General features: G+C 41.4%; 4 protein-coding genes and 2 long non-coding RNA genes across 9 annotated transcripts; 4 read left to right on the top strand and 2 right to left on the bottom strand.

The window, feature by feature from the left end:
- Positions 1–201: 201 nt before the first annotated feature.
- On the bottom strand, positions 202–6,656 carry LOC119223821 (uncharacterized). 3 transcript variants are annotated; one of them, XR_009956053.1, is made up of 5 exons: positions 3,884–6,656; positions 3,767–3,812; positions 3,625–3,663; positions 421–3,222; positions 202–354 (listed from the first exon to the last, which is right to left on the bottom strand). It is a non-coding gene; the product is annotated as an uncharacterized LOC119223821 (long non-coding RNA). The 3 variants fall into 3 exon arrangements; XR_009956054.1 differs by having other exon boundaries at positions 202–1,840; positions 1,956–3,222; positions 3,884–6,651; XR_009956052.1 differs by having other exon boundaries at positions 202–3,222; positions 3,884–6,654.
- Positions 6,657–8,770: 2,114 nt separating this feature from the next.
- Positions 8,771–10,987, top strand: gtf2a2 (general transcription factor IIA, 2). Its single transcript, XM_037489671.2, has 4 exons — positions 8,771–8,967; positions 10,011–10,115; positions 10,229–10,386; positions 10,656–10,987. Coding segments are annotated over exons 1-4 (414 nt in total). The 5' UTR covers positions 8,771–8,817; the 3' UTR covers positions 10,657–10,987.
- A 22,392-nt stretch (positions 10,988–33,379) lies between these two features.
- On the top strand, positions 33,380–35,510 carry LOC119224461 (forkhead box protein B1-like). Its single transcript, XM_037481423.2, has one exon. It carries the CDS (start codon positions 33,945–33,947, stop codon positions 34,887–34,889), a length of 945 nt encoding a protein of 314 aa, XP_037337320.1. The 5' UTR covers positions 33,380–33,944; the 3' UTR covers positions 34,890–35,510.
- Positions 35,511–71,538: 36,028 nt separating this feature from the next.
- Positions 71,539–79,364, bottom strand: LOC119197091 (annexin A2-like). The gene is made up of 13 exons (XM_037453084.2): positions 79,278–79,364; positions 77,470–77,531; positions 76,746–76,839; positions 76,294–76,388; positions 76,079–76,192; positions 75,307–75,397; positions 74,954–75,033; positions 74,696–74,755; positions 73,634–73,727; positions 73,347–73,442; positions 73,108–73,166; positions 71,961–72,083; positions 71,539–71,758 (listed from the first exon to the last, which is right to left on the bottom strand). Exons 2-13 carry the CDS (start codon positions 77,518–77,520, stop codon positions 71,699–71,701), a joined length of 1,017 nt encoding a protein of 338 aa, XP_037308981.1. The 5' UTR covers positions 77,521–77,531; positions 79,278–79,364; the 3' UTR covers positions 71,539–71,698.
- A 3,443-nt stretch (positions 79,365–82,807) lies between these two features.
- Positions 82,808–86,447, top strand: LOC134127318 (uncharacterized). Its single transcript, XR_009956055.1, has 4 exons — positions 82,808–82,869; positions 85,200–85,314; positions 86,271–86,310; positions 86,396–86,447. It is a non-coding gene; the product is annotated as an uncharacterized LOC134127318 (long non-coding RNA).
- A 4,170-nt stretch (positions 86,448–90,617) lies between these two features.
- cngb1a (cyclic nucleotide gated channel subunit beta 1a) lies at positions 90,618–131,715 on the top strand. Of its 2 annotated transcripts, none has more exons than XM_062561974.1 (31): positions 90,618–90,679; positions 91,005–91,101; positions 91,895–91,919; positions 91,990–92,053; positions 92,517–92,623; positions 92,704–92,767; positions 93,513–93,573; positions 93,845–93,872; positions 101,582–101,667; positions 103,331–103,431; positions 103,509–103,649; positions 105,330–105,371; positions 107,346–107,523; positions 108,731–108,758; positions 109,827–109,980; positions 110,199–110,270; positions 110,354–110,493; positions 110,605–110,823; positions 111,761–111,969; positions 112,118–112,168; positions 114,047–114,133; positions 114,866–114,930; positions 115,058–115,180; positions 116,652–116,793; positions 117,226–117,385; positions 119,289–119,386; positions 121,462–121,545; positions 121,723–121,841; positions 125,484–125,630; positions 127,756–127,948; positions 128,901–131,715. In XM_062561974.1, exons 1-31 carry the CDS (start codon positions 90,627–90,629, stop codon positions 129,093–129,095), a joined length of 3,333 nt encoding a protein of 1,110 aa, XP_062417958.1. In that variant the 5' UTR covers positions 90,618–90,626; the 3' UTR covers positions 129,096–131,715. The 2 variants fall into 2 exon arrangements, with proteins under 2 accessions (XP_062417958.1, XP_037308966.2); XM_037453069.2 differs by having other exon boundaries at positions 92,701–92,767.
- Positions 131,716–144,179: the final 12,464 nt, after the last annotated feature.

Raw genomic sequence — 144,179 nt, 5'->3', positions numbered from 1 at the left:
AAAACAACCCCTCCCACAAGACACTTAAAAACAACCCCTCCCACAAGACACTTAAAAACAACCCCTCCCACAAGACACTTAAAAACAACCCCTCCCACAAGACACTTAAAAACAACCCCTCCCACAAGACACTTAAAAACAACCCCTCCCACAAGACACTTAAAACATTACTCAACACAGCCAGAATAATCCTTGATAATCCTTGAAACATTGACAAGTTTGCGACTTCTTGCAGTCAAAGGCTTTTATTCTTGGACATTAAATTAAGACATGTACTAAACTAAAAGAAACAGGTCTTACCGTGAGCTATTCGCCATCGGTTGCAGTGCAATGGAAATTCTCACAAGGCTTCTCCTGCAAGTTATAAGACATTACTAAACATTCAGAAAAATTTGTGAAACATTGACAAGATGTCATCACCTTGCATCCTGGCTTGCATTCACACAGAAAAAACTTCCACAAATGAATCCTTCAATAGGGCGGAAAGACCTTAGTGAGACCATCTGGAAGGATCCCTCTCCCAGGATAGAAATACTGCAATGAATGGCATGGGTATAGAATTAACATTGTAAAGGATGTACAATACATTCAAATCCTGTAACAGAAATGATACAAATAATTGCAAGCAGCAGGCCAAGTCTACGGCAGGTCCACTCCAGTGACGACAATCACCATCAGAACCACCATCCACAGAAGCTTCTGTGGAGAGGGAGAGCAAAGACTTTAGGAAAGGGTGATGTTGGCATATGATGACAGTAATATGAATATTATTTAAAATAATGGTGGCAGCAGCTGGTGTCAGGAACAGACAGAACTATGATCTATGGAGACCTGCTAGGCGAGAAAACAAAACTCCTGGAAAGAAGCTGAACTAGTGATGTGCATTAAAACATTGGTTTATTGTGGAAGGTGTAAGATGGGCTTGGTGTGTCCTAAGAAGTCGCCAGGCAGTTGGCCTTCAACAGCTTAACCAAGGACTGGTCCTGGCTAACTTGAGTCAGGCCTAACCAAGTGATAAAGAGTAAAGTTTTTCCTGATGAGGTTGCTTCTTTCAAAATCATGCATTACCGTACCATAGACAAAAATAAAAACCATTTATAACGAATTAAAGCGGTACCCTGGAAGATTGACAAATCATCATTGAACCTATTAAGCATGCAGTCTGCTGAAAGTCAATTTATATTTAATGTAATTTTAGAGGGTTCCACATGCGACAGTCTAGCTGTTAACATTCAAGCTAGACTTTAAAAACAAGTTAACCGCAAACAGTTAAAGACTGGCAAATTGCAGAGTAAGTTTGCTAAATCAACTAACATTTTATCGTGCAAGGGCAGCTGAAACTTACCTTCTGGACTGAGCAGCGCTTTCTTCACACTTCTAGCGTCCGCCTCAACGGAAATCACGTCTGCGGCAGTAAAATGCACATACCTGCAGCGGAGTATCTTCGGGAAGTTTCTCCTCCCTCATCGTTGCAAGTAAAAGTTTCTTGAAATGATTAGCTTCATAAATTTGCGCAGCAGAAAGTTCTTTACTAATTTGCGTTCAGTATGGGCAACAAATTCAGCAGAAATGACTTGTGTACCAATTTTTTGCCATTTACTATTTCATGTTACAGTGCAAAGAGCCAAAATAGTTCTTTGGGCCATACAATAGAATCAGAAAGTTGTGCCACAACTTGAATGACAAAAAGACTGGGGGGAAGAAAAAAAAAAGTCTTACCTTGTGCTCAAATGGCTCAGTCCACAGGAGGCTGAAGCTGCTGGACCACTTCTTGGAGGCCCTGAAGCATGAGCCGTTTAGGTTGATGTAGGACCATCCAGAGAACACAACAGTACTTTGCCTGAAAGCATAACAAAGGCAGTACTGGGGAGTCAGTTAGAGGCACATGTTATTAGAGCCATCAAACAGCCGGCTCAACAAGTATTACAAAACAGTACTGAGGAAAAGATACTAACCTCACCAAAACCAAGTCAGCTGGAGGGCAGAGGTCATTTCTACACTTCTCACAGGAGGCAGAATTAGCTTGACTTCAGGGAGCCCGTCATGTTCTCTTGACCACCCTGTTTCGAGTCACAACATAAATAAGGAACGCAGCAAGAAAAATCTTGGCAACACTGAGAGCTCCTTACACAGACCAACATTAATCAGCAATACACACATTCTTAAAACATTGAACAGCAAATAGTTAAACAGCAGATAAAGGGAGCCCAAAAAGTTAGACAGACAAGGACATACTGGAAGCAAACAGTTGAGGTGTAAAGACATTTTAACAGCCATACACAGCCTGCACGACAAGCATTACATAAATACCTCGATAAAGAGCCCAAGCCTCGCCCATCTGCTACCCAAGATCCATAAGCTTCCTTTAACCTGGACGGTTCCATCATTTGAGGTCGACCACCCATAATCAGCAATCGCAGGTGGTTCCTACAAGATTCCAGAATACATTGACTTCATTAATCTATTAGTAAAAATTACAATCCAGGTACACAGTAGAATTGTAAAAAAGGAATACATTTTAACACCAAGGCCCTAACATAGAGGGTGGGGGTAACATTGAAGTGTTTGAATTTCAGAGTCAATATTCCAACAACAACATTACATTGTACAATTTTGAATATCCATTAAAATGAATCTTTAGAACACTCCCATTTGTCATTGTGCAACAAAAATTACTTTCAGTCAAGATGACAGTTCTTTAAAGCAGTTTTAATTACTGTCCACAGACATGTGTATTTACAGTGCATTTCTACAGGGTACGCACATACAATTCAAACTACAGAACATAAGGAACCATCATTTTGGACTACCAAGCCATTCAAAACATTAAAAGCTTTCCTTTGGCGATACGAGCTGGGTCCCTGTGGTAGTGTTAATAACCCAAGTCTCTGACGTTTTTGTACTCCACCACTAGGTTTCTTGCCCAAAGCATATGGAACAAACTGAAATGAGTAAAAAGAAGAAAAAAAAAAAAATTACAATATTAAACAAAATGAATGGTTACTTTCCCCCCTCACCTCACAGGGTGACTCCACAAAAGGTCAAACATTTTACACCTGGTTGGCATCTTAATATTCCCCAAATCCTGAAGTTCAGTAATAGAATTGAAATTTAAAAAAGGTGATAGCAAAAATCTTGGTCCGTGTATCGCAGTCAGGCGTTCTTCTTTTTTTTTAATCTACTTTGCATTGCCGTTTCTATTTTTGGGGCCGTCTACTTCACCTAAATGAGAGAATGAGGGAGAAATCGTTGTAGGGCTGTTTAATTTAATTTAACAGAAATGAAGTCAATACTTTTAGCTAATGCATTGTGTGTGTATTGAATGAGAAGTTGATTAAGTGTAGAAAAGACATTTGTAACCACTGGTAGCACAGGGTGGATTTCCTAATAAAATTAATTATTAAACAAACGGAGTGACAGGTGACCAAAGTCTCAGAATAACCGAATGGGCATCAACAAACAAATTGAATTCTACTGGTGACTAGGCCACAGGGCCCTCGCTGGCTTGGATGCGCTACACAAATACAGCTCAAACTAAGGAATATACTGAAGAATTGTGTAAAAAAATATACCAAACTACTGAGAATGTTAAGTGCAGTTGAGAGGCCCAATCACCACACTCACCACCACCTGGGTAGCCACGCTGTTGAGCCTCAAGCGCTCCTAAAAAGAAGCAATTTTAACAATAAGTATCTTCTGGAATTTAACTAATACAAAAAGAAAGACAAAACCAGAAAAGAATATAGCAAAAACAGCAGTGGCTTACAATCGCAGCCTGGACTTTGAGCCTCCTGCACCTGGGCCCTGACGAGCTGGGAGACAAACCAGAAAGATCACCAACAGCCAAATCATTTGCTCAAGAACTGAGAATAAAACCACCTACCTGCTCTCAGAATTCTCAAGCCAGAGTGCAACAGCAAAAGGGACAAGCATGCTGACACAGCTTCATTATGTGAAGCTTTTACAGCCTGTCTAATTGGTGAACCAGGAAGTAGGAGGTACCAAGGCTGACCTGAACCTATAGTAGCTCAGGAGGGACATTTGCTCACAGGCATTGTGAATCACATTGAAAAGATTATATATTATTCAAATAATGTATTATCTTACAGGCTGAGCCTCTTCACACAAAAAATTAACTTGTCTAATAATATCACTATTTGGATGATTACATCAAACTGTGGCCATCCACTCAGTAAGCCATGAATTAAAATCCCTTGGTTTTGATCCTCTTCAAAGTAGAGAAACATCTCTTGGATTCAGATGTTGTCATGGGTGTGGTGATGAGGACCCCCAGGAGAGTGAGTCTCTCTGAAGGTGCTTTGAAGGTTGTTCTTCATGGTACATAGAAACTGCACCACAGCAAGCCTTGAACTAACTGTTCTCATAGATGAAGGACAGTTCTGTTTTGAGCTTGGCCTGGTTCAAGATGGGATAGGCCTCCACCGTTGTTCCAAGTGCTGAATTAAGGAACTTCACACTGTGTTGTGGAAACAACTCCCCATGCACTCTCCTGCGCTGATGCGGTGCTGGGTGAATGCAAACCGCTCCCTGGCTGGTATCACATACAAAGACATGCAATTAAACTAGTTTGATAAACGTGATTGATATTGGACACATGCTTATGTCTAAGTCAAGTATATGACTAGTGGTTTAAAAAAATCAAAAATACAACCTATGTAAAATCTGGAAAAGAACATTAGCTCATGGGAAATAACTAAATCATACAAATTGTGTTTAAGAACTTTTTGAATTTTTAAAGAAATCTAAGCTTATTTCTTTTAAAATACTAATATACTACAAATATCATTGCAATGTTATAACTGTGAGGCTCATTTGGGATTTAACAGACTGAGCAACTCTTTCTAACAACAGGTTTATCAGCAAATATAGTTATTTACCTGATGATTTAAATGTTGTGTGTGAACTTCTGGACGAGTCCTTTAATGAAGACAGGGTTGATGTCTCTCTTCTGCAGCTGCAGCTGGTTGAACAGTACGTCCACATTTGGCACAATGTTGTGGAATGCCAGGAAAAAACAGAAATTCTCATCTTCAAGCATCCTCACAAGTTAGGGGATCAAAGTTCCCAGTCTAATAATCTGTAAACACTTAAGGAACCCTTAATCCTAACCCACTTTTTAAGTAGAAAGTGGCCCGAGGCCCCTTCAAATATTAACACCATCTTGGATTAACTAATTGATAGAGATGAGCGAGTACAGCATTATCTGTATCTGTTGAACCATATGAATTATCTGTATCCGTATCTGTACTCGGATTGGGCGGGGCCTAATCCGAAAGTGGGTGGGGCTTAACCCGGAAGTATGAAGGATTTAACCCGTAAGTTGTCGGGTTGTCTTGAAATGGGCTGGGCTTTAACCGTTATGCTCTTTTTTAAGCATGCAATTGACCCTTCGCAGGGAGCTTGATTATCAGGTGATATGACCAATCGTACATGAACTTGAAAAACAGTGTACTGTACTGACGCATTTCTGCGGTTAAAACAGCATTCCTTCTTAATTCTTATGTTCATTTATGTTTATCACTCATTATTCTGTATCACTAATGATCATGAGAGAGAGAGGGGAAGTGTGTGTGTGGCTTAATTTGTAATATTAATATTTAGTTATTTAACACATCTAGTCAACATCAGACACTGGCCCTTTCTCAATATGCGTTCTTGTGTGGACTTTTGTTCTCGTGGACTCGTGAAACGTCATCAGTCGCAGCCCAATTACTGTTCCAATTCTAAAGTCCGCATCTGGACGAGAACGGTCATAATACCTGGATGTGACTCGCCCCGCCCATTTTACCCGTCATGCATCGGAGCAGGCTCGTCTGTTCTTGTGAGAGCCAAATATCCCAGAATGCATTTCACCTCAGCAACAGGCAACAAAGACAGGGGGAAATAAACAACTTTAAGTTTATAAATACTACTTTATTTAAGTAATGTAATTTTATGACTGAAGTTAGTTGTTTAAGCGACTTTTGTTGTTACAATGTGCTCCGTGGATGGAGATGTGAGGTGTAGTTAACGGACGTCAGACCCTCCAGCACCGGGCGGTCAGCTCATCTCAGCCCGCACAGAGCAGCCTGTTTTCGGCGAGTCTTCTGTGAAATGCTCCGCTGGTTTTCACGTCTCCGTAGCGGTTATACATGAGATATAACTGTACTATAAAGTTTTAATGTGGTGTCAGAGACTGATGTTGTTCACCGGTTAATACTTTAACGTATTGTCTATAACCGCAGAGTGCAGCTTGTTTATTGTCCATCATTGTGCATTAAAACTAACGATGTTTTAATTAAAGGACACGAGGAGACCGTCATCGAGACTCTAAATCGGCAGCAGAACTTCAGCTTCAAAGAAACTCTGAAGCTCTGAATTATTATAATAATGAATAAAACAATTCCACATATGAATTATTGTATAGTTCTCTGTAAAATCTTTGCTGTGTGGTCAGCAGCTTGCTGTACGAGGACCACTACACTGATTATCGGCCTCTTGATGTTTGAGTAACAAGACAAACGGTAGGTGTGTGTGTGGATTCAAATATTTTAATATAATAGTTAATTTTTTGTTACTGTATCCAACGCAAGTCCGTTCTCGCCGTCTTAGGTATTGAGACTGCTGTAACTACCAGCCAATCACAGAACGCAGACACAGACAGCTACCCAATGAGGACTTTAATTCAATCCGAGCACAGATATTGACTCGTATTACTCGTATAATACTCGTACTCTGCAAAAGTGCTTTATCCGTACCGGATACTCGTTTGAGCCGAGTATCCGGCTCAACTCTACTAATTGATATCATTCAAGGTTGGATTTGTATTCAATGACTAAATAAAATAATAAAATAAAAGTTTACCAATCAAAAACCTGATACAGTGATCATCATAAGGACATTTATTTATTATCTGTATGTAAACCTGCACTAACAACACAACCTAACAATTCATTGAACAGAGTTAGTTAATAAAAGAATTTGAAAGGCCTGAGCCAGGCGTAACACAAAAGTAACTTACTTTTACTAAAAAGTAATAGAAAATAGAAATGTAATTAATTAATAATATGAAGTAATATATTAAATTAAATTAAATATACCCTTATAGCCTTCAAATTAATTTGATTAATGCTTCATCATCAATATTTTGGTATAACAGAACCAGCAGTTCCTCTTCAAATCGCACGTGATGGTGAAAGGTTTCCGTCATTGTGCCAGAGTTGCCAGTCAGTGAGCTGACGGACTTCTTGTGCATCTGTAGCCCATTTTTCTTTCACCTGCTTTCCCAGAGCGTTGCATCTTTGGTTTCCATATGACGCTTTAATTTGGACGGCTTCAATGCTTCGTTGGAGTTATGCTGCGTTCACACCAAAAGCCAAGCGAATTTTCGCAACGTTTATTTGCCCGACTAGTTAGTTATTTCACTTCATTCACGTCCCGCTTTATGCGCGTGCCTTATCTCCCTTGTTCGGGTTTATCCGTCGCCGCACACAGCTTGAATTTCACCGCCTCCACCAGGGAGTGCTGTCTGGATGACGCCGCTTCCAGCACTGCTTCAGTCTGACCAGCAGCAGTCGGATGACCTGTTGTGTCGGCTCGGTGCCTGCGTCCCTCGGTTAGACACAAACTGACTTATTTGCATTTAGTCTCAGGTCTGTGTGTGTCTTCGGTGAGCTGATTTTAGGGATGTGTGCTGTTGCCTGCTGCGTGATGAGGTTCAGTGGATGTGCATAGCAGTGGACGTAGTGAGCATTGACTTCCCTTAAGACGGCTAGGTTTACGGAGTTATCCATATGTGCCTTTTATTCTTCAGACAAGTCTTTCATGTGCCTTACTCCCATCTCTGTACATGCGCAATGTGTCGCTGTTGATTTAAAAAGTGAGCATGGGAAGCAAAGCACGGCGTTAGCATGACTGCATCCAGTTAGCCAAACCTTGTGGGTGTACCAGTCTCTGCAGAAGTGCTGCACGTGCGGCTTCCCCTTCTCGGCAGTCTGTTGACGGATTGTCCTGAGTCAAATTGAATTTGGAGGTATATACATTCATTATTCAGTAGCAGTCCACCCTGCTACTGTGGAGTCTCCATTAACACGAGGCACATTATACATCCTAGCTCTCTGTTCCCTATATATTAATTCATCGGCTCTTTGGGATTGTAATGCATCTCTTTCTGATGCCATAGCTGTTAACATTCATCCAAAACCCAATGAAGTTATATAACCAGTGATATTTACAAGGTTCCCATATATAAATAAATAACTGAAAATGACTCCACTCTGTAGAAATGTTGACCATAAAAACTTAAACATCACTTTTTGGCTGAACAGACCCTTTAACCTGAACCCTTTTAACTGCAGGTCCACATGGTGGTTGGAGTTGACTGGACTGGACCGTGTGGTCATCGTCATCCTGGTGTTCTGGTCCCTGAAGTTCAGCTGCAACGCTGAAGGCCCCCTGTCCAATGTGTTGGATGTCTTTGTACAAACTATTTGCTTAATATCAGACGTGCTCCAGAAAATCCCAGTGTCACTGTTGCATGATGCAGGAGGAAGTTAAATAAATGCTCTGATTAAGCATAGATTTGAAATCTGTGTTGAATTGCATTATTTCCCATACTCCTTTCTGTTTCACATGAAAAAAAAGATCACACAAAAGAACACAAAAGTAAAACTAATGTCCCAGAATGATGGTAGGTTATTGTTATTATTCTGAAACGGCATTAGAGGCATTGGCCGAATACTGGCCTCCGTAGTTCCATACCTTTATTTTGAAATAAACCGGAAGTCCTTTTTTCTGTTGTTAGCAGTTTGGACGTGGATGAAAGAGGCTAGCCCTTTAGCTCACTCTGTGTTTGAAGTTATCCTGTGGTTATTCATTCTTGCATCAGTTTCCATCATGGCGTACCAGCTATACAGGAACACAACTCTGGGAAACAGCCTGCAGGAGAGTCTGGACGAGCTCATACAGGTAGCGCGATCATTTCCTCAGCTAGTTAGCTAACGGACACCTAGCTAATTTTAGCATATTGCTAACGACAGAGGCTAGTTGGCTCGTAGCTAAACGCTGGAGCTTTATTAGGTCGCTTTACTTCAGTTCCTGACTGGACTAAACTTCACGTATGTTATGTAAGCGCAGTGTGTATCTAACTTTGTCTATTTATGTATTTAGCTATTAACAACTTTGATATATGTCACTCGTTGCTGACATGAGAACAGCAGGGACTTTTGGATATTAAGAGGCTGCGGAGAGACATAACGGACAACTTTGGGAGCGTCTCGTTCAGTCCACACGTTAAGGTCCATTCTCCGTTTGTCCTTATATCGGGACGTTTACAATCCCCACTGCTCTCCTTTCCTCACACAAGGAAGGGAATGTTTCCTACTGTTTATTTATTTATTAATTCAATGTATTATTAGTATTTTTAATGTCATGCCCCTCCAAAATGTCTGCACGACAGACCAGACTGATGCTCAGACACAATGTGTCCATCAAGTGTGTCCTTAGTGTGGGACTGGAGGGAGAATCTATAAATGCCTGGTTTCCTCTCACAGCTTCCTGTTTATCCCGTCTACATATCAGAACATTCCTAAAACCAAAAAGAGAAATGAAATAATCCCTTTTTCATTCTCTATGTATTGTATCTATTGATTATTGGAATGTATGTACTGTATTTACTTACTTACCAAGATCAGTCTTGTTCAGCCAGGAGGAGTATTTCCCATCTGACTGGGTAGTGACTGTCCAGCACTCTGAGTTCTATATATTCGAATAGAATATTCTCGATGTACCAAACACTCAAGGATTCTGGTGGATTTAGGCTTCATCCTCACTTAAATGTTGGTGTTTTAGCATCCTTATTAATGCAATGAAATTACTGCTTTATTTCTTGAACAGTTTTTGTTTACAATAGTTGTGAAGCTGCTTTAGAATTGAACAACAATGTCTCCCTTTGTGTGGGAGGTTCATGATGTTAAATAAAGTTTACTGGGTATGTGTTTGTGTGTGTTCAGACCCAGCAGATCACTCCTCAGTTGGCTCTTCAGGTCCTGCTTCAGTTCGATAAAGCAATCAATATGGCGCTCGCCAATAGAGTCCGCAACCGGGTCAACTTTAGGGTGAGTCCACTTTCTCCTCCCCAGTAATTATTCTGTGTACTTCTACCATGCGTCTCCACTGATCCTATGTACTTCAGTACCTTGAGTCTCAGAGGTTCCTCTCTCTCCACTAGGGTTCTCTGAACACCTACAGGTTCTGTGACAACGTGTGGACGTTTGTTCTGAACGACGTGGAGTTCAGGGAGGTGACGGATCTCGTGAAAGTTGACAAGGTCAAAATTGTTGCCTGTGACGGAAAGAGCGAGTCAACCCAGAACAAAAATGATAAATGGTAAGTATAAAGTATTAGTATTATTACATTTAATAGTGACCTGCTCCACTAATGCCCTGAAACGTATGTTCAACCGTCACAGCAGACATTTGATTTACAGGATGATCTCACGTAATGACTTGTTTCACTTGTCTTCTGTTGTTGCATATTTCTATGTGTGTATATGTGCATTATGTTGTAGTTTGTAGTTAACGGTCAGGTCATTTTTCTCTGTAAACTCCGAAGCTGCAGAGTGACGACTGACTGTCTTTGTGTCTGTTGATTTACAGATGGACCTGAACTGTACAGATAACTTATTACAGTAGGGGTGTGTGTGTGTGTGTGTGTGTGTGTGTGTGTGTGTGTGTGTGTGTGTGTGTGGCGGACAGAGAGGACCAGTCACTGTACCTGCAGCATCTTTTTTTTTTTTCTTTTTTTTTTGCAATGTGCAGGAGGTTTGTGTTCTGTTTGCTGTTATTATTAAGCTTAATCCTCTGTAATAAAAAACCTTATCTAAACTTTGTCTTCTGTCAGGCATTGTTGAATATTTCTTTTTCTATAATTGTGAGAAGAGAGTTTTGTACCCCAATGAAAAATGCAAGAATAAAGTCTCTGAATCCATGTTGGCTTTGTCTGTTTATTTTGCCTCCAAACGGCCTCATGTTCAGTAGACCTACAGGGCAGAGCAGTTGTTATAGTCCGGTTACAGATGGCATCAACAGAAACATGCTTACATTTCATGTTACACTCCCGCTGTGAGACTTAAATGGTTACATAATTTACCATTATAGTGTGGATGGAAAATGTCTAATTTCACTAAAGTGTCCAAACGTTTAGTTACTACAAATGATGTTTCATTGTTTAAGGTTCAGAGTTACAATACTGTGGCTAAGTAAACATTTAATTCAGGGCTGTAGTATTACTTAACAATGCATTAGCTTTATAAAGGTTTCATTAAGTACAGCGAAGGTTTGATGTGTGGTGGAAGATTTTGCACAGACTTCTGTAAATAAGAGTGAAGGCTCTAAGTCAAATACGTCTTTCTCTGTTTATTTCCTTGAGAGGGAAAAAAGGTCACAACAGCTACGTGCTCAGTAGACTGCCAAAAAACTTTTTTTTTTACAACAGGGCCAGGCCGTTTTCATACCTCAGTTCTTTTCCAGGTGGCATCAACAGAAACTTGCTTACATCTAACCAGCCAACTCGGGACATCCTATCAGTGTGAGATACTTCAGCTCAATTTTTTAACATGGCCACACCATCCCAGCACTTGCATTTAATAAACTGTTCTTACATTGAAACATTTGAAGAGTTACACTTATTTTTGTCATTACAAACAACAATAATGAATCAGTAAATATTTAATTTGACAATTCCACATACACACCTACCGTTCAAACATCAAAAGGTTGCAGTACAAAAGTGTGGTAATCCTCATTCAGTTAAATGCACAACCATTACTATAAATTACATTTTAAATGCACCTGAACCTCATCTGTGTTTCTAAGTTGTTTCTGCACACACAAAAGATCTTACAGAGAAGTATTCAATAATTCAAATCTCGAAAGTACTTATTTATCATTACAATTTAAAGTCCCTCTGAACCAGAAGTCTTGCTGGCCGTTTAGTCTCAATTGTGTTCTCCTCCGAGTTTTACTGCACAATGATAGACAATAACAAGGCTGCACACTGTTGACACAGGCATTACTATAACAACAATGTTAAAAATGGTAACATGTGGTACCAATGATGTTCATACCCCATTATAGGTTACATTTCTACAATATAGCTCATACTAATTCTACCCTCTCATATTTTTATTGACTGTTCTTTCTCTACTGACATTCATTCCTTAAGGCTCTGAAGTAATACATACTCATACTTTCATAATAGCCCAGAGTTTAGCATATTCATCTAGCAAATTATACCTACCTTGTAGTGTTTCAATAGCCAGTGTTATTTTAGTCTATGTTACCACACTGATTATGGTCCCGTTGAAGTTTCAGTAACAAGAAGACCAAATGTAGGTGTATATATGGAATGTAGCCAAAGTAAGGTTTCCATCAAATATGAACATAATTATTGTGGCTAAACCTTCTATGTACTTCTCTCTTTATAATTATTACTATTTTAAACATGAATCATATTACTATTATTGTCATCATAAACCGATTAATAAAATGCATTTAGTGTAATATGAGTGCACAGCTATGATTTTGAAACTATTTAATCAATAAAATGCATGCAGCATAATGCTTGGCAGAGAGACATTCAAAATTAAAAAGTTACAATGAACGCACCATGCAGCATAATACCTCCTTGCATCACTATATTCAGTGAAAGTATCAAAATAACTTACATTGTAATAATAACATTACATGAAACTCACCAGGAGACACCACATGTGTGGACGCAGCCTTCCACACCTCTGATCTGTTCGTTTGAGATTCGTGGGGGAACAGAGAGACAGGCCGCTACAAACCTGCAGATTGGCACAATGCTTTTTCTTTATTAAATACCTTTGAGTATAATTTTTAATCCAAGACGTCCTCTGTTTTTGAACACGATAAGCCCCAAATTAAATGTTTAACTCAATAACGTTTCATGTTTTAGATATATTGGATAATATTAGACACCTGTCAGTGTAATCCAGTAAAGTTCAGCCGCACCACAAATTACAGCTGTTCTTCTTCATCTGCTTTTGAAACATCACGTGTATAATGTATATATACATATGTAGTTTACTTTAGTTTGGTTCTTTTATTTATTTTATTTAAAATGTAAACAAAACAAAAAGCTTAAAAGTAAAAAATACCAAAAAGTCAAGAATTGTAATAAATTTATAAGCAAGACCAGCTGACGTGGTGAAGTCATCGAGGCAGCTGCTGTTCTCTTTCCAGAAATGACCGCTCTCTTCTTTTCTGTTTCCGGGGAGTCTGGCTTTCAGAGCCCAGTTTATTGAGAAACTTTACTTTAATTAAGAGTTGTGATTTTAAACAAAAGTTGCTGAATTTGATTGTGGATGATATCTTACTTATAACCCACTAGATGGCGCCAAAACATTACACAGCAAAAATCATAATTACAGGTTTCGGGATTAATGGTTAATTAATAGTAGAATTAATCCTAAAATAAATTTGCCTAAAATAAACAGAATAAAGCATCTTAGATATGAAGTACAACACAGTTTAAGTGATGAAAACATTAATCCATCAATAATCCTTATCCTTTGAACATGTTGGTATCCATTCTTTTTTTTTTCACTGTTCACCTAAATCTCTTTTAAGTGAGTTCTCTTCATGAGTTTGTCATTAGAATCTGATCCATATACCTCCCCTTCAGCAGCTCTAACATCCATCCAACCTTATAGGTTGATATGTCTAAACTCTGAAGGTTTGTACTGCGAAATTTGTTCATTTAACATTCACAGATTTATTTATACTACTTTCTATTACTAACAACAAGGAGAAATGAATTTCTCTTTCATCTTGTGGGGTTGTATCTGAACATTGTGAGTAGATGTTTGTTAATGAATGAAGCTGTTAAAAAAACAGCCACTCCAGTGTCCTTTGACCCTGTTCTTTCTCACTGCTAAATAAAGTAAAGCATAGCAGCCTCAACTTCAAGTGAAATTAGTTTAAATCAATATGGAGAAAAAAATTAACAGATGCTGTCCTGAGCTGTGGTCAGTGTTGGAGCGGGAAGTGCTTCCTTCATTTCAGGAAAGTGTCAGTCTGAAGAAAGAAAAAAACGGCCAAACAGCTTTCTCCACTCACTGGGTCTTTTATGCTAAAATAGCATAGATAAAGCGGATCATATTTATATTGACATTCCCAAAAGAAGTCTAGTCAGATCTCTCAGGTGAGAAGGACTTTTAGCATTATGTCATTGAAAAAATGGCTTCCTAATATAAAGATACAGTACCAGTCAAACATTCAGACACACTTTCTCAGTGAATTTAAAGAGTGTGTCCAAAGTTTGTCTAAACCTTTTACTGGAACTGAATATATAATATACCCAGAAGCCAAACATGTTTATAACTGAAACTTTCACCGCAGGACATGAGACAAATAGCTAATACTTTAGTCTCAATTTTTAACTTACATGGAAATTTAGGATGCCCTTCAAAACCTTGTGTTTGTTATATACATCTTGGAGGAAATCATCTCTCTATGATAAGAGACAGACATTTCCCATCATGCATTGGGTCACCTAGGCTTACAATATGGGCCATCTAGATCTTGTGAGGTCCAATGATGCGCATGTCTGTATTATGTGATAGAACATCAGCATAAAGCCAAATTTAAATCCATTCATTGTGCATAGGCCTTGCTCCCCCTGAGAAGTTAAAGCCAGGCAAGGTTGAGGAGGATATCGAGGGGCTTGAAGCTCCAGACTGACGTTAAGGTGTCATACCGACATTGCAACGTTAGCCTAAAATTCCAAACAACCACCATCAGATACGTAATATGTAACAAACATCAGATATAACCACCATCCACACAAACCTTTGGGGAGGGACAGCATAAAGACTTCAGGAAAGAAACAAACGTAACCTTGGATAATGATGACAATAATGGTAATTTGACTGATAATAATAATGATAGCAGCAGCAGGCTGCCATGGAGGAAGCAGGACCAGGGTCCAGTTTGAGTGCAAATAACCCAAGGGAGAACCAAAGTTAGTGATCTGTAGTAATGTTGACACTGATGCTAATGGGACTAATAATGTGTAAGTCACTTAAGTAAGTAACTAAAGTAAGTTTATTTTTTAACCCTAACCCTGAGCCAACAGGTTGTGTGTGTGTCACTTGACAACATTAGAGAAACCAGTGTTTCTTCTGGTTGATCATAGGCTCCCTCCCTCACAGTTATCCTAATTCAATTGATTATGCAGAGCGAGTCCTCAGAGGCTTCACCTCACTAATTATTCCTGTTGATTCAAATAATAAATAATAATTAAAGCTGCGAGCAGCGTTGGATGGGTCCTTGCTACTCCGTACGTCGGGCACTGGCTGGACGGTTACAAATGCGACAAAGACGCTTGTTTGAGAAGGATCTGATTAAGCAGGAGCAGGGAATAAAAAAACATGTAACTTCCTGTTGCCACTTTGTTTTGAGGTTACTTATGTCACATATTCCATTAAGCTTCAAACTTGTAGGTCAAACGTAGCGCTGAGGCTGCTTAAATGAATATTTGTCGAAGGCGCTATTAAATCGAAATACCATTTTGAATCATTAAAATACAGATAACAGATAACTACATCTTTAACTCTAAATATGTGTGCCACATTTAGTTACAGTTAGTACCCCATCTGAAGGGTCAGGGTTAGACTGAGATTTTAAATGCGTTTTAAATGCTCTGACTCTGTGATGAATGAACCAAGTCACCCATCTCACAGCTTCTTCCTGCGCTCTGAAATAAGTTGGGGAGCAACTTCCTCCCCATTGTTGTATTCCCACATTCGCAGAACACATCAAAGGAGTAATCTGTGTAGAAGATCACACCCGACAACACACACAAACCTTGTTAAATCCCACTTTGTGTCCTCTGACAGTTAAAGAAGTGACGAATGGCCATTATTATGGAAAGAAGGTTACTTTCATACACGGCATACCATGCTGCTCCATCAATGTCAGCAAACTAATGATAAGATATCATAAGACAGGACGGCCATGTTAAGATGGAATGCTCTCCCCGTGCTGTGTGTCTGCGCTCAGCATTAATCTTTATTCTACATCCACTTACACTTATTCAGCTCTACACCTGAAAAATTTGCCAAACAATCTCAGCCTGTGTAGATTCATAAGAGGAAGAATCCTCCCTCACAGCAATCATGAAGACAGTATCCCTTTCTGCTTCACAGTGAACAGAGAAGCTGTGTGCTGATCAAACTCTGACCGGTTGAGGATTAGCGTTTGAACAATACAGTCACATGTGTAACATGTGTTTAGGGCATGGAAGAAGTCGACCAAGATACTGATCTTTCAGCATTTATTTGGTCCTGCAGAAGACAATAAAACACAAACATTGCCTTCTGATCTCTTTCTGCACACCAGCTCCCTTCAACAGCTTAACATTTCTGTGAAGGGAAAACGGGACTACGGAAGCCTAGGAGGCGCAGAAGAGATGAATCGCAATTTCTGCTAAAACAGATTCAACTCATCAAAATAAAATGCACAAACACACACTCAACAGGATAACAAACAAAAATAAGATATGATCCATTGAAAATGACAAAATGTATTTCTGACTCCGTTACATATGCAAAAGGAATACCAAATCAAAAACAGGTGAAACATTTCTCACCTCAAAGCAAACCCATGAATCACAAATATTTCACAAGTTATTGTTCTGTATTCAGTGTTTCTATACTTTCTCTTCTATGGTATGAAAGCATTGATAACAATATAAATGAGCTCCAGATCCACAAATGTGAAGGTTTATCAGACAAACATTAGGTGAACATCCACCAGGAATGTGATTTTTGGAAGACGAGGAGTCTTTGAGGCTGGGACTTTCTTAGGAAGAATCCATCAGAGACACACTATGGTCCATCAGCGAGAAACTGGCCAATCGGATACATACTGTGGTCCACCATGCGTGGAGATTCCCTCTCAGACTATCAGACTGAAGAGCAGCAGCTGAACTTCCTGTCTCAAAGTGATGCAGAAAAACTAGTTCATGCATTTGTTACTTCTAGACTGGATTACTGTAATTCTTTGTTATCAGGCTGCTCTTGTAAATCGCTTGAACCTCTCCAGCTAATTCAGAATGCTACAGCACGTGTATTAATAAGAACTAAGAAAAAGGATCATATAAGTCCTGTATTAACTTCTCTGCACTGGCTTCCTGTTAAATCAAGAATAGAATTTAAGGTACTTCTCCTCGCCTACAAGGCACTTGCTGGTGAGGCACCGTCTTATCTTAAAGAGCTTGTTACACCGTATTGCCCTACAAGGCATCTGGCTCCGTAGATGCTGGGCTACTTGTGGTTCCTAGAGTTTTAAAAAGTAGGATGGGGGCCAGAGCCTTCAGTTATCAAGCTCCTCTTTTGTGGAACCAGCTTCCACTTTTAGTCTGGGGAGAGGATTCGGTCAGCTCATTTATGATGAAGCTTAAAACTTTCCTCTTTGGTACCTCCTATAGTTAGAGCTGGCTCAGGTTAGCCCAGCCCTTAGTTAAGCTGCTATGGGCCTAGACTGCTGGAGGTCTTCTTAGGACACACCGAGCCCCTCTCTCACTTTCACTCTCTCCTTCCATAATAATCCATATTTTATTAATGTACATCACTAATTCTGCTTCTTTTTTGTGCTTTCTCTTCTAGCAGGTCTCCGTAGATCGTAGTTCTGTCTGGACCCTGGACCTGACTCCTGCTGTGGCCCTGCTGACATCTGCTGCTGCCGCCATCATCATTATTACTAAATTAAATCTTAATCATATTAATATTATTATCATCATAAACCAACATTATGGTTTCTTTTCTTTTCAAAGTCTTTTTGCTCTCCCTCCCCACAGAAGCTTCTGTGGATGGTGGTTCTATCTGATGGTGGTTGTCCCTGCAGTGGTCCTGCCGTACATTTGGATTACTACTTTCAATTATTTGAATCATCTCTGTTATAGAAATTGAATGTATTGTACATCTTTTACATTGTTCATTCATCTTCTATCATCCTGATAGAGGGATCCTCCTCTGTCTGTCCCTGAGGTTTCTTCCCTGCGAGGATGTCGCATATGTACAGACTGTAAAGCCCTCTGAGGCTAATTTGTGATTTTGGATTATACAAAATAAAATGAATTGAATTGAATTGTACTGATGGGGGGATGTGAGAATAGAGCCATGCTTGGTTCAGGGTCTCCAAAAGAAACCAGCGTCTCAGGATCTTCATTTGATGGGTGGATTAGAAGCTCAAATTGTTTTTCCTGCTGCACTTCATTGAAGTTTCCTGTGAATAATTGAGTGTGTGTGCTCGTTAAACCCTGGAAAAACACTTGTACTTTTCTTTAGCCGACTCCCACATATCAGTCTGTGCTCTGCAATGTTTGAGGAGGATTCAGATTTAATTAACAGCACGGTACATAGCTGTGATGCTTTCAAATCTAAGTTAACATCAAAACAAAACCACATGCTCATCCTTTGATGATTAAATAGTTATTTATTAGGTAGCTTTTATTTGTTTAGTTACTAGCAAGGGAAATTAATATATGCAGAGATAGCATGAAGCCCTGCGTTCTTTGACTATGAAAAGAAAATTAAGAGTGAACTGGAAGATTTATTATAATCGTATATTTATTTCTGATACGAATATAAAACAACTGCATATAAGTGAGCACCTATAACATATTTATTTTACTGATTTTTAAAAAACATTGAAATGATTAATCTAAATGAATCTAACAATTCATATCTGGTTAAGCTTAGTTATTAAACAATAACTAGTTTCCTGTTTTCTTTTTACATTTAAAAAAAGTAGTGAGGTACTTGTATTATTAGCTAAGTAACTCTTAAAAGAGCCTCTTGGATCAGCTGAAATCTGCAACTAATGCTCACTAACTTTCATTTGGTTTCTGTCCGTTTTGAATGAAGCATATTTCTTAATAAATCAGTGGTTTTACAGTTTACAGCATTAACCGTGTTTTGGTTTTATCATGTTCCATAACAGTCGGCTTTATATAAATAATATATAAATCTCTTCCTATGGAAGCATTGGAGGCTTGATGTGTTTAGAATTGAGGCGGCTTATGAAAACTCCCATAATGCTTTGAGTACAGTACAACCGTCCACTTCTTAAAGCGTTTCATACACAAACAAAGTTAGCATTATTATTCAGTTGTAAGCATGTTGTACAATGAAGGCCCATCACAGTCTCAGGTGGTTGGATGAACACTTCTTGCAGACACATTCAACTCCTCAGCCAACAGATCACTGTGTTGTGTAAAGACCATTATTTCCTTTATTCGCACAATGTCTTCTGTCTTTAACATTGCATAAGAGAGGAGTAAATAGGAAACTCATTTATCCCCTATAATGACTCCCTTGTCTCTGCCATGCTGCGTGGTGATTCATGGAGCAGAAGCACAGATAGACGAAGTGGAGAGCTTGTGGAGCTTCGGGAGAAAGGACCATGGACCGTATGTTGAATCAGAAGCCTTAGGGTGTAATGTGCTATTACTCTTCTTGCTCCAGACTAATAGAGCTGGGCTTTACAACACTTGTCTGCAAGCGAACACAACTCAGAGATGAGAGCCCTTGAAAGGCCGCTGCCTTTGCACGAGCCACGATGACATTGTCTGGAGGGCAAAGCAATCAGCCAACCTTCTCCCATGAAGCCTTTACGAGTGAGACACAGGAGATCCTGACATTAAAGAAGCCACTATTCCATTTCTCCTCCAGACTATTGCTATCTGTGGGTTTATTTCACTGATTCAAACGTTTTTTTTGCTTGTGGTGAAAGAAGTGTTTCATGTTAGAGGATGTTGCCTGTGTACAGACTGTGAAGCCCTCTGAAGCACGTTTGTGCTATACAAAATAAAATGAATTGAATTGATTCACCAATGTGCTCCCCATGAGGATGAAGACACTGACTGTTGATATACGATGTGACAAAGACATCGAATGCTCCTGAGATGAGCTCAAAGCAGTACAGGTAAATGTAAGGTGAATAAACTGATTTGAGGGTCACACAGCAGAAGCTTTAGTGCCTTCAGTCCTCTGCAGACAGGAGGAGAAACCTAAAATAGGAATAGACCTGGATGTGCTTCGGGTCTTTTGAAGGTCCTTTGGTTTCAGAAGATAAAACAAAGTTTATCTTAATGTAGAGAAGAACACAATAAATATCACCTGAGTTCTAGAATAGCAGTTTGCAAACTTTTTAGGCCATACACCTTTTTCTACATCCCAACTGGGTTCATGCCCCCCAATTCACCCCAATTAAAAAAAGAAGAGAAACAGAGCCGAATTATAGCTTTAATAAAATTTGAACAATGAGAGAACAGTTTGCTCATGCGTGGTGTTTGTTTACAATATTTAGTCCAATGTTAAATGTTGCAGTGGGAACACAAACCAAACAAAGGGGCAACTGCAACATTGTATCATGTTAAATCGGAATCGGAACAAACAAACTACTAGTGTGAAAATGCCCTGAAACACTGAAACAAACTTTCAATAATTCCACTTACGTCACTTTTAAACAGTAATAAGGATGGCGAGGACACACGCACAGGCTCACAAGTAGTAGTTGCATCATATTTCATTTACAATTAAGCATACATAACAGTTGTATTCTATAACATTCAAACTATAATGTACCAGGTGACCGTGGCACATGGAGTAGAGAGGGACCACTGGGAACCACATGGTTGGCAGTTTGAACCCTGGCTTCTCCATGTCTCATGTCGAAGTGTCCCTGAGCAAGGCACCCAACCCGTAACTGCTCGCTGGGCGCACATACAGCAGCACACTGCTCCTACTGCAGGGGATGGGTTAAAAATGCAATGAAAAGGGCTTTGGATAAAAGCATCAGCTAAATGACATGTAATGTAATCTTACACCCCTACTTCAGAAGTAGGAGAATTTAACATGCCCATGTGAGGGTTTTGGGACAGAGGATGTTGCCTGTGTACAGACTGTAAAGCCCTCTGAGGAAAATTTGTAATTTGCGACTTTGGGCTATACAAAATAAAATGAATTGAATTGAAAACATTAAACCACATAGAGAACACATAGCGGCATATTCATAGTTTCAGAAACAGATATGAATAAAAAAGAAAGGAGTCATTTGAGGATTTCACTTGCAGCGCAATGGGCTCATGCTTCAGCAAGAGAGAGGTAAGGGGAGAGGGGAGAAGGATGGGTACTACAAGACATGAGTATTAACTCTCTGCTTCTATTGCTTCCGATCCCTCCCTCTCTCACTCTCTGTGTCCCTCTCGTCTGTCATGACTTAGTGCTCCAGATGTCCACCTGACAGTTTTCTGACCCTGACCAGTTTAGCATATGCATATGTAGCATACATATAAATGTTGCTGAATGAACAATGTTAGCTGACGTTAGCTGCACAAACATTTCACCGGAGCGCACAGGAATATCGCTTTGTGTTAGTTGTGGTGGATTACGCAACACGATATAAAGAGGCAGTGCCGTTGCGCAACATTTCTGCAAAGAGTGTGGCACAGGCTCTGTTTCAGGTCATTTCCCGGGGTCCCGGAAGAGATTCTGACTGACCAGGGCACCTCGTTCATGTCACGTACGTTACTGGAGGTTAAGTCTGTTTGGATCAGTGTGTATCACCCCCAGACAGATGGTCTGGTTGATTGGCTGAATAAGTTATTTCATTCACAACGATGAACGTATTTGGGATAAATGGCTTGATCCTCTGTTGTTTGCAGTATGGGAGGATCCCCATGCCTCCAAGGGATTTTCTCCCTCCAAGGGATTTTCTCCCTTGGAGCTGCTATTTGGCAGGAAACCATGGGGGTCCTAGAACACTGGGAGGAGAGTCTGAGCCCCGGCAATAATGAAATTCAGTACATCGTGGTCTTGCGAGCAAAACTCCACACCCTTGGTGAGTTGTCACGTGAGAAATTGCTCTAGGCCCACGAGCGTCAAAAACAGCTGTACAACAGAGGGACCAAGCTGAGAAATTTACACTGGGAGAAAAAGTTCTTGTATTACTTCCTTTTTCTAACTCAAAACTACTCGCCAAGTGGCAAGGGCCCTTTGTGGTCACACAGTAGGGGACGTTGTTTGGGAGGTGGTGCGATCTGACAGGAGTGGAGCTACACAGATCTACCACCTCAACCTCCTCAAACTATGGAGGATGACTGAGTCTGTTTCTCTGGTGCTGAGTAGCTGAGAGAGAGGTCCCAAAGTCCACCATTTTCACCCCCCATCTCTCCGCGACCCAGAAAACAGACATAGCCTAGTTGCAGAATCAGTTTGATGATGCGTTCTCCCTCTTGACAGGTCGCGCGTATCTCATGAGCATCACATTAAGACGTCCCCGGGCCTGGCGGTGCGGTTGCAGCCCTACAGGTTACCTGAAAACATCAGGAAAATTGTTCAGAGAGAATTGTTTTTTACCAAGGGCTTTCTCCACTTCATTTGGGTTATACCATTTCACCATGCTTCCTTTTGGGTTGTTTGGTACCCCGGGCACTTTTCAGCGCCTCATGGACCGGTTGCTGCGTCTGCATGCTGCATATGCTGCCGCCTACCTGGATGAGGTCATCATATACAGCACTACGTGAGTGGAGCATGTGCGGTGGGTGGGAGCAGTGCTGGAGTCCCTGAGGCATAACGGGCTCACCGCCAACCTGGGGAAGTGTGCTGTTGGGCGGAGGGTGGTACGGTATCTGGGGTACCACTTGGGCGCCGGGCAGGTGCGCCCTTAGGTGGACAAGATGGAAGCTATTGCAGGCTTCCCGCGGCCCAGGCTTTGCATAGCTGACTAGCCCCTTGCATGACCTGACCCGGAAAGGTGCCTCAGATCCAGCAGATGCAGGGGGTGGACCGCCCAGTCCTCTACATCAGGCGAAAACTGTCAGATGCCAGGTACAGTACTGAGGAGAAGGAGTGCCTGGCCATCCGGTGGGTGGTCGACTCCCTGTGTTACTACCTCCTGGGACGCCAATTTACCCTCATTTCGGACCATGCTTCGCTGTAGTGGTTCCACTATGTGAAGGATACCAACGCTCTACAGGCTTTTAACTTCAAGGTGGTCCATAGAACAGGGGCGCAGATAGTTAGATAGGCAGACATCAGACAGTCTGTTTAGCTGGATGGTTCTCTGGCTTAAGTCGGGCGGTGATGGAGATTCCTGCAGAGAGGCTATATCATTTATTGTTCACTCTCCTGATGAAACACTTGTTTCAGAAGATGAACATGACCATGTAACATCGTCAGAATCTAGTGCATAACCCACAGACAACCACAGATTTCTTAAAAACAATTAGCTTTTTTTAGCCGTTAAAGGACTATTTAGTTGTGCACATCTTTTATTTAAAATCTGGTCCTTAATTTGGTTGGAAGTAATTAGGAGCACACGTCATTTACTTGATCAAAATAAGTCCCATTGATGCAGTGCACACATTGTTGCAATTTCACAAGGTATGTATGTCTGTTTAAAAGTCACTTTTAGTTTATTAACTTAATTCAAAATATTTATTTTAACTTCATTAAAGACATTTTAGTTAATCTGAATGTCTTAATGTACGTCTCAATGTTGCAAACTTTACAACAATTCCTCAACAGTAAGAACTTTTTGGACACACAGAGGAACAACTCAAGATGTATTTTGTCTAACCAGTATGAAGTGAGCAGTTAAAATTGATAATTTGGATTCTTACACATACTTCCCTGGGAGTGTGTTGCTTTTTTACAAATTAAGGGGTATTTCATTTGAGAGGAACACACTCAATTGAGATCACATTTTTGCAACGCAGCAACAAGTACCACAGCATGGCCAAGAACCTGAGCTAAGGTATTCATGCTGTTTTGTTTTTCAGTCATGCCGGAACGTCGCTGAACACCTGCAGGGAAGAGAGGCTAAACAACCGTACATCAACAGAATTGGGTCCTCCGATTGCTGTCCTTGATTGTTTATTTCATTCATCATCTATTAAAAGTCTTTTTGTCTCTCCTCACAAAAATGTACTGTCTCTGTCTCTATTAAATGTCTCTTCATCTCTATTGTCCTAGTGTCTATTAAAAGTCTCCCTGTCTTCAATCTCCATTGCCATAGTGCCTATCAAATGTCTCCCTGTCTTTATTCTCCATTGTCTTGGCGTCTATTAAATGTCTCCCTGACTTCATAATTTCATTGTCCTGGTGTCTATCCTCAAACAGGCAGCTTGAGGTCCGCTGTGTCAGGGCTGACATCCTGAATTCATAAGACTTTAGCTTTGACCTCTAATACATCACAGCTGTAGTCTGCAGGTGAGCACTTTGTCCTGTAACAAACATACAATTAGTGTGAAGGAAACCTCAGCCCCCTACTTGAAGACTTCTAATGTCCTTCCATTCTCCCTTGTCCTTTTTTCTGTTTCCGCCGCACTTTTTCTTGATAGCTGCTTTCTGATTTTTTTTTGAAGAAGGAACAAGGTTTATCTTCTCATTTAAACTCTACATACATTTATTTTGTTCAACTTTGTGAGAATAAGTGAACGGAATGGCTCATCTTCTGTTGAACCGTTGCATTGTGGGATGTGACCATCAGCGAAATCCCCTGGGTGGAGCCAGACGTGGAAATACCTGAGTCTGCCATTAGAGCTGTGGACTTGGCTCAGAGAAGACGAGGGAACATGAGGAGCAGTTTAAGTGATTTCTCTGAGCGTCCCCATAAGGGCCTTTAAACCCAAAGAATTATAAAACACGCTTCCTTTTCTTTCCTCTTTCAAAAGCTCCGCTATTAGCGCAGAGATGGGCTAATTAAATTGGTACTTTTTACAAGTCTTACTCAATAAATCTGAATAAATTAACAAGGCATTGCTAAGGCTGCTGCATTAAATTTGCATAGTGCATTTAATGAATAAAGTGAAAGGTCTGCCACTGTGAACCACGAGAATTAACATAACTACTTCCAGCATGTTTCTTAAATAATGCTCTCATTTGCACTTCACTGAGTTGGCTAATTCTGGCTTCAGCGAGGGCGGCCTCGTAATTAAAGAATCCCACTTTAATTTTTAATGAAGTTTATGTTACATCAATCCTGACAGTAATGAGGGGGACATGGAAACAAAAAGGCTGCTAATAATTAGATTCACAAAGCAGTGTGAGGGATAATAACTCCTTAGGAGGAATTACATGACTAATTATTAATTAAATATTCATAGTATGGGACAGCAGAGGCGGGGCCAGATGCCAAACGGCTTTTATCTGTGAAGGGCTTGAGAGGCTCCTCAACGTAATTAATTATAGCGACCCCTAAAACTAAAACTGTCAGTAATTGGTCGTTGTTGTGGCAATGGGGGTCGTTGTCGTGGCGATGGGACACCAAGTAGCTTCTCAGGAATGAAACACATCACTGATTAATCCTTCATCTCACCTCCACCCTCCCAAGGGAGTATCAACCAATGGAGATGAAAAGTTTAACCTATGTGGTGTCCACCTTTCTGTCCATCTGTCTGTCTGTCCACCTTCTGTCTAATTACCAGACTGTCCACCAGTTGTCTAATTACCTGTCTTTTTCAATCTACAATTTGTTTCCAGACAAACTGAAAAAGTAGTTTGTTTCTTGTCTTTTTAAAAGTGTGTAGTCCCTTCATGTTTCACGTTGCATTAAATGCCAAAAGAATCCAATCAGAGCGGACACTTGCCGCTATCTCTAAGAGCTCATTTGAAGGTAATGAGTCTTTTATCATTAAGACTGGTGAAACATTCTCATTGATCAAGTATTTAATTGAGCTGCAGAAATGCAGCATCAGGAGGACTTGGGGATGAATAAGGAGAAATCCCATTGGTCCCACTGTGGAGCTGTTGATGTTCCGTAAATCCCAGTCAGGATAGATTTAATTGAGTTACTCCACACTGAATTAGCTTTCATCTAAATGGCATCAAGGTCCAAGCAAATTAAATAACGAGATGTTATAGAGTTTATCCAGAGAGAGACAGACACCGAACATCAGAAGGGTTTAGTGACAAGGGGACGACAAAATACTCACAGAGATACACACACACTCAAATAAATAGACACAATCAAAGGGAGACACCCAGAGCCAGAGACACAGACCCACAACCCACACAGAGAGACTGATCTAAATACAACATGCACGTAGGTATTAGGCCTGGGTAAGTTACCCCGTTATTGCGTTAATGCATCATTTCATTAAATCTGCCAATGTTAATTAATTCATCATCACACGTCTCAACCGATGAGAGCATTTGGGGCGGACCTAGGACTGCTACAGCGGGGAAGGAGGCATGCAGAAAGTTAGCAAACACTTATTTCATTTTAAATCTCCTGTTACTGAATGTAGGTTATTGATCTCTAGATAGATTGTTGATAGATAGTTTATTGATTTGTAGATAGATCATTGATCTGTTTATACTGCTCCCCCATCAAACAAACATGTTTCTGTTGGTGTGTAGAAAGAAAACACATTTATTTTTGTTTTTAAATTCTCGATTCATTTAGATTTAATTGCTACTGCATTACTGCTGTTAAAAACACCTGTTTTCACAAATAAAAGTGATTATTACACCACTTTTGAATTGTTCATAACATTTTACGCATTATTATGCGATTGATCACACTTAATCACAGAGATTAATGCGATTAATTGTGAAAATCATGTGAGAGGCCCAAAAACTAAATATCATTGGCCCAAGCACTCTACCCCTCTCTACCAAAGACAACGACTCATAGTGATATCATACCGTGACTCAACCATAGAGATGTGGGTGTGTCAACCGGCTGGTAAAGTCATCACCTCTAAACGAGTGCCAGCGCCTCATTAGCTGCTTGTCACAAAACACCTCGGTAATTAGCAGCTCTCCTGAAAACCACCGCTCATTTACTAATTATCCTCCAATTTGCTTAATCAGCGATTTAATTAAAGTAATGCTCTTGAACACAGAGAATCATTTAAGTGTGAGCAGACCGTTGAACCTGGCCTCGCTGCTGGGAATTGAACTAGCAGCTCTGTCTGCATCCTCGTTTTTTTGGGAACGGGTGATTGTTGAGGCCTTGAACGAGGTTGGCATATGGCAGGTCTCTGATGAGGTGTTAAAGATATTGATAAACACCAGAGACATCTGATCAGCACAATGCTTCATGATGAAGGAAGAGACAGAGTTTGGGTTGGCTGCTTTCCGGGGGTTCTGCGATTTAATTATCCTATTGACGGCCCTTTCCATGATAAAGAGAAGCGTCAATGTGATGGAGGATGTGGAGGGTTGTTGGGCGCATGGGACCCAATTGTTCTGAAATTGGGGACTTGTGTGTATGTGAAGGTTGTGGATGGGTTCAGGACTGCTCCTTTGTAGTCCTGAACCCCTTAATACATGGGTAATACATGGGTAATACATCCTCAACAGATAAAGTAGTCCCAGTAGTCCCAAGACCAAGGAAAAACTAGGGTAAATCTTAAGAAACTGCATCACACCAGGGACAGGAAAAATTGCAAAACAACAGAACATCAGGGATGACAACAGAAAAAGGCAGACGAACCAACAAGGAGACAAGGGACACAAATTATCTAAATACACCGGGAAAGTGCAGGTGATTAGACACAGCAGGAAACAATCAGGAACACGGCAGACAATCACAATCTCAGGAGAAAACACACCAAGGCAGGAAATTAAGTTAACCCAGGGAAACGAGAGGAAGGAAACTACAAAATGTGATCTTATGTGTTAGTTATTGTTCTGTCAGAATTAACCACTTTGTTGAGGTAGTTGTGATAACACAAAATTACTAGTTATCAACTTCGCAATGACAAAACAAAAGTTGACCTGAAAATTCACGTTCATTATCATTTTTCCAAAGCGACTTGCAATAAGTGCATTTCAGGCGTAAAGATACAAACTGAGAAGAACAAGAAACAAGAAAGTGCAATTTTATGAAAAGAAAAGCAGATTTACAACTTGTTAACGATAAGAGCCATTATAAGTACAATTTAATTTGTCAGTGTTTTTAGTCAAGGTATAGTATAGAAAAGGTGTGTCTTTAGTCTGAAGGTGTAAAGGCTCTCTGTTGTCCTGATGTCATCAGAGAGCTCCTTCCACCATTTAGGAGCAGGACAGCAAAGAGTTGTGATCTTGTCGAGTGTTTTTCTCTCAGTGAGGGAGGAACAAGCAGTTTTGCAGATGCGGAGTGTACGGGTTGGGATGTAGGGTTTGACCATGTCCTGGATGGAGACTGGACCCCATCCATTCATAGCATGGTACATGAGCACCAATAAATTGAACTGGATGCGGGTAACCACTGGTAACCAGTGAAGACATTGGAGAGTGGAGTAATGGAGTAGCGGCAATGGTGGTACATGTAGTAGTGTGATGTGCTGGGAGCTGCAAGGTTGGTGGTTTGAATCCCGGCTGCCCCATGTGCCATGTCGAACCCCTAATTGCTCCCCAGGCAAAAATGTAATGCCTGGGTTATAATGCAATGTAAGTTTCATTGGATAAAAGCGTCAGCTAAATAACATGTAATGTATGTCATACTTTTCATTAATGTGTCATACTTTTCATTCATAAATCCGGTATTTATGCATAGCTGCAGATAAAGTTAGGCTAGACTATTTTTCTGAGCTAACGTGTCGGAACCATGTCCTCTTACTACTGGAGTTCCTCAGGGTTCTGTCCTTTACACCAACTCTCTCGGCTCTGTAATCTAATTCTATCCCTCACTTGGACACTCAAGTGGCTGCACGGGTCTCTGCCTGTCTGACATCTCTCAGTGGATGTCCGCTCACCATCTGAAAATTAACCCCAACAAAACTGAACTACTTCTCTTTCCGGGAAAAGATTCTCCTCCCCAGGACCTGACTGTTAACTTTGGCAACTATGTGTTAACGCCGACTTTGACCGCTAGGAACCTTGGTGTGACACTTGATAGCCAACTCTCCCTGACTCCCAACATTACAGCGACAACACAATCCTGTAGGTACATGCTCTACAACATCAGGGTACATGATAAAGGGCCTGTGCAGTTAAAGAAAATGCTGACTATGTAAAGTTTCACTTTCTTTTCCATAATACTAGTTCATTTCTAAATTTTATCTATGAGGTCAAGAAATGTAGATCTTTTTGATAAATTCAATAAATGTATCAATTTAATTTGAATGAACATACCGTTTTAATTAAACTGAAATAGAGTTGCAAGTTCAAACAACTACCATGAACTTAATCAATTATTGAATCCAAATCAACCAACCTTAGGCACAGGCTCACACAATTTACTATTCTAGTTCAGTTGGGATGCATTTGCAAATCCAAAAAACTATCCTAAGCAGTTCAATCAATTAAGAAATCTAAATGAACTGAACTAGGGCACAGGTTTACACAAAAAGAGATATTTAATCAAGATGACATTTAGTGAAATTCAAAGAACTAATTATTTTAGTTAACTTAACGTAGAATTTTAAGGCAGCCATTTCACTCATATTTTTAAATGGTAAGAACATGTTCGATTTTACAGTGTAGATTTTCAAGTGAAATTTATATTTCATGAACAGATGAAAAGATATAGTCTGATTTCATGCTTTTTCCCCCTCCATCTTTAATTCTTGACGTTTTAAATATATACATTCTATTATTTAGTCTGAACACACGTGTCGTCCTCTTTGTTTACCCTTTTTTACTGTCTGTGCATTCACTGGTTGTCCATTTTTTGACGTCACATCGCAATGTCTTTTGGGTAATTTCCATGGGCTAAGTCATGTCTGAGAGCCTCAAACACTTAACAATGTGACAATTAGACATCCCCAAACCTTCACAGAGTTAGCAGGAGTTTACCTTTTTTGGAAGGCAAAGTAGTTCAGTCTTGTCAAGTACAATTATGGGATGTAGATATAGACAACATAGTGGGATGTAAATGTAGAGAAAATATTGGATCTGTATGCAGAGAACATAGTTGGATGACCATGTAGCTGTGGATCTTTGTAAAATATCAGTTTTACTATTTCTCTTTTCTCTCCGGAGGGGGGGCGGGTGGGTAATGGCCATGACTCACTCAGTGGTGGCCATCATTTTTCCCATAATAAGGGCCACGCTAACCCGCGGCGGCATAAGCTCATCATTAATCCGTCACAAATTAGAGCCTCGACGTCAACAGCAGATGAATATTTTAATATTTAAACGTATACAAGAGGAAACACAGACATCATGTTGTGTGGTTACACAATTGTAACATGTCTAAGTATGAGAAGGAGAAATATCTAAAATTGGGGAGAAGAAAAGAGCTGAAGTGGAGGAACAATACATCTAAGATCATGAATCCAGTTTGGGCATAAATGCAACCATACATCAGAATATTTTAGACTTCTACGAGAATTCATTGTAATATAAAGAATAGGCTCTCTCATTAAAGAGAGTCAAAGGTCAAACATATTATTTTGCAGTACAAACAGGTTCATCACTATACTGTCTGTCTGTCAGTCTGTCTGTCATTCTCTTTATATCTGACCTCTGTCTCTCTCTTTTTCGGTCTTTCCTCTGTCTATCTTTCTGTCTGTCTGTCCAACACAGTGGTTGAGAGCAGCACAGATTTACATTTAAATCTCCTACTTCCTTTTTCCCTGACGATGAAGTCCAACTGATCAGCTCTCCATCTATCTCCAAGCTCTGTGTGTAGGTGTGTTACTGTGTGTGTGTTCTCTCTAACTCGGGTGGAACTCAAGTGTTGGTGATGATGAGTTGCGTGCTGAAGCACCTCTACCACAGCTACCACTCTGCATATCAACACAAACACACATTAATTGAAGATTATGATTCTTGTATAATTCTCCAGCTCCGCCAGCTGCTTTGCCAGTGTTTCCTGTCCTTTAAATCATTAGCATCAAATCATCATCTTTTATATATATAAATATGTATAGATTGCTATGTAACATACCACTCCATTTAATCATTTAATGTTCCTTCATCACCATGAGCACACTGCTCTGCGTTCTGACGCAATCACACACATGCTCTTCAGAGGAAACAGTCCTCAGCCAAGTGTGTTTGGTGAGATTTACGTCTTCTGGAGGAACCAATGACACGCAGACAGGACGTCAGATGAAGTTGAGGGACGGAACGAAGTTTGATGTTTAATTCTGAAGAAGAAACATATGGAGTAATTGAGCTGAATTCACTTATGACTGCTTTTGACATTCAGTTACTTCCTGCTTCACAAGATGAAGTACAATGTTGTAATTGAACAGCTTTATAATTAAGCAAATATCTGAATTGGGTAGTTTTTCAGCTTACTTTTTGGATGATAAGTATTACATCCTGAGACCAAGCAAATCCAGATGAAGTATCTATCTTTAAGAGGCTTGTACACAATACAACATTTCATAAACATATAATATATATAATCCATGAAATATAAATAAAATTATATTAATATTCACATATTATGTTATATATATGTTTACTGAAAGATCAGTTTATCTTCATCATCTTCAAAGTCAAGTTTCATCTGACCAAAATTTTATACAAATAGATTAATGAAAGATGAATATGCACTCACACACGTACACGCAATAATAACACACTAATTAAATAATCCTCCAAATGAAATGACTTAATGAATATTTTCAACCAGATTAACAATATCAACTAACACCAAAATAATTATTTTTCATCATTACTATTGTTGTTGTTCTTATTATTTTTATTGTGTTATTATTATTAACTATATTAAAACAAATGTTTATGGTAATAATTAATCTTAATAATTTAATTGAAAACTAAAGGAATTGTATTTCCTGCCAAATGAAATGTAGCCAAAATCTCATTTAACCTTTATTTTCAAATAGCATAGACACATTGATAATATTAGAGGTGACATTCTTGTTTTAAATGACACGATAAACTGTTAATAAAAGAAATAAATCAATTACAACAATTACAACTTAACAATTACAATAAAAATAGGGAAAATAATATCAGCAATAATAAACATTATAACATCATCATAATAACATTTAAAAAATAGTGAAAAGAAAATACTGAAACAGTAATTCGTTCATAATTAATATATTTTAACAAAAATAAAAACAGATCAAAACAACACAAATAGAATTTGGAATTATTTGAAAAAAAATCTTTTTTGATCCAAACTGGAAAAAGAAGATTTATATTCATCAGAATATGTAAGATTAAATAATAAATATGTCTCAAAGGTGTCGGCGCGTGTCTCCGCATCCTGAACGTGCCGTCATAACAGCAGCTCACGGGTCAAAGGTTAGACGTGTGAAAGTGGCTATTCAGGGCCCCCCTCCCACCCTTGAGCCCCCCGGGGATATTAAAACCTTCGGCTACTCAGGCTTAAATCTGGCTTCTGCAACTCAAAGTGTCCTATATTTTACCATAAAGAATAAATAATGACACCAGCTGGTTTTTAATCATTTTATAAAAATGTAATGAAAATCTTTGGCTGTTTATTGATTTTTGATGGTCTCGTTCAGATATACAACCAATCAGTCCATTAATGAAATGACTCTCACAGATAATTCAATTGCATATTCGATTGTATCAGTCCAATAATTGATGACATGTTAGTTATTATTGCTAATAATTAGAATAGTGCTATTTAAGATTTGTTTCATGCTTTGATAACATTGACAATATGGCCCATGGTTATGAATACTAATATTCTGCTTCTACCTTATTATTTTTATCATTTCAGTAATAGTAGCAATTATTAATATAACTTCCTGCCCGTGCTCGTCGACCTCTGGTGACAGATATCTTCAAAAATTAAAGCTCTTAAAATTAAACCCTTCTTCAAGGAAAGAAAAAAATCGAGCTTTTCCAAAAGGATTTCTCAAGATTCTTTTTTTTTTATAAAAAAAAAACTCAAAATGAAAAAAAGCATTGATCCATTTAATGCTTAGAGTTAAAAGCTGCATTTGGTCTCAATGATCCTCTACTTGGTCGGCGTTTATACATTCATTATTATAGGTAAAATAAGCCTTACAGTATTTGTATTAACAGTCAAAGGGTAAGAAGATTTCCGGTAAAAGTTCAAGAGAATTCAAGGTTTTATTAAATAATAAAAATATGATCTTCGAGCATCTATATTTATATAATACAATGAATGTGCTATAGTGTAGAAAGACTAGAATTAATAAAAAATAGTTTTCAAATATATTTTTGTCATTTTAAGGACAATTTAGTTGTTCATTAGTTTTTCAGCAGCAGCTGTTAAAGAAATAAAAACCGACATGAAACAGAAAGACTTCATTGGAATGGAAGTCGCTTTCAGCGGATCTATCTGTCAATTTGAATTGGTGACCCCCCCCCCTCCCTAAATCCACACAGTGACACGAACGCACACGCACAGTGTGAGAGAACATACCTGCACAGAGCCGCTCCGACACAAACATCCCTGAACAGGAGACCGCTCCGCTGGGCTCCGCTCGTTGTGCCGCCGCGGCTCCAGATGAAAGTGACTCGTGTGGCTCCGCGCGTCCATGTAAATACTTGTTAATGAAAGCACGTTGGGCCCCGTAGCTCCCCGCCCCCACGCCTCCCTCCTCCCGGCTGTGATCATGTGATGGTGAAGAAGTGGCCCATTGATGAAGCACCTCTCCGGGGGTCTTTCTGTTCATGTCACCGCCGTCAGCCGGCAGACGGGACAGACCGGACAGGACATGGAGGAGGCAGCAGCCGCTTAGCGCAGCTCAGCAGCGGGGCAGGTGGAAGAGGGGACTCTCCTCCAACCCAAATAAGGACCAGAGGCTTCCTTTTCTTCCACTTTTACTCAACTTTAAGACGGAGTTACAGCTCCGGACGAGTGCGTAAACGAAGGGACAATGCGTGCCGAAGATAACCGTCTTCGTGCGTAACGGTGTTTTCAGTAGTAAGGACTGTTTGGACAAAGTTTGCGAGTCTTATCTGCTCTCTGAAGACGGTTGCTCGACTCAGACGAACAATGCCTCGCCCCGGGAGGAATACCTACAGCGACCAAAAGCCTCCGTACTCTTACATTTCCCTAACGGCCATGGCTATCCAGAGCTGCCCGGAGAAGATGCTCCCTCTCAGTGACATTTACAAGTTCATCATGGACCGGTTCCCGTACTACCGGGAGAACACGCAGCGGTGGCAGAACTCCCTGCGGCACAACCTTTCCTTCAACGACTGCTTCATCAAGATCCCCCGCAGACCAGACCAGCCCGGGAAGGGCAGTTTTTGGGCTCTGCACCCGAGCTGCGGAGACATGTTTGAGAACGGAAGTTTCTTGCGGCGCAGAAAGCGCTTTAAAGTGGGCGGAATGTTGGTATCGGACTCGCTGGCTCCCAGCAAGCCGCAGGACACCGCCCACTACCTGCAGCAACAGGCCAAGCTGCGGCTCAGCGCTTTGCACGCCGCCGCACACCTCCCGCAGGTGCCGGGTCAATATAACCTGAGTAGCGTCTCGCAGACCTCCAGCTTCAAGCACCCGTTTGCCATCGAGAACATCATCGCCAGAGACTACAAGATGCCGAGCGGGCTGTCGGCCTTCTCTACCGCTGGGTACCCGCTCCACAACCCGCTGACCCCGTCTTGGCAGCACATGTACGGCTCCGGGATAATGGAAAGCGCAGCCCCCATATCGATGGCCAGCGACTATTCGGCCTACGGCATGCCGCTGAAGTCCATCTGTCACGCCGGACAGACTCTACCCGCCATCCCGGTGCCCATCAAACCCACGCCCGGATCTATGCCGGGCCTTCCGGGGATGCCCACTCACCTGCCGGCTTTCCTGGCTAACTCTCCGCAGTCCCTCAGCCCCACCTCCCCCCAGACAGCCACGGGCCAAAGCAGCCCCGTAGTGCCCGGAGAGGAACCGTCGTCCTCTGCCTCCACGGTGCTACCGTCCGTGGTGTCTGTGCACTAACGGGATGTATTTAACTATTAGAAAATCTTTTTCTGAAAGTAACTTTTTTTTCACCACAAACTCGAGCCTGAAGACATGAAGAAACTGGGTGACCTCTGTCTTCCAGCAGACAAAAGGAACAACCAACAGATATATCGTTTTATGCTGTGACAAACTATCTGGACCTGTTGTGTTGGAATCCTTTTCTTCTCGAGCTGAAAGAGAACTCTCAGAGATTTGGTTTACATCAGCTTCTCTATGTTTCTTTCGCGTCAAAAACAACTTCCTCCTTGTGGAGAAATATAGATGTTCAATAATTTGAGACTATAAATTATATATTTATGTCACAGGTTCTGCATATTTAAACATCAAAGCACAAGCGGTTTCTGACTCACTTTTTAAAGACGTTGTTGTCATGGTGTGTTTGTCCTGCTGCATGCTCCCTCTGTCTGAACAGCTTCTGTGTGTGTAACGTGATGTTTGTGGCTGAGGAACAGCTTTGATGCACTTTGTCTGCTGCTCCAGATGCATTAAAGAATCTTCGTGGGAAAATACATTGGAAGCAGTGGAGCGGCCTGTTATTCGCACAAACACACACACACAAACATACTAACACATACACTCACACACAGATCTGAGGTCTAGGATTGACAGTAATCAATCAACATGAAATTACTGATTAATATTTCATACTCTGTATATTTAGAATTCTAAAATCAAAATGCATGAAATATTTTCCTCAATATGTTGATACTTCAGTGTCTAATGCTCTATTTAAGTACACACTTGAGTATTTTACATTTCATGATACTTTATTCTTTTACTTTTCTTTTTTCTTTTACGTTCAGATTATTTAAATAAAACATGAGCTTAAATTATTAAATTCTTCACGGTGTGTGTCTGTGTTACTGTGAGTGTGTTTGTGTATCAGTGTGTCTGTGTGCGCGTTCATGGTTTCACACTTTAAAAACATATTCGGTGCCAAACTTGTGCGTAAAGGTCTTTGAGTCTTTTGCCGAGCAACGGCGACCGTCACCCCAAATATGTCGTCACCTTGTTAACGCCCCCCCTCATGTGTAAACAAAACAAATGACATTTAAACAGGAAAACAGTCGCCTGCTGCTATTGACCGTCCTGCTGGAATGTTTACTGAGGTACCTGTACACACGAGCACTTTAAACTGAGTGTATTCCTATATTAGTTTAATTTTTACTGAGGTACAAAGTATGGTAGTTTAAGGAGGAACAAGGCACTTCTCAACAAGAAGTAATAAATCACAAACACAAGCGCTTCCTCATGTCTGCGCAGCGCGGCCTGGTTTCAATTCATTTAAGATACACTTCGCCTTCAGAGCACAATATATTTCAAGCTGAGAAAAGAACATTTTACGCTCATTCAATTCAAATAGTTAAGACCTAAACTAAAAGCCAAAATATTGTAATATAAAATATTAATCTAAAAGTTAGAGGGAATCAACCACAATAGCAAATATATTTATCAACTTGGATGCACACTCTACTTTTCTTGCATATACAAGCTAATTTAACTGTAATTTAAGATTCAGAATATGTCTCAGCTACAGAAGCTGAATGTCACCAGGATACAAACTAAGAACAATATCACCACACGCATCGTTAAGTGTACAGTTAGTTAATAATGATGCTAAACTTGTTACAGCGGGTTAAAGCTGGACCCAGGAGCAGACATGGAGTCGGGGTAAATGAATGCAGGAAGGCGATGTGAGCGGCGGTGGCTCCTCTGTTGCACAGGAGTCCATGGCAGAGGACGGAGAGGTTAGAAAATACCAAAAACCAGAAAATACAAAACCAACTCTTCAGTTTAAGGAAAGTGTAGAGCCGCGGTGATCAAGGAATAATCTGGCAATGAGTGGAGAGGAACCCAGGGCTCTTAAGCCTTGCTGATTGCCAGCAGGTGTGGAGATGCGCCAGGTGTGATGATGAACCCAGTTACACACACACACACACACACACACACACAGAGAGAGAAGAGAGAGGAGACATAACCGTACCTAACCTGTGACAAAACTAAATGTATAGTTAGTTTATAATCACACCACAAGACAACAAGTTCAGTTTGTGTATTTATTCTCAACATTATAACTTAAAGATATTTCAGTTTCATAACTTTGATTCATTTATGGTCATAATGTGAAGGTTGCGGACAGACAAACAGAAAAATCTGAAAGTCTTAAAGGCTGAAGTCATCAGGTGAGACAAATATTCAATTTATCTGAGCAGGTAGAGAGTACCCGAACATGTTATCATATATAGATTGTTGCTGGAGGATACTTTAAACATACTAAACAGCAGAGTTGAAGCTTCTTTACAGTGTCCCTGTTGACTCCAAACTAAGACGTGATGTTGTAGCTCCAGTCAGGTGGAACCAGAAGTGTCATGATTCAGTTTTGAAATCCCACAAACACACTAAAGATAAATGTCAGGGGGCCACTCTATTATTATATAAGTAGGATAATTGGCTGAGCTGTAATCCATCATGACTACATTCGATAATTAAAGACTTGTGGGGGAGGCGTGACAGCGAGGTGTCCTTTCACTAATCAACAGTGTTTCTACAGCATATGGCCGGCCCTGTCGAGAGAGGTCCAACCGAGGAGGAGAACAACAGAGAGGAAGAACGTGCAGATGATGATGATGATGATGACACGCCTCCTCCAGCCAAACCAACATAAGTTATTTACACTGCTGAGTGAATTCATTAGATGATGAAACGTTAGGAAACAATATGAAGATTTTGAAAGTTATCAATAAGACATGAAAAGATGAGGTAGTAAAAAACAACATGTATTCTTTGTCATTTATCTGATATTTGTAAATATCTGTATTATGGCTTTTTTTTACTTTCCCTGCAATCACCATGAAGCCTGCTCACAAGTAGCAGTCAGAAAGAAGCCTTCTCTGGGCATTAATCATGGACGTATGAAGAAAAAACATAGAAGGAAATTAAGGAGAATGCTTTAAACCTGTTCTAATCAAAATCATTATGTGAACAATGAATTATATTATGGTTGATGCCATGAATGTTTTTCTGTTTTAAGAGCTTTTAACTTCTTTTAGGCTAATATTTGGTGTTTGGTGTGCTCGGGTGCTCTACCCACTAAACCCTGACCGCTGACCCCTAAGGGACTTACTGAGGTCACCTGGTAAGTGGTTGAGTGTGAGAGTCTGCGAGGGCTTTAATGGTTTAAGTAGGAAGGGACAACACTCATTACATGGTACTGTGTCGAGTAAATAAATACATAAATAAATGAGTAATTCAGTGACTCGTCAGCCTCCGGTCTATAAATTAATAAATGAGGGAAATGCTATAAATATCAGAACAGCTTCTTGTGAGTTCATCAACACACTTGACTGATCTCCAGCCGGGACCACCCCTGTCCTCCCCCTCCTCATGCATAGGTGCCTTGTGCGGGGGCGGAGCTGCCTTCCAAAAACCATTTAGAGGGCAAAGCGTGAGGTTAGTTAGTGGGTGTGTGAAAAGAAAATGACACTAATTCATTGGCAATAAAAGCCCCCCCTGCAGTGCTGTGCTCAGCAGCTTCACGTCCCCCTGCCTCCCTCCTCCTCCCATAACTAATTGTCAAACATGCGATGAAGGAAGCTGCCTCTGAGCCGGTAGCTTGCATCGCCCCCAGCTAATAAGCATCATAAGAAACAAAGTAACAAATAGCAAGGGTTACGTGTACCATGGACCACACATCGTCCCCCCCTCCCCAACTTCTCTCATGGAAGGATGGGAGACTACGGGACCACAATGTCAAAGGAGCATGTCTCTGAGGTCAAAGGTCACAGACCGATATTTCATGGGAGTGAGAGTGCGAAGGAAGAAGATATTGTGTAAATTGAGTTTTATTCTGGACAGAAAAATATTTGGAATATTTCCCCCCCACCCCCCCACACACACACACACACACACACACACACACACAAGGGAAGGCCTATTTGGGTCGCAAATTAAATCAAACATATTCACCTCTAGCTGAGACAGATGATTTATTTAGACGCTGGCAGCCGGTCGGCACGGCGACAGATTGTGTTCTTGGTTATCTGCCTGACGGCTTCGAGGCTCTAACAGTAGGGTTGCCAACCGTCCCTTAAAATACAGAATTGTCCCTTATTTCGAGAATAAAATAGCACATCCCGTGTTGAATCAATACAGGAGGGGCTTTGTACCATATTTTCCGAGTTGCAATGCAGCATCCCATGCAAATAATCCCACCCTGATTGGGTAATACTCGCTGCTATCGTTGGTTTAGTTGGCCGTGATCCTAAAACAAACCAATCAGTCAGAAGAGGGCGGGTCTCTTGGCGCAGTGTCGATTTGAAAAATCGCAAAGATGTTAACTCCTTAAATGCATAAATGCACAAGTCTCTATCCCTGCTTGGTCATGAAACGAGTCACATGTTAATGAGGAACTTAATCAGAAATTGTTATCTGATGGAGTTCAGTTTCTCCAATATTTTCACATGAATTAAATCTGTGAAATCATTTTACAGTAGCCACACATACACAAATGGAGGTGACCTGAAAGGCCAAACCATTGGTAAACCAGTTTTGGAAACCAAATGCAGTAAAGTTTTGTTTACTAGTCTCAAGAAGAGTTTGAACCGGGACATCAGTCCATAGCGGGAAGTCCAACATAGGGTAGGCAGAGAATCCAGGGTGATAAGATAAGGTATGGTAAGATAATTCTTTATTCGTCCCGCAGCTGGGACATTAACTGGATTACAGCAGGCCGATCAGTAACAAAAGCAACTTGGTAACACTGGATCACTCCGCAATACACGAGACAATCATGCAGGAATCAAGTGGACCGAAATCGGACGGCATAAGGATTAAATGTGCTTTGCTGGGAAACAATCAGGACTCAATTAATAATTTATATAAACATTTGGGGAAATCAAATGTTTCAGAAGAAAAATTTTCATCAGAATCCTTGTGGCCATTTCATCATGCGGCCTGGATGTAACGTGATGTGAGTTACATGTGCCGTCATCTTCAATAAACTGCCTGTTACGGATGAATGATCATGTGTTCTGAGTGCAGTTGTGTCACACCAATATTGATACATAAACATTTAGTCAAGACAGCTAGCGACTTGCATGTGTTGCAATATAAACTGCAATTTTGTCCACTAGCCAACATCCGGCATATTGTTTAATATATAATTAAGACAGATACATAATCCTTGTCTGATGGCTTCATCTATAAAATGATTTTATGGGTATTGTGCTGTTAATCCTATTTGCATTTTTTTAATCAGCTTGATGCAGTTTTAATGTTCATCGATCCAGCTGAAAGATGCCACTTGTTAACAACAACTATTAATGTGTTCTTTGTCTTTGTTTACAGGTATGTGATACACAGAGGAAGCTAGCAGCAGCACAGATTAATACATTCTCATGTCAGTGTGGATGTGAGGAACTGTCATTTAAAACCAGATCTTAAGCAGTGCCAAAACATAAATTGTATGTTGTTAAAGAATGTACATCTGCTTATTTACAACTAATTACTCTTCATGCCTGAGACTCTTTAAATTGTTTGAGCTTGGCTTTGTAAAGGTGTATGAAGCTTTGTTATTCAAATGTCTTTTTGAATTAGTGATTAAATCAAAACCCTTTTCAACACCCGAACATTGCACGTCTTGTCACAAGTTGTTGACTGCTGTGAAAACCATGCATGAGATGCATGAGACAATGCATCTCCTTCGGTGGTGATTTTCCTCACAGAGCTCAGCTGAGAAGTCACATAGTCGGTGCCGACATACTTTATATTCTAAGTGTGTTGTCTATACTATACATGTCACCCAGAATAAAGTGTAACCTCAATTGATTGTTGTGTCTTGCTCTGTCAGTAGAGACATTTATAATGGCCTCTTGGCTCTCACTCTTTACTCCACAGTTGAAACCGGTAAAAATAAGTGCGCTTCTAGCCATTGTGGCGTCACACAGGCCCAAGTGGTAGATGGGTGCTACTTCCCCTTTAAGGGGCAGCAGCCATCCTACAAGATGGTGAGCACGGACGGAACTACAGCTCCCAGATGGCCTCATGACTCACACAGGTGTAGGTGTTTAAGCCACCTGATTAAGGCTGGACTTAAGGCTGAAGGAAGGAGGAATTGGAGGAAAGGACTGGTTTTTGTGTGATAAGGACATTTTTATCCTCTTAGTTGCTGATGGTTTTTGGTGGATATTTATTTTTGTAGAAACAAGTTACCTCAGTTGGCAGGAGAATAACAAATTATTCTTAATTTAAAACACTGATAGTGGTTTTTTCTCACCTCTCATGCACTGCTCCACCCTAACTGGCCATAAGGATCGCCTGTGACCGCATGCTGTATCGTATTTGCTCAAAGCCATTCAGCTCAACACAAAAGGCAATTTAATCTCTTCTTTCTACAAGTGGGATAAATGTTTTATTTGCACAAAATAAACTATTGGAGCAGTCTTTTTACGTCTCTCAGCCTTCTCGTAGCTTTTATTTCTCGCCTGACCCTAGCCTCAAAGAGTGTCAGCACTGAAGAAAGCTTTGCCCCCTCCAACCCACCAACTGAAGGGACCACACACACACACAAACACTGCTTGTCCTCTTTGCCTGGGTCTTTCTTCTTCTTGGCTTTTTGAGAGATTTGCAGCCGCAGGTCATTTCACTTAATCCCCAAGGGCTTCCAAACAAATTTCGAGCATGAGTGTAAAAGCTGTCGTGTGTTGTTAGTCAATGAAAATGTCCCTTTTTGTCTTTTGTGTCGAGGCCACAGTTCAGTCAGTGTCCTCTGTCCTCAATACAGAAGTCACATGTAATACTGAGGAACCAAGCTATTCTAATGTCCAGCTTTCACAGGCTGTTTTTATATATAATTTGTGATCCCCCCTTCCCCCTCCAGTGCTTGTATGCATGCTGGACAATGTTGCAACATGCTCCTAATGAGACGACGGATGTTGTCTGGTAAAATGTCCTCCCAGATCTGTTTGAGGGCATTAGTGAGCTCCTGTAAAGTCTGAGGAGCAACCTGATGGCGTCTAATAGAGCCAAATGTAATGTCCCAGAGGTGTTCTATCGGGTTTAGGTCAGGTGATCATGAGGGCCATCCAATGGTATCACTTCCTTCGTCCTCCAGGTGCTGCCTGCATACTTTTGCCACATGAGGCCATTGTCGTAAAAGAGGAGGAACCCAGGACCTACTGCACCAGCGTAAGGTCTGACCCTGAGTTCAAGATTTCATTCCGACACCTAATGGCAGTCAGACTGGCGTTCTCTAGCCTGTAGAGGTCTGTGCGCCCCTCCATGGATACGCCCCCCAGACCATCACTGTCTCGCCACCAAACGGTCATGCTGAACAAAGAAAAATTTGGAAGAATGAATATAAAACGTAGACGTTAAAAGTTAATTTTGTCATTGTGTAACTGGTCAACCTGCATTCCTAAAGTGTTTTTTTTCTCTTTGACTGAGAGTCTCCAGAGGAGCTCCGCAGGCCTCACCGACTAAAACCTTTTTCTGCTAATCCATGTCACAATCCACTTTAGCTTCTTCTTAACAGGGACCCTTACTACTGACCAGAGACTGAGTATGAATGTGTATATATTTGTATTTACGTGCCTCACTCCAAAAGGATAAAATCAACTGAGGACAAAGCAGTCAACAGGAAATGGACTGATGGAGGTGATGTTTTACTTTGACATTTGAGAATCAAAAGATTGATGGAAGTGAGATCTGTTCAAGAATCTTTGATTCTTGTTTTTTCTAGAGAATAGAAGGCCCTGGTTGGAGACTTACTGATGGGAGGAAGACAAATGGTCTGAAATGTTGCCTCAGAATCAGTCTCTAAAGTTAAACAGCCATAAAAGGCTGCAGGAACTCTGACCTTCACAATCTAACTGAGCAAGAAAAGCCAATGATGTGTACAAGGCCCCGCTCTACCGCGGCATATTATGATAAAATATATCTCAGCGTCACAAAGAGATGACGGCTCGTCTTCAGGTGACAGATACTTTCCCGCTATCTTAATAACACCCCAATTCCTGCAGCACTAAAATGTTTTACAGTTGGCTATAAAGCATGCAGCATGTGACACTGGAAGCAGGCGACATGTGTGAGCACTTCAAAGTAAGATGGACCATGTGAAGCACCAGTAAGTGCTGTAACATGAAAACATGTCAACATATGCTTCACCTTAGCACAGGAGTTGTGTCGCTTCCTATTTTCTAAAGCAATTGTTTTTGTCTGATTTAAATGAAACCTTTTTGTTTTTTAATTACCTTTTCTAACAAAAGCTGTAGTTCATGTAGACATATCTGCTGCAACCAAATATATATGTAGTATTCATATTCTAAGATTTTCTGTCTCTATCTAATTATAATATATATATATATATTGCAATCTATAAATGTAATTATTGATTTCATCTCAATGGGTTTCATTTGGTTGAATAAGGTTCAAGATCAATTAACGTCCTGTAAAGATGTTTACTCTGCTACTAAGGATTTATTGCAGCTTGATATTTATGTTGTACAATGGATAATATTCATTAAAAAAACAGTCACCTCTCAGACTCCTTGTCTTGCTCCTTGTCATCAGCAGCATCTTTTTATTTACTTCACACAGTCGGCTCTTTGGGGTCATTAAATATTTAATGGGGGTTTAGGAGTTTGCAGGGATTAGAGGCTTTATTCTTCAGGGAGTTGGCTGTATTGTTCTTCTCCTTAGACACTAGTTTATAGTCTCTCTGTTTATTCTGTCCTTACAAGGCGTAAATCATCCACGTGAAGGATCAGATAATTAAAATAATCAGATACTGTGACTCCAGTTTATAGCCCATCATGACCAGAATTTGACTGTGGGACAAATGTAACATTAGACGGAAATCTGTATCCTACAGTTTCTGGGATTTGAACTTTTCCTCCTGTGTGGGATTCTCCCCGGTTGGATGCTTTGGGTAGGTTTTAGAGGTGTTTTCATCTTGGTAGATCAGTTGTTGGCAAGCTTATGATGTCCTTGGAATCTTTAAGGACATTTGGGGGATCTTCCATCCCATACCAACGTGAATGTTATGAACTGTCACATAGATCTTCTGATGGTCTGCAGCCAGCAGAAAAGTCTTGTTTTTCTCTCATACCAAGCAGCTGGTTCTTTGTGTAGATTCCTTGTGGGTTTTAGTCGACTTGAACCCAGTTTAACTGACTGGTTCCCATCTGACTGGCAGTCCTGCTGTCTTTGTAATGGCAGAGTTCTAAAAGCTGACACCCCGAGGGCGGTGGGTGCCGGGGGACGTCAGTATATGAGGACGTGGGGGGAGTCCTTCTCACTACCATATGCTCGAGATAAACAAGTGAAACACCAGAATCTCTTGTTGGCTTATTAACATGTTGGACTTTTGGCAGAAGACAGCTGTTTGTTTTTGACCTATTTTTTGTTTAACTTCTGTTTCAATCACCCTTAATTAGAAGGTGTTGGACTTCAGGCTGTCTCCTTGATGACATCACTCTGACATCATCTTTTCAATTCAATTAACTTTATTTTGTATAGCCCAAATCGCAAAGTTGCCTCAGAGGGATTTACAGTCTGTACACTTGTGACATTCTCTGTCCTGAAACCCTCACATCTGCACAGGAAAAACTAAAAAAAGGAAAAAACCTTCCATGGGGAAACGGAAAGAAACCCTAGTGAGAACGTCAGAGGAGGATCTCTTTCCCGGGATGGACAGACTGCAATGGATGTCATGTGTACAGAATGAACAACGCAAAAGATGAATACATTAAATTCCTATAACAGAAATGATTCAAATAATTGCAAGTAGCAAGCCAGGTGTACGGCATGACCACCGCAGGGGCAACCGCCATCAGATAAAATCTCATCAGATAGAACCTCCATCCACAGAAGCTTATGTGGGGAGGGAAAACATAGACTTCAGGCGAGGAATTTGGACTCTTGATATATGTTCTCTCAGCTGCACGTGCCCGACTCCACCTGCAAGTGGATCACTGACTTCCTGTCCGAAGCAGCATGTCAAGCTGGGGAAACACGTCGCTGCCTCTCGGTCCATAAGCACCGGTTCCCCCCAAGGCTGCGTTCTTTCCCCTCTGCTCTTCTCCCTGTACACAAACAACTGCACCTCCAGTCACCAGTCCGTCAAGCTCCTAAAGTTTGCTGATGACACCACCCTCATTGGACTGATCTCTGGTGGGGACGAGTCCGTCTCTAGGTGGGAGTCTGACCACCTGGTGACGTGGTGCAGCCAGAACAACCTGGAGCTCAACGCCCTGAAGACAGTGGTGATGGTCGTGGACTTCAGGAAGAACGCATCCCCACCTTCCCCCCTCACCCCGTGTAACTCCCCCGTCACCACTGTGGTCTCCTTCCGTTTCCTGGGCTCCATCATCACCCAGGACCTCAAGTGGGAGATGAACATCAGCTCCATCACCAAAAAGGCTCAGCAGAGGATGTTCTTCCTGAGGCAGCTGAAGAAATTCAACCTTTCAAAAACGATGATGGTGCACTTCTACACGGCCATCATGGAGTCCATCCTCTGCTCCTCCATCACCGTGAGGTACGCTGCAGCCACTGCCAAGGACAAGGGCAGGCTGCAGCGTGTGTTATCCACTCTGCAGAGAGGGTGATCGGCTGCAATCTACCGTCTCTCCTGGACTTGTTCGCTTCCAGGTCTTTGAAGTGGGCCAGAAAGCTTCTAGCCGACCCCTCTCACCCCGGACAACTGTTTGTGCCCCTTCCATCCGGCAGGAGGCTGAGGTCCATCAGGACTAAGACCTCCTGCCACACTAACAGTTTCTTCCCTTCGGCAGTCGGGCTCATCAACAGAGCCCGGGCCCCCCCTGACTGACTCTCACTCTCATGTTCATTCACTTTGTCACTTTCACTTGTCACTTTCTGTTTAGCTGGTGCATCTTTACTTTTTAATTTTATCTTTATTTCTCAACTTACTAACCCATAGCTTTAGCGTACTAACCCATAGCATATATTTTATTATACATTTATTTTATTTTTATCTAATTGCTGCACTACGTTGTCTTTATTGTACTGTCTTCCGTCATGCACCAACCGCCAAGTCAAATTCCATGTATGTCTAACATATTATGGCAATAAACGTGATTCCTGATGTTCAAATGCAACAATATTAACTACATCTGTATGTATGAAGATGATTGATTCATCTTTTAAATCTGTTCCTATAGCCCTGATATGAATGTCCATATCTATTTGTTGCCATCTCTTTTTATTGAAAAATCAATGGACAAATAGGACCAAACAAACATGTGCTTTGGTGTTATGAATAATAATAATAACAATAACACCTCTTCTTGTCTTTGTGCCGGCAGCGCCACCTTTTATGACCCTGGAGGGTCATTTACAACGTGTTCCCTTTCTTCATTGGATGAGGAAATAATCCTGTGATAAATCCTTGCCGTGCCCTTCACAGTTGTCATAGCAGGACCGTAAACAGCATTTATAACAATCAGAGAGGGGGTGGGGATACTTAGCATGCAGAACAGATTAAGATGGGACTGGTCTGCTTAGACATGCCACTCCATCCATGACAGACCGACGGCCTCCTGGGAAATGTTCCTCCCCCGACACGGACCCTAAACAGTACTTCAACTTTGAGGAGATGTGTAACAAATATAACTCACATCAATACAAGTAAGTTTAAGTATAGATCTAGATTATAGTTCCCCTGACTAACTCATCTCTATTCATCCTTTTCAGAATCAATAACTGCTTCATTCAAATTGAATCATTTGAAAAATTAGTTCTACACAGAGGAAATATTACAATAATATAAAAAATTAGTTCTACACAGAGGAAAATATTACAATAATATAATAACATTTTTGTATATGACAAGAATATTTGTGTAAATGAAATACAAAAAATGAAGGGTATGCTTTGTATTATATTACGTTTCTGTCAACTCAGACTTGACTTTTGACTTTGAGTTATGACCCTGGAAAATAAATTATTGAATCAGATTCAGTCAAAGAAAGATATTTATATATTTGGATAATTTTACCTTTCAGTTTTAGGATTTTGGGGATTCATTCCTCATGTTCCTGAGCTGTGGTGTTCCAGGTAAACTCTTCACAGAAACCGTTAATCATAATTAAAGCTTAGTGTGGAATCCCTCCCCCCCCCCCCCCCTCCCACACCCACACACACACATACCCACACGTACAAACATTGTTCTACCTTCAGAAAGGACGGGTCCTGGAGAAATTAAATACAAAAGTAAATTACATCAAAACAATGAACAATAAAAATCAGAATATATAAACAACAAGCCTCAACACAAATTCAAGAGAAGCTTTATATAAATATATTAACTCACCACAAACACAATATAATTCTGTAAATTTCTCCTCAACCAGGACCTTTAACCTCACTCATCACATACCTGATCCTCCACCCAGAGCTCCTCACTTATGACAGACATGCTGATCCTATCCTATCCCAGACATGCTAGGACATCCACCAACCTCATATATTGCGAACCTGCAGATCCTCTATCAGACCTCAACCAGGACATCCACCTACTCATCACAGGACTGCATATTTTCCACCAGGACCTCTAACCTCCCTCATCACAGACCTGCAAATTATCCACAAGGACCTTAAAAAATCACAGACCTGCAGATCCTTTACCAGGAGCTCCCGCAGGATCTCCACCCTCACTCATTACGGACCAGCTGGTCCACTACCTTCACTCATAAATTCAATTCGAGTTGTATAGCCAAAATCTCAACCTAACCCAAATTACAACAATTGCTTTACTGTCTAAACAAAACGCTTCGAAGGGAAAAAAGGGACAAAACCTTATGGAGAATCCCTCTTCCGGCATGGACAGACTGCAATCTTCCCATTTTACCTTAATTTTACGGGGGGGGGGGGGGTTGCCAGCAGTTGCTGCCAGTCTTTTGACCTTCTTTTAACGGTTTTTTTTTTACAGTGTAGTCTAGAAGTAAGAAACGCATGGACACATTTTTCTGCATCACTTTGAGACAGGAAAATCCTTATTTTCAATATACGTAGATGGAAAAATTGTGTTCTCGAAGTGTCATGAAACTGGTGAAAGAGAACTCCAGTAACTTATATGCTGCTGCTGGATACCAGAGCAATTATATTCAGTGAAACTATATCCCAACATAGCTGGGCTCTGGGCCTATCAAGTTAACTTCTGTTTACCCTGAGTTTAGCATCAAGAAGTTGCTAGTCAAGTTTCGATGTCTCAAAGACATCTTGGAGCTGGTCATTCTTATCCGGCGTTTATGCAATGTTTTTGGAAAACATCGCCCAAAGAAAGCACATAGAGGGTAAATAAAATCATCACAGACCTGCTGATCCTTTCCTCTGACCTCCACCATAACCTCCACCCTCACTCAACACAGAGAGCGGTTCCTCCACCAGGACCTCCACCTTCACTGCACTGCATGTCACTTAAACAGCAGTGAGATGTGCTGATGGATTAATAATAAAAACAGAGGACAAAGAAGCCATTGATTAATAAAACCATAACATGCTACATTAAATATACATTTAGCTCCATAAATTGGCAGCAAGCAGTTTCTGAGCAAGTCGACTCGTTGGAGTTGTTTACTGTAGGAAAAACATGAGCTTCATTGAGAAAAGAGAAAAAACCCAATAACAATAACTACATATGGTTGATCAAGTATCATTGAATTATGCTTTGTTGTTTAAAAAATATGATTAGTGAAAAATAATGACACATACAGCGTGACGGTGTTAGTGGTCCCCTGTGGCAAAATGTTAATAAATTGAATTAGGTCACATTGATGAAAACATCTTTCAGTTTTCTTCCTTATTACAATACATTAAACATTTACAAACCTTTCATTGAGAAGAACTTTTAAGAGTCAAAGAGCATTTGAATAACCAATGATTAATACAACCTTTTAATTGCCCCCTGTTCATGAAAGCAAAAAAACTTTTATTTAGATGATAATACAGATTGACATTAAAATTTTCCTGATCGGTCTTGATGGTAAACGTGGACAACGAACGTTTAAAGTCTTTTGTGCTTCTATGTTGACTAGCAGCAGATCTCTCCGGTTGTGACTACATTTACCAAGTTGCATTGTTTCTGAAAAAACAAAATTTGTCTTCAACAGGGGTCCCCAATAAGTTGATAAGGCAGTACCAGTAGATCGTCTACAATTGATAAAAATATCACGTTAAGTCTCGCATGCACGGTAAGCCGCAGGAGCTTAAGGAAAACTAATGCTAATTAGCGAATCTTGCTTACTAACGGACGTGTTTAATTTCATTCCAAAGCAACTCAGGCTGACTCCATTCAGTGCAAGTCATCGAGTAAGGTAATGAACAAGTATGTGTGGACGGTTCCCTCCTTCTGACAGATGAGAAGCTTGTTTCTTTTTTTTATATTGACTTGTTTTGCGCTGACAGCATGGAGCGCAGTTTTTGGGTTTGGTTACCGCTACTACTCGTTCATCCGATAAGGAAAGACCCGCCAGAATAAGACCACGGACCAAACGTAAAAGAAGTTCAGTTTGTCTCTGTGCTCCAAACAGAAACCAGCATGGTGCCAATTAGCGAGCAGCTCGCTAGCATCATCCTCCTGTAGCTCCGTTAAAAGTGCACATTGATGCTATGAATAACAATAGATAGCTAGGCATCTGTATGTAAATGTTTAATTAACCCGTGACTGAATCACCACATTAGTCCAGAGAGGTGCTTGTTAATGTGATGATAGCGGCATAAAGCCGCCCAAACGAGCCACCTGGACTCCAAGAGACGGGGAGGCATATTCATTGTTTCTTTAGGAATGCTTAGGCTGGTCTCAGATCTTTCTAGTTCTTTACTTTTCTACCCTAGCCCTATCTCACTGTCTCAATGATCACCCTGCCTCACTGTCTACCCTAGCCTTGTCTCACTGTCTACCCTAGCCTTGTCTCACTGTCTACCCTAGCCTTGTCTCACTGTCGATGCGCAAACGAGTCTATATGAAGAAAATAACAAGCTTCTCAATTAAATTAAATTCATTTTATTTCGTATAGCCCAAAATCGCAAATTACAAATTTGCCTCGAAGGGCTTTACAGTCTGTACACATGCAACATCCTCTGTCCCCAAACCCTCACATCGGCACAGGAAAAACTCCCCAAAATATCAAAAAACCCTTCAATGGGGAAAAAAGGGAAGAAACCTTAGGAAGAACGTCAGAGGAGGATCCCTCTCCCGGGATGGACAGACTGCAATGGATGTCATGTGTACAGAATCAACAATGTAAAAGATGTACAATACATTAAATTTTTCTAACAGAAATTATACAAGTAATTGCAAGTAGCAGAACAGGTGTACGGCAGGACCACTGCAGGGACAACCTCCATCAGATAGAACCACCATCCACAGAGGCTTCTGTGGGGAGGGAGAGCAGAAGGATGTTGGTTTATGATGACAGTAATATGAATCATATTTAATGATGATGGCAGCAGCAGGTGTCAGCCGAGCCATGAGCCAGGAGTCAGAACCGGGGTCCGCACGGAACTATGATCCATGGAGACCTGCTAGGCGAGAAAGCACAAAAAACTTCCGGAAAGAAGCTTAATTAGTGATGTACATTAATAAAACATGGATGATTGACCATTCAAGTAAGTATCAGGGCCCACGCCTGCGTCCAAGGTTCCTACATCCGAGGACGGGTCGGCTCCGGTTGAGGGCAGTAAATACCATCAATTTTCTCTTTGATAGACAGAATATTGATCATTGGTCAAACGAAGGGAAGGAGGCCCCTCAAAGCTGAGAGTAGTTTGACTCACTGTTAGAGTTTTACCAACATGTATATTATCAAATCTTGTAAATCCTCCTCAAAGTGTCCACATACTTTCACATAATGACATCCATTTTACTGGAGATTTCAATATTTGTCATTTCACTGTTGTTAAAAGGTAAATGCACCGTTGACACTTTGGAAAGCGGAAAACGCTTCATTAGTATTTAATGTTGTTATGTGCCTTGTTTTGTTTTGCTGTGTTATCTGGCTGTGTGTGTGTGTGAGATTCTCCTCAGGTGTGCTGGTGATGTCACTCCTGCAGCTGCAGCTGATCAGCTCACCAAGAAAGGGTTAAATGGCTGTGCCAAGCTAGAATTGTCTTCCTTTTGGAGATTGTTTTCAGTTGCTTTGTGTTAAGAGTTTTTGTTATTAAATAACTTTATTTACCGTTTGTCCAGATCTCCCGGGTTTTTTATTTTACATTGTTTTCATCCTCCACCCCTGGACAATGTAGGGACGTAGCAAATGTACTGTAATATGAAGACTTTGAGGAATCAGGAATCAGAAAACGTTTATTGCCATCATATGTCAGACATACGTGGACTTTGACTTGGCGGTTGGTGCATGACGGAAGACCATGGACAACAGACAACGTAGTACAGCAATAAGATAAAAATATAATAAAATATATGCTATGGGTTAGTACGCTAAAGCTATGGGTTAGTAAGATAAGAAATAAAGATAAAATTTAAAATAAAGATAAAGTGCACCAGCTAAACAGAAAGTGACAAGTCAAAGTAACAAAGTGAATGTACATTGAATGTGAGAGTCAGTCAGGGGGGGCCCGGCTCTGTTGATGAGCCCGTCTGCCGAAGGGAAGAAACTGTTAATGTGGAGGGAGGTCTTAGTCCTGATGGACCGCAGCCTCCTGCCGGATGGAAGGGGCACAAACAGTTCATGTCCGGGGTGAGAGGGGTCAGCTACAATCTTTCTAGCCCGCTTCAAAGTTCTGGAAGCAAGCGAGGGGGTTGTGTCAGAGTCAGTAGGAGACAGGATGACAATAGGGAACATTAATGTCCTGAGCTGTTAGGAGATGTTTTGCTTCTTCACTTAGTTCATAAGGCTGAAGGATTTTAGAGATCCAATGTAATACCAACCACATCACTTTACCTGAGTAGACTGCTATGGGACAAACATCAGACTCCAGACCTGAAGGAATCACTTAAATATAGGTTTCCTGTTGGTTGACCCTAATAGAGGCTGTCAGAGAGACTAAGGTCCACTGCTGGTTTGAGTGTCTGTTATATTACAGTGAACTCTAATGATCCAAAGAGGAGACATTGTGTTGAATTTACAATGGTATACAACTAACCTTCTCCTGATTTAGGACAGGTAGAGAGTAACTGCGCAGGTAGAAAACAAAGTACCATAAAAGGTAGGGTTAACAGAGAAGACCCTTCATCTCATTGTGCTCTGAACCCGACTGTCTGTGAGACACTCTTTAATTGAAACGTCTGTCTGCAGACGGATCACAGACAGACATCTGGAAACTTACTCGTTCCTGTTCCTGAAAAAGAGAGGAAACCTCCCTCCTCTCTGCAGGAAAATGACAGCCTGTCTAATTGGGATTAATCAACTGCAGCTCCGGTTGACTGGCGGTTGTGCGATCTGAGGAGGAGTGGCATTGACCCAAAGAGAGAGGTGTATTCCGCCTAGGGGCCGGCTCTTGTACCGATTCATCTTCCTCAGCATATTATTATTCCCAACCACACCATAGAAGAAGAGCGCACCTCTTTAGGATTCCTTTGTCAAGTACAAAAGCCTGAGATGGATAATAGGAACTGAACTAATCAAAAATGAAAGTGAAAGAGTAGCACTTTTTCCTCCAAACATGACCAAAAAAAATAAAAGCCGAAGAAGCGGCGGCAGCCCTGCATCTATTCTTTCCCTCACAGCCATCGCTTTGAATTGCACACAGAATCTTTTTGCTGAGAAGCAGACATGAATAGGGGGGGGGGGGATCTGACTTTCAGGAACAAAGAGAGAAACAGAAGCAAGGAGGAGGAGTGTATTAAGCTGGAACCAACATTTGTAGAAAGTTCCAGCTCCTTGAGTAATTATTAGCGGTGATAGTTTGACATGTTCAAGAGTTGTCAACAACTGTCTTTAAACAAAAATACAAAGCAGGAATAAACAGAGCCCCCGGTGGAATCCACTGGAGTGGCGTGGATGAATTAAACATGTGCTGCTTCTCACTGCTTCTATATTCAGCGCGGTAAGAAATAACAGATGCTCTGTCATGAGCTCATTACTGCTTTACTTCATCTAATAATCTCGTCAACCTTTAATCTCAAGAGTCATTCCGAGCTGAGCTGAAGACATTAGACGACTGACCTGGTGTCAGTGTTCCTAAACGTCCAGGTTTATAGAACAATAGTATAAAACGAGCAACTCCCAGCGAGAACTTCTCCCCTTCGTTTGCAGCAAAAAGACTCTGAATCTGAACTATAACTGTTATTCTTTAATACAACACATGAAGTCCAGGCAGCCTGATGATAAGCAGAAGTCAGGGAGATTTTTACAGCGCAGACTGGAGCAGCTGCTTGCATCATCTCCTCATGTAATGAAGCATCCTCTGGGTCCCGGGGGGGTCGTTGTTTTCACTGCTTTTTTATTCCAACTGTGTTTACCACAATGAATTCATGCTCTCTCTCCACTAATTAGCCAAGTGCTTAAAACACGAAAGACCAATCTTATCTCTTCAATCTCTTATTCCCTTGAAGTTCTTGAAAATTTAAATTCTCCAATTGATACTCGACTAAAACGAGAATTATTGATTTCGGATTTAAGAGGAAGTCTCACTGCTTGACAATCACATTATTTTATTACCTTTGTCAGGAAGATTTTAGTTTGTTTCTTGGAGAGAAGGATTATAGATTAAATATATATATATATGAGGAGGGGGGGTTAATATATATATATATATATATATATATATTATTCATGTAAAGGCAAAAGTCAATACATTTCTATATTTGTATATGGTATCATAAATGTAATACAACACAATACATTTATATTGATATATTATTATTTTGATTTTGAATATATAAGTCTGTATAAAGTGTGGACACCACCTCACTGCAGTCACAGTGATCAGATGTGAACTGTATATTTGAAGCAGTGTTCATATCAGAGATCTCTGTTTGTATCCTCACATCTCACACACATCATGTGATCTGTGCACACGTCGCCCTAATCCCGGCAGCTCGTCTGACATCGCTCTGAGGAGGGGGGTTAATTCAGGAGACGCTGAGCGGAACCATTCAAGAGTGCTGCCTCCACTGCGTACAGGAATCTTATTAACAGGAAGTGGTGGAGCGTCCTCTCTCTGGATTAATCCAACCGACCTGAATCCGAGAGGAGTCATTATCTCAGCTCTTTATAATCCATGGAGCTGTGTTCGGAATGCACACTGTTGATTGATTCACTGTGTGTTGGATCAGAGGAGCAAGAGACAGACACGGAGCAATGGCCGTCCATCAGTCCCAACGCCATCAGAGAACATTTGAAGAGCGACAGAGGTTCACAGCCCGTCTCCTCTCTTTTTTTACCGAGAGTGCAAATGTGTGCCAGGTATCTTTTTCTTCTGAAGAAATCATCTGGTCCTGTTGCCGTTAGCGGTGAATCGTTGCGGGAAGTGAATTTAACGAGGTTCCTGTCTGGTTCTCAAATCAATATTTGAAAAGAGCACACCGAGCTGCACATGAGAAGGGGAAGAAGAGGAAGAAGAAAAAGAAAAAGAGTTCAAATGTCCAGGTGGACAAACTCAAAATAAAGGGTCATGGATGACGTTTTCTTCAGATTATTACTAGTTTCACTTGAGAAGTGAGACTATTTAGCTTTTCATTATATTATTTTTAAGTTAAATCTTTCAAGTTGTGGTAGTGGTAGGTGAATCTGTGTAAATTAAAAAAACTATTAATTAATCACACATTTTGAAATTCATTAATCGTTAAAGTGAAAATTGTTATTCTTCTAAATCCTACATCTTATAAATTAACGAGTAATCACTTTAGAGAGCAGACATTTTAGAATTGTTTAATTGTATTTATAACACAAACTCTACCCATGTGATCTTGGAGATGGAACATGTTGAACTAGCTGCTGTCCTTGTGCACTTTTCCCTTAACTCTCCATCAATTGACGTCTTCGAACTTTTCAACAATGTCCCCACATTTAGCTAGGCCGTGGTCTTTTAGGGACACAGTGGTGGTCTGGACTGTATATGTTGAGATGGAAATAGCCTAGCAGCCAGCAACATGTTCCGGGCACCATCAGTCCTAAAGTGACAAGTGGTCCGTTTGCCTCTCGCCCCTTTCTGTTCTCTGACACGCGGAGGAATTCCTCGGCACAGTTCTTCTGTTTGTTTTACTACCAATGCAAAAAGCTTCTCCATCTTCAGCTACCGTCTTGCTCTCTGCATCTAACTGACTGCAGAATGGGGCGCCTTCAGGGGTCAGGGGTCAATGCACACCGGAAAGAATCAAAGCTGTGATATTTCATCGCATTACTCTCTGCCACAATAATATAAGCGATTGACTTGTAAACTTTTACAGCCCTAATATATATATATATGAATAAATCACCAGAAGGATGACAGACAATACTAAATGGAAGCCTTCTACGAAATCTACAATGAGGCTTTGATTGTGTAAACATTATGATTCTTAAGGTACTTTAAGGAGAAGACATGAAACACAGAAATGAACCAGCATCATTTACTTCTGTTCTGAAAAGGAAAAACAAATGACTACAATCTGCACATGCAAAAGAAATGATGTGAGAGTTTTTTCCTGCTGCTGAGATTTCCTCATCAGTTTTCCAAAAATATTTCCCCTTTGGACGATATTGATTAAAATAGTTTATCTTCATTCCTGTCAGCAGCTAAATTAATATTTGTGGACCCATAGAATCCAGTACAGAGAGAGGCAATGTATCAGCCGATTCACACACATACCAACCAAAGCCCTAATTTAGTCCGTCCTTATGTATTTATCAAGATGAATAATCCAGATGAAATCCACCCCTCAGTGCCGATTGCTCCTCCAAATTAATATACAGGCGATCAGCGGCCCATGAGTAAACAGGAAGAAGCGCTGGCCTCGGCACATTTAAAACACGCCGGCTATTAACTGATCTGCCGTTATTTATTTCCTCTTCTTGTTATTAACGCCGGACGTGATATTATTCTAATTATATCAGAACCAATCAGCGGCCTGTCTCGGCTCACTTCCATTAGCTTTGTCTTTCACACTGTGGTACTAATTCAATGAGACATCAAACGCTTAAATAGAGGCGCGATGCAGAGGTCAGGAGTTTCTCTGTACTCGGTTATTGCTTTGCTGTAATTGTCTTTGTCCCCCCCGCTGCATGAAGAACGTCCCATCAGATCAACAAACACTAATATGTTAGTTTGCTCTCTAACGCTAATATGTTGTTTATTGTGGGAAAAAAACTCTGCTGGACTCAGACCGCAGCAGGGATAACATGAGCTGATGGCGAGGGGACAAGGACAACCAATAAAGACATCAGGAAGGACAACACAAGAATGACGACAACAACAGATGATGCAGGGAAAAGGAGCCAGATGCAAGAATACAATGGCACCAGAGGACTTTGAGGACGAGACTAAGGGACACAACAACATGAGAAGACCCAGTAAACATTATACAGAGTCTTATGTCTTCGTCCCTCTTTGCGGGACAAACCACAGCACCAGGGTTCCTTCATGTGTTTTGGCTTAAGTGTGTGTGTGATGGGGGGGAGCAGTATTTATAATAGTATTTCATTTATCACTTTAAGTGCTAGCCGACCTCTGGGCGTCCTGGTCCCTCCATCACCTTCTCAGCTGCTCACTTTAATTGTCGGCTCCGAGGGAGTAAATGAAAATCAACTGGCCTCTTAATGAATGGAGGCCATTACTTTGTTTAACCCCGGCCCACTTCTGCACACACACATACCCACAAAATTATACACGCGGACACACACACACACACACACACACACACACAAAGAGCAGCACAATGGCAAACTGGCAAAGTTTTTCTACCAAAGGTTCAAGAAAACAGTGTAAAAAAGTGAAGACGGTTCTTAAAGCAGGAACCGGTGATGAATGTCACAGAGGGGACAAAGATCTCCAGAGAATACAAAGAGTAGCTGGTTTAGTGAAGGAACTGAAGTCCCAGTTGGACTTCTAGAAGAAGAGGTCCAGTTAGAGAAGATTTCTAGAAGCAAAGGTCCAGAAGATCATAATCACAGACTATTTAGTCTGATTAAATAGAGTTGTACTAACAAATTAATACAGTATAATGCTAAAACTCTCTTGACAATATTTATTGTCACGTAAGAAAGAACTGAACATATACGTGAGAATAAAAATAAAAATAATGTTCTCTCAATTAACTAAATAAAATACAATCAGCCATTTTTGTCTTTACTAAAACCTCCCCAATTATTTTCTAATTCACTGAATCAAAGTCAAACTTTGTAGAAATATTGTCCACGTATGATGTGGGAGAGATTTAAAGCTTCAAATGCAACATTCAAAAGGGTAAACATCCTGAAAGTTTTCTTTTTTTTGTTAAACCTTAAACTTGATTTCTGCTGTGTGTCATTTTCATTTTAACCAGTCCCAGTCACTCTTAACCAGTAACATATATACTGTTGTGTTTTCTGTGGTGTTTTGTAATTTGTTAAGTTTTGTTATTTCTTATTTACATGTGTGAGCAAATGTTTACCTGCCAGAGCTACATATAAAGGCCAGGAACACTCTTTGAGGTGTAGCAGCGCAATAGTGTAGCGCCCCTTTAAGAAATAACATGTGACCGGCGTTTACCAGGTGATGATGTACACTTCATGTTGTCTGATGTCGCCATAATATGTTGCTGCTGTGTTTACCTTCTTTAGTTTTATATGTTTAAAGCTTAAAATGCGGACTGGTGGTAAAGTAGGTACTTCCTGGTTTGCCGTGGGGCATTGTGGGAGTTGTAGTTTCCTGCTAAGGAAGCAAGCCTAAAAAAGAAGCCTAAAAAAATGGGCGGGTTTTAGCATGTTATGGAAATAAATGTCAGCAGAGAAAGACCACATAATAAAGAAACTCAAATCAGAGGGTGGAAAAAAGTAGATACGACGGTAGTGTTGCGTGTGATTGTGTGTGGGGTGTTGAAGGTGGATACAAAAGTATGATACCTGATACTTACAATAGCAGAATTCAATACAATAACCCCTTCATGTCTCCCCTGCAATCCCTCGCTGTGAGTGCGCTGGGCAACCACAGTCCATTCATGATAGTCATTTCTCATTTACTCGTGGGCTGGATTCGTGGACTCTGTGGACTATTTACGGTCTCTGTGCACCCTGCGGACCTTGTGGACTCAATGCACTCTCTAGACCAGTGGTGCCCAATAGGTCGAACGCGATGCACCGGTCAATCGCCAAGGCAGTACTGGTAGAGGGCCAGTCATTGGAGAAAAAAAATCACATTGGGTCGCAACGCATGCTCGTTCGACCATGCTCACTAACAAACATTTCATTTCAATCCATTTCATTTCATTCCTAAGAGTGTCTTAGAGCTAAAGAGTTCATTACCCCCTCTGCCATCCCCACCCGTCCTTCATCAATCTTCCCTCTTTCTGCAGTCTGTCCATCCCGGGAGAGGGATCCCTCCTCTTACGTTCTCACTAAGGTTTTTTCCCTTTTTCCCCCCATCAACGTTTTTTTTTCTCCATTTTTCAGGGAGTTTTTCCTGTGCCGATGTGAGGGTTTCGGGACAGAGGATGTTGCATGTGTACAGACTGTAAAGCCCTCTGAGGCGAATTTGTGATTTTGGGCTATACAAAATAAAATGAATTGAATTGAACTTAACAGCATGTTTCTGAAGCAATCAATGCAGTGGGCCCTTAGTTCTTCTTGGTCAAGTAGGCCCTTAGCTCCTTCTGGTCTAGCAAGCCTTAGTTCCTCCTGTTGTAGTGGGTCTATAGTTCCTCCTGGTGCACTGGGCCCTTAGGGTACTGTGCCATGGGTTCACCCTGGTCTAGTGGGCCCTTTGTTTCTCCTGGTCTAGTAGACCCTTCATCCTAATCTAATGGAGTAAACTCAACATCTTCTTAATGTTCCCTTTATGTAACTCAAAGCGTTCGTTATACATCTGATGAGGGAAAATGTTTCTTATTGTCCAACATATATTCATGTTATAATCAGTTTGAGAGTAATTGGGTAAGTAGGGATATAGCTATATTTATGTATCCATGTAGTTTCAGTTTAACAGAGGAAATGGAGAAGCTAACAAAAAGCCCATAGACATATATGGTGAGACGCAAACTAAGCAAGGTTGCAAAGATATGGAAAGACAGGGGTCATCATGACACTAAGGATGGCAAACGGTTTAGGACAAGATAGTGTAGAGACACCAGCTGTGGGACAACAGTCTCATGTGTGTGTTTGTAGACGCTGGAGAACTGAACAGGAGGACCAGCAAGATAGGGTCAGCCAACCAGATTGAGTCAGGTAGTCTATCATCAACATACCAGATAGAGAGGCTAGTGAAGCACAAAGAGAAGAATAGTGGGGCGACAACAACAGGAGAACAGGGTTACCTAGTTAGGATTGAAGGGGAGGGCTTCACTCAATCAAATGGTCAAATGTATAAATTTATGTGTTATATCAACGCCTCGGAGGTGTCTTTCCGGAAAGAGCTGGGTTTATTTGAGTATTGTTGCTACAATAAATCTCTGTGAATTGAAGAATCAAGATTTCCAGTGATTTCTATGGGTTTGTGTTACTGAGCCCCTGCTCTGTGAGGATGTGTGGGTCCTCATCTTAAGTCACATAGTGACTTAGAGAATAATTGGAAAATAGTTAAAACTATGAAAAAATGTATCTACAACACATCAAAAAAGGGAACAAGAGGAACAAGAAGATTGAGATCTCCATCAAACAATGTGTTCATGTCCCAAGCCCTTCAACCAAATCAGCTAAATCACAGCCTTTATCCCTACAGGTGGGCTCAACAATCCATCATGGAGGAAATTGTGTAATTTATTTATAGAAGAGTGATCAGCAGATTGTGACATTTGTTCACATCATTTACACACTTAATTTATTTCAACCAAATCCAACTGATTACGTGTGAAAGCCTCTCAATTTAGTTATCCAAAAAGAGCATTGACTCTAAATAACTGTAAACCCTGTGTATTAGTCCCAGGATGACCATTGTTTGAGGGGCTCCAGTCAGGAGGGGATTGTCAATCTTCCCTGGTCCGTCTCCTCATCTCTCTTTTCGTGCTGCTGGGAGTCTCATCCTGACACTGTGCTGGCTGAGCAAGGCCTCAATGAGTAATTATTACATCCTGAGAATATGTAAATTGAAGCAGCTCGACGGTGTATGTTTTTGATGGAAGAATACAAATCACTGTGGACATGACACTTTTTTAATTTTCCTGATGAATGTAATCCTTCAGAAAGAGGGAAGATTGATGAAGGAGGGGTGGGGATGGGAGGGGGGCGTAATGAACTCTTTAGCTCTAAGACACTCTTAGGCTTTTCATTACACTGTCCTTTATAAGGACACTCGTCCACAAATCTTTCCCAGACAGATCACCGCTGATGCTCAGAGCAGTAGAGCACAGTGCTGGTGTTGTTCACCATCCACTAAGTCCACAAGGTCTGGAGAATCCACAGAGTTCACAAGATCTAAAAAGTCTTAGAGACCACATACCACATATAATCTACAGTCACAGCGACTTCCCTAACCCTAACCCTATCTCTATGATTGAAATGCACTTATTGTAAGTCGCTTTGGATTAAAATGTCAGCTAAATGACATGTGATGTAATTTAAAAAAAAGGATTGTCTCATCTGTCAGAAATGAAGGAACCGTCACAACCATTGCATACATTCAATTCAATTCAGAGGGCTTTACAGTCTGTATACATGTGACATCCTCTGTCTAGAAACCGTCACAGCGGCACAGGAACAACTCCCCAAAACATGAAAACCTTTCCATGGGGAAAAAAGGGAGGAAACCTTAAGGAGAAGATCAAAGGAGGGATCCTTCTCCTGGGATGGACAGACTACAATGGATGTCATGTGTACAAAATGAACAATGTAAAAGATGTACAATACATTTAATTCCTATAACAGAAATTATACAAATAATTGAAAGTAGCAATCCAGGTTTACAGCAAGACCACTGCAGGGACAACCACCATCAGATAGAACCACCATCCACAGAAGCTTCTGTGAGGAGGGAAAGCAGAACAACTTAGGAAAGGGTAATGTTGGTTTATAATAGTTATAATGATGATGGCGGCAGCAGCAGATGTCAGCAGGGCCACAGCAGGAGTCAGGTCCAGGGTCCAGACAGAACTACGATCTACGGAGACCTGCTAGAAGAGAAAGCACAAAAATGAAGTCGAATTAGTGACGTACATTAATAAAATGTGGATTATTATGGAAGGAGAGAGTGAAAGTGAGAGAGGGGCTCGGTGTGTCCTAAGAAGACCTCCAGCAGTCTAGGCCCATAGCAGCTTAACTAAGGGCTGGGCTAACCTGAGCCAGCTCTAACTATAAGAGGTACCAAAGAGGAAAGTTTTAAGCTTCATCATACATGAGCTGACCGAATCCTCTCCCTGGACTGAAAGTGGAAACTTGCTCTGGCTCCCATCCTACTTTTTAAAACTCTAGTAACCAGTATACCTATGTAGGCCCCTGACTCATATTTACCATCAACATGAGGAAATGGAGAACAATTATCAAGGAAGGATATGGATGACTCCGATTAAACCCCAGGGTGTAATGATGATGATGATGCTGATGAAGGAGCAGGAGGTTCATAGTTTTAATATCTTCTCACCAGACTGATGAGCCAGATGAAGTCAGATGGTGGAGTGAAGGTCAGTTGATTGTCCTCAGCTCTAGAGAATAAGTGTCCTCAACAGAGGTGGATAGTCTCAGTAGAGCTTCTTCCTTCTCTGTGTGTTGAACGGTGAACCATTCCTCCCCCATTTTAATGATGCTTAAGTAAAGTCTCCCACAGTGGGTGCTGCAGCCAGAGAGTGTTTACATCTCCTTTGAAATCACATGCAAGTATATATTTAATTCTGCTGCGAGTTGGCTGCGGGCACTCTCAGATAACGAGATGAATTGGCAGAGCTTTATATGCCCTCATCATGTTGCTGCACCTTCCTTTTCCATTTGACTGAGATGAAACTTTATTGAGAAGACAGAGCTCCTTTGAGAATTCTGCTCTACTTACCTGGAAGTTTCTTCTCCTTTTCTTCAAGAGTCAGCGGCAGGTAGATTCTCGGTAAACTTCCATCTAAAATGTAAATAAGTTGGTGTGAAATAAATAATGTGTACAAGTGTGTCTCCTGAATGCACTCCGGCTTTCCCCCTCCTAATCAAACTCTGCTTTCTTTGCTTCCAAATATGTTTAATAAGAGCCCCCTCAAAGGGAACATATGTTTGGCTGTTTGCCTCTCTGCCTCCGTCTTTGTATGTTAATGGAGAGAAAAGCACAATTTACAAAGGTTGCCATTCTCCGGCAGCGTTCCGTCACATCTCTGGTGACATCAGCCGGATCCTGTTCCTTCAGCAGTAACAGCAGGGGCGATGCGGGGCAGAAACACGTGAAATATTTATGATAATTGTTGCAGAAATTCCCACTAAAGATGACAAGAGGTCTGTGATGAGGAGCTGACAGCAGGGCTGTCAAATCAAAGGTCGAAGCCCCTTTTAAAAGTATTCATAATGAAGAGCTGACATCAGGAGTACGTCGGGACACATTAGCACAGACGCGCGTCAGTCAGGCCTGCAGGCTAGCTCGGCTGCTACCCGACTCCGTCTCTCTCAGCGTCTGTCTACGTCTCACTCAAGAAGTCGGGGACTGACATGAAAGTCAGGATGCAAGGCTGATTCACTTTGCATATTCCCTTAGAACAAGAGCTGAAAAAAGGAAATGACGAGATTAAACACATGCAACTCCGTGAGCGGGCTTAAATGTGGCTTCGTTAGCATGTGGCTACGAGGGCAGAACTTTTTGATTCAATAGCAATATTTCTGCTGCTTTTCTTTTTTATGTGTGTAATGAGGATTCAACCAGCAGGAAGTATTTGCAGTATTCTGTGCCTGTGTCAGCTTTGAGTCCTCTTGCGTAGCCGTAGGAAATGTGGCATCCTCCTTCGCGGCGGCCCGGTGGAATGAGGCACTTCAGGGGTAGGGTTGGGTACCGAGAACTGGTACCAACATAGCACCGGTTCCCACACAAGACCGGTACCTACCGTACCAAAACGCAACGCAGATTTCGGTGCTTGATTTTGGTTCATGAGCCGATTAAAAAACTTTATTTGATACTCGATGACACCGTCCTCGCAGCTGCTGACGATAGCCTCCCGCTTATGTAGCTACAGCGGCTAGCTAGCCATCTTCCTATCCCTATTGAAGGGGAGACCCAGGGAGAGGTGCTTGATGTCAGAGCCTAATTAGCAGGCTGCTTTAATGGTTCCATATACAGAGCATGTGGCAGCCTGGTGTGCTCATCACCAGTCATGACTTGAAGCCTTGATTTCAGCTAAAAAGGCTCTAAATGGTTTATCTGAGAACGTCATCTCTAGGGTTGGGTACTGAAAACTGGTGCCATAGTGGCTAGCTCACCACCTACCTTCTCCTAAATATTAATTTAAGTCAGTGTTTCCTCCATCATTATTAAAGTTTTTTTTTTTTTGCAGTGCACCACACTACTACATGTGACACCATCGCCTCATAGTACACCAATAGCATTTGAGTTAAGCCATCCCACGTGATCTCACCGGCCAGGTGTATGGCAGTACCACTTCAGGGACAACCACCATCAAATAGATATAGTGGGTGATTTTAACATTCATGTGGATGTTGATAATGACAGCCCTGGTACTTAATTTCTTTCATTATTAGATTCAATTGGTTTTTGTCAGAGTGTAAATAAACAAACTCATTGTTTTAACCACACCCTCAACTTGGTTCTTGTGTATGGTCTTGGGATAGAACGTTTAACAATCTTTCCACAGAACCCTCTCCTGTCGGACCATTGTCTGTTAACTTTTGAATTTCTACTCCCGGAATTCCTTCCTCCTGCCAAGAGTTTCTACAGTCGATGTTTATTTAAAGAGGCCATTCCCTCTGCTCTGTCTGCACAGTTCAGTGTTCTGATATCAGATATCAGAAGACTCCTGTGAAAACTTCAGTCCATCCCAGATTGATCACGTTGTTGATTCTGCTACAGGCTCTTTGAGCTCAACGCTATTGCACTTCTGGAAAGAAGAATGGCAACACGGTGGAAGTTCGCTCCTTGGTATAACCCGGAACTTAAAGCAAACTGTGAAAACTTGAATCGTTATGTGTTCCACCAAATCAGAAGGATCTAGGCTAGTTTGGCAAGATAGCATTAAAACAGAAAAAAAAGAAAAAAAACTTCAGTCCCAGTTTTCTTACTCTTACTTTCTCCTTCTATAATAATAATAATCCACATTTTATTAATGCATGTTACGTTCCCCAGTTTCTGTGTCTGCTTGTTGTTTCCCCTTTCCAACAGGTGATTCCAGGAGCCAGATTGGAGACCTGGCCCCACCCACTCGTCAGTGCCAGAACCAATTACTCCCAGCCTCGGAGGGAGATAAGAAGTCACACTCTCTGGTGGCTCGGGGCTCTCTCGCTCTCTCTGGTGTCCTGTGTGGGGGTAGTAAGCCGCATACGTGACTCTGATTGTGTTCTGTTACCTTGTTCTGTATTGTAGTGAGAGCGTGTTGTCAGTTCTGTGTTTTACCTGTCTTTTTGTTCCCAGGGAAAAGGGGAAGCACCTTGGGAGTGCGTAGGCAAGCTGCCCATGGGCCTACACCACCCGTAGTCATTTCTCCTTTCTAGAGACACTAGGCAAGACCTGGGCGGACCACCCCTCTGTATTTTGGTTAGTGAGCCTTGTCAGTGCTCAAAGTTAGGTTAGTTTGGGGGGGGGGGTGTTTCAGGTCAGGTAGGCAAGAGATACTGTTTTGTTTTGTTCTTTGTTTTGGTTCCGTCCAGCCCCTTTTGTCAAGCAACCCGTATATATATATATATATATATGTTTATTTGTTTTAATAAACATTTCCTTTTTACGGGTAAACTGTGTTTGGTCATCAGTGCACCCACACACACTGCACCTTTTTCACCCAGGCTGCATTGAGGTCACGAGCGGCGGGTCGTTGCGTTGCCTCCCCCTAGAAGCAACGTAACAATGCACATCACTAATTCAGCTTCTTACCCAGAGTTTGTTCTGCTTTCTCGCTCCACAGGTCTCGGTAGATCATGGTTCCGTCTGGACTCTGGTCCTGACTCCTGCTTGGACCACAGACACCTACCGCTTCTAACACCATTGATTATCCCATTTCCATAACTGTAAACATTAATGCGCTTCACTAACTTTGTTTTTCCACCGAGTATTTGTGCTTTTCTCACCTCACAGGTTTCCATGGATGCTGCTGCTATCATCATGATTATTACTATTTTAAATATTCATCATTTCGTGCCGAACTACTTCGCGGTTTGAGCCCGGGGAAGGCGTGATTGACACGCTATATGCTACGCTCACTTGTTTGCCCTGTGCTAAATAAAACGCGTGTAGACTAACGTTGTCCTTGTAATCCACGATGGTCTGTTTATTTTCAATAAAGCACATTATCCATAGCCATAACAATACAAAGCGCTGCGTGCAAGCGGTCAAAAGCCCTTTGCCCTTCCGGGTCAAACTTCCTGCCAACCGCACTGTATTTGCCCTCTTTATGGTTGAGGCAAAGTTGCAAAGTGCGCCACCCAGTGTTAAACAAAAGAAAAATAGGAACCTGAAAACAAACTGCATTTGGCTCTTACACCAACATTACCCTTTCCTAAAGTCTTTGTGCTTTCCCTCCGCACAGACCTCTGTGGATGGTGGATCTGTCTGATGTTGGTTGTCTCTGCAGTGCCCCCTGCGTACACCTGGCTTACTACTCGCAAGTGTTTGACTCATCACTGAATGTATTGTACATCTTTTACATTGTTCATTCTGTACACATTACATCCGTTGTAGTTTGTCCATCCTTAGAGAGGGATCCTCCTCTGATCTTCTCCCTAAGGTTTCTTCCCTTTATCCCCGATGGAAGGGTTTTCATGTTGTTTTTACGGTGACGTTCTTATTATATTTCACTAGAGATGAGCGAGTACAGCATTATCTGTATCTGTTGAACCATATGAATTATCTGTGCCCGTATCTGTACTCGGACTGGGCGGGGCCTAACCCGAAAATGGGCGGGGCCTAACCCGGAAGTAGGAAGGATTTACCCCGTAAATTGATGCGTTAAGCCTTTCTGCGGTTAAAACAGCATTCCTTCTTAATTCTTATCACTGATGATCATGAGAGAGAGAGGGGAAGTGTGTGTGTGGCTTAATTTGTAATATTAATATTTAGTTATTCAACACAACTAATCAACGTCAGACACTGAGTGCGTGAAGAGAGCCAGCAGACGGTAAAAAAACTGATGAGAGAGAGAGAGACAGAGAGAGAGAGAGAGAGAGGGAGGGAGAGAGGTCAGTGCGTGAAGTAAAAAAAAAAACTGGTTAGAGCCGACTGAAAAAAAAAACTCTGACAGGCAGAGACGCAATGCGAGTCGCATTCTTAAGCACCACGTCTTAACAAGCCCCACGTTTACCTGAACTCTACTAGTTAAGAACAACAAACCGAAGTAAAAAAAAATAAAGGCGAAGAAATCATTTAAATTTATCGGGAAAGACCCGCGAACCTGCTGACTGAGGGAGGGAGAGAGGAGTTCTGTGTGTGAGTGAGCCGAGCGGGACACAGCAACACAAACAGTATGTGTGTAGGGGAGGGGCGCTGTGACTACCAGCCAATCACAGAACGCAGACACAGACAGCTACCCAATGAGGACTTTTATTCAATCCGAGCACAGATATTGACTCGTATTACTCGTATAATACTCGTACTCGGCAAAAGTGCTTTATCCGTACCGGATACTCAACCCCATTCCATCCCACATTCTACAGTCTATCGCCCCAGACCTTCTTCGTTTCCTAACCTGTCTCATTAACAATGCTCTGTTATCTGGCTTTTTGCCCAACTCTCTGAATGAGGCAAGAGTTAACCCACTCTTGAAGAAACCCACCCTCAACCCTTCTGAAGAAAACAACTACAGACCGGTATCTCTTCTTCCCTTTCTGTCCAAAACTATTGAACGTGTTATCTTTAACCAACTCTGCTCCAATCTCCACCGTAACAACCTCCTTGACCCCCACCAGTCAGGCTTCAAGGTGGGCCATTCCATAGAGACTGCTCTTCTTGCTGTCTCAGAGCAACCCCACGCTGCTAGAGCTGCCTCTCTCTCCTCCGTCCTCATCCTTCTGGACCCTTCTGCAGCATTTGACACAGTGAACCACCAGATCCTTATCTCCTCCCTTCAGGAACTTTGTGTCACAGGTTCCGCTCTCTCTCTTCTCTCATCCTACCTTGACGGTCGCACCTACCGGGTAACTTGGAGAGGATCTGTATCGGAACCGTGTCCTCTTACTACTGGAGTTCCTCAGGGCTCCGCCTGGGTCGCCTCCTCTCAGACATCTCCCAGTGGATGTCCGCTCACCACCTGAAGATCAAGCCCGACAAGACCGAACTACTTCTCTTCCCTGGAAAAGACTCTCCCACAGACTGTTAATTTCTGCAATTCCGTGTTAACGCCCACTCTAACTGCTAGGAACCTCGGCGTGACACTTGACTCTCCCTGACTGTCAACATCACAATGACAACACGATCCTGTAGATACACGCTCTACAACATTAGAAGAATACGACCCCTTCTCACTCAGAAGGCTGCACAGGTACTGATTTAGGCTCTTGTCATCTCCCACCTTGACTACTGTAACTCTCTCCTGGCAGGTCTCCCTGCTACCGCCATTCGACCACTGCAGCTCATCCAGAATGCAGCAGCTCAACTGGTCTTCAACCTTCCGAAATACTTCCACACTACACCACTTCTCCGTTATCTTCACTGGTTACCAGTGGCCACCCGCATCCAGTTTAAAACATTGATTCCCACATACCATGCTGTGAATAGATCGGGTCCAGTCTACATCCAGGACATGGTGACACCCTACATCCCAACCCGCACACTCTGCTCTGCATCTGCCAAGCTGTTTGTTCCTCACTGAGAGAAAAGCACTCGGCGAGGTTGCGACTCTTTGCTGTTCTGGCTCCCAGATGGTGGAATGAGCTCTCTGACGACATCAGGACCGCAGAGAGCCTTTACATGTTCCGCCGAAATCTCAAGACACACCTCTTTAGACTAGGAAGTCCAGGGCTATAGCAGCTTAACTAAGGGCTGGTCCAGGCTAACCTGAGCCAGCCCTAACTATAAGCGATTTTAAAGAGGAAAGTTTTAAGTTTTATCTTAAATGAGCTGACCGAATCAGCCCCCCGGACTGAAAGTGGAAACTGGTTCCATAAAAGAGGAGCTTGATAACTGAAGGCTCTGGCCCCCATCCTACTTTTTAAAACTCTAGGAACCACAAGTAACCAGCATCTATGGAGCGTAGCTGCCTTGTAGGGCAATTCGGTGTTACAAGCTCTTTAAGATAAGACGGTAACACCAGCAAGTGCCTTGTAGGTGAGGAGAAGTACCTTAAATTCTATTTTTGATCTAACAGCGACCCAGTGCAGAGAAGTTAATACAGGAGTTATATGATCCCTTTTCTTAGTTCTTGTTAATCCGCTTGCTGCAGCATTCTGAATCAACTGTTGTTAACTGCAAATGAAATTGTATAGTCTTCAAATTAATTTGATTAATGCTTCAGCAGGTAATATTTTGGCATCACAGAACCAGCAGTTCCTCTTCATAACTTCTTCCTATGACAAGACGTGATCGTCTCACGCACATATCCACAGCGGTAGGCAGAACCATAGATTTATATATAAAGGCTAGATGGCTTGTCCACGTTGCCGGCCAACAAAGTCAAACGTCCTTACATGGCGACCATCTTGAAACAGTCAGCTCGCTTAACCATAACATTTTGTTAGTAGCGATACATATACTTCTTCATCAACCATAACTTCCCACCCTGTACCGAGATGTATTTATGACACTGCATACCTATCAGTGTTAATTTTGGCAGCTATTTTTGATTTAGTCAAACTGCATAATAGTCTAGCTTACAGTACTTTGTCCATTAGATATCCCTCCTAGGATAGGTCTATAGCAGGGGGGGTAAACTTTTTGACTCGCGGGCTGCAATGGGTTCTAAAATTTGACAGAGGGGCCAGGAACAAATGGATGAATGTTTGTGTGAGCTGATTAGAATGACATGTGAAAAATCATTACATGAAAGGAAATTTTCAAGGGTGTAAAGCTCCGCCGACTCCATGAGAACCAGGGACCTAAACGCAACACTTTACGTTGTCTTTGTCTGTTGACCCACAATGCTGTTGACATGGCCAATGGAAACGTCATGGTCCTTTATTGTTTCCACTGTGAAATTGCTTGTCACAACAAAAGAGAATACAAAAGTATTGTGACTTTGTCACCACCAACATTTTCGTCTCGTTAACGAACGTTAGCATAGATTTAGTCATAGTTTTTATTTTTTAAGATCCGTTTTTGTCTCTTAGTCATGGGAAAAAGGTCACTAACGAATATTTTTCGTCATAGTTTTCAACGGAATTAACACTGATATCTATGAATAATTATAATTACAACCATGGGTTTTCATACAAAAACAATATTAAACAGTATATTATTTGCAGTGTCATGACTACATCTCTGACTGTAAAAGTCAAACCAAACCGTTTAAAAATCGGTTGAATTGAATTGAGCAAGTTATTATTTAACGTTCATATATCACTACCAACACAATGTTACGAGCGGGTTAGACCGCGAGCTGACCGTACCAAGATGTAAGGACATTCTATGAGATGTCCTCTATCCCTTTATGTCAGGTTCTGGAGCTCCTGACAAAACAGCGGTCACAAATGGAATTGGGGATCACTTGTCTAGGAGGACGACATAAAACTTGTGTTAGCTAGCTAACCCGACATTATTACAAACACTAAAACATGTACAAAACATATCATTAATTAATAAAAAAACAAGGCAAATATAAAAGATAACGAACATCCAAAATAATAAAGCTAGTTACACCATAAATTAATTGTTAAAGTAAATTACGTAAACATTGTTCACGGACATACAAAAAAACACGTTACCTCCTTTGTAATCCTTAATTTAATGGAGGATTTTCCCACAATCCCCCCGTCCGTTGGTCCGTTCAGGTACCACGTTAAAACAGTAGATGGCGTAGTTCAGCCATTTTAGCAGGATTTATCCTAAACCATTTAAACTATTTTACATATATATCATGATTAAAAAACGTTAAAAAGGTAGATGGCGTAGTTCAGCCATTTTAGCAGGATTTATCCTAAACCATTTTAACTATTTAACATATATATTATGATTAAAAAATGTCCCCAAGTTTATGTATCCGGAACTTTGTGCTCATTTGTTGACTATATACTCCGCCGTAAGACATCTAGCCTTTATAAATATATATATCATGTTGTGCCACACGTCTGGCTACGAGGCCGCTGGTTTTCCAGTCAGATTTAGAGTTGCCGGTTAATGAAACTTCTGCATCTGTAACCAATTCTTCTCCTTTAAAAAATTACACCTGCTTTCCCATGAGCGTTGGAGTTTTGTATTGTAAAATAGCGCGGCCGAGGGAGAGAGAGAGAGAGAGAGAGAGTGGTGAAGAAAGAGCGGTGATGCCTATGAATGGTTTAGGGTTTAGTGACCAGAGGAAAACTTAAGCGTAACCGTGTTAACCAATGTGTAAATAATAAATCACCAAGTAAGAATATAGTGGCCATTCATTTGCTAACCAGCAGCACGAAGGAAAGGGGATTAGCCCCGAAGTTACGAACAGGCAATACTTCGGCCCAAGAGCCCTGGAGTATAGAACCAAGTGCCCCCTGCTACGGTCAGAGGCAGACAGGCAGGAAAGCTTAACATTTGGTTTCCACATGACGCTTTAATTTGGACCACTTCAATGCTTCGTTAGAGTTATGCTGCATTCACAACCAAAGCCACGCTTTACTCGCCCGACTAGTTGTAGTTACTTCGCTTCATTCGCGTCCCGCTTTATGCGCGCCTGGAATGGGTTGTGGCTTATCTCTGTTACTTGTCTCCGTAGAGACCGTTATCGTTTCCGCTATCTAACATGGAAATAAATAACCTCTATTTCTACTTATTTGTTGTGTGACTTAGACAAACATAGGAACCGTCGTCGTGTTTGGTTTCATGACATCATCAGCTCGGTGAATTTCCGCCAGGAAGTAAGTCTGGATGACGCCGCGTCCAGCGGTGCTTCAGGCTGACCAGCAGCCGGTCTGATGACTGTTGTGTCGGCTCGGTGCCCGGGTCTCTCGGATAGACACAAACTGACTTTAACCGCGTCGCGGTGCGGCCCACGGGTACAAATTGAACGTTTTCTGCGGCCCTCTAGGTGCCCCTATGGTTAAGAATAACTCAACATTCCACACTATAATTACAAAAAAGCCAGCCTACACAGACTCGTAGTAGACTTATAGAAGTCTCTGTTTGCTTGCGCCGTTTATACATGTATGATATGTGTACACACACATACATACTCATACATAGTCTCATAGTCATTACTCTCACAGAGAGAGAACGGGCTGGTCACTTTATCAATCATTTTCTCTAGGTGTGTCTCTGCTGCCCCCTGCTGATCACTCCATGAAAAGGCGCACACACAATCAGGTGATGGTTTTTATTTCTCCACTTGAAGCTGCTTAGAGGGATTCAGCTGATTTCTTTAATGTAGAAGAAAACACCAAAAAGCAGTAGTACTGCAGTCATCCAATCACAAATCCAGAGGTATTCTGGGAAACTTCAGAGTCCAGAGAGATGAGGTTTCAGTCGTCTCCTCCGCACAGGCTGAGAAGAGCATTCTGGTAGTCTCCTTTAGTGTGCTCCTGAGCCCCAAAGACACGTAAATGAATATAAATATGAAAATCATATCATATAACTGATCAAAACATTATAATTATTAATGAAAACAATAGTGAAAATACTTGTATTGATAATAATAGTAACAGGTAATAATTGATGATGATGATGATGATGATAATGCCTATCATCATCATAGGTTATTTGGACATTAAAACCATAACTTACAGCGATGATCTGGTACAAAGATCTTTTGTGCTGCTTCTTGAACTCTGTTCTGATCTTCATGAGGTCCACCTCACAGCGAGAGACCATGATCCTGGTCACTACCTTCTCCTTTGCTCCTTTACCCTGCAAAGAGACGTTCATTTGTTTATTGTAGTATTTAACGCAGTTAACGGAACTATTGACCCTGGAAACGAAACCGCCGCTACCTGCTGTCAGTTGAGTTTGCATTGGAAGTAAAACAAACAGAGGTGTGACAAACAGCACAGAATTTTACAGCAGGCGTCTTTGCAGGGACCCCCTATTCTACGGAGTTTGGTCCGCCATTTTATTTTTTAGCTTTGCGCTATTTAGATGTGAGAATAAATGCGATCTGATTGGCTGTGCCTGTGCTGTCGTATTTGCATCAAAGGTGTCGTGAATGAACCCGTGCTGACCTTGAGAGAGTTCCTATGGCTGAATTGTGTATTGCAGACTAAAAGATAACGTCTTCATCAATTTATTTGTTCGCTACAATATGTTGGAGTCATGTTAATGTGTATTTAAAGACAATAAATACAATTCTGATTCTTAAGACATTTCAATTTGTGGAAAGAAAATTGTTTGAAACATTTTTTTACCACCCCCCCTGCAGGCCTTGTGGTGAAGACCTCTGCTTTACCTGTAAGGGTTACCTTACATTCCTCAATGTGTCAAACAGAAGGGGGATGAGTGCCAAATGGAGGCACTGATGGCTAAGCTAGCTGCTATGCTGCTTCCATCTCAACATCTACCCTGCGCTGCACACAGTCGGCAGAAGACCACCTCTGTTGCCCTAAAAGACATTGGTTTGGATAACGTCCTGGCTAAAAGTCAGGAGAATGTTGGCACTTTAAACACAGCCGTCAAATGATGGAGAGTCAGGAGCGCAGTGAAGTGCACGAGGACAGCAGGAGGAGTCGCTAGTTCAACATGTTCTACCTGGTGAAATTCTGCCTCCAAGATGATCAAATGTGTATAGTTTTGTGTTTAAAATATGCGCTTTGTTAAGTTCAATCGCAATGAATCTATTGACATCCCTAGTTAATATCAGTAATACTACTTAGACAGTTCAACAACATGTGTTTATTGCTAATATAATAATATGTTATAAGTGAGTATGAACATGTACCTTCATTGCATCATTGAGTTTGTTGGCGAAGTACAGCTGTCTGTTCTCAAAGCACTCCACTGTGAAGACATGAATTCACCTGTGCTATGAGATCAACATTTGAAAGGACTAATCCACCCTGAGATTTTGGGCTCATGTGAACAATCATTTTGCTGTTTTATTGGTCTCATTTGATATTGTTAACTAATTTGTGGTTATGATTTTTGTGGTTCAGATGAAGAACACAAGATGTTTATTACCCAGCGCAAGGAAGGACTTCTCCATGTCTCCTTTCACCTCCTTCCTGATGCTCTCCTTAATGTCGTACGGACTGTAGCTCTTATACCTCTCGAACACTGACAGAAACATCAAAGACAACATTGGGCTGGGTTATTAAGTTTAACATTTCTATAAGTTTATATAAGTTAACCAGCCAGCATACAGGAACAGAAACCAACCAATATTAAGGGTTAGTATTGGTCACGTGCTGGGGTGTAGTAGGTGTAGCTCACTTCGACCTATATCAGTGGGTTGTTTAGTAGCTCACCTTTCTGCAGGTGGGGGACACTTCTCTGAGACATGATAGAGATCCAGGTAGCTACGTCAGTTCCCTTCCTCTTCACGCCAGCTTCATACAGAGACTGAAGATTCACAGGTATGAACAATAACAAAGCATTTTTAATAATACTTTCGTTTTTCTAGGTACTCAAAGACGCTTAACTATGTCAGACAAGAACAGAACAGACAGAATATATATTTATACACACTAGGGTCTGGGCACGTTAACGCATTAGCAATCCATGTGATTACAGTCTTTTTTTTTTTAAATTAGCATTAGGAGGGGCTTAACGCTGCTGCACATGTTAAACTGAGAAAATGGAGAAAGGTAATGTTGAACATTTTCTTTTAAATTTTCATTTGAAATCTCTACCTGACGGATTATAGCTATTTGTGTCTATTTTTTTACCCGAGTACTACGAGCCTGAAGTACTACAAACCTGAAGTACTATGAACCTAAAATACTATGACAGTAAAACTATTGATGAAAATTATCATGTGTTGTATTCAGGTGATTTAACGATGTTAAAGTATGCCAGCCCCTTACCTTTTTTAATTTTGCAACTAAAAGTTGTCTTAACAAGAGTTGGTGAATTAAACCATGCGCTGGTATTGCCCCATCATTGTAAACACATAATCTGCACCCTGTGAAAGATGGTTTTCTCTTGCTGGTTATATTGTTCAGCAAAATATTTGCGCTTGGTGTAAGAGATGGCTACCAGCTCTTGTTTGGCTTCGTCGGAGCGTTGCAGCAGTCTTAGGCCCGCCACCAATGTGTGATGACGCCCCTCGCAGGCAAACATATTATCGCTGGCAATTACGCCTCATAGGTTTTTATAGATGGTGGTTCCATCTGGACCAGATTCCTGCCTCATACCATGGCCCTGCTGGCAACTGCTGCTGGCATCACTATCAATTATTAATCACTATTAGACTACTGTTGTCATAAACCAACCTTACTGACTTTGCTTAGTGGATGGTGGTTCTATCTGATGGTGGTTGCATCTGATGGAGTAAAAGTAAAACTAAATATTAAGGTGGCTGGACTCACTCTGGCGTCCTCGTCAATCTCCTCATAGTCGACCACATTAGAAGGTTCATCTCTCTTTGTCTGTAGATTGATAACGAACCATCAATAACATGTTAGTATAGTGGATATTATAATGTTGTATTAATGAAGCAGTTTGGTCAAGAGTACTTATACAACACTGTAAATGTACTCTGTTACTATAGAAGTGAAGATACTCAGTAAAACCCCTTCCAACATGCCAACTAAAGATCATCTATGAACCATTAGCATCTGAGCTACCTGAACCAGGGCCAGCAGCAGTTTGGCGAAATCTCCCGATGTGTCTCCTGCTATGTCTTTCTCCACATCTTTCTTAAACACTGCAGAGACAGAGAAATGTGAATGTTAGCTACTGTTAGCACTGGAATCTAACAATTTTTGTTTACGTTAGCTAATGTTAGCTAGAGGGGCTAACTTCTTCGAATGACAGTTAGCTAATGTTTGCTATAGAGGCCCTCTAGCTTCATATGCGTTTGCTGATGTTAGCCTTAGAGGCTAAATTTGTTTTTGTGTGTATGTGATGATTCAAGTTAAATTCTTTAACTTCTATTTGGATCAAATAATTCTGTTTGGATGGTTGTGTCCAAACGTACTGTCTTTGTAAACCTTCTTGATCTCCTCCAGTTCTTTGTTGTTTCTAGAGCAGACAATCTCAATGAGAGCTTCCTCGTCCGTCCCAAGTCCCTGAAAACCAGAACCACAACTCGGTCATAAGCTCCTTCAGAGACCCGTGATGGGTCAGAACATTCCAATCAAAGGGGCGCGGGGGACAGCAAAATAAGGACAACCTACAAGAATGAGGGAAACAGGCTGGCATCAACACACCCTGAAGGGGGGTGCTAGTGAAGGACGAGGGGGAGAATAGTGGGGAAACATCAGGAAGAGGGTTACGCAATTAGGACAGAAGGGGAGGGTTTCACTAAACTGAATGTTCAAAGATATAACTAAAGTGTATCATCACCTCGTCAGTGCCTTTCTGGAAAGAGCTTGGTTTTTAAGAGTGATTGCCGCTCCAATGAATCTCTGTGAATTGAAGGATCTAAAGCATTTATGTTAAGGAATTTGTCTGCAAGACTGTGTGGTGCCCACCACGAGTGAGATAGTGTCAACGTAAAAGTAGTTAAAACTGCAAAAAATGAATCCAACAACTCCTATTGTACCCCTGCCCTCCAGTACTTTTGTACACCTTCCCTCCTATAGTCCTGCCCTCCTAAACTTGTGTCCTCCTTCCCTGTGTACTTCTTTCCTCTTGCCCTCCTGTACTTTTGTACTTTTGTATTTCTGCCCTCCTGTTTTTGTGTACGCTTGCCCTCGTTCCATTGTGCGGTCGTGAACCTTTGTACTTGTGTACTGAGTTCCGCTGACCTTCATGGAGGCCTTGAGCTCGGAGGCGTCATACTGAGCGGTGCTCTTCATCAAACCCAACATCAGAGCTTCAAGAGGGCCGGACAGTGCCCCCTTCAGGGCCGTCATCAGATCCTGGATCAGGGATAAGGACAAGGACACACAGATGTTTTAATAAGACTCGGAAGAAGCAGCAAGTAGTCTTCAGGTTCTGGTTCAGGCGGAAATGGGAGGACCTTCTTGGCGATGCGTTCGTACTCAAAGGCGATCTCCCTGCGCTGCTCTGTGCTGCGTCGGGTCAGAATATCGATGACGGTCTGCTCGTCTACTCCTGAACAACCAGAAGGTCCAAAGGTCAACCAAACATCTAAGGTTCTTCTTCTATTTTTACGGTCAACTTAACGTATCTGCTTTTACGGTCAATTTAAGGTTTCTGTTCTTCATGTTGACTTAAGGTTTTTATTATTAGGGTCAACTTAAGGTTTCTGTTCTCGGGTAAACCTAAATCGAAAGCTCTTCATTGGCACAGTCAGAACTCAGTTTAATGTAATCTAACCCTCAGATCTTCAATCAGATGGAAAGTAAATGTGATACTAGAAAAAAAGCCATGCTCCCTGTGTATGTTTACACAGAGCAGATACTTCTGCTCACTCAATGTACGTGTTGCTGATCTATTTGACTTTCTCACCTTTTGTCTTGATGGCTGTCTCAATCCTTGTGGCGTCTTTGCTCGGGTCAAAGTCTCGTTCCGGCACCACGGTGGGGAATTTAGGCTCCACCTCCTGATGAGGACAGAGAAATATGACATCACAGTGTATGCTGTGACATCATCTAGCCTTCCTTTAACTGGTAGATAACAAAGTGCCTCAGGCGGACCGTACAGGTGTGCTTACACCCGAGAGGCAGTGACCTTTATCATGAGGAACAGTACTCACTAACCTACGCCACAAGAGAGAGGCAACAGAACAACAACAAGAGGCTGAATGAGGAGCGATGTAACAGACCTGAAAATATTAGATGGTAAAGTGAAGTGCTGCCTCTTCCTGGAGGAATAATGAAGTTCCTCCATCAACTTTGCTACATGTTTCATACGTTCCCTCTAGTCTCAGCGTGTTTTTATTTTTGAATAAACCTTTTTTCTTCAGAGGAAGTTCGTATTAGGAAAAGAGCTGGTTGACTGACAGCTTAGATTCATCTGTGACATGAACAAAAGTATGCTACCTGAAAGTCTTGTTTGACCCTTATGTTCCTTCAGGACTTTCTCTTCATACTATGATCATAGGGTGTGATTCTAAATAAGTCATTGTTATCTCCCTAGTTGATTGGGTTTCTGTTGGGGGAGAACCAACTCCACCTTTATCAGATCCCATAAAGTAGGTTTGCTGATACAATTGTACGAGGAGGTGACTCACTGCTCCGTACGAAAGTGTCAGCTGACCCAGGAACTCAGAGACCATCGCCATGTTGAGTCGTCCTGCAGGGAGGAAACACAGAGAGATCATCTCCTACTCCGGATGTGTTATTATAGTGGATGGATGATTCCTCCTCTCTTTTCACCTAGTATGGAGCTTTTGATTAATCTTTATAACACATTAGGCGACCTTTGCAGGTTTTTTATGAATATTAGATGAATTTCATGTAAAAACATTGGACGAAGACACTGGAGGACAAATCCCATGAGTGGACTCAATCTCTAAATTTGATTTAAACGCTGCAGAAAAGTGTGTCGTTTTTATTGACCAAAATGGGCTGAGGAGGAGTGGCAAAAGGACAGGCAGATAAGGGCGAAGGATCAAAAAGCACACAGACATCTGAAGAAGTGTAGAGCCTGTTGTGTAACCCTCGAAGAGACGACGAATGAAATCAAACTCTGAAGTGTTAATTTTTATTAACCCATCAACCATGAAGTTATTGTATAGTATGGTTTTATTAATAGTTAATATAATTAAAACATTTGAGAGAAGCTCGAAAGCCCTCCCGACCTTTGACCCATTAACAGGAAGGCTGTGAAATTCAGCGTTTCGTCACCTAGAAGCAGCCAAGACAAACAGTCCGACTGTCCGAGTCTTCCTCTACTTTTCTAAAGGGAAATGTTTACTTCTCAAAGCACAAACTCCCATTTATCAATGTCAGTGAAACAATATCATCAAGAACATCAAGACCTCATGCATGTTTCTCAAGTAAAAACTGAGTGTTGCATTATTTCTTTGAGCTATGTTACTATTGAGTTACATGACAGTGACCCTGGTCTCGTGGATTTTGGTCAGAAAGCTTTTTTTATTTGTTGGTTTTTAACCACTGAGAGTAAAATATCTTTAAAGAACTGGCCATTTTTCTTCCCAAATCCATTCTTCTTTTTAATGAATGTTCATTCATTCATTCATACAACCTGGAAACCAGATTACAAAACATTTCTTATTGCTCAGGCTGCTATAACATGTCTATAAAATCATTCCAGTTGATCCAGAACAATTTATTATTAGGCCTGGCTAAGGTTTATAGTTTGGGCTGGTTTTGGTTTATAGATAATCATAATTATAATAATCATAATCATAATACAAGATAAAATTAAAACTGTTAGTAGTAACTTTGTTCAACATTTATTCTGTGGTACTCCGTTTACTTCAACCCTAGGCTTTGGATTATGGTTGTAAGTAAAGGCTATGTATGTTGCCATAAATGTATATGTTTTATCAACAGTTTTACAAGTTTGAGTTGTTGAGCTGTTAAAAAATCTTGGACAGATCATATATATCCAGCTGGTTTCTAAATAAAAGCCTTCATTGTTGAGTCAAGTCTTTGGTGATGAATGGATACAGTTTGTTTTTTTACAGTCTTTTTTAAGGACTCAAAGGAGCAGATGAAGAAATGGAGAAAATAAGTGCTGCTTTTCCTGTTAAGTTTCTTTGTTCCTGCTTCCAGATCATTAGTGGCTGTGGTCCTGCTCACATGAAAACTGTGGTAGTCACAGGAGTCCAAAGAGGTCACCAGCCCATCAGGTCATGAGCTCGCAGCTGCACCCAAAGACCAGTTATCACATAGGAAGATTTCACAAGAGTCTAAGGGAGACGTTAGCCATTCACAGATTCCCATTGATGCACATGTTTTCTAGCAGATTAAAACACCAAAAACACCTAAATACTTTGGGCGGCGTTATTCTAGTGAGGCTGAGGTCTCTGTTCAGACTAAGAGCTGGAAGTGAGTCTCCATGTTTTCTTACCTTTAACAGATGCAGAGGCAGTGAGTCAGCGAGCAGCAGCTCCGTTATGATCCAGGACAGGATAGGGTGTGGTGCTTAAGTACAGCAGACTCTCACACACACACACACACACAGGGAGACCCCCCCCCCCCCCACACACACACACACACACTGGGGCTGCTCGATGACTCAGCGGACAAAACTTTTACATAATACTGGCTTCTGATGGGCTGGTGACCTCTGAAGTAGAATATTGTGACATAGGAGACTTGATGACCCTGGGAGCTTAGAGTCCACATATGATGTCATTCATCATATGGATTCTGCAGCTCTTCATTCACACTTCCTACATAGTAAGAAGCAAGAAGGTGACCATTCTGATTTATTCTTTACAGGGTTTGGACATAAAGTCCTGCTTCAGTTCTCATTAACTCATATGAAACTAGCTAAAGTTAGAACTTTGAATAGTTTGACGTTTGTTGATGTTTTCTAGTAAAATAGGATTTAAAATGATCATAAATGGTCAATGACCATGTTTCCTGTCAGATGTGTTCAATACATCCCCTCTTCAGATATTAGCATGCTAGCGTTAGCTTCGTCCCTTGGTTCAGTTTCTTGTGACGGCGAAGACCTTGATTTAGGAGGCGCTGCGACCTCTGTCAGTGATTCACCTCCATCATTGATTCACCTGCAAGAATAGGCACGCCTTAGTGAAACTTTAAGACTTTGATCAGATCAATAAACCACACCAACTCCCTCTCTACCACTCCTTGTGCAGATAAATGAGTGATTTCCCTCCTCCCCTCCTTTGTTTGTCCATGTGGAGGTGGGAAGGTAAAACTGATGAAGAATTTCAGTTCATATGTTTGATTTTAAACAGGAAGTCAGTGATATTTTTTCCCTGTGTCATTTCACATTATTACACATAACTTTATTTCTGAACTTTGTGTTGGTTTCTTTGTATGTATTTTTTGGGTTGTCACCGACATCTGGTGAAAATTTCATGTCAATAGCTCCTTTGGAAATATATTTACTGAGAAAAATGGTGAAGTGTTCAATACTTATTTCACCTGCTGTATATATATATATATATATATATATATAAAAATCCAAACCCATATATATATATATATATATATATATGGGTTTGGATGTATGTATGTGTGAGAACAAGGAGGGAAGAGCTCCCTCTTCCCTCCTTGTTCTCACAAAGAATAACCGGAAAGGAAGAGGGAACAAGAAGGGGTAGAGAAGATCAGTAGAGAGAAGAAGAAATTAGGACATTCATACCTGGTGAACTTAGTCAGCAGACCAGCAGTCTGACCAGAAGTTCCAGAGACGGTCTGTCCTCAGGTCTGTGATCTGGATCAAGAAGCCACTATCCTTTGTTGTGCTGACGCTGGTCTTAACCTCGTTAGTCGCTTATCCCCTCAAGCCTCGTTAACAGCTTTAACCAAGAGCTGCTGACGCAAGCTGTGCAGAACCAGGCTGTGTAGATTCTAACGAGTCAGAAAGAGATCTATGGTAAAGCTGGACGAGCACTGACCAACATCACAGCAACACAACGTAACATTCTGATAACATTTAACAAATACTGAATTTTTGAAACGTGGATTATATGCCCAGTATTATTTTTAATATTTAAGTAAGATATTTGCACAAAATATATGCTTTTCCTGCACATCCTCTCCATTTCTCTCAGCTGGACTCGGGGCGGGTCCCAAAGAGGTGGGACTAAGAAACAGTTAGCCAATCATTAATAAAGTTAATTAGTGACATTATAATTTTAGCGTACTAAAATACATTGAGATTTGGGCTTGCCAGTCAGTCTCTGACGCACCGTTTAACAACACAACAATAGCGACCACCGGCAGTGTCCTTCCAAGAACACCCGACTCGAACTCGGTAAAGACATTTGGTGGAGAAACTACAGGTAAAAAAGCTGGACCCAGATCAGCCTGACCTCACAATCAGACAACGGACCGGCGTGAAAGGGAAGCCACACGCATACAACGCTTCTGTAGAGACTTCTTCACCTGGGATGTTGAGCTAGCTAGTTAGCTACATGCTAATGCCATATATTTGCGCACGCATGCATGACGTCGCGTGTTAAAGTTAATATCAGTACCCAGCTGCGACAACGCATACAGGAATGTGGTGAGGACACATAACCAGGACGTGGACACATTTCATCCAAAATAATTCATTGTGTGAGTTTTGTGGGGCTTTTGAGTTGGTCTTTCCTCAACACACTGATCGGGTGTTTCCCCAACAAACTAGCTTCATAGGTGCATCTCAATCTTCTAATAAAGTTCCCACGAATATATTAGAGCCGGGACTTTAGCGCGTTAATTACGATTAATTAATTACAATGTGAATTAAGATTAATTAATTACACAAAAAATAACACATTAAACATTTTTTACGCATTTTTACACTTGTTTTTTGCACCGCGGAACGTTTCTCACTGGATGAGTTTCGGGGGGACCGATTATACTGGAGCACCAACTAGCGTCCATGACTTCAGACAACAACAAACCACAGTGAACATGAACGAAGAAGCTGACGAGACCGTGTCGGGTGGCCCCGTGAATGGGAAATCTTATTATAATAAACACACGGATGGAAGCGTCGATAAGAGCGTGGTTGTGTGCAAGCTGTGCAACAAGGAATTCACATCGAGCCTCAAGTATCACCTCAACGCAACACAACTAGCAGCTAGCGTGGACGTTAGCCCGTCTCAGAGTACAAGAACCCACACCCAACCCACACTGCACCAGATGACTGGTTTAAGGACCAGGGTAACTAAGACCACGTCTGAAAAAATAACCAATGTTCTGAATGTACTTGAAAGTATTGAAAGAAGGTCTACTTAAAAAAACCTAGTTTACAGAAGGTCTACTTACCTATAGGCTACCTGAATTTCTAAAAGTACTATATTTCTAAATATGCTATTGCTACACTTGTCTGCTAGAATTGGTTGAACAAAAATAAAAATCCATGTTCTCAGGTCAAATATTTATGCAATTAAAATGCGATTAATTTTAATTTATTAATTACAAAGCCTCTAATTAATTAGATTAATATTTCTAATCGAGTCCCGGCCCTAGAATATATATATATATATATATATATATCCTTTAATGTATGATATATTTACATTGGATACAGTGTTTCCCCTAGATTTACAACTTCAGTGTAATAATCGGCCAGCCAACTGGTTCAGCGCCCCACTTATAATTGTATGGATAATGGTAGGATAATTCTTTTGGGCAAAGTCAGCATCTAATGCTATAATAGAGTTCACAAAGGGCTCAAAATGTCTGAGAGCCTCAAACACTTGATGATGTGACATAACTAAACCATCACACAGTCAGCGCCTCAAAGTCTGTCAAGGGGGTATTGGGCCAGACAGTTTGATGCCTGTAATGTATCCAAAGGATGTTGTGCTAGGCTAGTGTGAACTTCTACGTGTTTTTCTCTCTCCCTCAGCTCATCAGTAATCCTATTAGCAGAGTTCCTCCATAATCCTCCTCTGGGCTCAGATCCTGCAGGTCTTCACAGTGTCTTCACTGCAGCTCTGATGCTGCTGGACCCCGACTGATCACTTCAGGTAGGACAAATGATCCCCAGTGTATAGACCTCACACCTCTGTACCTCAACCTTCTACTCCTGTACATCTCTACACCTCTTCAACTTCAACCTCAAAGTACACTGCTCTATGGACACAGACGGTTGCCATGGAGATGCTGCAGCCAACAGTGGATTAGTTGTTGTTTATTTGATCTGAATGTTTTCATTTTGAAATATATTTATATATTATAATTCATTTGTAGGTTGTGTTTTAGGAAAACTTTATAAAATGACCCCTGGTCTGATGGACCTCTTATGGTCAGATGGTCCAATGGTATGATGGTCTGATGGTGTGCACAGCTGAGGGTCCCGACACTAAAGCTGAGAAGAATGATTATCTACGGTTACATTATCTTTTACATATATATATATATATGTATATATATATATATATACAGTATATATCAGTGAGAGTGTAGGGAAAGATATACACACACCCCAACATAAAGGATATAATGTAGGGCTGCACGGTATATCGGTTCAGACGTTATACTGGTATAAGATCTCCTTACGGTATGAAACCGATGTTACGCCATAACTGAAGTTGCTCTTCGGCAGGCGGCAGATTTTATTTTTACACGTCATTACATTACATTACATTACATTACATGTCATTTAGCTGACGCTTTTATCCAAAGCGACGTACAATAAGTGCATTTCCACATAGAGATACAAACTCAGAAGAACAAGTAACAAGAAAGTACATTTTTCATCAAATAAGCAGTTTCAAAACATGTTATAGAAAAGTGCCATTATAAGTACAATTTAAGTGCTACCATTTGTTAGTCATCACAGAGCACCTGGTGGTCAGAGCTAGTTGTCTTACGTGTGTTGAGAGTGAGTCGTGGTTATAACTTTATAACAATGAACAACCCACAACAAACTCTCTCTACAGGGTAAAACACCACAACACAACAGCTTGTGAAACACAAACATTTTGTTATACTAATAATTTATAAAAAAATGTCCCGGCTGAACTGAATGCTGGTGTTGGGATTTTCAATCCCTCCGAGTTGGTTGATAAGAAAAATCCGGCACGTCAAGTTATAAAGTTAACATTTATTTAGAAGAGAAAAAGATACATGAACAATTCATCGCAGGTGCACCTGGAGACCCTACACACGTATCAGAAAGCGATCCATCCAAGAGTCTGCCTGCTGTCTGACTCTGACCCTTTTTATAATCTCCTCATGTTCTTGAGCACTAGTTTAAGCTGGTTTTGTCTCAGATGGCGTTTGCCCAGGATGTTTAGGTGTTCCCATCCTTATATTCACGCTTCCTGTACTTCTTCATCTCTCGGTTCCCTTGTGTGCCTTATATGGTCACAGCATTATTTACTTCATTGTCACAACATCTGCTCTATAGAAAAAATGTTAAAAGCACACGAATAGGAACATATATCTCACACTGGGTAAAGCTCACAACAAGAAGTAAGTCTGTTACTACATGAAAACACGGAAAAGAGCGACACAGGAGTACTGATGGGGAGTTCGTATTTTTTTACTGACTCGGTTCTTTGAATCTAGTTCAGTAAAAAGAACAAATCTTTTTTGGAGTTTTGGAAATTCCACGGCCAAATAGCCAATTCCTTGGCCTAAATACTCGACGTATTAACACTTATATTCTCATGTAGTTTGTACTTAGGAAGTTCATGGCTGAGGTTTGTCCGGGTTGGTCCGCCCCACGCGCTGAATCTGGTTGGCGAGTGTCCGCTGCCCCTCGTGCACGTTGCCCGGCAGAATGTAAACAAACACCGACCAGAATGAAGATGTAGAAAAGTCTCTGTCTCTCCTCACCAGCAGCTCAAGTTCGTCTAGTTTGTTGCTCAGTGAGCGCACGTTGCAGAGAAAGATGCCCGGCATGCTCCAACATGTGCAACAACTAGCAGTGATCCTATCACTAGGATTTTTTTATCATTAACTGCAAACCCTTTACTCCTGCGTGAGTTTGCTTCCTTCATCCTGGTCGGTGTTTGTTAACATTCTGCCGCCGGGCAACGTGCAGGAGCCCCAGCAGACACTAAAAACCAGTCAGTATGACTTGTGAACGAATGTCTTTCTAAAACAGTGGTCATGTGAAAGGAATTGAGATAACTGTTTCCTCTACTAAATCAATGCAGCTCACTAGAAGCCTATACAAAATAAAGTGAATTGAATAAAATTCTTTTAAATTTGAAATATATTGTAATGTCAACCACAAAGCTTGAGGTTTAAACACCAACACAAACTCCACCAGTTATTATTAGATTAGTATGATTTGTATTAGTCTAACAAGTTCTAGCAGTGACTGTTTGTGTGTTGGTTCCTTGAGGATGTTGAGCTGGGTGGTCAAGGTCGTTCCTCAGCTGCCTCAGCCTTCAACAGTGGGAGAGCAGAAAAAGATGAATCCAGACACGCCTCTTCCCACAACCACATTTTGTGTCACGGTTAGTCACAACCTCCAAATATTCAAGCTTTTGTTATTTTTGTCTCTCTCACACTTTGTGTTTAACCTTCCCCGTGTGTTATGATTGGCACCAACCTGTTTTAGGTTTTAAACGCATAAAATAATCATATGAATTACTTTATTGCATCAAGGCATTTTGACTTTGTCAAGAAATTGATATTTTAACAAAGTAAAACAATTGTATGTCACTAATTTATGAAATGCTGTATGGAAGTAAATCTGTGTCATCGGATTTTGAAAGAAAAAGGTGATTGAATTTCTAGCACTGAATATTTACGCATTGAAATTATGTATCTGAATACATGCAAAAATTGAATTATGAATTATTTGCGGTTTAATTTTTTGCAGTATTTAAACATTCAGATACATTCAATCACCTTTATCTTTCAAAACCCGATGACACAGATTTACTTCCATAATACTGTGGTTGTGTGCACTGTCAGCCAAGACACCTTTCTCATTCATGTGAGCTTTAGGTTATTTTCCCTTGTTATCTAGTAGTATACCTGCACAACAAAAAAATAATAAAGACAACTTATCAAGGTTGTGTTGTGTGTATTTTACAGCTGATACAAGACATGGGTCAAAACCGACCCGTTAACATAAGAGATGGTAACAGAAAGCACAAACACAAGAGGTTAGGTTTATTAACCAAATAAAACATTAAAAAATGCTTTAAAAAAAAACTCAACCCAATTTTTGTTACACAAACCTATCCTGAGAATCCTTCCTGAATTATTAAAAATTACCCCACTCCACGAATTATAAAGGATTCTTATCTTAAATTCTCCTTGAGACATGTTCAATTAATTATTCATATAGTTTTGTGATTCGTAACAATAGAATATATAACCTACAAATGTTGTTTTAACTAACATATACATTATTATATTTTATAAACCTGTGTAAGATGACACGATTTTATGTTTTCAGCAGGAAAGGAAAGTTACATTTCAAGATGAGTGCAAAAATGAAGGTAAGACATGAACCCTGTGAATAGGGTGTTTCCGTTTGGTTTTGTTCTTCATACAAAAATAAACACATGTTTTTTTTATTTACAGCTCAGAAAACTAACAAGCTCGAGCAAGAGGATCCGGCAACAGAAGAATATAAGTGAGTTATTTATGACATCCATGTCAAATTCATTGTATGTCTAACATAATTTGGCAATAAATGTTCCTGCTTCCTGATGATAAGCGTAAGGAACCACAGTTCACTAAAACAATGTCAGGCTTTCTTCTTTAAACCGATACATATTCAGTATTTATAATATATGTAGTATAGAAATAACCTCTGTATATAAATATATCATGCATTCTGTGATATTAATGATATAATCGATAATCATCAGGAATCACGAACATTTATCACAAAATCTGTGCACCATATGCGCAGAAACCCACACAATCCTCCCATTTCACCCCACGTTTTGTCAGGTAGCTTGTCCAGAGGCCAGAGCTCATCAGTTGTTGCTCTGCCTGCAACGTATTTGTGTAACTGCAAATCCTTACTGAGTGACTCTGATGTGACAAAGTGAGCATTGGCAAAATTCAAGATCGGAAATTTTTATTGTCTTGTGTACAGTTTAACAGGTTACTCTGTACAATGAAATTCTTATTTTGCTACGCCCTCCCTCCACATAGCTACAGAAAATAAATTATAAAGTATAAAGAAATGTATATATAGATATATATGACACTTTAAAGATCACACTGTATAAATATGTCCATGCGTTAGGCAAACGCTAAAGTGCACCATGCATTTTTGTCAATATTCCACAATTGGTGACACAAAGTCACAGCAGCGGTCAGTCACAGGTTAGTATGTTTGTGTGTAGTGGAGCTGTTATCATTGGTGTGTGGAGGTGTCTTGTGAGGGAGTTGTTCATCAGCCTGACGTCCTGCAGGTAGAAACTGCTTACTAGTCTCTTGGTTCTGGATTTTCAGGCTACTTTAGCGTCTACCTGATGGGGGTGTGTTCTGTCCTTGACGATCCTGTGTGCTTTCCAGGTAACCCTGGTGGAGTAAATGTCCTGTAGTGAGAGGGAGGGCGGAGATTGCGCATGGAGTAGACAGGGTGTGCTGGGAACTGCAAGATCGGCGGTTCAAACCCTGGTTGCTCTGAGTCCCTGAGCAAGACACCCAACCCCTCACTGCTACCTGTGCAAAAATATAAAAGAAAACATGGTTAAAATGCAATCCAAGTTGCTTTGGATAAAAGCGTCTGCTAAATGCAGCGGGCAGGTGTCAGACCCAGAGTTAGCGTTTGAGGACTGTTATAAAATCTAAGATGAAGTCTATGAACATGAGTCTTGCATAGGTGCCTTTTCCCTCTAAGTGCGTGACGGTTATGTGGATGACATTGTTCACTGCATTGTTAGGAGACCGGATCTGGCAATATGATAATTGCAGCGACGGTGTCCGGAAACATCTTCTTCAGGTGGCTCATGATTATCCTCTCAAAATACTTTATCACTATTGAGCTGGTTGCATCTGGACAATAGTCATTCAGGCACGTCACAATGTGCTTTTTTGGGAGCGGCACAATGGTGGTGGACTTAAAGCAGGTGGGTTGTAAATGTCAGCCTGCACATCAGCCAGCTCTGATGAGCAGGCTGGATGGTATGCCCGGAGATGTTGTCTGGGCCGGATGACTTCCATTCGCTTGTTCTCCTCAGAACCATATTCACATCTGCTGTCAGAGTGAGTCGTTAGTCCTGTGTACGCTCCATGGTCAAAAGCCGGTCAAAAGCCCTTACTGTTAGTTGGTGGCGGCCTCGAAGCTGGCATAGAAGGCATTCAGCTCATCTGGCAGTGTGGGTTGGCCGGTTAGTATCCTGTAATGTTTTGCAGGCCTTGCCACATGCGTTGGGAATCTGCGGTGGAGTAGAATCATACAGCGTTTTGTGGGCACAATGTTCTCCACACATGTGCTGATGTAGCCTGTTACAGTGGACACATATTCCTCTAGGTCCACGGTAGAGTCATCCCTCAAAGCAGCAGTAATAAAAATACCCCGGTCTGTACTCAGTACTCAGCAGTCGTGAAGCACCAGTTCAGTTTCGTCATTCCACACTTTTAACAGTTCTACTTACTGGGGGTGCTTGCTTGAGGCGTTGTCTGTAAGGCTGAGTAGAGGAACACTGAGATGTGGTTGGATTGTCTGGTTTAGGGTTAGGTGTGGCACAGCCCGGTAGGCTCCCTTCACGTTGCTTTAAACATGGTCCAGAGTGTTATTTTTCCTCGTCGGAAAGTTAACGTGTTGATGGTATTTGGGGAAGACACTCTTAAGGTTGCGGCCGTTGAAATTTCCGGCTGCAGCAAACACAGCGTCCGGATGTTCAGACTCATGTTTGCTGATGACGTCATGCAGCAGCCCCAGACACACTGCACTCATCTCTTCTCTTTTGGTAGGTAGAACGGTCTGCATTTAACCATCAGCAGTTTAATACTGATCAACTACTTTTACATCTGAGCATTACCTGTGGCTTGTGAAGATACAGACGCCGCCACCTGTCGTCTTTTCCGAGGCTGCTTCACGGCCACTGTGACGTCTTATTAACAGGGAAGTATTGATAAGGTGGGAGAGGAAGGAGATCTGGAGTAATGGACTGGTAAAGATGGGAGGGGATGGGGTCAAGGGTGCAGGTGTTTAGACAGGCAGACTTTACCAATGTGAGAACTTGGAAAGTGAGAAAAGAATGTGGTCATCTGTCGGTTGGATTTGTGCCATTTCCTCTCTGCTGCTTGAACATTGTCTCTCTGCGTGCACCAAGTCGGACAACCGCAGACATGCGGACCTGTCACAGAGTATCTGTGGCAAAGTTAAGATGCATGCAGTGCCGGCGCTCCGCACACGCACATCACGCGCTGCGCGTAGGGCACCAAGTGCCTGGGGGGGGCACCAAAAAATCTGGGACGTGAAAAATCATCACAGTAGGCTACTAGTATAAATAACAAATAAAATATGTCTAAAGCATGCTAATATGCAAAATCAATACAAAGTCAAAAAGTAATAGGCCTAGACCAAATTAGTGGAGAAAAAGGGGAACCTCCTGTGCGCCCCCCCCCCCCCCCCCTCCCCCCACCTCCCAGTGGTTTGTTCCATTATGCCTCAAATCTCAAATGTGGCAGACAGCTTTGAAATGGCTTCGAAAAGGCATCAAGAGTCGGGGGCGGAAAAAAGAGACAGCGGGATGATGCTCGCGCGTCGCTCTCAGCTAAGACAATGTTTTAAACCAGGGGTCCCCAAACTTTGTCTCGTGAGGACCGTTACTAGCGCTCACCGGGCGGCCGGCTGCCCGCATGTACTCGCCTCATAATGTCCGCACGGACCGCCAGTGGGCCGTATTCGGTACTCGTCCGCGGGCCGCCCGAAGTTTCTGTTACCGTTTCTGTTATCATTTGTTTTTTATGTTATCATTTAAGTTTTTGCATAACAATCGGTTCAAGAGGCATATCCCAATCTATGGATTGCTCTTCGTATTGCACTGACTCTCCCTGTCACAGTTACCTCTGCTGAACGAAGCTTTTCAAAGCTCAAACTAATCAAAACGTACCTGCTTTCATCAATGGGCCAGGAACGTTTAAGTGGTCTGGCTGTCATCAGCATCAATGGGGACGTGGCTCAGAAACTGTCATATGACCTGAGAGCTGATTTTGCAGCTAGGAAATGCAGGCGTGTGCCTCTGTAGGGCCTTTGACAACTGATGGTAGTGAAAATGTTTGTAATATTGTTCTATCGGATAGCAGAATGGTCTCTTTTATAGAGATGGTAAAGTAAATTCTACTGTGCAGTTTGCACTTTATTATTATTATTTGTACTTATGTATATTATTTACTGAAGAAATGTGCACATTATTACTTACGGTTATATACTTGAATACTTTCTGCATTTACAATGTTCAGTTCCAAATCTGTGTTTTTAGTAATTGTGGTGGTATTTGGTATTTATAAATTATAATTTTATCTTTTATATAATTTATTTCTTTTCATGTTTGTTTATGTAAATTATTTATGTTTAGAAGTTATTTGGGGAATAAAGAGAACCTAACTAAGACATTCTGAATGGTTGTTATTCCATTGGTGGTGGTGGTTGGTTGGTTCGTTGGTTGGGGGGGGGCACCACCAAGCATTTGTGCTTAGGGCACCCAAATGGCTAGCGCCGGCCCTGGATGCATGAGTCAGAAAGTGTTCGTTGAAGGGAGGGCTGATAAAACAGAGGAGGGAGGGAGAGAGCAAATGTAAAGACGGGCTGCTACACAGTCGGGTGATGTATTGCCGATGTTTACTGATGTTTCTTCTGTGTTTTTACATCTCTGTGGACGACAGTAAACCTGAAGAAGAGTGAGTATTAGTCATCTCTGAATTAACCTGTAAGCAATTAGTGAGCCGCAGCACGAAGCCATTTAGAAGCTGAATGCCAAATAGTGAGCTCCTATACGTTCGCATTATATTTTTCAAATAGGGAGCTGCTGTAGGTACACATTATAATGCCAAATAGTGAACTGATTCCTAAACAATGTTGAAAGCATAGCAGCACTTTTGTTGATCACAAGATCCTCATCATAGTTGAAGATTTGTATTTGTATCACCAACTTCTGGATGAGCTTCTGGTCCTCTGGAAGTCGAAGAGATCAATGCTTTTTCCTGTTGTGTTTTATGATAATAGAGGGTTGATGGCTTGGATCGCTGAGGGTTTGGAGAAAGTTGTCCCTCAGCCTGATGTGAAGACGAAGGGGACACCAGCAGCTCAACAGCCGGCCGAGGTACATGAGTAACAGGACGTCCTGAGTAACGCACCATGTGACCTTCAGTCGGGAGCTGGAGGACTGACTTCATGCCTTTAACCCCCTGAACCTGCTGGAGCCGTTTGTGTTTCGTTCACTTACTAATGCTCCCTCACTTATGATACTTCTTCCCTTTGTTTTTTTCCACACCTGTGATACATTTACTTATCACACATGCTCCTAAACCCAGCTGTTAGTTACCAGTCATTAGTTTGAATAATCATTACATTAGACACTGCCAATAAAAAAGCAACAGGACCTGATCGCTTCCCTGCTGCGTTCTATAGAGACTTTCGGTTTATTTTAGGTCCACTTTTCAACGAGATGATAAGTAAAATAAAACAAAAAACCCCAACATGAATACAGACTGTATATCACTACAACTGAAACCAAACAAGGATCCAACTCTTCCATCTAGTTACCGTTCTATTTCACTCCTCAATGTAGATATTAAAATCATCACTAAGGCACTACCTCACAGATTAGAAAAAGTAACTCGATCCATAATTAATCCAGATTAAACCGGCTTTGTCAAAATTCTTAAATGGATCCACCACAACCGTAATTATTGCACCAACATAAATAAACAATTTTCAGCCCATTTTATGTCACTTATATCACGATGACAATATAATAGCATAGCAATACAGTGGCTTTGTCCCGCAAAGAATCGGCCGGCCTGTGAGGGCAGCGGTCTGGGTCAGTTTACCTTGTTGCAGGTTATATTACCCGTTGGCTGGTTATGTGACCTTGTGTGTTGGTTTCTTCTCAGGTACATCAAACATCAGCTGCAACAGGTGAGAACTGATCACACTGTTAACTTGAATTAAATATAATAAATAAATTATTGGTGTCTTTCGGGTGCAGTGCTTCAAGTCACTAATGCGGAGGTGGGATCAACCCGAGAGGACAACAAGCCAATCCCCCCCAGGTGCGTGTGTAGTTTGTTTAGTTGTTTCTGTCTGTGTATGTGTGATGGTGTTTAGACATCTGATTTAACTGTGCTGCGGAATAGACCTGATATCCACTCTCCTCCTTCCAAGAAGAAAGGATGTTGATCAGAAAACAGCAGGTAAAAACATCAGCTCAGTAATAGGATTAAAACGGATCTGGGCCTCGTTCCTGCAGCCAGTTGATAAACCAATAAAAAGGTGTTTTTAGAAAAAACTGACAGTGAGCCAGTGGAGATGAATTGAATGAAGAGCTTTAGAATACCGAGATTATATATTATAATTATATATATAAATAAAGTAATTTCTGTAGATGTATGTTACATTGTTGTTTTAAAGGCCTCCAGACAAGTGTTGTTTTGGTAGGTAATTGATCTGGGATACCTGAACATGTTATTGTGTGTGTATATGTTGATATTATTTGTGTGTTTGTTTGACATACAGAATGATGGATTGGATCAAACACGGGTTAGAGAAGGTGGTTCCTCAGCCTCAGACTCATGTTCCCTCAAAGACTGAAGTCAACCAGAAACCTGAAGCTCCCCCTGAAGGTTGTCGTTAGATTATGACACAAGTTCACCTCACATGTCATGTCATGTCTAACCTGAGACTCTCCTGGTTCTCTCAGCAGCAGAGGCTCCGCCCTTAGAACTGGCTCTACCTCCATGTCCAAAACCATCGGTTGACAATGAAAAGTTAGTATATGTTTCTCAGTAGATTGAAAAGGTCTAACGTTGGGGTGATCGCACTTTCCGGCTCGCAAGCTACCTTTTAATTAACCAAGTCATGGCGACGTACACGCCCCTCCCCATCAGCTGGTTCCGTTCTAGGTTGCCCCCGGAACGGATACAGATGGCCCAGCTGGCCTCATTCGGCCCGCGGACCTTGAGTTTGACACCTTTCAAGTAAAGGATCCGAGGCTCTACCTGAAGGATATACTATATTATACCTAAATTATCTGAGGATCTACTCTCTTAGATTTGTAAGATCAGATGATCTACTGTATTAGATCTGAAGGATCAGAGGATCTACTTTGAGCTCAGACTCCCCACAAATAAGCTGCATGTACCCTTGATCTCATTCTTTATCACTTCCTGACTCCATCACTGCTGACCTCATCCTCTATCTCACCCTCAGTGGAGAATGAGATATACTTCAACTTTCTTTCTTAAAAAACTCTCCCATAATCTCTGAGAAACTCAATGAACCTCGTTCTCCCTCACAGATTCCAGGGCTGAAAAGATCTTCTTGCTTCCTTTCCTCTCCACTCCAACGCTTATAACTCATATATTCAGAATTGCACATGGGCTGTGATGATTGTTGTTTTGTTCTTTGTTTGTTAAGCCTCAATAGCATTTTTTAAAGTACACACATTATTCAATGTAAAGAAACCTTGTTTCAGGTCTGATATGGTCTAACACGCCTCCGTTGTGTCAACAGTATTATGGGATGGATCGTCAGCGGGTTTGGCCGCATGTTGCCTCGGCCGGTACTGAAGACGGTGAGTCGCAGCAGAGTGACGTTACACGTTTGATTTTTGTTTAGATGTCAGACTAACACATTGTTATAACAAGTTGTCATAACACAACGTCACAATACAACTTGATAACAGTTAATCATACCACGTCAACAGAACACAATGTCATAACACTACATCATAACATAACATTATAAAACAACGTCATAACACAACATCATAACACGTCGTCGTAACATGTCGTCGTAACACGTCGTCGTAACACGTCGTTGTAACCTGTGTCCTCCTCATTCAGGAGGCGGCCCGTGATGAGGTGCAGAACAGTGAGTAGAACTTCTTCTATAGATCACGTCTGCTGAGAAACATCATCAAGCTGCTATGGTTTCTGGGTAATTTACAAACTAATTTCACTCAGGTGTTGGCAGCCGGGAGTTATTCATGTACAAATAAAATATGCAGATAATAAACAACCTAACTAAGAAGTAAATAGGATAATGTTTTATAAATTCAGAGGAGCAGCTTTAGTAGCATCATTGTTAAAAAATGGAGTGTCATTCTGGATTCTCTCAACCATTGGTAAATAAAACTGAATGAACAAACAAAATGGTTTCTGTAAATCAATCATGACAACTATCATTTCTTTACAATCAGAATCTGCTCTTTTGTCTATGTATGCTTACGCATTCCGTGGATGCATACGCACATCTTTATTTTGTTTGTTTGCCAGTTTTTTACAAATAAACAAGAAAATGTAAGATATTCAAACAAGGCCAAAAAAGATTATCTTGTTATTTAAACCATATTTAAATGTAATAAGTGCTTCAGTCTGTGTGCCAATAAACTGTGACATCCCTGTTGGGTCTGGGCCAGGTGCACAAACAACTGATGAATTGATGGCTTGATGGATTGATGGATTTATTAGGCTTTGCTAGCTGTGTATTGATTAGCAGTCGTTGGTGTCAGTGATAAGCAGGACTCTAACCGCACTGATCTTCTCCTTGTTTCAGGGAAGTCCTTAAAATAAAAGGAGAAGGAAGAGCAGGACAGAGTTTTTTACACTGACAGACATTGAGAGAAGCACAGACACCAACTAAAAGACAAACAATGGAAAAACAGACACTGACTGAAGAATGAATCTATTTATGAAGTGTCATTTTTTTCAAATAATAAATAAGATCTGGAGACATTGCTGCTAACCAGAAATGATTCAAACATAACACAAGTTATATATGGAATTGGACCCTGTGTATAGTAGTTTATTAAGGTATTTTGCTTATATAAAAGCAGCAAATAAAATATGCACTTTGCAATTGAAATATTGAAATAAATAGGCTGTGGGGAATATTTACAGTATATATATTTCATGTTTGTATTGTTGGTTTGTAACATGAATATGTAGTTAAAAGACACTCAAGAATCAGTCAATCAATCAATCTATCACAATCATCAAATGTCCAAACCTGTCAGTTATTGTCTGTCAGACTGTATTGTAACCTTCCAAAAGAGATGCTCACGAGTCCCAAAGCTCGAGTCCGAGTCGAGTCTGAAGTCTTTCGAGGACGAGTCTCAAGTCGAGTCTGAAGTCACTGTGTGTGCGACTCGAGTCGCACTCGAGTCCGAGTCTCAAACTCGAGTCCCCATCTCTTATCAACGTCCCTTTTACCGTAAAAAAACCCATACCAACAACTTTTTACTCCTCCTTTACTCTTTACTTAATGTTTTTTGTGGTTTTCCCCATAAAATGAAAATACGAAGCGTAGCCACTAAACCGGAAGTACGTAGATTTTCACAGTAAGAATCGATGCAACCGTCTGTAATGACAGCGGTTACCAGGGTAACAAGAGGAGAAAAGTTCATTAACGGATATAAATAAATAATCCTGGTCCGACGGGATGTGTTAGCAGCAGTAGTTGACTACACTCGCTGCTCTTGTCCACGTGTTGTTTTGCTTCAGTGAGCAGAGTGAGCAGGTCCAGGCATATACATTTTTGCTTTTGAGGACCCGCTTTCTCATTCATTGATAAATATCTCGCAAAGGGAAAACCTTTCTTCCCTGTGCTCCGGTAAGTGTTCTCTCCAACTTCATTACCTGCAAAGTAGCTCAGCCCAGCGTCTGAGGAATGTACCCCATTGCATTAATTTCCTTCTCTGGCGAAATGCGAGACCGCAGATGAAGAAGAGGGGATTTTTTTGTATTTGCGAATGTACCTTGAAACCGGCAATGTGGCCGATGCTCGGACAACCTCGCAAAGCCGGTTCAACAAATCAACAGTAACAACATGTGAACGTAGTCCGACCATCTCACTAAGCCATCACTGGAAAGTGGGCTCTCAGTTTAATTTTCCAAGTCATACAACATGTAAGGTAGACTCACATGTCCTCCTCTATTAGCCCTATATTATGCTATTTGATATTAGTCCTATATTATCTTACATATTAGTCCTATATTATGCTATATGATATTAGTCCTATATTATCTTACATATTAGTCCTATATTATGCTATATGATATTAGTCCTATATTATGCCAGAGATGCTCACGAGTCCCAAAGCTCGAGTCCGAGTCGAGTCTGAAGTCTTTCGAGGACGAGTCTCAAGTCGAGTCTGAAGTCACCGTGTGTGCGACTCGAGTCCGAGTCTCAAACTCGAGTCCCCATCTCTTATCAACGTCCCTTTTACCGTAAAAAAAAACACATCAACAACTTTTTACTCCTCCTTTACTTAATGTTTTTTGTGGTTTTCCCCATAAAATGAAAATACGAAGCGTAGCCGCTAAACCGGAAGTACGTAGATTTTCACAGTAAGAATAGACCCAACCGTCTATAATGACAGCGGTTACCAGGGTAACAAGAGGAGAAAAGTTAATTAACGGATATAAATAAATAACCCTGGTCTGACAGAATGTGTTAGCAGCAGTAGGTGACTACACCCGCTGCTCTTGGCTCTGATATTTATTGTCCACGTATTGTTTTGCTTCAGTGAGCAGAGACAGTTTAAGGAGATCGCAGAGTAAACGGTCCGCCGCTGGAACGCATACGTCCCGATATCAGAGAACGGTCGGTCGGACCGCCAGCGGCACCCAGCAGCGGCCGGTGCATTCGACATCTTTCTCGTGTCAGCAATATATGTAATGTACGTGTTACGTAGGCAGGTAATGGAGGGAGCGGTATAGCGAGCTCATCGGATGCTCATCAGATCCTAAAATTAAACATTGTTCACGAGTCCCAAAGCTCGAGTCCGAGTCGAGTCTGAAGTCTTTCGAGGACGAGTCTCAAGTCGAGTCGGAAGTCACTGTGTGTGCGACTCGAGTCGCACTCGAGTCCGCGTCTCAAACTCGAGTCCCCATCTCTGTATTATGTTATAGTATATTAGTCCTATATTATGTTATATGATATTATTACATGTCATTTAGCTGATATTAGTCCTATATTATGTTATATGATATGATTACATGTCATTTAGCTGATATTAGTCCTATATTATGTTATATAATATTACATGTCATTTAGGTGATATGATATTATTACATGTCATTTAGCTGATATGATATTATTACATGTCATTTAGCTGATATTAGTCCTATATTATGTTATATGATATTATTACATGTCATTTAGCTGATATTAGTCCTATATTATGCTATTTGTTATTAGTCCTATATTATGTTATATGATATGATTACATGTCATTTAGCTGATATTAGTCCTATATTATGCTATTTGATATTAGTCCTATATTATGTTATATGATATTATTACATGTCATTTAGCTGATATTAGTCCTATATTATGTTATATGATATTATTACATGTCATTTAGCTGATATGATATTATTACATGTCATTTAGCTGATATTAGTCCTATATTATGCTATTTGATATTAGTCCTATATTATGTTATATGATATGATTACATGTCATTTAGCTGATATTAGTCCTATATTATGTTATATGATTAGTCCTATATTGTGCTATATTGTATTAGCCCTATATTATGTTATATATTAGTCCTATATTATGTTATATATTGGTTCTATATTATGCTATATGATTGTATCTCTATGTGGAAATGCACTTATTGTACGCTTTGGATAAAAGCGTCAGCTAAATGTAATGTAATGTAATATTAGCCCTATATTACCTTCTATGATATTAGTCCTATATTATCGTCTATGATATTAGAAATGTTATGTATGATAATATGTTTATAATATTGGCATGGCATAACTGAAAGTATAGAAGGGGACATATGTGTCTAACTCACCTGCTGTATAACTTACAAGATTAAACTGAGAACCTTTTTTCCGATGACGGCTAAATGAAACTATCAGACTACGTTCTCACGTTGCTACCCTTGACTCGTCAAACCAGCCGTGGTAGTTCATCCAAACACCGGCCAGATGACCGGGTCCAGGGTACATGCGCAAATACAGAAATTCCCTCATCTTCATCTGCGGCCTCGCATTAACCAAAGAGGGAAATGGATGAAAAAGGATACATTCCTCAGACGCTGTGCTGAGCTACTTTTCAGGTAATAAAGTTGGAAAAAACACTTACCGGAACACGTGGAATCAAAGTTTTCCCTTTGCATGATATTTACCAATGAATGATGAGGCGGGTCCCTGCCTGGACCTGGCGGGGGGGTGGGAGCGCTGTCAACCCCAAGTGTTATTGGGATTGAAGCGGGGGGGGTGTCAACCCCAGGTGTTATTGGGGTTGACCGGGGTAGATGGATGAGGGGATGGAGTGGGAGATGAAGGAGGATGATCTTACTGGCATCTCAGGCACGTTGATGTTGACGCCCTGGATGGTCTTTTCTCTCTATTTTTTGGACTCTTGCATCTTGCGCCTCATTTTGTCCAGCTCTGTCTGCCGGTCCTGCATCCGCCGGCCAAAAATGCCTCTCTTCTTTTTTTTAAGTCGAGGCAGATGTTCTCAAGCACTGTTTTGTCGTCCTCTAGATCTTGGATCCTGGTGACAAGGATCTGATGTTCTTTGGTGATGTTATCCTCCATCTGTCGGATCTTTCCGACGAGGCAAGACTCAGTGACCTCACTGGTGGAGACCCTGTCTTTGTAGGTCTCCTCTTGGCTTTTTTGTAACGCAGCCAGAGCCTCTGTTTCATTCTTCAGGTGTTTGTGTTCTTCTGCCAACTGGTGGTTTTTGGCCCGCTGTTCTTGCAGGGCGTCTTGGAGAGAACCGTTGGTGGAGAGTAAGCCTGTTACTTCAGACTCCATGGACTGTTGTTTGTTTTTCAGTTCGTTGGATGTCTTCTCCTCCAGATCGTTATACTTCTGCTGCCAGGTCTTGTTGTTGACCGTGAGTTCAGCACTTTTGACCGAGAGTTGTTCTGTGGTCTCGTTGATCTTCAGGGATAAACCCTCATTTTCCTTGATAGTCTTGTACAGAGCCTCTGTTTTGATCTTCAGGTGTTTGTGTTCTTCTGCCAACTGGTGGTTTTTGGCCCGCTGTTCTTGCAGGGCCTCTTGGAGAGAACCGTTGGTGGAGAGTAAGCCTGTTACTTCAGACTCCATGGACTGTTTTTTGTTTTTCAGTTCGTTGGATGTCTTCTCCTCCAGATCGTTATACTTCTGCTGCCAGGTCTTGTTGTTGACCGTGAGTTCAGCACTTTTGACCGAGAGTTGTTCTGTGGTCTCGTTGATCTTCAGGGATAAACCCTCATTTTCCTTGATAGTCTTGTACAGAGCCTCTGTTTTGATCTTCAGGTGTTTGTGTTCTTCTGCCAACTGGTGGTTTTTGGCCCGCTGTTCTTGCAGGGCCTCTTGGAGAGAACCGTTGGTGGAGAGTAAGCCTGTTACTTCAGACTCCATGGACTGTTGTTTGTTTTTCAGTTCGTTAGATGTCTTCTCCTCCAGATCGTTATACTTCTGCTGCCAGGTCTTGTTGTTGACCGTGAGTTCAGCACTTTTGACCGAGTGTTGTTCTGTGGTCTCGTTGATCTTCAGGGATAAACCCTCATTTTCCTTGATAGTCTTGTACAGAGCCTCTGTTTTGATCTTCAGGTGTTTGTGTTCTTCTGCCAACTGGTGGTTTTTGGCCCGCTGTTCTTGCAGGGCCTCTTGGAGAGAACCGTTGGTGGAGAGTAAGCCTGTTACTTCAGACTCCATGGACTGTTTTTTGTTTTTCAGTTCGTTGGATGTCTTCTCCTCCAGATCATTATACTTCTGCTGCCAGGTTGTGTTGTTGACTGTGAGCTCAGCACTTTTGACCGAGAGTTGTTCTGTGGTCTCGGTGATCTTCAGGGATAAACCCTCATTTTCCCTGATAGTCTTGTCCAGAACTTCTGTTTTGATCTTCAGTTGTTCTGTGGTCTCTGTGACCTTCACAGATAAACCCTTGTTTTCCCTGGTGAGGTCTGAAAGCTTTGTTTTGTGCTCGCAGACCAGCCGATCATGGGCCTCATCTTTGACCTTTAACATGTCGACCAAATAAGCCTTCACAGATTCTGCGTTGGCATTAAGGCTGTTGACTTGCCTTTTCAGGTACTCCACTTCATTCCTGGCACGAGAGAGTTCACTATTCACGCTGGGTGCAGTCGGAGGACCTCCGACGAGTGAGGGGATAGCTCCCCGTCTCGGGTTCTTTACACGGGACATTGTGAATAGTGCTTGTTTAAAAAAAAAGTGAGGGTATCTTTAAAAATACGCCTTTAAGAGCTAAATGCCCTAAAGTTGTCGTAAACCACTCAATGTAGTCTCTGAAAAATGCTGATGAATCTTTCAAAAGTCTACTTAAGTAAGTAAAGGACAGCCTTTAAAAAGGCTTTTTTTGTCGTAAACCACTCGATGTAGTCTCTGAAAAATGGTGCTGAATCTTTCAAAAGTCTACTTAAGTAAGTAAAGGACAGCCTTTAAAAAGGCTTTTGTTTGTCGTAAACCGCTCGATTTAGTCTCTGAAAAATGGTGATAAATCTTTCAAAAGTCTAATTAAGTACGTAAAGGACGAAGAATAATCTCTCAAGAATAAATCCAGCTGCTCGGTTCTGTATACAGAAAGGCAATGGTCAAATATCACTCTGAAGTTCTATATACTATATACGAGTCTCAAGTCGAGTCGGAAGTCACCGTGTGTGCGACTCGAGTCGCACTCGTGTCCGAGTCGAGTCTGAAGTCTTTCGAGTCCGCGTCTCAAACTCGAGTCCCCATCTCTGCCTTCCAACAGTGTTTGCATACTGTTTTTATAATGATTTTTACTAATTCTCTTTTCATTCATCTCGTAATATTCAAAACAAATGAATTAATGCATTCTTTTTTAATAGACAATAATTGTCAGAATTATATATTCTCTTTAATATGTGACATGGCTTTATCATTTCCAGTTATGGTTATTAATGCAAACACACACACACACACACATACTGTATATTTATATATAGATATATAGTGCCTTCCATAATTATTCACCCCCCAAAGACTTTTCTACAATTTGTCATGGTATAACCATAGATTTGAGTTAATTATATTGAGATTGGAGAAGTCACCAACACAATATTGTCCATTATGTGGAAGGATTTGAGTGTTGTATTCACTCCCTTTGCTGTAAAAACCCTCACAAAGATCCAGTGCCAATTGCATTTACAAGTTACATAATTAGCTCACCAAACAGCTCAGTGAAACTGTGCAGAGCTGGTGGAGACCCTAAATGACCTGCAGCTCTAAACGCAGTGAAAGGGGGTTCCACCAAGTATTGACTCAGAAGGGTGAATACTTGTTCATCCAACATATGTCAATGTTTTTGTTCTCATTATTGTTGGGGTCACAAAAAAAGTATTCTGCACCCTTAAATTACTATCCATGTTGTGTTTATCAAATGGGAAAAGTCGAAGGGGGGTGAATACTTACATAAGGCACTGTTTGTATGTATGCATGTTTGTCGGTGTGTGTGTGTGTGTGTAGATAAGATAGATATCATTATAATGTAATGAATATATCTATATATATATGTGGATATGGATATATATGTAGATATATAATAGTGATCATGATTAGCCCTGCTCTTCATGTTGCATTCAGTAAACATTGTACAGAATAAGACGGACCTGGTGCTGGAGGACATGGGACAGGATGAGGATAAAGGGACCAATCAGAGGGAGGATGTGGTGAGTAAACACAAAACTCTGAGCACAATACCTACATAAACATAACACTATGGTACTTTAGACGGTACTGGGATGAGTACTATGATACAATGTAGTGACAATGGTATCAATATTCAGTACTTCTAATGTTTAATCAAACACCTGACTATTTCTTCAATCAGTTACAATATACATTGTCATAACCTTTACTCAAGGAATGGTAGCTTAGGTCACATGATACCTCCTAGCCCAGGGTGGCGCGTGCAGTAGCGTGGTGCACTGGGAACCGCAAGATTGACTCGACTCCCGGCTGAATGTGGCATGTTGAAGTGTCCATGAGCAAGACACCTGACCCCCAATTGCTCCACAGGCAAAATGTAGAGCATGGGTTATAATGCAATGTAAGTCGCTTTGGATAAAAGCGTCAGTTAAATGACAATGTATAAAACCTCGTCAGACGTACATGTATCTTTTGTGCAATAAATGCTTGGACTTTACTACCTCCTCATATCACCCATACAGTTACACCTGAGCACATTCTATTGCGTTTGAACTGATCCTTCTTTGAAATTACGGATGAACTGGACAATAGGTCCAGTGTATTCTCAACTCTTAGTCCTCAACTGCATTACATATCAGACTGAATTATTGGTTATTGGTTGATGTTATTAATATTTTTTATTTTTTATTCAGTTTGTACTGTTTTTAACTGTTTCACGTCCTGTCTCCACGTTTTGTATGTATTACTTTTTGTCCTTTCTCGGACACCAGGAAGGCTTCAGCTAATGGTGATGCAGTAACTAAATAAATGAAATGTATTACCGTATTTTTGCGACTATACGGCGCACTGAATTACAAGGCGCACCTTCAATAAATCGCCAATTTTAGAACTATTTTCATATATAGAGCGCACCGGATCACAAGGCGCATAGAAGTAACTGCAGTAAAACGTTTGACTGGGGCTGCGTTATGCATCCACTAGATCGGGCTGTGCTAAATCAAACGTTATTAAGCGTTCTGAAAACTCTTCACTCCCATGGAAACGTTGTTCAAACGTTAATGTGGATATTAACAATATCTCTGAACCTCCAACTTTCGTTCTTGATTAATGAAAACATTCTTGGCAAATGCTTTGGTGCATCTTGCACCGAGAGGCAGCGCTGGAACAGACGGCGGACCGTCAGCGCGATCCCGACATCCAACTACCAGCTTTAATATACTGTAGCGACTCTCGCTAATGAATCTCTGGACAATGTGCTTATCTTCTGGTTTTATTGTCGAGAAACAGGCTACTGTCGGCCGTAGCCTACGCCGAACAAAAACACACCATCGCTCTCCAAAACAACAACAATTCCCGCGTCCCCATAGGTGGCACTAAGATGAGTGACGTCACATTGTGCGCCCTTCACTGACCATCCCAAAACTCTGTAAAGTGCAACGGCGCTCCAGAACATGAAAACACAGTCCGTTACAATACGCTGTTGGAGCTGGAATTACCGCGGCTGCTGGCACCAGACTTTCCCTCCAATGGATCCTCGTTAACCAGTATGGATCAACCAATTGAGCCATATATACGGCGCTCCGGATTACAAGGCGCACGCGCCGTTTTTTTAGTAAAAAAAGGATTTTAAGTGCGCCTTATAGTCGCGAAAATACGGTACTTGTCTCTCTTGGTTGTTTGCAGACAGCAGAGACAGAGTTGACTCGGGTAGATCGAAGCTCTCCACCAATGGACAGCATGGAGAAGGAGGCTGGAGACTTAGTTCTGGCACACATGGAGGACAGGTTACTGACCCCTCACACAATGTTCAGGGACAACACCATGGCTTTGGCTCTCTATCTGAGCCCTCACTGTTGTACAGACTGCAGCAGGAGCGTCTGCTGGAGGCAGCCCGTGTGGCAGAGGAGATGGCCAGGAAGGCCGCCGAGGAGGCGGCCCGACAGCTGGGGGTGGAGCATTCAGCTAAGATCGTCATGGAAACACTGCCAGAGTCCAACGAGCAGTAAGTCACGTACACATACAGTGGGGAAAATAAGTATTTGAACCCCTGCCGATTTTGCTAGTTTTGCCACTTTCAAGGAAATGTGTGATTTATAATTATAAGTAGTTGTCTTTTAACAGTGAGAAATCAATTAAACATTTTTTTTTTAATTAAATAAATAAATAGCGTTTATGACTTTATTTGCATTTGATGAAGAAAATAAGTATTTGAACCCCCAAGCAAACAGCAAGAATTCTGGCTCCCAATGACCAGTTTTATGCCCAAAAAGCACACAGATCTTCTAGTCTTCATTAGGCCTAACAAGGTGCACCTGAGCTCAACAGGTGATGTATATAAAAGAAACCTTTCCAAAGAATGATACTTCTCACCTTCAACCTCACCACTATGGGCAAGACCAAAGAGTTGTCCAAGGACGTCAGCGACAAAATTGTAGATTAGATGGAATGAGTTGCAAAAGCATCGGAAAGCAGCTTGGCGAGAGCCACTCAACCGTTGGTGCGATTATTCGCAAATGGAATCAACGTCAATCGCCCTCGGTCTGGGGCACCACGTAAGATTTTATCTCGTGCAGTATCTGGGATCATCGGAAAGGCGTGGAATAACCCCAGTTACTACACGGGGGGAGCTTGTTGATTATCTCAAGACAGCTGGGACCACACTCACCAAGCGAACTATTGGAAACACACTGCGTCGTAATTATTTGAAGTCCTGCAGTGCGTGCAAGGTCCCCCTGCTCAAGAAGGCGCAAGTACAGGGCCGTCTGAAGTTTGCCAATGAACACCTCAATGATTCCAAGGAGGATTGAGAGAACGCAATGTGGTCAAATGAGACGAAAATCAAGCTCTTTGGCATAAACTCGGCTCGCCGCGTTTGGAGGGGGAAGCTTGCTGAGCATGACCCCAAGAACACCACCATCAAGCATGGCGTTGGAAACCTCATGCTTTGTGGCTGTTTCTCTGCTCGGGGTACAGGACGACTTCACCGCATCCAGGGGGCTATGGATGGGGCTCTGTATCGTGCCATATTGGGCGAAAACCTCCTTCCCTCAGCCAGGAAGTTGAAAATGCGTTGAGGGTGGCTCTTCCAGCACGACAATGACCCAAAGCATACGGCCAAGGCAACAAAGGAGTGGCTTAAGAAGAAACACATTAAGGTCATGGAGTGGCCTAGCCAGTCTCCGAACCTTGATCCCATAGAAAATATGTGGGGGGAGCTGAAGCTTCGCGTTGCTAAGCGACAGCCACACAACCTGAAGGACTTGGAGAGGAGTGGACCAAAATCCCTCCTGGGTGGTGTATAAACCTGGTGACCAACTAGAGAACAAGAAACGTCTGACGTCTGTGGGTTACTCCATTAAGTAATGTTTTGCTTTGGTGTTCAATTTCTTCTGCATCAAATGCAAATAAAGTCATAAATGTTATAAAAAAGCAGTTTTCTGGATTTTTTGTTATTCTGTGTCTCACTGTTAAAATACACCTACCATTATATTATAGATCACACGTTTCTTGCGAAATTGGTAGGGGTTCAAATGCTTATTTTCCCCACTGTATGGTATACCACATTTTTGACAAAAAGCTGAGGTATCTTGTGTAGGTTAATCATTTTTTCGGTGAGTCTTAATAACAGTAAAACTTACACTATAGGTTCACACAGAAACACTCTGCTGTTTTCTGTTCTCAGACTGCCCAACATCCTTGAGGAGGAAAATGAGGACGATCCAGAGTAAGTCCTTCTCCAAGTAGATGGTCATTTGTCATTTTGACCAGTGTTCTTTACGTGCTATGAATCACTCAAAATCCTGACTGAAAATCCTCAAACAAACTATTGTTTTGTAGAAAGTCACATAACTGATTTGGAATGGAGTTCTCAAGGAACGTAGAGAGGAAGGGAAGATTAGAGATGGGTCTGTAGTTAGCCAACAACTCTGGAGCCAGAGTAGGGATTTAATTACGGCTAAACATTGTTAATATATAGTAAAGAGACAGGATTTATAAATTGTAGAAGTCAGTTAAACAAGGTTAATGAAAGAGAAGCCATCCAAGTAGGTATTGGGGCTAACAGCGACATCCAAGGTTCCTACATCTGAGGACTGGTCGGCACAGGTTGAAAAGTTCATGAAATTGTTACTACTGAGATCCAAAGGAATACATGGCACGACAGAGCTTGGACTCTCTGTCAGTCTGGCTACATTGCAAAAGAGACACCTGTTTTTTTTGCTAATAATGATGAGTAATAAGCTGCACTTGCATTAAGGAGAGACCTATTACATGCTTTAAGGCTGTCTCACCAAACTAGCCTAAATTCTTTTAAATTGGTAGAGCGCTATGAAGCCAAATCCAGGTCAAAAGTTTTGTTCATTCGAGAAAAAAACCCTGAAGTTTAAGTTTTGTTGTTAAAAAATACAACACTGTAATCAAAATAAAAATAAGTGGACGAAAAATTATTTCGGTTTGAATCTAGTTTTTTTTTTTTTTAATACATTTTTTTTCTTCAGACTTTTGACCCTGATGTGACGTAGGGGGCGGGGCATCTCAAGGGTCCAACAGTTGCTACACTTTCTCCGTACGCTGAGGGTCTTTGATATGAATAAGAAAATGTTGCTCCTCTTCTACCATGTCATAGTTAGTCTGGTTTGGTAACTTTGTGTAACACCCAAAATGGGGCATTTAGGTCATTAGGTTGTTTTTCTGTTTGGTTTCTGTCACTCACCCTTCCCTCTTGTTTCAGACACACGCCCTCTTGTGTGCCAGCGCCCTCTGTGATTGCAAGCCCCGCCCTTATAGTTTACACCTGTGTCTCGTTCCCCTGTGTATTTAGTCTGTGCCAGTTTTTTTCTTGTTTCCAATGAGTTTATCAGCGATTTTCCTAAATGTGCCTTCCAGTGTTTTGACCCTTTTCTGTCCACCCGTCAGCCTTTGCCTGCCGATTTGGATTCATCCGCCTTCTCTGTCTGACTACCCTTGTACCAAACCCCTGCCTGAAGTAAACACAATTTTTGCCCCTGACTACCCTGCCTTGAGTCTGCTTTTGAGTCCAGGTCCTTGTGGCCCCAGCTCCCTAACACTGCGGTGTAAAGCTGAAAACTCAGATCTAACACAAAGAGCCATGCAAATTATGGGGGTCAGACAGCATTAATCACGCAGGTTGTCTTTGATGAAACCATCATCAGACAGGCTCAGAAGATTATTTCAGATCCCACCCATGTCCTCCACCTTGAATTCCAGCTTCTTCCCTCACGCAGACGCTTCAGAGTCCCCCAGTGCAGGCTCAATCACTTTAAGAACTTCCCCCTGTCCATTAAAGCCTTAATTGGCAAACTAGCCAGAACCTAACGCCTGCAGCGCAGACCTATTTTTATGTTTTTTATATGGCTGGCCACAGTCTGTGGATATACTGTATGTAGGCTGTTATTGTCTGTATTTCTTAACAGATTTCTTAACAACAAAACATCTATTTAAAAAAGACCTCTAGAACAGTTGTCAAAAGGCTTTTTCAGAAATATTGGACATCAGTAACTGAAGGTATTGGTGGGGAAAGTTAAAAAAAATAGTTTCAGCTAAAGATGCAAACGAGTATTGATCTTCTTCCCCTCTAAATGTTCATTTGGTTTTTAATATTCCACCAGAAACCACTGTACCAGTGGTACAGCAAAAACTGGTGGAAATAATAAAGTGCATTGTTCTTCTCTTCATTCAGGCAGGAACCTTTGCCCTTCTCGTCCAGGAGCCTGATGGACGTCTGTCCGGCTGATGAAACTTTGTCATCAACACAAGTGGAACCGGCATCGGAGAGGAGAGACCTGGACAGTGCAGACCACCAGACCATCACCCAGCAACCCGAGCCAGAAGCTCCGGTATCCTCCCCCACAGATCAGGTGATGGAGTCCTAACTGTTATGTTCTCCAGCTTCTTCACTTCTTCAGTTCTTCTCTGGTTTATTTCAGCTAATTTGCTTGCTTGTCACAGAGTTTGCTTGCTTGTCACAGAGATGTATGTGTTGACATTACAGCTTATTGCCTCGTGATATTAAGAATTCCTGCGGAATAAAAATAAATTATATTACATTCCATGTCATTTAGCTGACGCTTTTATCCAAAGCGACTTACAATAAGTGCATTTCAACCATAGAGATACAAACTCAGAAGAACAAGAAACAAGGAAGTGCATTTTTCGTCAAATAAGCCATTACACAACATTATATTATATTATTAATGTTTCAGATAACAGCCATTACAGTTTGTTCGTGTTTAGTCAAGGTATAGTCTGAAGAGGTGAGTCTTGAGTTTGAGTAATAATAATTAACTGAACAAACTACTTCTATTCATGGAGGTATTCATTTGAATATAGTAAAATAATGAAATGTGATGCTTTATATAATAACAGTTTACATTTTAGGCAAGTTTATTGTATGGCACATTTCAACAACAACGCAACTCAGAATACTTCACATAAAACCATTAAAAGGCAAAAGAAAAGAACATTAAAAAGTGTCTTTTCCGCCAACTGTACTGCACATTGTGAGCATTGAACCGACATTCAAACAGAACTCCTTCTCTCTTTCTATCATTGATTAGCCAAAACAAAATTTCAGTGACAATGATTAGTGGTGGGGAAAGTATTGACTAGTGCGCTGTAGCAAAGCGTGTACTGCGATATTCCCACTGCTGATGCTGTGACTGCTTGAAATGATCCAATAGTTGTAATGTGGCGAGGAGTTTACCACCTGCTGGATGGAATGTGGACGCTGAGTCCACGATGCAACGTCATCTTTGATTTCTTCCAGTAACTGTAATACTGCTGCCATTTCACCAAGAGGCATATGTGAGGAAACCCACACTCTGGTTTACACCTGCTATTAAGATCAGATGTGTCCATCTGTCTGTTCTCCAGTCTGTCCATCATCTGTTTCTTATCTGTCCTCCTGCCGGTTTGAGAGTCTCAGCAGACCTGCAGCTCTTTGGAAGTTTGTCCCAGATATGTGGAGCAGAAGAACTGAACGTTCTGAGTGTGAATGATGTTCACTATGATCAAAAGGTTAGCAGAGATGTTAAGTGTGTTTGGTTTCTGCTCTTCTTCTCTCAGGATGATGCAGCAGATAGTGGTTGTGGAGGTAAGAGAACAACACAACAGCAATATAAATATAATGATATCTAAGTGAGTTTGCAGGTTGCATTCCTACTTCCACAAATAGCCTCTCAACGTCTTTTACTAACTTCAAATAGTATATTTAAGGTGTAACTTGCTACCCAAGAGTTAATAACAACAAAGCTCACTGGGTGTCAAAGGTAAACAGGTCTGTAGGGTTCAAATGTCAACTACTACAATGTGAACAGTTCATTAACGATTCATAACCAATGAGTTCCAAAGATAACTGTTTAGTAAACGGTGTATAATAACAATGAGATGCTCAGATGCTCCTGGTATTACTGTAATAATAATAGCTGATTACCAGGAGCAAGACAGATTCGGTTAAAAAAGATTCAGTGTGTTAGTTTGATTCTGATAATTTGTTAATATAATATATTTTAGATCTTCTACACTAATTTTCTCCTCCTGGAAGTCGCAGTTCTTTGACTCTGACTGTTTTTCTGTCTAGTTCCCAACATTTTTTCTCCGATAAAGAGCTTTGTGCTTCGATTCCCGCACGTCAATGAGTGTCTGGAGAGCTGCAGGAACCTGATGCATGACCACAACCTCGCTGCTCCTAAGCTGAGCCTGCCACCGGAGCTGCTCCAGCTGACCCGGGAGCTATCGCAGCGCTGCATTAGCACCGCCAGGCGCTTCACATGCATCGACTCCAACTCCCATGATCCTCAGCAGCCTTAACCCTGCCCTCGCTAGCAAACCCTCAAAGAAAGATAGACACCTATAGATACAAACTTCTAAAGTGCCAAACCAATCACCTTAATCCTCTTCCTCATCACTCCCATCATGCACTGCTGCCTCGAGCCGCCTGCTGCCCACACCGTACGTCTGCCATTGAGACGGAAATCAATTCCTTGTCATTTTGAAATGAGGCCTGCAAGCTATTAATCAGCTAAAGAAAAACAACATCATTTTATATTTAGATAGTAAATATGGCTATTATCTTTGTGTATCATTAACATTTTTTTTTAAATGTGATGTTGTGATGTCAGTTACTTTGAGACAACGCTGTGTCTGCTGCTCTGTCCCTCAGGCCGCTGTGGTGGAAGTGTGGGTGGAGCTCTGGAGCTGAGGATGGAGGATTGGCATCGGGAGGAGAGGAAGGGAAAAGGCCTGAACATCCCTAAAATTATCACAACCCCAGAGCCAGAGTGCGGAGCTCTGAGTGCACCGCTGTCCAAGCTGAGGTAACAGGAAAGTCTTCAGCTATTGCTGAATGGCCTGAAGGGGGCGCTAGAGAGACTATGCTAGAGACACAAGGCTAAAGTACTTAGGCTAGAAGGTTGAGTCCTGATGGCTGTGAGCATACTCTGCTTTATGGTCTGTTGTCCATGTTGTTGTCTTCACGCCCTCTTTTGGTTGTGGTTTTATTACCTTTGTCCCTGTTGTCTTTATGTCCTCTCAGTGCTGCCGATGACAACGGTGATGAACTGAAGACCTGGTTAAGCGATGGAGACCTACTTACTCCAGACAATGAGTGAGAGAAACCACACAGACACACTTTTTCCTCCACTTCTGTCCTTTGTCCTCCATGTTTACTGTCCTGCTATCGTCCCACAGAGAGTGTCTTCAGTCAGCAAGCAGCCTGGTAGTCCAGGAACGTCTCAGTAACCTCGTTGAGCTGTTTAAAGATCGGACGCAGCGGCAGAAAGAGCGCTTGGTGGACCAGGACGAGTCCGAGGAAGAAAGTCCTTCAGCCTGTAGGTGTCTCATGTTGTCTTGTCTTTGACTTCATGTTGTCTTCATCTTCATATTGTTGTGTCTTTGTTTTCATGTTGTCTTCCCACAAATGCTATTGATTCTTACTGCAGCCCAGAGCAAAGCTCCTCCTCCTCCCCCCCCTCCTCCAGAAGAGAAAAAAGATGACCCCCCGCCAGCAGTGGGAGAGGAAGAAGAGGATTGTATTCTCCCCTTTCAACTCCTGGGACGTCCAGTGAAGATTCCTAAACTTACAGGTCTCCCCCGGCTGCCGGACTGGGTCAGAGTCCTGATGAAGTTCCACTTCCCTTCCAGCATCGACCCATTCACTGGTGAGCAAGTAGAAGAAAGTAGACATTTATTTATTTACTTTTGAATCGTATTCATGTGTTTGTTGTGTTCTTGTGTGAATAGGAGTCTATTCTATCCTTTGTCTGTCCATCTGTCCTCTGTGTCCAGAGAGAGTTGTGTGTTAGTTTGTCAAGTCCTCACATGTTCTTACTTAAGAGAACAATTCAATAGTCTGTCTGTTAAAAGATGCTCCTATATTTTATGTATGAACCGACTGATAACAAATATTGTAGATAGGGAGATTTGCTGCTGCAGTAAAAACACTACTAAAATGTCCTAGGAATAGACTATCAAAATATCCTTAAATGACAAAAAATAAAAGTAGTCATGATGCATAACAATATACATTTTCTTACTAATTCATTCATGTACATCCCTTCAAGGGAGGAACAGAATTTAATGACGTATTCTTACATTCTGTTGGTAATAATACATCATTACATTACATGTCAATTAGCTGACGCTTTTATCTAAAGCGACTTACAATAAGTGCATTTTTAACCCATGGTTTTTACATTTTTGCCCGGGGAGCAGTTAGGGGTTTGGGTATCTTGCTCAAGGACACTTTGACATGGCGCATGGGTCAGCCAGGATTTGAACCTTGCGGTTCCCAGCACACAACTCTCTACTCCATGCGTCCATTTACCATTTAGAGATATCAGCGTCTTCAGTGTGCCAATTCAAACGGATTTGTGCAGTTTGTAGACAATATGAAGCTTTCATAAAGTCACTTGTGATGAGTACAAAACATCCCTATTAGAAGTTGGTTCTTGCTCGGTTCTATACTGGTTTTGTTTCTCTAAAGTGGACTATTGGGCGCTGAGTACTAGTTAAAGTGAAGTACTAATACCTCAAAAGTATTAAAAGTACAAGTAGCTCATACATACAGTACTAGTAAAAGTACTTCCTGTCCCTAAGATCTGATCTACGTGGTCTGGCTCTTCTGCGTGGTGGCGGCCTGGAACTGGAATGTGTGGTTGATTCCCGTCCGCTGGGCCTTTCCCTACCAGACCCCTGAGAACCTCCACCTGTGGCTCCTGGTGGACTACACCTGTGACCTGATCTACGTCACCGACATTCTGCTGATGCAGCCCCGCCTTCAGTTTGTCCGAGGAGGAGATATTGTGGTGAGCATGATATTATAATAATATACATATACTGTAGTAGCATTTGTCCGTTTGTTATAAAAACAATCCATATATCTATTTTAAAAACATTTGTGTTTGTGTTTATTATAAAAACATGTGTTTGTGTCATATTTCCATAACCTTTCAGAGCGATAAGAAGGACATGAGGGAGAACTACATGACCACTGAGAGATTCAAGGTGAGACTAGAAGATAATGACAGAATCCTAACCCTTATACTGGGGACGAGGGGATGGGCATTCATTGTTGGAATGCATTGATGCCATTCAAAATGTTCAGCTCCTTCAGGCCTATCAATTAATAACTTCTTAGTTTGAATAACAAATATTCTGTCTCTCAATTCCCCCACCACCCTCACCCAATACCATCATTTCAAAATAAAAGCTGCAATGATTATCCTTAATTTAACCATGAATCTTAGGATAAAGCTATTTCGTTGAATACTTACCACTCAACTACTTACTACTACTTATAACTACTAATATTACTAGTACTTCTAGTAGTACTTTTAGTATTTTAACTGCGGGGTACATGGGGATAGGGCTGGGCGGTATGGCCAATTTTTCATATCACGGTATTTTAAAACATTCTGGCGGTATCCCGGCAGACAGTTTTTTCTTTCAAGTAAACATCATTTGACACCGAAAAGGACCACACTTACCTGAACAGCTGTTTGCCTGGCGAGTTAGCATGTTAGCTGTTGTGGCTGCTAGCGTTGCCACCAGAGGCCATACCAGCAGCTCGACAGACTTTGCAATGAATCGTTTTCTCATCTAACGTAACTTACGTCGAATTTTCCAAAAACAAAAACCCTCCAAACCGACTCAGCTCCTCTCTGGGGAACAAGTTGTGTTGGTGCATCCCTGGTCTCTGGTTGTTCCTCCTGTATCACTCTTTTCCGTGTTTTTATGTAGCAACAGAATTTCTTCTTGTGAAAGTTGGCAAGCTGTACCCAGCATGCAGTTTGGTGGGGTAATTTTTGGGGCTGTCAACATAAATGCATTAATAGGAGATTAATGTGGTCAGGGTTAATGCAACAAAACATGCCTTTGTAAACCAGAAGTAAACCGAAAGTAAAAAAAGGTGCGTTAACTACGGTTGGAAGTGAACCGGGAGTTGAAACGCCTGTTAGCTGCAGTCAGTTATATCGGATAAAGAAAGACGGTAGTTCAAGAAGGATGGAGAAAGGGAGTGAGTGGCAAACGCACCACTTAATGTACCGCTATGCTAAGATAGCTGCTAGGCTAAGCTAGCTGGAAGAGTTGCTAGTTCAACATGTCAAATGTGCGCTGTTTTAAAGCACAGTTTCTAAAATACACATTTTCTAAAGTGATTACCCATTACTTGATCGATTTAGTCTTTAGTTCTTTAACAAACATTCATTCAAAACAACAACATCATTCATTTATTGCCATTAATCGAGATGAATGATTTTCAAAATGTGCGGTTAATTAGTTCATTTTTTTAATCTATTGACAGCCCTAGTAATTTTATAAATGTACAATTATTAGTGATACAATTTTTTTTATTTTTTTTTGTCACAAGCTGTTGTGTCTGGTGCTTTACCCTGCTAAAGACTGTTTATTGTGGGTTATATATTGTTGTTATAAAATTATAACCATGACTCAATCTTAACACGCATAAGACGAGTAGCTTCGACTGCTACGCGCTTCGGGTGGTTTGTAAATTCTGCCTAAAGAGGTATGACGGTACATGAAAAAACGTACAGAGTTCTAACTAAAAGCAGTTTGTTTCTCACGTCTTATTGAAAAACACATCATTGGTTACCATGTAACTTCAGTGATATTATAAACTAAGTTATTAAGTATATCCAAGTGATTTCTAGTGTTATCCCAAGAGGTCACTAGTTATGTTCTTTATATTTATTATACCTTTAGTTTCATTAATATATAATTATCAAACACATATTAATAAGTAGTTTTATTTATGAGGTATTATTAGTCTATTCTCTTGTACTAATTGTACATTTTAAATGTTATATTTTCTACTCTATTTCTTGTTATTGACAAAACATGATCACTTGTTATTGATCTCAGATGGACATCATCAGCTTGTTCCCCATGGAGATACTTTACGTTTTCACTGGAGTCAACTCTCTGTTGAGGTTCCCTCGACTCCTGAAGGTTAGCACGTTCTCTCTCTTCATGCAGATGTTCATCCAAATGTTATGTATATAAATCTATATCTATATAGATATATAGATATTCGTGCTGATGTCATATATTTGATGTTCATGTAGATCAGGGGTCCCCAAACTTGTTCCTGTGAGGGCCAGATAACTTTTCCCTTCTCTGGGGGGGGCCTGGGGTCAGATTGCAGTGGGTGCCTAAATGTAAACATTTATTGTTTTCCAGAAAGCCACATATAACCAAATAATAACAATCCAGGATCTTCAGAGAAAAAAAGTGAGGAAAATAAATAATATCACTTAATGAAATAAATAATCAAATAATCTTTACAGAAAAAATGAAATAAATAATAACCGCCACCGCCTCTTGACCGATGAGAGCATTGAACAAACAAATAATGGTTTGACCACTGCAGGTTAAATACCCTGCATTCTGAATCAACCTTTTCTCCATTATTCTGTTATACTTCACAGGGCCTAGTCTAGGATTTGCGTGGCCAGACTGAAAGAAAATCATAATGCCCCTCTGGCATTGTTCAGGGGGCCGGGCCAAATGTTTCTTTACACGATCATGCAGATGTTCATATAGATTTTCCTATGTCCATGCAGATGTTCATATAGATTTTCTTTACACGTTCATGCAGATGTTCATATAGATGTTCTTTCATATGTCCATATAGATTTTCATTAAGACACAGCACCGATTTTCTCGTCCCCCCTCTCTTAGTACATGGCATTCTTTGAGTTTAATGATCGGATGGAGGCTGTGATGAAGAAAGCATACATCTACAGGTGAGTGATGTTAACCTGCAGAGACCAGCAGGGGGAGCTTTTTAGCAATTAGTGATGTTTTTGATCTCTATTTCTTATATTTTAAAATTGCAGATATTTTCATTGTCTATCTGTGCATAATGTATAGGGTGATCCGGACGTCCACCTACCTGCTCTACTCTCTGCACATCAACGCGTGTCTCTTTTATTGGGGATCAGACTATGAAGGCCTCGGATCCACCAAGTGGGTCTACGACGGGAAAGGAAACGCGTAAGAACCAGTTGAAACCAGCAGGAAGTCACACAGCTGGAGGGTAGGGGTGTTGTGTCAGTGCGAGGGGTTGTGACCTAACATATCGGCAGCCTCCAGATGGCAGCAGTGAGCCAATAGTAGATTAGATTATAAAACTTTATTAATCCCCAGTCTGGAAACTCATTTGCCACCCAAAAATTCTACAGACTCATACAGACCATAGACACATAACTGACCAGAAACACATTTCAAGGAACAAACCAAGAAGATGGCTTATTAAACATGACATCAGAAGGATGCTAAACATTACATGTGTTCACTAACAAATGGAACTGCTCCTGGAATGAAAGACCTTGTGAAGATCCGACGGGCGAACGGTTAGGCCGACAGGGAGATGCTTTCAGGTGATATCAAAAGATCCAAGCATCCTTAAGAAGAAAAGTCTTGACTGATCCTTCTTAAAACAGCATGGGTGTTATTTTACAGTTGAACTTACAGTCCAGATAAAACCCAAGATATTTATAAGACTCAGCAATTTCTACCTGTTGACCCGAACTTATCACTCGGGGAACCTCCTCCTTCTTCCTTCTTAAATCAATAACCAACTCTTAGATTTTTCCAACATTTTGTTTTAAGAAACTTTCATTACACTAGCTGACAAAGGATTCAACCTCCTGTTGAAGGCCAGGTCATCGCAGAACTTCAGGGTGTGTGGATGGACACCATCAAGGCCTGCTGCCATGTTTACAGAAAGGCGCTTTAACTGCTGTCAGACCGACTCAACATTCATTTGAATGGCTGGACTACAGTTCTCAGGACTACTCAGTGCAAGCGGAGCGAGGATGCTCGTGTGATGCAGAAACTTTCATGTACATTGATCCAAGGCAAGCTGTGATTATTGATCCCGTAACCAGTAATAGTGTTCATATAAGGACTTTGGAACAGAATGAAATCTAACATTTGATTATACCACACACCAACAGTCTTGGACAGAATCTGCAGCTTCCCGATTAAAGGACAATGTCAATAAATCAAATTATGGTCCGATTGTCAGCAGAGAAGCAGTGCACAAATGCAAGGTCTATATTCTGTTTGTGCTTTCAGATGCTCTGCGGGAGGAAGTGTAATACATTTTTAACAGATGCAAAAGAGTTAAGAATATGTTTATTCCTAGAGCAGCGGCACTGTGAATGAAAACACTCCTGTTATGTAATGCGAGGCAGTAGAAGTCTGCAAACTGATGAATTCATTTATTTGATGAGAAAGGATGCTAGTTGGAGATCAAAGATGAACACAATGTGTTTTCTTGAATGAGTTAAACCATGAAGGACATGTTTTTAATGAAATGCTTTGAGATAAAACATAAAAATCAGTTCAATTAACTTGATAAAAATGATTATTTATGTCCCGAGGACTCAAACGACTACAGATGTTGACATGCCAAGCTGATATATATAAATAAATAGATAGAACTTTGTTCTCCCTACAGCTATATCCGCTGTTACTACTTTGCGGTGAAGACATTGATTACCATCGGAGGACTTCCTGACCCCACCACCGTCTTTGAGATCTGCTTCCAGCTCATCAACTACTTTGTTGGGGTCTTTGCCTTTTCGATCATGATCGGGCAGGTCGGTCATTTATAGTGATTATGATATCAATAAGGTAAAAAAGTATGATTATAGCATGATTACAGCGTGAGGACAGTGTGATTGCAGTATATGAGATAAAATAACTCTTTATAACAAAACAATTGAAACTTGACAGGCAGATGAAAAGTTAGTACAAAATGTTAACCATACTTTGGTATTTCATTTTGTCTCTTAAGATATCATTAAATTTGTTTTTCTTTTTACAAAATGTAGCATAACACTGGCAAAGAGGAAGATCTTTGGTAGATAATAACAGAAAATATCTTTTGAAAAATCACACCCTTTGAACTTAAAAGGCAATCTGGTTTGAATTTACATGAAAAACTATTACTTGCACAAGCTATTTAGCCGCTGCTGATCAATAGAGAAAGAGCCTTTTTGTCCTTAATTACCCTCATTGATTTATCTCAGATGAGAGATGTGGTCGGAGCTGCGACCGCTGGAGAGAACTACTACCGAGCCTGCATGGATAGCACCATCCAGTACATGAACTCCTACCACATCCCCGGACAGGTCCAGAACCGCATCAAGACCTGGTACGACTACACCTGGAAGATCCAGGGCATGCTGGGTAAGAGGGCTTCTCCGCTTCTGTACAGGTGTAGCCATACAGGCAGCGGGTGAGAAGGTGTATAATCACAATTGAAATCTAGCAAAAATGACAGCTAATGACAGCTGTTTCTGGGCTTTCAACAGATCGTCTTTAGTTATTGTGTATTTAATATAATTGATTGGGTTATGTTGTTATTAGTTTTCTAATATTGAGAGTAGTAAGCCAGGTGCATGGCAGGACAACCACCATCCACAAAGTGGGGAGGGAAAGTACAAAGACTTCAGGAAAGGAGCAAAGCGGGTAATGTTGTTTTATGATGACAATAATAGTAATGTGATTAATATCTAACATAATACAGATGTTAAAAGCAGCATCAGTTGTCAGCAGGTCTATGGCAGGAACAGGGTCCAGATAGAACCAGATACAGAGATAGACAGATACTCAGTGTGTCCTAAGAAGTCCTCCAGCAGTCTAGGCCTAGAGCAGCTTAACTAAGGGCTGGTCCAGGCTGACCTGAGCCAGCTCTAACTATAAGTTTTAAGCTTTATCTTAAATGAGCCGACTGAATCTGCCCCCCGGACTGAAAGTAGAAGCTGGTTCCACTAAAGAGGAGCTTGATAACTGAAGGCTCTGGCCCCCATCCTACTTTTAAAGCTAATACAGGAGTAATCTGATCCCTTTTCTTGGGGAGTTTAAGATGCTAATTTGATACTGAAACATTAATACAACTAGAGCTGCAACTAACGATTATTTTAATAATCGATTCATCTGTCGATTATTTGTTCGATTAATCGATGAATCGGATAAAAAAATAAAAAATGTAAAAACATTAATTTCCAACCCTTTATTGAAAAATAGAACTGACTGTGCACTTTCTAAATATGTTTTGTTTTAAACAGATTGCTCCTTGAACATCCCTAAGTAAGCAAATAAAATGGACTAACACAAAAAACATACACACATCGCATGATGTATACTTTACAGCCGCCAAATTAAATATATTAGGCACAAAATCATGAATCATTGCCGTGGTGCTCCCGTGCCAGGCCATGTCGCTTTTTACAATGAGACATGTAAACCCTCCCGAATTTCAAAGCCCCTCCCGAAAATATCCCGGACCGACCTTTCTCCTGATTTCCACCCGGACAACAATATTGCTGCACCACCCGTCACTGGGCGCGCTGTTTCTGACCGAACAATAATAAAGGTTACACCTTGAAGTCGAGCGTGGCGATTAGAACGTAAAACTACTGGCGCTGCAAAGAAAACCGCAGCCACCCCCCCGTTGCCCGCTAGGACCCGCACCCCCCATTTCAGTGTGAAATACCTGGGAGGATTTAGGTCACATTGGTTTCTCTGCCTCCGCATGTTTCAGAACAGTATTACGGGTCTCTCCGATGGTCTTTCCTTTACCTCAGCTCTGCTCTTTTTTATTTATTTTTCTTAGCAACGCTCTGCTGGGCGGAGCTTTTTTTCTTCTGTTCTGCTGCGCGAGCGCTCAACTTTTTTTTCTCAGCTCTGCGCGGCGCGCGCAACTTTCTTTTAATACTCAAACATAATAGTCGCGCGACACAACGAATCGATAATGAAATTCGTTGCCAACGCTTTTAATAATCGATTTTAATCGATTTCATCGATTCGTTGTTGCAGCCCTAAATACAACTTAGGTAATGTTTTAATTTTGCTTTTTGCTAAAATGCTTTTGTTTTGAGATTTTGCCCATGTATTTCTGTTTGTTTTTTGTTAAGATTAGTGACCTAAATATCAACATGCATTTATTACATTTCTATTTGCAGAGTAAATATTAACACTACATCAAAATACTTACGTACTTCATATTCATCTACAGCCACTCAGAGAGGTCCCTGAATGTCTCGCGGTGTGTTCGGGTACACAGAGCTTTGTGATATTTATTCTGCAGATGAACAGGAGCTTCTGGTGCAGCTTCCCGCTAAGATGAGGCTGGACATGGCTGTAGACGTCAACTACTCCATCGTCAGCAAAGTTGCCTTGTTTCAGGTACTAAACAACTATATAATGTACAATGTATACACGTAAACATCTTCATATGACAAACATATGACTACATAACATGAACATGACCCATCTATGAACAGGGCCCAGTTACTCGTACGTGTTTCAACTAAGTCAATCAAATGTCCTCTTAGCCAGCTCAAATTAACCAGATGATTGAAGTCAGGCTGTCTTGGTTCTTCAAAGGCTGGTCGCCTCTCAGTCTCATTCATTTGAACCACATCTCAGCCATCAGGATAATTGCATGTGTGCGATCACCGATCTCACTAACCATGATTCTCTAACAGTACAACGGCAAATAAACTCAAAGGAAGTTCAAGACCATAATATGTGTATTTGAATAATTTCTGTCGTAGGAATTGAACGTATTGTACATCTTTTACATTGTTCATTCTGTACATCCATCTCGGGGGAAGTATCCTCCTCCGTATGTATATATACAGTGAGGAAAATAAGTATTTGAACACCCTGCTATTTTGCAGGTTCTCCCACTTGGAAATCATGGAGGATTTCCAGGATGGATGGATACAAATAAATAGTTAAAAAATCAAACATTGTTGTTTTTAGATTATGTCTCTCACAGTGGACATGCACCTACGATGACAATTTCAGACCCCTCCATGATTTCTAAGTGGGAGAACTTGCAAAATGGCAGGGTGTTCAAATACTTATTTTCCTCACTGTATGTTTGTGTAGATGACCATATAGAACTAGGAGTTGAAGTACGTGTGTATGTTTATGTGTATGGGTGAATGAGTATACAGTGGCTATGGAAAGAATTCAGACCCCTTTACATTTTTCACTCTTTGTGTCATTGCAGCCATTTGCTAAAATCAAAAAAGTTCCTTTTATAGACCAGAGAATCTTATTTTTCATAGTCTGGGAGTCCTTCATGTGTTTTTTGGCAAACTATGCAGGTTTTCATATGTCTTGCACAGAGGAGAGGCTTCCGTCGGGCCACTCTGCCATAAAGCCCCGACTGGTGGAGGGCTGCAGTAATAGTTGACTTTGTGGAACTTTCTCCCATCTCTCTACAGCATCTCTGGAGCTCAGCCACAGTGAGCTTTGGGTTCTTCTTTACCTCTCTCACCAAGGCTCTTCTCCCACAATTGCTCAGTTTGGCTGGATTGCCAGGTCTAAGGAAGAGTTCTGGTCATCCTCAACTTCTTCCATTTAAGGAGGCCACTGAGCTCTCTTAGGAACCTTGAGAGCTGCAGAAATTTTGTAACCGTGGTCAGATCTGTGCCTTGTCACTATTCTGTCTGTGATCTCCTTGGGAAGTTCCTTCAACCTCAAGATTCTTATTTTTCATTACATGTCATTTAGCTACATTGCATTTTAACCCATGGCTTACTTTCGTCCTTTGAATTTGCAATCAGGGGTTAGGTGTCTTGCTCAGGGACACTTCGACATGGCACATGCGGCAGCTGGGATTCGAACCGCCAACCTTGCGGCTCACAGCACATCACACTACTCCAAGCGCCACCATTTGCTCTGACGAGCAAATCTCTACATTTCTGTTTCTTTCTGTCAAAATGGGGTGCTGAGTGTACATTAATGAGAAATAAAATGAACTTTTTTGATTTTAGCAAATGGCTGCTATGCAAAGTGAAAAATGTAAAGGCTTCTGAATACTTTCCATGCCCACTGTATATATATTATTCATCATTGTAGTCTCTTCATCCCAGGAGAAGAATCCTTCTCTGGGTTCTCACTAAGGTTGCTTCTTTTTTTCGCCATCGAATGGTTTGTCATTTTTTAGGGAGTTTTTCCTGTGCCTGTTTGAGGTTTTTGGAACAGAGAATGTTGCATGTTACAGCGCAGCGGACAAGAAGCAGGGCAAATATTTCAGAAAAGTTAAATGCGTAAGTCTTAGTAAAATAGGCTAATTTTAAGTGCCTCACACTGTGAGACAGTGTGTGAGACAGTCCACGGGACAGTCAATGCTTGGCTGCGGCGTGCAGTGTTCACCACGTAGGGCTCAAGAAGGTTTTCCATAAATACAGAGAATCTCTTAAAATAGCAGCCATAAAGTTAAACAGCATCTTTCTGTCTCTCAGGGCTGTGACAGACAGATGGTGTTCGACCTGCTGACGAGGCTCAAGTCAGTTGTTTACCTGCCCGGTGATTTTGTCTGTAAGAAGGTGAGCAACACACCCGTGAATGTGCGTGCGTGTGTGTGTGTCTGCACACTATATTTTATTGGTTTATTATATTGTGAGTGTACCCTTTGGCATCTTTACCCTGGTGCTGTTCTTAATAAATCGTTCAAATGTGTGTATGTGGTTGTGTGTACCTGTGTCTGTTTGTGTGTGTTGCAGGGGGAGATCGGCAGGGAGATGTACATCATTAAACAGGGGGAGGTTCAGGTGGTCGGCGGTCCAGACCTGCAGACGGTGTTTGTTACCATCAGATCTGGTTCTGTGTTTGGAGAGATCAGGTCAGAGCTGTTTATGTTGTTTAATGAGTGCGTGTTGGTTCTTGAACCAGCAGGTGGCTTCATTCCCACTGGAACATGTAACCAGAGCCTCTCGTTAAAGGTTGTGGTTAGTTAATTTGAACCCGATGTCAGTCATCAGTATAATCGCCCTGCGTCAGAAGGCAGAAGAGTCGATCATCAAAACCGGGATTTTTTAACAGTACAACAGCAAATAAACTCAAAGGAAGATGATCAGGAGATGATGATGAACGCATATGAGGAGATAATATGTGTATATGAATAATTTCTGACTGTCTTCCACCCAAATTTGCGATATTGTGCTATACAAAATTAAATTAAATGAATCATATAATCATGGCAAAAACTGACAGCGCCCCCTGCTAGGTCTACAAGCCCGACAAAGTATCGCAGACAACTTAACGTTAAATGCAAAGTAGAAGGGGAAGTTTGACATAGAAAGCGCAATGCTAAGAAAGTAGAAAAAACAACTCTTCAGTTAGGTAAAGACGTGGAGCGGCTGAGATTCAACCATTACCAACAAAGGCTTTTGTACAAAGTATTGAATAAATATCAGTAAGTGTGTGCAATACTTATTCCCTGTGTCATTTCACATTATTACACATAACTTTATTCCTGAACTTCTTTGTTTTGGTTCATTGTATGTATGTATTACTTGGGTTGTTACCAACATCTGGTGAAATGTCACGTCAATAGCTCCTTTGGAAATATATTTACTGAGAAAAATGTGTTCAATACTTATTTCACCCGCTGGATATATATATAAAAAGCCCCACAAAACATCACACAATTAATTATTTTGGATCCAGCTCCTGGTTGTGTGTCCTGTGTTGGTCGCAGCTGGGTAGCGAACTTTAACACGGTGACGTGACGGAGTCTGCACGTTATTATTATTATTGTAATTACTAGAGACTACAGGAGTGGCGTTACCTAGGTGTGTTCGGTGTTCCCTATTATCTTTCATTATTCTTTTCTGACCAGTGCTTCATGTCCCTTTCTCACGTACCTGTCGGTGCTGTATTCTGCCCCCATCGATTTAAAAAGTGAGCATGGGAACATTAGCACAAAGCTAACTAGCTAGCCAAACACACCTGTGTAGCATCTCTACAGAAGCTTCGTATGTGCGGGTTTCCTTTCACGCCGGTCTGTTGTCGAATTGTGAGGTCGGGCTGATCTCCAGCTGTTTAACCTCTAGTTTCACTGAATTCGTCTCTTAAACAGGTTTTGGAGGGGAGAATGTACCGAGTTCAGGTCCCATCTTCTTGGACAAATAGTGGCTGTGCTCGTCATTGTTATGTTGTTTAAATGGTGCCTCTCGAGACTCTGACAAGAGCGCAGCGTAAGGCTGACCCAAAGCTTAATGTATTTTAGGACACTAAAATGATATTATGTCAGTCACTTATCTTTATCAGTGATTAGCTAAACTGCTTCTTAGACCTGCCTTTTGGACCCGGCCCGAGCCCAGCTGAGAAATGCGGAGAGGATATTCCATTAGATGTCAGGGACTTACAATACATACATTTCAACCACAAAGAAACAAACTCAGAAGAAAAAGAAAGTCAAATAAGCCGTTTCAAAACATGTTACAGATAAGATCCATTATGAGTCCAGTTTAAGGTCTACAGTGTGTTAGTGTTTAGTAAGAAGAGGTGTGTCTTCAGTGTGAAGATGTGAAGGCTCTCTGTGGTCCTGATGTCATCACAGAGCTCCTTCCACTATCTAGGAGCAGGACAGCAAAGAGTGGAGATCTAGTCCAGTGTTTTGCTCTCAGTGAGGAACAAGCAGCTTGATGTTGGGATGGATGGAGACTGGACTTGAGGGAGTTTCTTCAGGAGTGGGTTAACTTGTATCCTTCAGAGAGTTGGGAAAACAGCCACATAACAGAGCTTTGTTAAGGAGACAGGTGAGGAAAGGAAGAAGGTCAGTAGCAATAGATTGTAGAAAATGGGATGGGGTAAAGAGGGCAGGTGGCCGAACGGCAGAGGTGTCAAAAGTATTCACATTGGTTTAAAAATACGTTTGTAGAAGTTGAAGTATCAACTCATACTTTTTACTTGAGAAAAGTATAAAAGTACTGGTTTCAAAACTACTTTAAGTATAAAAGTAAAAGTAATGTAAGGGAAAAAATGTCTCTTAAGGACAAACTATAACAAAAGATAAACTGTAAATGTGTAACCTTGCTCACAGAACATGTCAGTCCGTTGGGAAGCCTTCAGATCACGTGACATGCCGTTCGCATGATGGGAACATGGCGATATTCAGAGAGGGACAAACATCTCTATGACTTTGTTCAAAAGTCCTCTTTATCTTTTAGTTTCGACAGTCTCTTTGTCTCATTAGACATTATTGGTTGGGGTCAGTCGTCTTTGGTTGGTCCGATTCAGACTTTTCAGTCTTAAAGGATGTGCACTTGATGTTCGCTACTATGGGGTGTGAGGACATGTGATGAAACGATTACATTGGTGATATACAGACATTAATTACACATGCTCAAACTGAGCAAAAACATGAGCAGCTCAACCGGGGTTTATGAGGGATTGGCAATCCGAGAGGAGGCGCAGCTCGTCGCTGTCGCCTCCCCATATTTGGACAGGAAAATACACAAATTCAGCGATATTGCCCATAATGATCCTATGATTGATTGGAATCTAATAATTACACTTCTATCACAGATCAGTGGACATATATATATTTTTTATAATTTTTCTTTACATGTCATGATGACAGTGCCTCCCCTGCCTGTCACTGCACCCCCTGTGACTCGCGCTCGACCAATCAGAACGCTGGATTTCATTTTCTTATAATGGACTTACAATAGTACAGCCTCTCCTACCTTATTGCTTTAATACAGAATCCCTTAGTGTTCATTTCTAAAGCGTCACTGTACGGTGTGGGTGCGTGGGGGTTACAGACAAGGCACAGGACCTCAGGGTGGCGGGTTTCAAATACTTTATTTTTTGCTCTGCCACAATGCGCCGGTATCCCGCTCGCTCGTTCGGGGTCGCACCTCCTCGCTCGCCCGCCTCACTGTTATTATAGGGGCGAGAGGACACACGTTAATTCAACCCAGCTGGTTGTCAAGTGTTCGCACCTGGCACTGTTCCCCGAGCCACTCCCCCTCTCTCTCCCTCTGCAGCCGAGCCAAAACCACGCCCGCCACCACAGTCACATTAAGACAAAACTTTATATAACTTCATTTAACACGCTGTGCTACTTGCAGGCCGCTGTGTTGTGTCAGATCATCAATAAAGTTGATGAAACATTATAAAAACACCTGGAAAGCATATTGTGTTGTTCCTAAAGTACTCCTCCTTCTAAATGGTCATCTACACATAAATATATACACATACATATGATAAAACGAGCCTATACATTTAAACACCTGCATGCATTTAACTTGTCTGCAATACTTTGCCGGGCTTGTAGCCCTCGCAGTAGGGGCGGTGTCAGTTTTTGCCATGATTATTTGATTTCAATTAATTTTATTTGCCTAAATTTGTAAAAAACTCTTTGATCAGGAGAAAAAAAGGAAAGAAACCTTAGTGAGGACCCAGAGGAGGATTCCTCTCCCAGGATGGTAGTAGACACTTTTTTTTTGAGGAGTGACGGCTCTTTCTCTGTCAGTCTGCTGGCAGGAGGGGGGGGGAACCGACGGACCGCCAATGTGAAGGTGCACGGATTTGCCAACCTGTTCATCCTGGATAAGAAAGACTTGGCAGAAATCTTGGTGAACTACCCAGAGTCCCAGAAGCTCCTCCGCAAGAAAGCCAAGTAAGACCGAGTCCTGTCCCACTGGTTCTGACTGCCTAACCTCTCATTGGATACCTTGGGCCTCATGTACGTACATTTGTAAACATAGCGTTATCAGCGCCACGGAAAACGCACAGGTAGCGCTTGCTGTGATACTTTTTTGTTTTTGTCGTATTTACAAATCCTGCCGTTTATCAGGTAACCAGCGCCTTTCTCCGCCCACTATGCCGCACATTGCTGATCATGGATCAGCCAAAGCCAAAAGTCAAAACTACTACTGGAATGGAATGTCAACGCTGAATGGGAGATGCAATGTCATATTTGATTTCTTCCCGTATCTGTGATGTTGTGTTGTGGAATAATTAATTCATAGTTTATACTATTTTCCAATTATTCTCTAACTCACTGAACTTATCTAGAAAGAAAGACACTAACAAGGTGAACAGGGGTGTTTCTAGCAGTGTTGGGAAAGTTCACTTTCTACACGAACTAGTTCAAAGTTCAGTTCACAAATTTTAAAATGAACTAGTTCAGTTCATAGTTCCACATTTAAATATTTGAACTAAGTTCACAGTTCCAACTAGTTCAGTTCTTTTTTTCCATATGTTGCTGCAAGCTATTATTATTCAAAATTATTGCCACAGCCCAGAACCACAGACAGTAATTATTTCATCAGTTTTAACACTGAAGCTATGCATCAGATTTCATCTTCATATCTAATTTTGAATCCTTATCCAACCAGGGTTCACATTAGCATTGAGGGGATTGTTGCTTTAATGTTGCTGTCCATTCACTCCACACTAGCAGCAGCTGCAGCGTTCACCCCTACAGTACATTCTCAAACACATGCTGCTTGAATGCTCATTTTTAAATAAGGAATAAAAACACAATAGTTATCATTAAGGTGCAAATGTTTGCAAAGAAAGGTCAGATTCCTCCCATCCTCACTGACCTTGTCAGTAACTTCATAAAACTCATTATTATACGCTGTCTCTTTGCTACACGCAGCTGTCGCCTCCATGCATTTCTTTTTTTTTGATGACGCATGCGCGGTGCGACGCTGGAGGCTGGTGTTGCCAGATCGGGTGTTTTTTCCGCTACTTATTAAGGCGCGTTTGCGGTGTGTTTTCTATAGAAATCTGGCAACCTTTTTGAACGATGTTAACCTGAAAGAACGCGCCGTTCATAGACACCAGAATGAACGAGTTCACCGTAACGTTCATCGGGCATTAATACAGTACGTTCAGTTCACCTTCGCCCAAAATATGAACGAAATTCGTTCAATGAAAAATTTGTGAACTGAACTTTGAAATAGTTCATGTAGAAAGTGATCTTTCCCAACACTGGGACACAAGACATAAAATTCTTCATGGCCTGGCATCATGAACTTCTTACGTTTGTTGATGTCAATGTGAGCTTTTTTTTCGTCCTTTGATCTTTTCTGAGGACTTTTGAGAGGGACGTGATTACTCTGTGGGTATAAAGTAAAAATCATGTAACTTCCAGTTGCAGTTAGGTGGGGCTGGATTATTGGAACATTCATTTGGACATGGATTGGACATGGCAGGAAATCCAATCAAGCATATTTTGATGCCATGGTTGATTTTGTAGAGCATGTGTGCCAATTTTCAAGTCAAGACGAAAAAGATTTGCCCATTAATAGTTCTAGGGGGCGCTATAGGGGCATTTCTTTTTACCCAAATGTAAGACCCCAAAAATATCAAATATTTCACCTGGGTTGATATGCATGTGATATTTAACAATTTTTGCGACACCATAAAGCCCCCCAGAAGAAAAAAAATACAATAGGCTCCTGATATCTCCTTCGTCTCCATAATCCCTGCCCTTCTGTCTCCTCCTCCTCCGGTCATGTGATATCTGGTGCTTTCTGCCCAGGAATACAATGAGCTCAGTAATCTGCTGTACCTGGTGGTGCAGACAGGACGAGAAGGATCAGCAAGCGGATAAGAGGACTGATCTGCTTGCTGATCCTTCTGCTGAGGGTCAGATGATGGTGCTGCAGCTGACTGGATGGATGAGTTGCTGTGTGTGTTGGTACGAGTTGTGGGTTCTGTTATTGCGGTCAGAACCAGCACCTCCGTACTCCTGTTCAGACTCGTCTTGTTGTGTCTCTGTGTTTGTGCAGGACCATGTTGACCAAGGACCAGAAGACAGAAGAGAAAGTCGGAGCCAAAGAGGCTGTGCAGGTTATTCCACCGAGACCAGACACACCTGAGATGTTCAAGGCGGCTCTGAAGGTCTCACAACAGGCGGGACTAGAAGGAGCCTTCACCCAGCTGAGGAGGACCTACCAATCATCTGAGAGCACAGACAGACAGGTGAGACACCTCCTGTTCATCCGTCTGATACAAGTTTTGTCTCAACTTGTCTCTGTCTGGCAGATCAACAAATCCTTTACTTTTTTTAGTTGATCTCACAGATATGTTAAATAAGGAGACCATTGATACGCATTGTGCTTGCTGAGTATTAGAAGGAAGGAATTTGTTTCTTCAATTCATTTTATTTTGTATAGCCCAAAATTCAGTCAGGTTGTTTGTATTTATTTTATCCATTTCCTTTCGGATGCTCGCAGAGTGGCTCTTACGGGCACGCAGCGGTTCAGACAACCACCGAGTCGGAAGGGATCTGCCGGTCCGTCGAGTCTTAAGAGGACAGAGAGAGTCGAGAGAAGAGGACAGAGTTGTTAGGAGAGTCTCTGCGGCAACGTTCGGGTGTAAGAGTGAGAAAGAGTCTGTTGAGGGGAGAACAGAGGAGGCCAGATGTGGAAGATGTAGTCAAGGTGATTGGCAGCTTTGTGAGTAGGAGGAGAGGGATTGAGTGACAGAGCAAAAGAAGAGAGTAGGAGTAAGAGGTCAGATGACTTCTCTGTCTGGATGTTGAGGTCTCCTAGAAGGATTAGCGGAGGGCCATTTTCAGGGAAGTTGGACAGGAGAATGTCCAGTTCTTCCAGGAATTGACCCAAAAAGCCTGGCGGACGGTAGAGGACAACAATGTTTAATTGTACCCACTGAGTAACCGTCACCGCATGGAACTCAAAGAATAGTAGGGTGGACGGTGGAAGAGGGAGAGGAGAGAGGATCCATTTGGGTGATATGAGTAAACCTCACTTCACAGTAAGAGGAGCCAGTGCAGAGAAGCTAATATGGGAGTCAAATGATCACTTTTCTTAGTTCGGAATGAAAAGAAGGAGGGAAAGAAGAACAGAGGGAAGGAAGGAATAACAGATCCAGCTCTAATGTCTACTTCCCTCCATCTCCTCCTTCCCCATAGGATCCTCCCCCCACCTATCAGGCCCCGCCCCCCTCCCCGATGCACCGCCGCTCCCCAGTTCCTCCCCTCACCGCGGCTACCGACGACGACGACGCCGTGTCGGAGAGCGCCGACAGTTCAGTGCTCATTAGGATGACGCCTCGGCAGCGAGGGGAGGAGCTGCTCACTGTGGAGGTCACGCCCGGAGGGGAGTGAAGACCCTGCTGCTTCCCAGAATGCATTTCAGCAACCTCAGAAAAGACACCAGGGTTTCAGGTGGAGGGGACAACAAATTCCAGTACATTCTCTGTGTCAAGAGAAACCTCTCTAATGTTCTCAGGTTTCTTCTTATGTTGGAGATCCTCACTGTGTTCCACCTCCTGCATGATCTTTTTTTATGTTTTATTTCCAAAATTCAAGTGAATATAAATGTAGATATAAGAGCAAAAACAAGAAAGAAGTGAACACTAATACTTAAACTCTTACAAAACTGCAATTAGAATTTCTTTTACGCACTTTTTGAAACATTTTATAGAGGGACATTTTTTGTTGGTGGGATAAATCATCCCATATTTTGGTTCCCTTAAATCTAATAGAAAATTGACCTCTGCTAGTCGGTAATTTAGGAGGATGAAGATGTCAAGATTGATAGGTTGAGTATGAGTGAAACTTAATTTAACTTTGAAGTAGGTCTTGCAATGATTAGGAATATTTCCTTCACCAAAAAGTATTGTATAAATAAAAATGGAAGTTAAAGAAATACTAATGTCATTAATAGTAAGAATCTACAGTTTCTTAAAAATAGGAGTAGCTGAGATGTGCTGAATGTGTTCAAAACGTTTCTGGAGAAGTAGGAAAAGTACAAAACTATATATTATAACATGAAAGATAAGGAAAAAATATACTGTAGTAAAGATAAAGGAGACAGTTTGCAGAGACAAGATGTCTAACCTTCCTTATAGATAGATCATTTTTGCTTTATCATTTTTGTCAATATCTTTACCCAAACCCAACTTCAGCTTTCCTCAATAATAATTCCTAAAAATGTTGTAGATGACATTAAGGTTCAATTGTCATTTTCATTAAATCCTTCAAGAATGATATTTTACCACTGAAAATAATAAGATTTGTTTTTTTGCTATTCAACAGTAGCTTATTTAATTTGAACCATAACTTTAGGCAGTAATTTCAACATTGTCTTCCAAATTTTGTCTTTTGGGGCAATATCTTTGCAGCACCTGAATTCATGATTTCCACTTACAAGAAATGTTACACTGAAATACATCTTTGCAGATCTAATTGTATGGGTTTAATTATTTCTACAGGATTTAGGAGTTGAATGATATTTTTTATTACAGTTTGTCTTTCTCCAGTAGCTTCCCTAAATGAAACTTCAAATTGGAAACACACTCATTGAAACACAAAGGTTAAAAACGTTCATGACCTTTTCTGCAACTCATGCCACTCACTGTGGCAGAGAAACATAAATAATACAACTGGTTTCACCATGAAAGGAGAAATTAGAAAATGGAAATCTAGGCTCGGTCCATTTACCAGTGACTCATATAATTTTGTTGTTGACCCAGATTTCCATACAATGGTACTTGTACAGCGCTTTTCTGGTCTTCTCACCACACTGATGACAGGACCTGCCATACACAGTGGCACCTGCCCATCAGTAACTAACATCACACACTGTAGTCACAGCTAGAGGAGAAATACTGGGATCAATTGCCTTGCCCAAGGACACATTGACATGCAGGTTTGCCTGGGATCAGACCAACAACCCTCTGATTGGAGGACAGCTGCGCTCCCCACTCACCCACAGTCGGTAAAGGGATCAAAAGGTGTAACGGTCGGTCCTTCCAGATTAGATATGTTGTATGTAAACCATTGTATATGAATCAGTGCATCTATACAGATATAAACACATTTTTAGTACTGAATACATTCCTATGTTGGAGACTAAAGAGCCGGACTCTAAACATTGGGTTTTGGGTAAGTGGGTGGACAATAAGTTTATCAAATCTTAAATATGCAATATCACCTCTCTGGAGCTGCCTTCATTGCTAGTGTTTTTTTCTTCTTTGGCAGATAGATTCAGGGAAGTCCTCTTGACAACAATGCCTGAGCCCTTCAAATGTTTAGCTTCATGTAGAGTGGCGCTAGATTAAAATGTTCTTAATCTTGGGGTCTCTAACTGGGTTTTATTCCTCTGTTGATATTCATGATGCAGTCTAGTCTTGATAACGGTTTTACTGCTTGGTGTGTGGAGTAATCAGGGCTTAGTCAAGGTGTTTTCGGGAGGAATGGGTTCCTCCAGCAGGGAGTGCGGAACCCCCACCTCCCCCCGGATAACTATGTGACAGTGGAGGAGGTGTTGCTGGCTGTCGGTGAGCAAGTCAGGCACGATAAGCTGGGCTTTGTCCCCAGGATGATTAAAGCTGTGGTGGTGTTCCTAAAATAGGAGTTTCTTGTGTACAGACTGTTCATCACGGACGGGCTTGTGCAGGTTTCCCCCCAGTGAGCTTCCTCCATGCGGATCGCACAGTCCAGTCTTTCGTCGTTGGTCCCCAATCAAATGTTAGTGAAAGAGCTCCGGAGGTTTGGGAAATTTGCCAGTTATTTGCCGGTCAAAAACAGTTTGAAATGTAGGGATCCCAAACTGTGACATGTTCAGTCTCTGAGGCGCCAGCTGTTCATGTCCCTGGACTCCTCAGACAGAGACGGTGACTACATGGTGTACGGCAGCTCAAGTGCTGAAAGCGTGGAGGCTGGAACACAAGCGCTTCTCCTCTAACTCTAACGCACACCTGGGCAGAAGCGAAGCCCAGAGATGAAGCAGCTGTCAACTGACGGATGACGGACCTGTGATTGAAATGACGGCTTGTGGACCTTTTGTCGATCTGTTGGATAACGAACCTGTGGTCCAAACTACGATTTGGGAGTATAAGTAATCATAATGAAAAAAAGGAAACGTTAATTATGACTGTATATAAGTCACGTCTATACCATGACTCCAGATACGGTTATGTCTCCTCTCTCTTCTCTCTCTCTCTCTGTGTGTGTGTGTGTGTAACTGGGTTCATCATCACACCTGGCGCATCTCCACACCTGCTGGCAATCAGCAAGGCTTAAGAGCCCTGGGTTCCTCTCCACTCATTGCCAGATTATTCCTTGATCACCGCGGCTCTACACTTTCCTTAAACTGAAGAGTTGGTTTTGTATTTTCTGGTTTTTGGTATTTTCTAACCTCTCCGTCCACTGCCATGGACTCCTGTGCAACAGAGGAGCCACCGCCGCTCACATCGCCTTCCTGCATTCATTTACCCCGACTCCATGTCTGCTCCTGGGTCCAGCTTTAACCTAACAATATACATAACAATATTCAGAATATGATATAACTACCATATCTTAACTATTATAAATATCCAATACAAATATCATATAATAATTAAAGCTGCATGCAGCAATGAGCGGGCCTTTTCCTCCCCTTGCAAAGTACAAACACGTGGTCGTAATAAAACAACTTGAAAAGAAAGTAGTTAGTCCAAATGGGTTATGAACCAAGGACCTCCACACGCTATCCAAATTCATACCCATTAGACTACAGACCTTGCTGTATTCAGATATTAGCAGAAAGCGTTTAAATCATTTAAAATGTACCCCATACAGTCAGGGCAGAAAACGAGATGAAGTAGAAGTAGACTTGTATTTAAAAAAAATAATAGAGTGAGAGTTGTTGGAATTGAACCCCAGTCTCCTACTTCATTACCAAAATGAGAGTCGAGGAGATATGGTTGAAGTTATAAGTATTTAACTATTAGGCCACACCCCCAACAAATTCATTGGTAAATAAATTCAAAACAAAATAAGATATCAAAAACCTTTACTTAGTGTTATTAGATATTAACTAAATAATTAATTCCTGAGAAATTTCAGGAGAATCGGAGTTTGGAAAAATGTGTTTTTCACAAAATTCAAAATGGCTGAAAATGTAAATAGGCGCATTTGCATACCATGATTCAAGTAGAATCATTTCAGGTCAATCGGTGATTGGGGTAAAAAGGTAAGCTAAGACGCCAAAATTAAACATGGAAAGGGGGCACTAGAGAGACAGTTTTTCATAATCAAATGCACAACCCCTTTTTCGCACTTCTGATGCACATTCATTATGTTAAGCTAGGCCCAAATCGTTATGTAGTTTATAATGTCGCTCATTAACTTCATCAGTGATTGGCTAACTGCTTCTTAGACCCGCCCCTTTGGGACCCGGCCCGAGCCCAGCTGAGACAAGCGGAGAGGACGTGCAGGAAAAGCATATATTTTGCTTATACATTTGAATTTACAAATATTACTGGGTGTATATAATCCACGTTTCAAAGACACAAATAGTGACTATTTGTAAAATATATTTTTAATGTAAAGAACAACAATTTTTTTAATTATTATTATTATTTTCGCTCATGGTGCCCTCATTGCTCTCTATGGACCAGCCACCACTGATCTTAATACTAATTGTTTGATGACAATGGAACACAAATCAGAGAATCATACTGGCTTCATGCTGCAGATTGTGTGCAGATTACATTACATGTCATTTAGCTGACGCTTTTATCCAAAGCGACATTGCGTTTTTAACCCATGATTTTCGTCAGCAGTTAGGGGCTGGGTGCCTTGCTCAGGGACATGTCCACATGGGGCAGCATGGAGCAGCCAGGGTTCCAACCTTGCAGTTCCCAGCACACTCTCTCTACTCCATGCTCCAAACACATGGTCATGTGAACTATACACACCAATGGCCACTATGATGGTAAACACAGGATTGTGTGGAATGTATTCACCAATGGAAACTCTGAAGGTAACCAGAGAAATACAGGAAATGACTTCTATACGCAGAGGAAGCTCTCATTGTTTTAGCCAAAGAGGAAAGACTGAAGAAACAAGAAAAGGCGGGAAAAGAGAAACAATGCTGAACACAGGATGTTCCATCATCATCATCATCATCTTCATCATCGTCAGTCAGAGGCAGTTAGGGGGAAAAATTTGGCCCAGGAGTTACTGTTAGACCGGCCCACTCAATCATCGCACGTATGGACAAATACCAATACCTTTAACATTATTTTAAATGATTACAAAGAAATTATATATATGTTTTTTATAGCGTTAGGATCCACCATTTGTCTGGATGGACACATGGAATAAAATTATACTGGTATTGTAGCAATCCAAAGTAGGTATAGTTTATATAATTAACTCTGTGCTAGTTTCAGAGGGTTAAACGTCTTACGGAATGAATGGCAGCTAATAAAGACCACAATAAACAATAAAGAGACTGGAACCACAGGGTAGTATGAACTATGTTTAAACAGAACATAGGATCGGGTGTGAATATCAGTGGTATCAGTACTGTTGCATGCTGGGTGTGTGTGTGTGTGTGGGGGGGGGGGGGGGTGTTGAAGGTTCATAACAAAACAAGTCAAGTAACAGAACCTAAACTCACTCAGGCCCAGCTGCATTTCAGCCACATGGTAATAAAAAAACAATATCATGGTTCTTATTTCCTCACTACATGAGTAGTTTCTGCAGCAGCTCACTCATCAATGATGTCACTGTCCAGCATCTGCAAAACATCTGTCTGAGTAGCCATCAGCATTTTGATGCAGGTTTTTTAGCGTGGTCATCGATTGTAAGTGTGAAGTGAATTGTAAGTGACTAGGACTGACGGTATCCCCTATGGGCTGCCTGCTCCTGTTCTCAGTGTGGAGAGAAGAAGAATACATGTGTCAATGAGGAGTTCTGCTAATGGAAGGTCTCACGTGCCCCCTCTGACTGTTGGAACCTCGGTGTGACACCTGACCCCCAACATCACAGCATCAACAGGATCCTGTAGGTCCACGCTCTACAACATCAGGAGAACACGACTCCTTCTCACTCAGAAGGAGGCGCAGGTACTGATCCAGGCTCTTGTCATCTCCTGGACTATTGTAACTGTCTCCTGGCAGGTCTCCCTGCTCCATTCCACCTCTGCAGCTCATCCAGAATGCAGCAGCTCCACTGGTCTTCAACCTTCTTCACTCCTCCTCTCTTCACTGGTTACCCAACCCAGTCTCCAAAAAAAGCGTGAAATGGCTACGTTGGTCCACCGTGATAAACGTAGTCATGTTACGTTTCCCCCCAAAATAACGTTACTATGTTACGTTTCTTTTGGCCCATTCATTTACATTGCTTTGCAAATAGGTCACGTGACTATCAAGTTTCCCGGTAGCGAAAAGAAAAACATGGCGGACGGTCAGCATAATCTCCGTGAAAAACACAATATTTTAAGAAAGCATCAGCATTTGTATGCATTTCGATGGCATTTCTAGCGAGAAGTATGCGTTATTCTTTCATAATCTTCTATCAGAGACTGTAGAAGACCTTCCGTTTATTCGTTTCTGCGAAGATTTGAGTGTCTCTTTGAGAAAGCGTGGCTACGCAACGCCTTTAACGGCGCATTATTAAAAAAACACTTCCAGTGGGGGCGTTACCGTAAAGAAGCGTTCAGCCTTAAAGCCACTAATCGCCAAACAAAACAAACTCAAAGCACTCGAATCACATTATGACTTTTTAAACATAAATTCCGTTATTTTTATGAGTTTTCAATGAAAGAATGCATCATTTCCGGGGGTAGGCATGGCCGGGACATCCCGAATTATGGGCAATTTTGATTTGTCCAGCTTTTTGACAGCTCCAGTCCCGACTTCCAATCACAGCCTCCTAAATCAATGACGCGCCTAAAACTCTCGGATCGAACATTACGTCTTGTTTACATGGGAAAGGGGGGCGGGGCTTCGCCCTCAGAGCGGAGCGTCATTTCTCGCTCCACACGTCTCCTCTTTTTACTGGCCAGGAAAACGGGCGATCTATCCCACGTGGGTCTGGCTCCATTCCATTGGCTCTGACGAATCCATAGAGAGGCGGGACTTATAATTTGCCCGGCAAACGGAGAGATTTGAGCTGCATTGCTTCCACTGTGCGTGAAGTGGCCGTGAGGCCTCCACTAAAGTCTCTCTCTATTTGTTCTGCTTTACTCAATAAAAGTAAAACCTTTACAGATATACTGTCCACACACTAGGCTAACATAATGGAGACTTCCAGGCTTCGTCCTTTATGTTTTATGGGGATAAAGCCCCTGTAAGTAGTTTTTTCCCAAGCAAATCTGAGTTTCTTCTTTTTTTGTGTGTCCCATACAAATATCAAAATATATATACTGATTTTCACATCCAAACACACTCACTTATGTTCCCTTTTATCATGACAACAAGAAATTTCAAGATATACCTTTTGCTTTCATAAATATGACAGTTTTAGTGTGTAAATGCCCAGCAGTGTACGGTCCGAGGGCCCCTATCGGGCCACTTGTTAGATGGGTTTGATGGGTTACCGACTAAAATATATGCCCCCACCCCCTAACTTGATTTAGGTCTGTTGCCTCAGGGTAACTTGTAAATATAATAAGTCAAACAAGCAATGTAAGCATTAAGAAAGTAGTGCATTTTGAGCACATTAACCACAAATGGATTCAAACATAAATTCAAAAATATTAAACAAAGAAATGAAATGACCAACACTGTATGTACAAAATCCACATACAAAACATGTAAACTTAAAGGGCTTGTTTGTGTCAAATTTTATGGCATACACATTCAACTGGCCTACAATAACCTGAAGAATGTCTTAAAATACTGAAGGGGGGGACATGATATCATTAGAAATGTTATGCCAGAGGGAGCACAGAATGTATTGTGGGGTGTTCAACAAGGAGGATTTTCAACCTCTACTATGTCTCCATCCTCATCTTGATCGACAGACTCACTGTCACTATCATCAGACATGCGTTATCCTAGTTTTTGTGTGTAAATGCAATTTCCAGCATGAGACCTAAAAAACGCCTACAGGAATAAAAGGGTTAAACCAGATACAACTTGCTTGTTTGACTTATTTGACTTATTATATTTACAACTTGCCCTGAGGCAGTTAGGGGGTGGGGGCATAAATTTTAGTCAGTAACCCATCCAACCCATCTTAAAACTCAGTCGAAGGAGTCTAACGCCGGAGTCACAGGGTGCAACAAAACTCTGTAGTGAAAAAAGTGAAGGCCGAGGCATGCTGGGTGAGGTGCGATCCCGGCCCTTTTGGGACAGTGTTGTGCCTGAACGCGTTCATAAACTTGTTGATATTTTGGGCGAACGTGAACTCAACGTACTGTATTAATGCCCGATGAACGTCACTGTTCTCGTTCATTCTGGTGTCTATGAACGGCGCGTTCGTTCAGCTTAACATCGTTCAATGGGGTACCAGATTTCTATAGAAAACACACCATAAACGCGCATTAATAAGTGTAGCAAAGAGGCGGCGTATAATAATTTTAAAGAGTTTATGAAGTTACTGACAAGGTCGGTGAGGATGGGAGGAATCTGACCTTTCTTTGCAAACATTTGCACCTTAATGATTACTGTCCTGTTTTTCTTTTAATAATTCCTTATTTAAAAAAGACCATTTAAGCAGCATGTGTTTGAGAATGTAGTGTAGGGGTAAACTCTGCAACTGCTGCTAGTGTGGAGTGAATAGACAGCAACATAGCATCAAAGAATCATTAGGGAAATGCTGTCCCCTCAATGCTAATGTAAACCCTGGTTGGATAAGGATTCAAATTGGATAAGAAGATTAAATCTGATGCATCGCTTCAGTGTTAAAACTGATAAAATAATTGCTGTCTGTGGTTCTGGGCTGTGGCAATAATTTAAAAAAAAAATAGCTCGCAGCAACGTATGGAAAAAAAGAACTGAACTAGTTCATTTTTTGGAACCGTGAACTTAGTTCAAATATTTTGAATTATGAACTGAACTAGTTCCTTTTTAAAATTTGTAAACTAAACTTTGAACTAGTTAATGTAGAAAGTAAACTTTCCCAACACTGGCTATAGGACCCCGGAAGATGATGAACTATGCCTGGGAAGGGCGAAGCCATGCCGGTACGAGCATGATGTGCAAATTAGTCGTCAGATCAAAGTATAGTAGTGATAGACTAATCGAACCATCTAACAAGTGGCCCGATAGGGGCCCTCGGACCGTACACTGCTGGGCATTTACACACTAAAACTGTCATATTTATGAAAGCAAAAGGTATATCTTGAAATTTCTTGTTGTCATGATAAAAGGGAACATAAGTGAGTGTGTTTGGATGTGAAAATCAGTATATATATTTTGATATTTGTATGGGACACACAAAAAAAGAAGAAACTCAGATTTGCTTGGGAAAAAACTACTTACAGGGGCTTTATCCCCATAAAACATAAAGGACGAAGCCTGGAAGTCTCCATTATGTTAGCCTAGTGTGTGGACAGTATATCTGTAAAGGTTTTACTTTTATTGAGTAAAGCAGAACAAATAGAGAGAGACTTTAGTGGAGGCCTCACGGCCACTTCACGCACAGTGGAAGCAATGCAGCTCAAATCTCTCCGTTTGCCGGGCAAATTATAAGTCCCGCCTCTCTATGGATTCGTCAGAGCCAATGGAATGGAGCCAGACCCACGTGGGATAGATCGCCCGTTTTCCTGGCCAGTAAAAAGAGGAGACGTGTGGAGCGAGAAATGACGCTCCGCTCTGAGGGCGAAGCCCCGCCCCCCTTTCCCATGTAAACAAGACGTAATGTTCGATCCGAGAGTTTTAGGCGCGTCATTGATTTAGGAGGCTGTGATTGGAAGTCGGGACTGGAGCTGTCAAAAAGCTGGACAAATCAAAATTGCCCATAATTCGGGATGTCCCGGCCATGCCTACCCCCGGAAATGATGCATTCTTTCATTGAAAACTCATAAAAATAACGGAATTTATGTTTAAAAAGTCATAATGTGATTCGAGTGCTTTGAGTTTGTTTTGTTTGGCGATTAGTGGCTTTAAGGCTGAACGCTTCTTTACGGTAACGCCCCCACTGGAAGTGTTTTTTTAATAATGCGCCGTTAAAGGCGTTGCGTAGCCACGCTTTCTCAAAGAGACACTCAAATCTTCGCAGAAACGAATAAACGGAAGGTCTTCTACAGTCTCTGATAGAAGATTATGAAAGAATAACGCATACTTCTCGCTAGAAATGCCATCGAAATGCATACAAATGCTGATGCTTTCTTAAAATATTGTGTTTTTCACGGAGATTATGCTGACCGTCCGCCATGTTTTTCTTTTCGCTACCGGGAAACTTGATAGTCACGTGACCTATTTGCAAAGCAATGTAAATGAATGGGCCAAAAGAAACGTAACATAGTAACGTTATTTTGGGGGAAAACGTGACATGACTACGTTTATCACGGTGGACCAACGTAGCCATTTCACGCTTTTTTTGGAGACTGGGTTGGGTTACCAGTGGCTGCCTCATCCAGTTCAAAGCACTGGTTCTCACGTAGCATGCTGTGAATGGATGAGGTCCAGTCTCCATCCAGGACCTGGTGGAACCCTCCATCCCAACATCAAGCTGCTTGTTCCTCACTGAGAGCAAAACACTGGACTAGATCTCCACTCTTTGCTGTCCTGCTTCTAGATGGTGGAAGGAGCTCTGTGATGACATCAGGACCACAGAGAGCCTTCACATCTTCACACTAAAGACTAACACACTGTAGACCTTAAACTGGACTTATAATGGATCTGATCTAGAACAAGTTGTACATCGGCTTATTTGATTAAATTGCACTTTGTTGTTTCTTGTTCTTCTGAGTTTGTATCTCTACTGCTGAAATGCACTTATTGTAAGTCGCTTTGGATAAAATGTCATGTAATTTAATTTCATTGCTCAACAAAAGGTACAAAGACTCATTATATAAAGTGAGCTTAAATAAACTGTCACATCAAGAATTCTATGGCGTCATGAAGGGCACAACATTTTTACTTGTTTTGAATTGTGGAACTTTTCCCTGATGCGCGCGACCCGCCCTCATCTGAATAAACGCAGTGTTTTCCTCGCGCCCAAGCGCCCTCACACCACCGGATCCCCACATGTCCGACGGTCCGTGAAGGCAGCACAGACAGCAGCAGAATTGACTTTTAGCGGCGAACAAGAGACGTTCAGCTTCGAATCAGCCGAAGACAAGTCGCTGCTATGGACTGAGAGGTAAGCAGAACCTTGCTGTCTGTTAACCGTGTGTCGGTGGGGACTCCAGGAGACGCCGTGTCCCGGTTGACCGACGTGTCCGTCCTGGTTCTGTCCCAGGTCTGTCTTGTGTCTTGACTCCTGTCTGTCCTGGTTCCACCACGGGTCCGTCCCGAATTTGTCTTTCAGTCCATTCCGGTCGTCCTTTAGTCCTTTGAACACAACTCTTTTCATGCGAACGTCCAGAACTTTCATCGCTTTTCTTTCGTCGACAAAAGAGCCGCAGCGTCACCTGTTGGACGCGCACGCGCACTCGCGCATGGCAGCGTGAACGTGTCCATTCAAAGAACACAATAATCACTAAAGCATTAATCATGATGGATTATTGAAGCCATTGAGGCGAGGAGTTAAAATATAGTAGTTTTGTGACTCACAGCTCTTACATTCTCTCTTTATTTGATTAACTAATTATTCATTTCACTTATTTGTTCCTTCATTATTACATTAACACAATATGTCATATGGCTTACATTAATTTCTCATCATTTCCAATGATCAGGAGAAATACCCAGAATGCAACTGCCACCAGTCACAGAAGGGAACTGGTTCCAGGTCTGCGGTCAGAGGGACTCAGTGTGTTGGTTTTGGATATCCCAGTGGTGAATGACCCTGCAGGACCAGTCCTTAGAGAGAGGACAAGATCCAGATGTTATCACACCTTTGTGTCAGATTGACCTGCTCTTGAATGTTTATGGTTCTGATGACAGATTACGGTAGTCTGATCGAAAGACCGCAAAAGGATATTGTTTCCTAATGACTAAGATTTCACATGTTAGCAAATTGGAGTTGTGTCTCTGTGGAGTGTCTCTGGAGTAAAGTGTCTCTGGAGTAAAGTGTCTCTGTGGAGTGTCTTTGGAGTAAAGTGTCTCTGGAGTAAAGTGTCTCTGTGGAGTGTCTCTGGAGTAAAGTGTCTCTATGGAGTGTCTTTGGAGTAAAGTGTCTCTGGAGTAAAGTGTCTCTGTGGAGTGTCTCTGGAGTAAAGTGTCTCTATGGAGTGTCTTTGGAGTAAAGTGTCTCTGGAGTAAAGTGTCTCTGTGGAGTGTCTTTGGAGTAAAGTGTCTCTGTGGAGTGTCTCTGGAGTAAAGTGTCTCTATGGAGTGTCTTTGGAGTAAAGTGTCTCTGGAGTAAAGTGTCTCTGTGGAGTGTCTCTGGAGTAAAGTGTCTCTATGGAGTGTCTTTGGAGTAAAGTGTCTCTGGAGTAAAGTGTCTCTGTGGAGTGTCTCTGGAGTAAAGTGTCTCTATGGAGTGTCTTTGGAGTAAAGTGTCTCTGGAGTAAAGTGTCTCTGTGGAGTGTCTTTGGAGTAAAGTGTCTCTGTGGAGTGTCTCTGGAGTAAAGTGTCTCTATGGAGTGTCTCTGGAGTAAAGTGTCTCTATGGAGTGTCTTTGGAGTAAAGTGTCTCTATGGAGTGTCTCTGGAGTAAAGTGACTCTATGGAGTGTCTCTGGAGTAAAGTGTCTCTATGGAGTGTCTCTGGAGTAAAGTGTCTCTATGGAGTGTCTCTGGAGTAAAGTGTCTCTATGGAGTGTCTCTGGAGTAAAGTGTCTCTATGGAGTGTCTTTGGAGTAAAGTGTCTCTGGAGTAAAGTGTCTCTGTGGAGTGTCTCTGGAGTAAAGTGTCTCTATGGAGTGTCTTTGGAGTAAAGTGTCTCTGGAGTAAAGTGTCTCTGTGGAGTGTCTTTGGAGTAAAGTGTCTCTGTGGAGTGTCTCTGGAGTAAAGTGTCTCTATGGAGTGTCTCTGGAGTAAAGTGTCTCTGTGGAGTGTCTCTGGAGTAAAGTGTCTCTGTGGAGTGTCTCTGGAGTAAAGTGTCTCTGTGGAGTGTCTTTGGAGTAAAGTGTCTCTTTGGAGTGTCTCTGGAGTAAAGTGTCTCTATGGAGTGTCTTTGGAGTAAAGTGTCTCTATGGAGTGTCTCTGGAGTAAAGTGTCTCTGTGGAGTGTCTCTGGAGTAAAGTGTCTCTGGAGTAAAGTGTCTCTTTGGAGTGTCTTTGGAGTAAAGTGTCTCTATGGAGTGTCTCTGGAGTAAAGTGTCTCTATGGAGTGTCTCTGGAGTAAAGTGTCTCTATGGAGTGTCTCTGGAGTAAAGTGTCTCTATGGAGTGTCTCTGGAGTAAAGTGTCTCTGTGGAGTGTCTTTGGAGTAAAGTGTCTCTGTGGAGTGTCTTTGGAGTAAAGTGTCTCTATGGAGTGTCTCTGGAGTAAAGTGTCTCTATGGAGTGTCTCTGGAGTAAAGTGTCTCTATGGAGTGTCTCTGGAGTAAAGTGTCTCTATGGAGTGTCTTTGGAGTAAAGTGTCTCTATGGAGTGTCTCTGGAGTTAAGTGTCTCTGTAGAGTGTCTTTGTGGAGTGTCTCTGTAGAGTGTCTTTGTGGAGTGTCTCTGTGGATCATGGCGCCTCGTGTAAAAAATCCAGATGTTGTGAGAAATTTCCGTTCTTCCACTGAGACACTCCTTCTGGTTTCCTGTGTGTGTGTGTGTGTGTGTGTGTGTGTGTGTGTGTGTGTGTGTGTGTGTGTAATCTGCAGGGTGTGTCCCCACATAAGGCTTTAAATAACATGTCTCACTGAGGAGGACGTCCTCTCCGATGTTCGACATCAACAATCCTTCAACAGTCCGCTCAGGCGCGTCATGTGATCATTTGCAGCTTCTCATTGGTTCTCTCACAGATTGTCTCTTGAGGCGAGGAAGCACTCTGCCTTCCTTAATAACTTCTTTCTTCTTGTCTTTCACCAGATGTCCCCATACGAGTAGTAAGAGAGGAGTCAGTGGTCAGTCTTTATAAGTAAAATATAAGATGAAGTGATGGCTAACGGCTAGGCTAACGGCTAGGCTAACGGCTAGGCTAACGGCTAGGCTAACGGCGAGGCTAACGGCTAGGTTCCCCATAGCGTCCCCTTTCTGCTGTGTAGTACTTCAGGAAAGCATCAGACCAAATAGGAACATATGATGCGTTCACTGACATGTACCTAACGTCAGATTCTCTTACTCTCACATATTCACACTTTTCCGAGGGGAAGGAAGACATGGAAAAGGGAAAGGGAGGGGGAGGAGAAAAAGAGGAAAGGAGAGAAGAGGGGGAGAAGGGAGATGTGGAGGAGGGAAAGGGGGGGGGGAGGAGAAAAAGAGGAAAGGAGAGAAAGAGAGAAGAGGGGGAGAAGGGAGATGTGGTGAAGGGAAAGGGAGGAGCAGGGTGAGAAGGGGGAGGAGTTGACTGAGACTCAGTGATCGGGTTCTTCCAGCAGGTGGAGCTGTTGAACCAGATCTCCCATGATGCTGCAGGGCATCTGCAAACCTTGAAAGGATTTGAATTGCAAAAAAACCCAACCTCCTAACGACCTGCTAACAACTATTCCTTGACCTCTGTGGAAAGGGTCACAGGGTAAAGGAAAGATGGTTAGGAGAGTTGATGAGGAGTTAGGAAAGGACAAGGCGGTGTTTAGGGATGGACACTGAGCTTAGTAGCTGTGATGGAGGAGACACATGTTGGAGACGTCAAAGAAGCCTCTGAGATGCCTTCATGTGCCGTTACAGTGTGAGTCATCCAGACGACAAACAACCAGCTTCAAAGTGAACTTCATCAACAAGGCTACAACACAAATAAATACTTCTGTCTTTTAAAAACCTCCTTAAAAACGCTAAATGTGGGAATTGTTGGCACTTCAAACACGTCGAATAATGGAGAGTTGAGAGCAAAGTATCTAAAATACACACTTTCTAAAGTGATTACTCATTACTTGTAATATTTAGTCATTAAAAGAAAATCGTGATTAATCACTTTGATTGATAGGATACCACAAACTATTGATATAATAGATCATTTAATTATTGATATAGTATAATATAATACTATTGACATACTACAACTTTAATCTATTGATATTGGATCACCTGCCTCCGTCCTAATAAATTAAATCCTCGTCGGCCCGCACTGCATGCTGGGATATGCTGGGCCGCAACACATGGATCCAATGTGTCCTCCAAATCGGCTCCTGTACATATTCCTATTCATATATATATATATATATATATATATATATATATATATAGCAGATAAAGTGAAGAGTAATCTATGTTGTTTGCACTTCAGATTAGATGCTAAACTGGATTTCGTTATCTCAGTACAGTTTTAAGC

This window comes from Pungitius pungitius, chromosome 4, assembly GCF_949316345.1.
Source record: "Pungitius pungitius chromosome 4, fPunPun2.1, whole genome shotgun sequence".
Lineage (NCBI taxonomy): Eukaryota > Metazoa > Chordata > Actinopteri > Perciformes > Gasterosteidae > Pungitius > Pungitius pungitius.
Note: the sequence above shows the minus strand (reverse complement) of the source record. Positions and strands in the feature narration are given on the sequence as shown.

Bases quoted from the DNA above. Each gene is read 5' to 3' on its own strand.
- LOC119197091 (XM_037453084.2), bottom strand. From the start codon at position 77,520: ATGGCGATGGTCTCTGAGTTCCTGGGTCAGCTGACACTTTCGTACGGA. The intron at 75,398-76,078 runs GTCAGCGGAACT...TCTGGTTTTCAG, and splicing joins AGCTCAAGGCCTCCATGAAG to GGACTTGGGACGGACGAGGA. The intron at 73,443-73,633 runs GTGAGCTACTAA...TGTTTCTGTCAG, and splicing joins TGTCCCCCACCTGCAGAAAG to TGTTCGAGAGGTATAAGAGC.
- gtf2a2 (XM_037489671.2), top strand. From the start codon at position 8,818: ATGAAAGAGGCTAGCCCTTTAGCTCACTCTGTGTTTGAAGTTATCCTG. The intron at 8,968-10,010 runs GTAGCGCGATCA...GTGTGTGTTCAG, and splicing joins GTCTGGACGAGCTCATACAG to ACCCAGCAGATCACTCCTCA. The intron at 10,116-10,228 runs GTGAGTCCACTT...TCTCTCCACTAG, and splicing joins GCAACCGGGTCAACTTTAGG to GGTTCTCTGAACACCTACAG.
- LOC119224461 (XM_037481423.2), top strand. From the start codon at position 33,945: ATGCCTCGCCCCGGGAGGAATACCTACAGCGACCAAAAGCCTCCGTAC.
- cngb1a (XM_037453069.2), top strand. From the start codon at position 90,627: ATGTTTCTTCTGTGTTTTTACATCTCTGTGGACGACAGTAAACCTGAA. The intron at 92,054-92,516 runs GTGCGTGTGTAG...TTTGACATACAG, and splicing joins AACAAGCCAATCCCCCCCAG to AATGATGGATTGGATCAAAC. The intron at 111,970-112,117 runs GTGAGCATGATA...ATAACCTTTCAG, and splicing joins TCCGAGGAGGAGATATTGTG to AGCGATAAGAAGGACATGAG.